Here is a 144,179-nt window from a genome sequence, read left to right as displayed (position 1 = left end):
GAAAGAGGGGAACCGAAAAGATGTACAGGGTACACTGGTAGTGCAAGCACTACTGGTTGTGCAACTACTCCGCGTAAATAGGGGAGGGTAATGCTACAGGATCTCTAGCACCCAATTGTGGTGCAACTAATCCCCCAATAGAAGGGGGAAAGCTAACAGGACAGATGGGGTAATGCAACAGGACGTGCAATTACTCTATAGAAGGAGGGTAATGCTACAGGATCTACAGTATGCGATTGCGGTGCAACTAAACCACCTATATAAGGGGGAAAACCAACGGGACAGATGATATCCAGCATTGGTGCAATCACTTTGCCTGCATAGGGAGCAATGCAACAGGACGTATGGTATCCGGTGGAAGTGCAATTACTCCGTCTAAGGAAGAAGGGTAATGCGATAGTCTGTACAGGATCCAGTGGTAGTGCAATTACTCTATAGAAGGAGGGTAATGCTACAGAATGTACAGTACCCAGAGTAAATGCAAATACTCCCACTACGGAAATAGGGGAATGCTACTGGAAGCATAAGATCCAGTGGTAGTGCAACTACGCCGCCTCTGGAAGGAGGGTAACGCTACCGGATATACGGTATGCAGTGGTGGTATAAATATTCCTCCCATGGAAAGACTGCAATGCTACGGGAACGGGATATAAACACTCCGTCGATAGAGGATTACTCTGCCCATGAAAAGAGGATAATGCTACTGGCCATACAGAACCCAGTGGGGGTGCAATTACTCCTCCTACGGAAGGAGGGTAATGGCACAGGCTGTACTGTATCCAGTGGTAGTGCTATTACGCTGCCTATGGAAGGAGGATAATGCAATGGGCTGTACAGTATCCCATGGTAGAGCAAGTACACCGCCTAGGATGGAGGGTAGTGCTACAGGCTGTAAGGTATCCAGTGCAAGGGCAATTACTCCGCCTATGGAAGGAGGGTATGCTACAGAATGTACAGGGTCCAGTGGTGAGCGCACATATTCCGCCTAAGGAGGGAAGGGAATGTGAGAGGACTCACGGAATTCAGTGGTAGTGTAACTACTCCGCACATAGAAAGAGGGTAAGCTACAGGGAGTGCGGTATCCAGCGGTAGTGCCAGGATTCCGCTTACGCTATAGGACATATGTATCCAGCGGTAGGGTAAAGAAATTCTGTCTACAGAATGGCGTGGGAACAATATATAAATTATATTGTTTTTTTTTGCATGCAGCTCAAATCAATTCTAACAAAACAGAGCTCGGGGAACTGAACCCACATCCGTCTATACTAATGACAGCACTGTAAGCCTCAGCAGAGAGCCCAGCACAGTAGTACTGAGACAAGGAAGGATATAGGCAGGGGCGGAGCTTATTGGGCAGCTGGTGGGGCGAAGGTAATATACTTACCCAGACGGTTTCTGCCCACCCCGATTCCAGCAGTGTCACCTTCCTCAGTGTGCTGCCCCTTGGGGAGGGCGGCTTCACCGGTAACGGGGGGGACACTGTAGCTGGCAGGTAACAGTGGATTTGAGATCCACTGTACCTCCTTGTCTTCCAGTGGTGGGGAACGAGCAGCAGGCTTGAGGACCCGCTGGTCTCCCCCCTCAAGTGTGGGGAAAACAGGTGGCGAGAGCCCACCTGCAGCCCGAACCTGAAAAATAAAACAAAAATGAAAAAACTTTGGCAGACCTGCAGAAAAAATGTCTGCCTCCTACGGATACTAAACTAAAACTGATTAGCTCAGTGTATGCAGGAGGGGTATAGCTGAGAGGAGGAGCTAGCACTTTTTTTGCTTAGTGTCGCCTCCTAGTGGCAGCAGCTATACCCATGGTCTTCTGTGTCCCCCAATGATACTAGTAAGAAAAAGCATTTTTGAAAAAAAAAGTTTTTTTTTTTTGTGTCTCCATATTCTGAGAGCCATTGTTTATTTTTATTTTTTGGGTGATTGTCTTATGTAGGGGCTCATTTTTTGCGGGATGAGGTGACGGTGTGGTACTATTTTGGGGTGCATATGACTTTTTGATCGCTTGGTATTACACTTTTTGTGATGTAAGGTGACAAAAAATGGCTTTTTTGGCAGTGTTTTTATTTTTTTTCACGGTGTTCATCTGAGGGGTTAGGTCATGTGATATTTTAATAGACCTGGTTATTACGGATGCGGCAATACCTAATATGTCTACTTTAAAAAATAAAAAAAACTGTTTACCACAATAAAAGCATTTTTGAAACAAAAAAAATCATGTTTTAGTGTCTCCATATTCTGAGAGCCATAGTTTTTTGTTTTTTTTTGGCCGATTGTCTTATGTAGGGGCTCATTTTTTGCAGGATGAGATGACTGTTTTGTACTATTTTGGGGTACATGTGACTATTTGATCACTTGGTATTACATTTTTTGTGTTGTAAGGTTACCAAAAAAAAAAAGGTTGTTTTAGCAGTTTTTATTTTAGTTTTTTTTTATGGCGTTTGGGTGATGGCGTGGATCATGTGATATTTTTATAGAGCCGGTCTTTATGGACGTGGCAATGCCTAATATGTCTGTTTTTATTTTTTATTTTACAATTTTTTTTTTACTTAAAACTTTATTTTTTTATTATGAAAAACACTTTTTCCTACTTTTTTTTTTTTACTTTTTATTTTTGTCCCACTCTGGGACTTCAACTTCTGGGGGTCTGATTCCGCTCTGTAATGCATTATAATATATCCTGTATTGTAATGCATTACATGTCAGCTTTTACACTGACAGCCTGCCTCTGAGACCCAGCCTATGGAAGGCATCGGGCTGCGTTCTCTGTCAATCGGATCCCTGTCACTGAAGCGTGGGGACCTGATGGGGAAGCGGAGGTGTTTTCATCCATGCCAGGGTATGCAGCAGAGACTGTCAGTGACTGCCGGGTCCGTGCCGCTGATCGGGTGGGCGTAGCTTCTGCACCCGCCCGATCAGCCTGCAGTGCATGTACGGCGCTGGTCCTTAAGTCGCGTCCACCAGCACGGCGCGGGTCTTCTACGGGTTAAAATGAATGGAGGATGTGTGCTGTGCGTGGAGAACACGTACAGCGCACGTCCATAGAACACTTACGTGTAAATGAGGCTTAATGAGGGGGAGAAGGATCTTGGTAAGAGAGGTGACTAAGATCCCAATGGTCACTCTGGCTGAGCTCCAAAGATCCTGTGTGCAGATAGGAGAAACTTCCAGAAGGTCACCCATCACTGCAGCCTCTACCAATCTGGGCTTTATGGAAGAGTGACCAGAAAGAAAGGTGTTAAAAAAGCCCCTTAGGCTACATTCACACCTGCATTTAGGTGCGGATCCGTCTGGTATCTGCACAGACGGATCCGCACCTATAATGCAAACGCTTGTATCCGTTCAGAACGGATCCGTTTGCATTACCATGAACAAAAAATGCGTACGGATCCGTTTTGACTTACATTGAAAGTCAATGGGAGGCGGATCCGTTTTCAATTGCACCATATTGTGTCAGTAAAAACGGATCCGTCCCCATTGACTTACCTTTTTAAGTCAGGACGGATCCGTTTGGCTCCGCATCGTCAGGCGGACATCAAAACGCTGCAAGCAGCCTCCAGAGCGGAATGGAGGCTGAACGGAGGCAAACTGATGTGTTCTGAGCGGATCCTTATCCATTCAGAATGCATTGGGGCTGAACTGATCCGGTTTGGGACGCTTGTGAGAGCCCTGAACGGATCTCACAGGCGGACCCAGAAACACCAGTGTGAAAGTAGCCTTAAACAGGGTTTCTCAACTCCGGTCCTCGGGACCCACCTACCGGTCAGGATTAGAGAATATCCCACAGAATGAAGACCTGAGGTAAGTCCTGATGCATGGACACTAATTATATCACCTGCTCAATACTAAGGAAATCCTGAAAACATGACCGGTGGGTGGGCCCCGAGGACCGAAGTTGAGAAACCCTGTCCTTAAAGGACCCTCAGACTGTGAGAAACAAGATTCTCTGGTCTGATAAAACCAAGTTTAAACATTTTGGCCTCAATTCTAAGTGCCATGTCTGGAGGAGACCAGGCACTACTCATCAACTTCCACATACATCCCTACAGTGAAGCATGGTGGTGGCAGAGTCTGTTTCGGCAGCTGAGACAGGGAGACTGGTCAGGGTTAAGGGAGAAAATTTCCGAAACCCACTTTTTTAAGGACTACTTCAATTCTAAAGTCACTTTGTGGGGCTTACATAGTGGAAACCACCCATAAATGACCCCATTATAGAAACTACACCCTTAGGCCCCTTTCACACGGGCGAATTTTCCGCGCGGGTGCAATGCGTGAGTTGAACGCATTGCACCCGCACTGAATCCTGACCCATTCATTTCTATGGGGCCTGTTCACATGAGCCGTGATTTTCACACATCACTTGTGCGTTGCTTGAAAATCGCACCAAGCTCTATTTTGTGCGTTTTTCACGCAACGCAGGCCCCATAGAAGTGAATGGGGCTGCGTGAAACTCGCAAGCATCCGCAAGCAAGTGCGGATGCGGTGCGATTTTCACGCACGGTTGCTAGGAGACGATCAGAATGGAGACCCGATCATTATTATTTTCCCTTATAACATGGTTATATGGGAAAATAATAGCATTCTGAATACAGAATGCTTAGTACAATAGGGCTGGAGGGGTTAAAAAAATAATAATTTAAAACTCACCTTAATCCACTTGATCGCGCAGCCAGCATCTCTTCTGTCTTCTTTGCTGTGTGCAGGAAAAGGACCTGTGGTGACGTCACTCCGGATGCGGCGATACCTAATTCTTTTAAATATATTTTGGTTTTAAACAATAAAAGCATTTTTAAAACAAAAAAATTATGTTTTAGTGTCTCTATTTTCTGAAAGCCATATCTTTTTTATTTTTTGGGCGATTGTCTTAGTTAGGGTCTAATTTTTTTATTTTTTGCGGGATGAGATGACGGTTTGATTGGTATTATTTTTGACTTTTTGATCAGTTGGTATTACACTTTTTGTGATGAAAGGTGATAAAAAATAGCTTTTTTAGCACAGTTTTTCAAAAAAAAAAGAGGACATGTCTGATTTAGGGAATACTTGCATTCCTCAAGAATAACAATTCTGGAGCATCTTTGCTTAAAGGGGTTATCCCGTGATTAATGTGAAAAAATATAAATCAGAAATCATATGGTACATGACAATGTCTTGCTGACAAAGCCAAAACCAGCCCCGTACCTCACATGGATCCAGAGATCTCCACATTCATTGCTCCTGTTGTTCTGCTAGATTTTGTTCTGGTTGGTAGCTCAGGGGACGTGTCCTTTCTACTGCAGCTCTCTCCCTATTACGGCGTAAGGGATGTGTCCTTTCAGCTGAAGCTGTCTCCTTGTAACTGTCACAGTAGATATGGCTGGTGACAGTTAAAGGATGTAACGGAGCATGTGCGACCGAATCAGTGAAGTGGACAGAGAAAAAGGATAAGAACAAACAGCAGGTGGCGCTATACAAATACATTTTATTGAATAGCTCAGGGGCTATACAAAATTGTTAATTACATGCAATTACAAAAATATTCAGATCCAGGTGCTGGTTTGAAAAATATCTAATGTTTTTTTCCCACAAAGATGCAGCAGCGCTCTGCACATTCAGGTTTCATCGGCCATGCTCTGAGAAGTGCTTCTGCAGCTTTGTGGTTGCAGCAAAGGTTCAGGTCCCTTTTATTATTACTTCTAAAAATATATGAATAAATTGACACCTACCATTCCTTTTGTCAATGGAGAATATTCATACATACATTGGTGCTCTCCATTGCAGGGTCACACCCTACTGAGAAGCACAATGGTAACCTAGTTATCAGTTTATGCATACATTTCCAGGGGGGATAACAGAGGAACATCCCTAAGAAAAAATTATCCAGAATTTATTTTATGGTTAGTGTGTATAAGTATTTACTAAACAGACTTGTCAGTAGGGCTGACAGGTTACTTTTAAAAGGGTTGTCCACCACCCCAAAATCCCTCGCAGCGTGGCCGGACCTGCAGAGGGAATCATACTTACCTGATCCCAGCCACTGGGTTCCAACTCCTTCTGGCCATTAAGGGCTCATCCACACGACCATATGTATTTTGCGGTCCTCAAAACACGGAACCCGTGTGCATTCCGCATTTTGTGGAAAGCAACAGCTGGCCTCTAATAGAACAGTCCTAACCTTGTCTGTAATGCGGACAATAATAGAACATGTTCTATTTTTTTTCTGCAGAACAGAATGCACACGGAATAACTTTTTTTTGTGGACCTATTGAAATGAATGGTTCCGCAAACGGTCCTAAAAAAACAAAACAGAACGGACACGGAAAGAAAACCCATTCGTGTGCATGAGCCCTAAGGCAGAGAAGGAACTGGCTTAGCTATTGAAAAGTGCCAATCAGCTGGTCCCCGGCCTACACTCTGTCCTATGTCGGGCTCAGGCAGGTAGCGGAGGTGCCAAGATCCAGGACCAGGGCTGACGGCAGATCAGAGGAGCTTTATGTAGTAAAGTATATCAGTAACCGCCCTTCATTTATATCTATACAATGGATATCATTTTTCTTCCCTGCTGAAAAACCCATTTAAGTGGATAGGGATGTACTGGATATGTTATGGGGATGTAATGAAATAATAAAGTTTACATGGACTTTAAAGGGAACCTGTCATCAACTTTATGCTGACCTCACTGAGGGCAGCATAAAATCGTGACAGAAATGCCGATTTCAGCGCTGTGTCGCTCATGAGCTAAAAGTGGTTGCTGAGAACCAGCTTTATAATCATTGCAGCCCAGGCCAAATCCACCTGAGAAGAGTCCTGGTTATTATAATCTCCTGCTCTCTCGCCCATCTGCTGATGATTGGCAGTTCTATCCTAGAGAGAAAGGGAGAAAACTAGGTAGAAGACGGTCAGTCATCAGCAGGTGGGCAGGAGAGCAGGAATTCATGGATAACCAGGACTCCTCAGGTGGCCGGGACTCTTTTCCAGGCTCAGTCTGCAATGATTATGATGCTGGTTCTCAGCAACCACTTACTTTTAGCTGATGAGTGACACAGCGCTGACATCAGCATGTCTGTCACTATTTTATTCTGCCCTCAGTGAGGTCAGCATAACGTTGATGACAGGTTCCCTTAAAAAAAAATACCAGTTTTACACTTTATGAATTAAAGTTTTTTTTTTTTGTTTGTTTGTTTTTCAGACACTAGTACAATAAGTAATCAATACATGCTTTCAAAAATCATCTCTGGAAACCCCCAATTCGACCATAAGGTTATCTAGGAATAGCCCTTGTAAGAAAAAATAAAAACACAATAACAACAATATACTATATAGGAAATGAACACGGGTAACATACATGGCTAACTAATGGTTCAGTGTTTGTGGGTGCCATTCAGCTGAGGACTGCAGTGTGCCTGCTGATCACACTGTGTAAGGGTATGTGCACACTATGACTGGTCATCATGATTTAATGTGACTGGTATGAACAAACCCCTCTAATGGTTTGAGAGCTACATGGAGTAGATGCCCATTGCAGGGAGTCCCCATGATTAGGCTACTTTCACACTTGCTCTGTTGTTTTCCGGTATTGAGATTGAGATGCATTATGAATGGAAATAGATCCGTTCTGGATGCATCAGGATGTCTTCCGTTCCGCTAGCATTCTATTTTGTGACTGAAGACAAGCCTCTGCAAGCTGCGGTTTTGTGTTCGGTCATGAAAATGGAAAAAAGCGGATCCGTCACCGAAAACAATGCAAGTCTGGATCCGTTTTTTTTGGGAGCCTAAAAAAACAGATCCATCAGCCATAGACTTTCAATGTATTTAGCGAACGGATCTGTTTTTTTCAGTTTTGATTTCACACAACCGCATCCTAACGGAACGGAAGCATCCTGATGTGCAAAATCAAAAAGGATCCGTTTAATTCCGGTATTGAGATCCTCTGCCAAATCTCAATACCGGAATTGACAACGCAAGTGTGAAAGTAGCCTTAGGCTACTTTCACACTTGCGCTTTCCTTTTCCGCTATTGAGATCCGTCATAGGATCTCAATAGCGGGGGAAAACGCTTCAGTTTTGTCCCAGTTCAATGTCAATGGGGAGAAAACTGAACAAAACGGAATGCACCAGAATTCCGTTTGGTTGCATCCCCATCGCGGACAGAATAACACTGCAAGCAGCGTTTTTCTGTCCGTGATGTGGTGCGGAGCAAGACGGATCAGTTTTCTATTGTGTCAGAAAAAACTGATCCGTCCCTATTGACTTACATTGTGTGTCAGGACGGATCCGTCTTGCTCCGCAACACATCACAGACGGAAAAACGCTGCTTGACTTTCAATGGAGTTCATGACGGATCCATCTTGGCGATTTTAAAGACAATACAACCGGATCCTTTCATAACGGATGCAGACGGTTGTATTATCAGAACAGAAGCGTTTTTGCTGATCCATGATGGATCCATCAAAAATGCTGGTGTGAAAGTATCCTTAGCTGTTTGTGCAGCAGCATTGCTTTGAAAGGACGATCACAGTCTTTCAGAGGAAGAAGCCACACAGGTCTTAGCTCATTTATAGGAGTTCCCTGTTAGCTTTGATTTTACTGATTGCACATGTAAAAATGAGTTGCCCAGTAGCAAAGAACCCCTTAAAGGCTATGTACACCTTTGGGGGCAATTTTTTTTACTATTGCATTGCACTCTAAAAATCCTATTTTCAATTGGCCTTTATAAAAAAATAAACCCCTGTCTCTGTGCAGCCTTGAGATTCTCTAGCAGCAGGCTCTGAATTTTTACTGTGTTCTGTCAGGCAGCTCAGCTGACAGCACCTAATATCTGACCTAATAAACTCTGAATTCTTCTCTTACTGATAAGAATGTGGCTTAAATAAGTGTTTATGACCTCATGACTTCTTAGCAATTCAGAGATAAGGTTTATTCGATGATGCACAAAGTGAAAGCAAAAAGTACAATTCACACAGCTAGAAAAACAGTTAACCCTTTGGGACAGAACAGCTCAATATTTTTAATAAAGACCAATTGAAAAAAAGATTTTTAGCCCAAAATAAGTAAAAGGCACTGCACAAGGGTGCAGGTCAATGTACATAAGATCCACATGAATTTCCGGTGTACCTGAGATTTATGTACTCTCATACACTTTGCTGGAGATATGTATATAGTACAGATCTTTTCTATACCTCTGTCATTTCTGTAAGGCTATATTCACACGACCATATTTTGGGTCCGCGTTGAATCTGCATTTTTTGCGGATCGCACGTGGACCCATTCATTTCTATGGGACTGCAAAAAATACGGACAGCAGACGGATGTCATGAGTGTGCTGCTGCATCCATTTCATTTTTTTCTGTTCCGTTTTGCGGATAAGAATAGGCATTTCTATAATGGGGCCCACATAAAGTGCAGCTTGTACATGTCAGTTTCCGTATATTGCAGATCTGTGGTTTGCTGACCGCAGAACGGATACGGTCCGATGAATGTAGCCTAAATCTATTTTTTTTTCTCTACAACTGTGCTAAACTGGAACTGGATGGAAATCTGTGCTGTGAAATTTGTTGCTGACGTGGCTGGGACTGCAGCATCACATCCCTCCTCCTTCCCTCGCTTCGTTATATTACTGAAGACCCCATTTAAAGGTGCCTTCACATGTTGTAGAATTTTCCGCAAGAGAGAAAGTATAAAGGACAGATACGTCTTATCTTTTTTTATTTGACTCCTGGTTTTGGCTTCTAAACCTGCATCAGTAAACCTGACCATGTGGCCGTACCCTTACCCTAGTATTAGGCACTTGTCTCCCGGCCCAACCAGGAATCTACTGACGCCAAATCACCGCATCACAGGTGTCACAGTGATCTACAATTGTAAGCAGCAACCCTATCTGACCACATAAATATACACATACCCTGAGGCCCCTTTCACATGAGCGAGTTTTCCGCGCGGGTGCGATGCGTGACGTGAACGCATAGCACCTGCACTGAATCCTGACCCATTCATTTCAATGGGGCTGTGTACATGAGTGGTTTATTTCACACATCAGTTCTGCGTTGCAGCCCTGGCCCCATAGAAGTGAATGGGGCTTCAGTGAAAAACACATTGCAATCGGAAGCAAGTGCGGATGCGATGCGTTTTTTTACTAATGGTTGCTAGGAGATGTTGTTTGTAAACCTTCAGTTTTTTTATCACGCGCGTGAAAAACGCATCAAAACGCATTGCACCCTCGTGGAAAAAACTGAACAACTGAACGCAATCGCAGACAAAACTGACTGAACTTGCTTGCAAAATGGTGCGAGTTTCACTGAACACATCCGGGCCTAATCCGTCACGCTCATGTGAAAGAGGCCTGCACAGCTGTTTGTATTTTACCTTCACAATCCTCCACGGTCACTATATGATAAGTATCAAACTAAATAACACAAGAAATATAAAAAAAAAATTACAAATGTAAACTCTTCAATTCTACTTTTCCCAATAGTCCTGCACTCAGAGCTTGACATGTAACAGATTGACTGTTATTGATCAGTCCTATTAATGAGTATTCTGGTAGTAGGTAATACATGTAATACTCTTTCTGAACACCAGAGAGCAGTATTCAGGGGGGGGGGGGGGAAACCAGGCCCTTCTGAGCTAGGGTGGGTTCGCACTAGCGTTATGCCATAGGTTCCGTTTATAACGGAATATAATGGAATTCGAGGACGGAATGCAAAACGAAAGCCTTTAAGAGGCATCCCGTTTTGCTCCGTCCTAATAAAAGTCTATAGGCAAGCATAACGGATCTGTCTGCTTTCCGTTATGCAGGACGGAAAAAAAAGTCCTGTCGACAGAACAGAAACCAGACCTATAACAGAATGGCATAACGCTAGTGCGAACACACCCTTAATGGTTGATGGTGGAAGATCCACTAACTACTGTAGATTCTCTTCTGAGCCCTATTTACATCAGTGGCGCTGACCTACTATGTAAAACACTATGTAAAACTGTGTTCTGTAGACTGCATTTTGTTCCTGTAACAATCACCACTCCATGGTTTTGTGTGTGAGTATTGTCCGTTCATCCGTCAGTGGTGCGGCACTGAACACGGAGTATCTGATCTAATCCCACGTTAGGTGCACGTCCTTCTGATGGACGTTCAGTTCTAATACAACATGACACTTGGGGGAGTTTTCTCTGTTTCAGGCTTCAATGCCGGCGAGTCCTGAAGGCTTAACCTAGCGGTGTTCACCAGCTGCAGCCAATCGTCTTGAAGCTGTGATCAGAAAAGAGACCGGTGTCCGGTTATTTTTTCCAACATATCACCTGCATCTAGACCCAACATCCATCCAGATAAGGCCTCTTGCACACTACCGTATGTATTTAGCGGTCCGCAAAAAAACAGATCCGCAAAAAATACGGATGATGTCCGTGTGAATTCCGTATTTTGTGGAACGGAAAAACTGGCCCCTAATAGAACAATACCATCCTTGTCGGTAATGCGGACAATAATAGGACATGTTCTATTTTTTTCAGAACGGAAATACGGAAACGGAATGCACACGGAGTACCTTCTGTTTTTTTTTGCGGACCCATTGAAATGAATAGTTCCGCATACGGTCCGCAATAAAAACGGAACGGACACGGAAAGAAAACATGTTCGTGTGCAAAAGGCCTTAAGCCGGGTTCAGATCACTGCTTCATTTTCCGTTCTTCTGATCCGTCAGAAGAGCAGAAAACAACAACAAAAAATCCTGCATTTTAAGCACTCGTTATGCACATTTCTTTCCATCTAAAATAACAAATCTTACACGGAAATGGCTAAAACGTATGCAAAATGTACATAATTGAGAATACGTATGCCTTAAGGGGTTATCCCATTTTAGACAATGGGGGCATATCGCTAGGATATTCCCCCATTGTCTGATAGGTGCGGGTCCCACCTCTGGGACCCGCACCTACAAGGAGAACGGAGCGGAGAAAATTGAGGAGGGTGCACTGCGCATGCGCAGCCGCCCTCCATTAATTTCCTATGGAGCCGCCGAAAATAGCCGAGCGCTGGCTCGGCTATTTCCGTCGGCCCCATAGAAATTAATGAGAGCGGTGGCCGCGCATGCGCGGTGCGCTCACATTCACTTCAATGGGAGAGGCGGGGAGCTGCGCCTGGTGGTGGACGGACCCCGGGAAACCCAGGGTCCTCCAGCCGCAACTCTCCCTGGCTCCGTTCTCCTTGTAGGTGCGGGTCCCAGAGGTGGGAACCGCACCTATGAGACAATGGGAGCATATCCTAGCGATATGCCCCCATTGTCTAAGATGAGATAACCCCTTTAAAAGACAATATCCGTTTTTGTTTTTTTTCAGTTTTCTGTTCTTCTGACGGATGAGAAAACGGAAAACAAAACGTTGATCTGAACCCGACCTAATGGAAAATAATTACCGGTAAGGGGGATTAGCCAAGTTTGGCTAATAGGAGCTAGCAAAGAATATAGCGAAGTCATACTTGTGAGGAGAACATTCTCCCTGCCCTTCACCAGTGACGACCGCCATGTAACACAGCAGCCGTCAATCACTGGTAAGAAGGGAGGCAGGAGGAGCGCTGCTCAGACTCTTCGCGTTCTTTATTAGGCCCTATTAGCCAAACGGCGGAAGGTTTTCTTTGTCTTTACCGCCACAGAGGTCACATACATCCTGTACTCACATGCTCCCTTTTGATATATTTCAGATGTTGCCCAAGAACCTTGCTGGCATCTGCTCCGTCCACACTTACATAGTCCCCTGTGGATTCATGTGGCATCTGGAAGTATGATGAGATATCAAGGAGGAGGTATTGAAGTATCTGTACTATCATGAGCAGTAATCACATTAGGTCAGGCATTATATACCAATGGATGATGTCCTAGCCTGCCAGTGACTCTCCTGTCATAGACTAGCTCAACATATGGGGGGAATTTTTCATGAGAAGAATATTTGAAGTCTGCGTTGGAGTACTTTGTGCCACATTTATCAAATGTCTCAGGTTGTTTGATAAATTTGACTTATCCTTACACCTATCACTTCTGTCTAGAAAAGCTACTCCACTTTTCCTCCTCCACCCTCCTCCTCGAGTGAGATTGTGACTTATTTGCATTTTTTTCTTTTTTTTTGAAGTCGCAATAAAAAAATCTGGAGCTACCCACACCCACTACTTTTCCAACCATATTACAAAACTGGTGTGGGTGGTGTCGCTAAATTTTGGGCAATCGCATAAATTTTGCACACGCAAGTGCAAAAAAGTCACAAAAGCCCTATGTTGCAACTTTTTGATGCCAGAATTCTGGAGTGAAGGTATGATAAATCAGGGCCGTGGTGTCTTAAACCTATAGGAAGGCAGAGGTTGCTGCAGTGATATCCAGGCCCTGGTGCCTGAGCGGGCCAACAGCTCCTCTTCCACATAAGACACCAGTATGAAGAATGGTTGGGATTCCCTATTACAGATTTTACATTGTGGCTCAGGAGCTTCTTGTTTCTTCCCTTGGCTTCAATAAATCTGTATTCAGCGCCTACATCTTGGGAAAAAAATAGATAACCTGTCTCAACTTCATTTTGCCATAACTGATGTAAAAAAAAAATCTCGATCTGTTGTAGCTCTTTCTCTGTACCTGCCACAGCTAACATAAGGTCTGGCTGGTGAAAGTTGAAGATTGAAATTGAGCACGTGTGACCACCTCAGCGAGGTGGACAAGAAATAAGGAAATGAACAAACAGCAGGTGGCGCTAAACACTTACATTTTATCAAATAGCTAAATGTAGAATGTTTTTTTTGTGGCATAACCCTCTTTAAGTTATGTCTGTCAGAGATGTTTAAGGATGGAGCAATGTTTTTTTATTAGCTGTAGATACATGGAAGCTATCATCAGACCTGGTCCAGATACGTACCAGTACAGGAAGAGCTCGGAACACGTAGCTGAAGGGATAGTACAGGAGGTTCAGGAAGGAGGCAGAATACAGATCGGCGTAACGTATCAGCTGGCTGGAGAAGAGTGTCTGCCAGGAACCACTGCGGAACAGGCTGCCCATCTTCCCGTAAGACATGTCCATCTCTTGGGTAATTTTCTGTGTATGGTAGTCACAAAATGTTATATAAAAGTTAGACTTTTATGTAAAAAGTACCTTGCTTGCATTCATTACTGTTGAGCTAGGAAAAGGTCCTTCTACTACATGGGAAGGAACGGCAAGTAATGGTTAAAGGGGATCCCAAAATCTTGCATCAGGATTGGACAGCTTCAAAATACCCCGCCCGACTATAGTAGTGTATTGTACTAGTCATAACTAGAGATGAGCGAATTTCCTATTTTGAAATTCGTTCACGCTTCGTTTACTAGTAAAAGGTGAATTGCGTTATGGATTCTGTTACCACAACCATAACGCAATTCTATGACGGAATGCATAACGGAATACCTTTAGAGGCATTCCGTTATTCATTCCGTCATAATAGAAGTCTATGGGCTGCAAAACGGATCCGTCCTGTTTCCGTTATGCAGGGGAGTCCTCTTCTGCATAACGGAAACAGGACGGATCGGTTTTGCAGCCCATAGACTTCTATTATGACGGAATGAATAACGGAACGCCTCTAAAGGCATTCCGTTATGCATTCCGTCATAGAATTGCGTTATGGTCCTTGGTAACGGAATCCATAACACAATTCACCTTTTACCAGTAAACGAAGCGTGAACGAATTTCTAAATAGATAATTCGCTTATCTCTAGTCATGACCTTGGGAAATAAAGCCCTCATCAGGGTTGAGACTATTACTGATACATGATCCTTTCTGAATATGCTTTCGAAGCTCTGAAGGTTTGCGTCCTCCTTTCAAATTATGATATGTCATTAATAGTAATAATGTCTTTTATGTGGTAGAGGGGCTGTTAGGCCGGGGAGCTGCAGCCACAGCCGAGGCAGAGTGCGTCCCTGTCCTGTGGGACATATCTTATGGAAACAGGACTATAAAAGGGAAAAGCGACCATATCACTGGAAGCATGAACATTGTTTAGAAGATAGATAGGTAGATACGAGAAAGATAGGAGATAGATAGATAGATAGATAGATAGATAGATACTAGATAGATAGGAGATAGATAGATAGATAGATAGATAGATAGATAGGAGATGGATAGATAGATAATAGATAGATAGATAGATAGATAGATAGATAGATAGATAGATAGATAGATACGAGAAAGATAGGAGATAGATAGATAGATAGATAGATAGATAGATAATAGATAGATATTAGATGGATAATAGATAGATAGATAGATAGATAGATAGATAGATAGATAGATAGATAGATAGATAGATAGATAGATAGATAGATAGATAGATAGAGATATTGTTATATTGATGATATACAGACAGCGGGGGTCACTGTACCTGAATCTGCTTCTGAATGGAGCTGATATTTGGTTGCTCGGTGCTGCCACTGTCTGTGTGTCTGAAGGAAACAGAGTTATACAAGGTTACTTATCCGCTTAATAACCAGGCCTGAAAAGGCCTTAAGAACCTGCACCTATCACCTATCGTAAACGCAGCCGGCAAAGCGAAGTAGGACGCACCACGCATGGATGTCCACCCTCCATTCATTTCTATAGGGATTCCAAAAATAGCCAAGTGCACTGTTTGGCTATTTTCGGCAGGCCAATAGGAATGCTTGGTGATGGCCGGACCCGGCACTGCTGGCCACCACTTTGCCAGCTACGTTTTCAGCTGCAATTCAGAGGTGGGACCCTCACCTATCAGACAACGGGGGCATATCCTAGCGATATGCCCCCGTTGTCTGAGATGGGGAAACCCCATTAGCGACCATCAACATTTTTTCTTTTTGCCTCTCTGCATTACAGCAGTCGTAACCTTTTTATTTGATCACTCTCACTGCTGTCTGAGACCTTATTTTATGCAGGAGAAGTATTGTTTTATATAATATTATTTTTGTTGCATTGTTCAGTGGTACATATAATTTATAATGTCATTTATATAATTTTTTTGCTGTGGAAACAGAGAAAAGTGATTTTTTATAGTCATTTTCTGCGGGTCAGTAAAAAATTCAGAGACATGCACTACTTAGATCCGTGATGCGGACCAAGCACGCCCATCTATGGGTCTGTGAAAATCACTGACACACATCCGTGTTGCGTCCGTTTTTCACTGAAGACTAATAGGAGATTCTTTGGAAATTAATTTTCAGCTGAAAAACGTCAGTGAATTACGGATGACACACGGATGGTAAAAACGGACACACAGGCCAACCACGGACATCTTCAAGGATGAAACACGTACGCTTTTTTTCATGGACGTGACACTGACACGGAAATGTGAATGAGGCCTAAATTCTTCAGGTTATTACGGTCGCATGGATATGTGTATTTATTTATTTTTATTTAATGTGTGCACAATAAAATGACTTACACTAAATAATGGTGATATTTTGTGATTATTTTTTTTCTTCTATTTTTTTTACATTTTTATTACATTATAACATTTTTTAACCCAATGTGGGATTACTATTTTATAACACATTTATAATGTATTAGCATAGTCCTGTATGCTAATACATCATGCTCTGTGCCAGTATGACATCGGCTGCTGTTAGGGCAAACCCTGGTGTCCTTCATACGTCCTCAGGGCTGATCGAGTATCGTTCCCCCAGTTATGATAAGGTCACTGAGAAACCCTGATCGCAAGCGTGGGTCCCCTTTGATCAAGCTGCAGTATGGATCGTGGTATGATCAAAGGGTTAACAGCTGAGGTCATATCTTCGTCAGGAGCAGGAGCCAGCGCTAGCAGCTAATAACGGCCATATAACCCCCCTCATCTACAGAGACGCCAAAAGACTGGGGACCTGTTGTAAAAGGGTTAAGCAACTAGGTAAATTTCAAGGGAAAAGCAAATATTAACTGTTCTAATCATATCAGGAATGATGCTCGCCCTACCTATTAATGCAATCAGATCTAAGGGGGTATTATCTCTGTAATGTGCTCCCAGGACTGGAGATTACTCCGAGATCATTAGTGATGTCTCAGGTAGGTGTTTTCTTTTTATTTCCCGTTCATTCTGTGATCCTGGAATATACTGTATCCTCGGCCTATACAACACTACAGAAGTCTACGAGGTCTTCTCATTGAAATCATCATTAGTCTACCCAGTGCAGCATTCCTTAAAGAGAATCTGTCAGCACCATCATGGACTGTTATCGGCAGTAATACATGAGTAGTCCTGGAGATAAGGAGTCCAGATCACTATTTTTTCAATTTTCTTACACCCCCCCCCCCCCCCCCCACTGTCAGCTCTCAAAGCTGCTCTAAAGCACATTGTCAGGACTGCTGTAACATATAGAGAGGACTCCTGTGCGCATGTGTAACGCCCCAAAGTGGCATTACCACTGGTTAACCTAATGTCATCTGTGCATTTATTTCCAGATCCTATATGATGTGCATATCTCTTTCCATGTAACTGATATTTTTAAGTGTAATCTGCCTGGTTCACCAGCAGGTGGCAGCATAAATGGCAGAGCTATAGTTACATAGAGTGGAACCTTTCCTTTCATTCTAACTCCCCTCTCTGTGGTGTGGTGGGCGTGTCCCACTTGCTGCAACAGGAAGGGAGGGGACCAGTTAGTTCTATTTAGGTCTTTCCTAGACAGTGCAGCAGCAGGTGCACGTCCCTGTTGGATGTGGCCTTGCCCAGGCCAGCTGGAGCACCTTCAGCTCAGCTGGATATGGAGGCAGAAGCTGGAAGCCTCTGAAGCCAGGAGTAAAGTTCCCTGGACCAGTTTAGAGACAGACTACAAAGTGGCAGCATCCACAGAAAGCTAAATTATACAGCTAGCCTGATAGTACAGCAGGGCCAGAGAGGAACAGACGTAGCAGAGAGGAGTTTGCCTGCCACCGTTAATGCCAAAGCCTGCTGGGAACCAAGACAAAGCCTGAGTCTGTTTGGAGAAACGTTTATTCAAGTAAAGCTGTTATCAACTTCATCACAAGGTCTGGACTCAATTTATTTCTTCATCCCCTTCATCATCTACCCCCTTTGCTCTGCTTTGGACGACAACTCCTGGTGTCCAGCGTATCCAGGTAAGCGCACCATGACACGTGCACCAACATTAAGGGACATTTAGGCCATCCTACACCACTCTGGCATTCCTACACCTGGGTACCATCTACTACATCACTAAAAGGGGCCCAGTGCCCTTGTTGCTTCACTGCAACTGGCGTCATGAAAACAAGTACACCTATTTCTCTTAAAGGGACCCCTTGCCGCTGCCGTGCATTGCACATGCTCAGCAGTCCTGACAATGTATTTTATTGCAGCTCTGAGCGCTGACAGAGGAGGAAAATAAATAATAGTGATCTGGACTCCATGGGCCAGATTTATCATTACTCTGACAGCTCACTCCACTTTCACATATGGCTAAAGTCAGTTTTAGCTGAGTCAGATTTATGATCGGCCCTTTAAGACTGTGATAAATGTGGTTTGACGGTAGCAGTTTATCCATCAGTAAGCAGCTTTACAAAAGTCGCACGTCTTTACGAAAAAGTCGCACCTTTTTATGAAAAAGTCGCATGTTCTATTAAAAAGTTTCATAAGATAAGCATGGTCCTCACTGGAGTGAAATTGCGACTTTTTTGCGACTTTTTAAATAGTCCCAATAGTAAATCTGTCTAGAGAATTATTTACATAAGAAAACACGCCCACTTTCAGAAAACTGGCGAGCATAGTGCAGAGCAGAAAAAAGTCGCAAATTTGTGCGCAGTTTTAGCGTTTGGGACTTTTTTTGGGACTTTTTCACTCCATTATTCTGACCTGAGCTAATGATAAATCTGGCCCCATATTTATTTATTTTATGCATTTATATAGCGCTACTATATTCCACAGCGCTTTACAGACATTAGCATCCAACTGTCCCCAATGGGGCTCACAATCACATAGAACATGGTATCTGATCAGCAGGCGGTAGGTTATAGAGCAGGAGGAGCTGAGCAGATTGATCTATAGTTTTATGGGAAAAGATTTATTATAACTTGTACACTATATGGACAAAAGAATGGGGACACCTAGACTTTACACCTTCTGGAGCTTTTAGGACCTTAAAATTGAGTTGGTCCTCCTTTTGCAGCTAAACTTGATTCCACTCATCTGTGAAGGCTTTCCACAAGATTTTGGAAGGCGTCTGAGAATTTTTGCCCATTCATCTAGAAGAGCATTTGTGAGGTCAGACGCTGATGTTGGAGGAGAAGGCCTGGCTCAAAATCTTCATCCCTAAGGTGTTGGATGGGGTTGAGGTCAGGACTCTGTGCGGCCAGCCACGTTCTTCCACGCCCAACTCACCCTACCATGCCTTGTGCCAGCTGTAAAGTCAGGTGGAGGAGGGATAATGCTATGGGCTGTTGACCTTGGGCTCTTAATTCAAATAAAGGGAAGTATTAATGCTTCAGCAGACCAAGACGTTTTGGACAATTGTATGCTTTCAACTTTGCGGAAACTGTTTGAGGAAGGCCCTTTTATTTTCCAGCGTGACTGTCTGTGCCACAGTGCACAAAGCAAGGACCATAAAGACATGGTTGGGTGAGTTTGGTGGGAAGAACATGACTGGTCACATATATCCCTGACGTCAGCTGGAATGGATGAATTAGAACGGAGTTTGTGAGCCAGGCCTTCTCATGCAACATCCGTGTCCGACCCCACAAATGCTCTTCTGGATGAACAGGACAAAATTCTCACAGACGCCCTTCAAAATCTTGCTTCCCTGAAGAGTGGAAGCTATTTTAGCTGCAAAGGGGGGACAACTCCATATTTAATGTCTATGGATTTAGGCTGGAAGATCATAAAAGCTCCTGTAGGTGTGATGCCCATACTTCAATACTTCTGTCCATATAGAGTATTATCGGCTTCTTCACACTAGACCTGGAGTGCCGTCCTTATCTTATACGGTGTGATGAGCAGGCCATGCTATTTCACCTTTCTTAGATGTGAATTTTTGGACCTGCTGAAACATATTATTTACGCCTAGACTGAAGACTTACTCATGTAGCTGGCCAAGGATGACGTCCAGTCCCTTCAACTCATTGAAAAGATCTGAAAAATAAGATGACTATCACATATGTGAATTTCTAAATGTTTTATTATAATGCATGGTAGGTTTATGTCAGCTGGTCCTAACTGCAGGGGCCCAACTACTGTGATCCCTGGTGATTAGCCGGTTTTATTATTTTATAAGGGAACCCAGAAACTGATCATTTCCCCTTAAACACAGCACACATGAAGGTGCCGTTAGTAAACCCGGGTCCCCCAGACTGGGCAAACCCATCTACTGATTGTATGCTTGTTTTATAGGAATTAGGGCTCCATAAACTGCCCACCTGCTATACTTCCTACTGAACAAGCAGAGTTGCACTAAAAAGCATGTGGGACATAGGCAGCGACTCCAGAAGATTGTAGATCAGGTGGGCTCATTGGGGCAGAGTAAACAGTCTTAGGCTAAGTTCACACAAACGTGTGTGATCCGTGGCCGTATTGCGGGCCGCAAATCGCGGACCGCAATACACGGCCACAGTTCCGTGTGAATTCCGCATCACGGATGCGGACCCATTCACTTCAATGGGTCCGCTAATCCAGAATCGCGAAACGGCCGCACGGGACCCCTCGGAAGCACTACGGAGTGCCTCCGTGGGGTTACGTCCCGTACTTCTGTTCCGCAAAAAGATAGAACAAGTTCTATCTTTTAGCGGAACGGCCGGATCGCGGACCCATTAAAATGAATGGGTCCGCGATCCGATGCGGCTGACCTACGGCCGGCGATCGTGCATTGCGCCCCGCTATTTGCGGGCCGCAGCACAGGCACGGGTCACACACATTCGTGTGAACTCGGCCTTAAATGGAGATTGATCACATTGACTGTTGCTAGAGTATACATTTGTATCATCTTTGGATTGTCTCCCTTAATTTGACATCACCTGTTTGTTGGCTTCATATGCCTAAAACATTTTTTTATGCACACCATGCCCTGTTGTAGGCTGATAGCAGTAGGCAATCCGGGCAGGCTGGGAGTTGTAGTTTTGCAACAGCTGGAGGGCCGCAGGTTGGACATGCCACATTCTGTGAAAGCCTCTCTAGGCAGGTAGGTACTCACCGCTCTTCTCAGTCCAGACGTTGAGCTCTTTGGCCAGTTCAGGCACAACTAGAAACGTTCTCCATCCCTGCCTTTTTTTGGATTTCAAAATGTCTCCAAAGATGTGGTCCCCGATATACAGGATATCTTTTCCTTTTATCCCAAGTAGGTCACATACAATGTCTGAGGAGCCTGAAAAGCAGAACATTTTCCAATTAAGCCACCCCTGGGACTAACTTACTCACTGACATAGAGAAAGCATCACCTACCTCCTGAGTACACCGCGCAGTGCTGGTGGGGGCCTGTGTAAGTTCCAATTCGTAGCATCCCATTATCCTAAAAATTTAAATAGAAATCAGTGGCCGCCTTTCATCTACAATAGTACTGTAAAGCTTGCCACAGATGTACAGTCAGGTCCATAAATATTGGGACATCGACACAATTCTAACATTTTTGGCTCTATACACCACCACAATGGATTTGAAATGAAACGAACAAGACGTGCTTTAACTGCAGACTGTCAGCTTTAATTTTAGGGTATTTACATCCAAATCAGGTGAACGGTGTAGGAATTACAACAGTTTGCATATGTGCCTCCCACTTGTTAAGAAACCAAAAGTAATGGGACAGAATAATAATCATTAATCAAACTTTCACTTTTTAATACTTGGTTGCAAATCCTTTGCAGTCAATTACAGCCTGAAGTCTGGAACGCATAGACATCACCAGATGCTGGGTTTCATCCCTGGTGATGCTCTGCCAGGCCTCTACTGCAACTGTCTCCAGTTCCTGCTTGTTCTTGGCGCATTTTCCCTTCAGTTTTGTCTTCAGCAAGTGAAATGCATGCTCAATCGGATTCAGGTCAGGTGATTGACTCGGCCATTGCATATCATTCCACTTCTTTCCCTTAAAAAACTCTTTGGTTGCTTTTGCAGTATGCTTTGGGTCATTGTCCATCTGCACTGTGAAGCGCCGTCCAATGAGCTCTGAAGCATTTGGCTGAATATGAGCAGATAATATTGCCCGAAACACTTCAGAATTCATCCTGCTGCTTTTGTCAGCAGTCACATCATCAATAAATACAAGAGAACCAGTTCCATTGGCATCCATACATGCCCACGCCATGACACTACCACCACCATGCTTCACTGATGAGGTGGTATGCTTAGGATCATGAGCTCTTCCTTTCCTTCTCCATACTCTTCTCTTCCCATCACTCTGGTACAAGTTGATCTTGGTCTCATCTGTCCATAGGGTGTTGTTCCAGAACTGTGAAGGCTTTTTTAGATGTCGTTTGACAAATTCTAATCAGGCCTTCCTGTTTTTGAGGCTCACCAATGGTTTACATCTTGTGGTGAACCCTTTGTATTCACTCTGGTGAAGTCTTCTCTTCATTGTTGACTTTGACACACATACACCTACCTCCTGGAGAGTGTTCTTGATCCGGCCAATTGTTGTGAAGGGTGTTTTCTTCACCAGGGAAAGAATTCTTCGGTCATCCACCACAGTTGATTTCCGTGGTCTTCCGGGTCTTTTGGTGTTGCTGAGCTCACCGGTGCGTTCCTTCTTTTAAAGAATGTTCCAAACAGTTGTTTTGGCCGCTCCTAATGTTTCTGCTATCTCTCTGATGGGTTTGTTTTGTTTTTTCAGCCTAATGATGGCTTTCTTCACTGATAGTGACAGCTCTTTGGATCTCATCTTGAGAGTTGACAGCAACAGATTCCAAATGCAAATAGCACACTTGAAATGAACTCTGGACCTTTTATCTGCTCATTGTAATTGGGATAATGAGGGAATAACACACACCTGGCCATGGAACAGCTGAGAAGCCAATTTTCCCATTACTTTTGGTCCCTTAACAAGTGAGAGGCACATATGCAAACTGTTGTAATTCCTACACCGTTCACCTGATTTCGATGTAAATACCCTCAAATTAAAGCTGACAGTCTGCAGTTAAACCACACCTTGTCTGTTTCATTTCAAATCCATTGTGGTGGTGTATAGAGCCCAAAATGTTACAATTGTGTCAATGTCCCAATATTTATGGACCTGACTGTATTAATTATAGATATAATCCAACAGCCTCATAACAGGTCTCTTTACCTAAACTAGTGGAGGGGGGTCCATCAGACAGGACCCCTGCAATCTGCAGTATTGTAGGGGAATGGTGCTGATGAGTGTCTATCAAACCCTATCCACTCTGATCAATAGGGCTTCCTGGGAGAGAACACTCCCATTATGCATCTACATGCCATCCAGGTCACAATTGCACGGGTATGTAATTTTCTTGTTGCCCAATATATGCTCACATGTAAAAAAATAAATAAAAATCTGCAGCACTCACTGAGATTAGGAGAAAGTATTTACATCCTTGACAATGTGCTAATTACATCAATGCAAGTATGCAACTAAACTGACTACAACAATTCTCCCATTGTTTTCAGAAAACTTGCATTCTTCAAAATAGCCACAAGAGGGCAGCAGAGCTCAAACACTTTGTACAAAAGGCTACAGATCATGCCCTCCTCTGGACTGCAGCCCTAGTTCAAAAATGGAAAGGTGATCTACAAAATGTCTAAGTGTAGCCCCAGCCATTAACTATAGAACATGTCACCCGATATATGAGGCTTGTGATTTCATTTCTGTGTGATGAAGCAGTTATCCACGTTACTAACTAGGGTTAATACATATCCACCCCGATCTACATCCTCAGCATGAAAGTGCCTACACACAGATAAAACTGAAGCTTGTACCGTGTTGACTTGGCGAAGAACAGTCCCTTCTCCAAAGAAGAGCGGCTTCCTTGTGTCCACGACGATCAGATCAAAATAAGACCGCCATATCTTCTTCTTGGGGTCATACTAACCCGTAGGAAGCAGAGAAATAGAAAGATATCAGATGAAATGGTCATGTCTGTGAAAGAAATGACATCATTCTTGTGCTTAAAGAGCATCTGTCAGCAGTATGGACCCTATTAAAACAGACATAGTGTCTGGTGGGGTTGATGCTGCTGAGTAAAAATTACACCTTTCTTATGTCTTTCGGCGTGCTGAGCATCTACTTTTGCTGCCTAAGCCGCACCGATGCTGTACACATGTGCCGATCCTGTGCAGGTGCGACATCACAGAGAAAGGTGAGATTCCTGGCCCTGTCAATCAATGGAGAAGGGGGAATGGCATGAGAAACAGGACATTGAAAGATCTGGTACCCTGAGGACTCGACCCGCTCCTCGATGGACTATTAATATTCAATAACAGGGTCATAAAAAAAAGGGTATAATTGTACTCAGCAGGATCAACCCTACTATGCATTATGCCTGGTTTAAAAGGGTTGATGAAATATTTTGCGCTGTGTATAGAGAATATATTACATTCAATGTTGTGTGGCCCCAGTCAAGATGATAAGCTTCTGCCTTAAGTGTTATCATCACGTCTAACAAGGCGCCTGATCTTAGCACTGCAGACCCAAAGATGTCTTCCCTTTGCATCCCATGACCCTAGGTGCAGGTGATGAAACTGGATTGGCTGGTATCCATATACTTGCATGTGATGCAAATTTGCAGCGACGTGGAGGGGAGGTGTGGATGGTAGGAGTCATAGAGGCTACTGGTGGTAGTTGTACTGCACTACTACAGCTCCTGCCAGGCACCCATATAACCACCAACATCAACGCCACCCCCAAAGCCCCAGCTACAGGGAGTGTCCCGAGGGAAGAAAGGGTGCACCCGGGAAAATAGTCGGAGCCACTACCACTCCCATCCTCCGATCAGGCTACTCAGTTATATCTGTTTCTGGGTCACAACCAGTCTGCTGCACTTCCACAAGATGTGACACCCAGCTTTTCCAGCTCTAAATGCCCAAGTGTCCTCGTTCCACAATGTGTTCTTTATCCACGATGACCCATTTACGTATCAGGTGCTCCTGCTGGTTGTAAACAATGGATAACATGGGCATTAACCCACGTGTCAGATAAGTACAGCAGCTGGCGTTGTTCTATTCTCAAATCAGATGACCTACCACACCAACCATCCGGACCGCTGCCTGTATTTAAAGGGTCCAATAAATCAATTAGCCGTAACCTTCGTGGATGTGACCTTCAGTTCTGTGTATGAGACAATCCAATGAGGACAGGAATCCTCATACAAACAATGGAGTAATTGTAGCGGCATTATGTGGGATTGTGGCGGCTTTAGGGTAACCCTCCGCAGCTGCTGTTTCATCGTCCACATCACCGACGATCACACAATAGTAGTGCCCTTGTTTAATCTAATACACAGGAGCGCAGTCCCGCGGCCCGAACTGGATGTGGCCCAAGTCCCTGATGTCCCAGGCAATTATATCATTATAGAGTCAGGGACAAGGAGATCACTGGGATTTGGGATGTGCTCATTATTACAGTGAAAAGAACACTTCCCCTTTAATATTCAGCCACGCGAAAGACGTAGAATTACAGGAATTCCCGGGGAAGGTCACTTCTGCTTTCTGCAAACCCTGAATGGCAGGTCAATCCATAGTGTTATATGCCGTGACTCAAGGGGATAGATAAAGGGTCCAGGTGACCCCCTTTTCACTTTCAGGTTCTTCAGTTGTTTCCCCTATGTAGGACGACATGTTCTATTGTTGTCAGCGGCCTCATTAAAGCATGTCTAGGGAAAGCTTTGGGTTATGGGGGATTTCCTGCTCTCCTCTGAAGTAAGAATATAGCCGGGGTGGCTCCTAAATATAACCAGATGGAACACATACCTTCACCTGTTGTTCTGTTGTAGGCACCATGCTTGATCTATACTGGTCTTATTTGTTATGTCAGTTGTGTTCAAAATAATAGCAGTGTGTTTTAAAAAAAATGAATAAAGCTCAAAATCCTTCTAATAGCTTTTATTTTCATACACACAAATGCTTTGGGAACACTACACATTGTATTCAAATCAAAACATGAAGACAAATATATCAAATTTGTGTTGTTCCTCTAAAAATCTTTTTTTTTAAGTGAATATTAGACTGTTCAAAAAAATAGCAGTGTTTGTATTCTTCTTTACAAACTCAAACATTCACTATATAAACTGACAAATGTTTGAAGATTTTCCTTTCCTTTGAATCACTTCACTAATATTTAGTTGTATAACCTCTGTTTCTGAGAACTGCTGGACATCTGTGTTACATGGAGTCAACCACCTTCTGGCCCCTGTGAACAGGTATTCCAGCCCAGGATGATTGGACTTCATTCCACAGTTCTTCTCTATTTCTTGGTTTTGCCTCAGAAACTGCATTTTTTATGTCACCCCACAAGTTTTCTATTGGATTAAGATCTGGGGATTGGGCTGGCCGCTCCATAACGTCAATCCTGTTGGTCTGGAACCAAGATGTTGCACGTTTACTGGTGTGTTTGGGGTCGTTGTCTTGTTGGAACACCCATTTCAAAAGGGCATTTCCTCTTCAGCATAAGGCAGCATGACCTCTTCAAGTATTCTGATGTATTCAAACGGATCCATGATCCCTGGTATGCGATAAATAGGCCCAACACCGTAGTATTAGAAACATCCCCATATCATGATGCTTGCCCCACCATGCTTCACTGTCTTCACAGTGTACTGTGGCTTCAATTCAGTGTTCGGGGGTCGTCTGACAAACTGTCTCCGGCCACTAGACCACAAAATGTCTCTTTAGGCCGTCAATGTGCTCTTTGGCAAATTGTAACCTCTTCAGCACATGTCTTTTTCACCAGTGGGACTTTGCAGGGGTTTCTTGCAGATAGCTTGGCTTCACATAGGCGTCTTCTAATTGTAACAGTACTCACAGGTAACTTTACACCTTCTTTGATCTTCCTGGAGCTGATTGTTGGCTGAGTCCTTGCCATTTTGGCTATTCTTCTATCCATTCGAATGGTAGTTTTTCGCCTTCTTCCACATCTTTCAGGTTTTGGTTGCCATTTTAAAGCATTTGCGATCATTTTAGCTGAGCAGACTATCATTTTCTGCAGTTCTTTATATGTTTTCCCCTCTCCAATCAACTTTTTAATCAAGGTACGCTGTTCTTCTGAACAATGTCCGGAACAACCCATTCTACTCATAAATTCAGAGATAAATGCACTGTAACCAGCATGTATATTTGCTGCCTTCCTCCCTTTAATAAGGGCAATAATTGCCACCTGTTTTTCAAAGAATGAATGACCGCACTCATTGAATTCCACACTGCTATTATTTTGAACATGCCCCTTTCAATAAGTGATTTAATTACACAGAATCAGCAGCATGCATGTCATGACTGTTGGGTTTCTATCACTTTACTACACCTGCTAGTAAATTATTTGCCATGTAGAAATATAATTTCTACCAAAAACAGTGATTGATCAGGTTAGTGATGTCTGACTGCTATTATTTTGAACACAACTGTAGATATGAAGGAGCTTAGACTTTATCTCATGGGCGTATATTGTAGCAGACCAGCAAACCTAGGCCTTATGCACCCAGCATATATTGCTCCACCTGCCAGTGTATGTCCCCCTAGAAGCAATGCTTCTTGGGGTGAATAACTCCATCATATGACACCTGATGGGACATGCAGGGGTGCACCTAGCCTTTCTGCTGCCTGAGGTGAAAAACTAAATGGTGCACAACCCCTCCAGCCCTACTGTTTAAGGCATACTGTGATACAGTTGAATATAGAGAGATATTCCCACAGGCCTGCCACTGCCCCCACTTGTCTCTAGGTCTTGCCGCCTGAGGCAATCGCCTAACCTGGCCTCATTGGTGATGCACCCCTGGGGACATGACACCATTTATTTCGTATTCATATGGGACCTGACTATAAAGAAGAACTCTGACTTCCTCTATATCAGAGGCAAACTGAGATAGAGTCCCACAGAAGTGTATGGGCGATGTACTATGGCTCCATAAAACGTGTAGGTTGTATGGAGCCATGACATGCTCATGAGCCTTTAAAAGGGTTTTCCAAGATTTTAATACTGAGGACCTATCCTCAGTATATGTCATCAGTATCTGATCGGTGGGGGTCCGACACCCGGGACCCCCGCCGATCAGCTATTCCAGAAGGCAGCGGTGCTCGCAGTATAGTCACAGCCTTCTTGCTGCTTTCCCTAGGCCATGTGACGTCACGTTCATTGGTCATGTGGTCTGGGCGCAGCTCAGTCCCATAGAAGTGAATGAGCGTGATATCATGCACAGCAAGTATACTGTGTACGACGCTGTGCTCGGTCAGCACGGAGAAGGCCACGGCACTCACAGAAGCGCCGGTGCCTTCTCAAACAGCTGATTGGTGAGAGTCTCGGGTGTCGGACCCCCACCGATCAGATACTGATGACCTATCCTGAGGATAGGTCATCAGTATTAAAATCTGAGAAAACCCTTTTAAGGCTCCGTCAATAGCGGTCAGCCAAATGCCTGACTTATCTTAGAGAATTCCTATGCATGCCGTAATCTAACATACTAGAGATACAACTGAAAAGGATAGTGTGGGAGGAGCATGGTGGGGAGAGCACATTCAGCCTGTTGCTGTCAGCCAATCAGCACTACCGAACATATTTCAAGTGATGCTGATTGGCTGAGAACAGCTTACTGACATGACTGCTCCTGCCTCATGTCCGTTTCAGTAGGATGCAGGCATAGAAGTCATTCTCTAATAACAGCGAGTGCAGGAGCTATCTCGCCATTAGCTTAAATTGGATTGGTGGTATTTTATATATGGCATAAAGTATCGTCACCAAAGCCATTTTCTAGTGCATAGTGTATACCGCTACTGCTATATAATAGCTATATAACACCTTCTGATAGCACTAACAGATCTCAGACATCTAAGAAACATAGGTTAGTATTATAAATGACCAATCTGGCGATTTTCAGCATGCTTAGGGTACGTTCACACATGCGTAGTATGTTCCCCTCCCATTACAGCCTATCAGAGTTCACAACGCATTTGTGATGACTTCATGAGTTTTTCTTAGGTTTCAGAGCATTGACAAACTAACCTTGTCTTCGATTCCATCATCAAACAGGTAGGACATGATGGCCTGGAAGAAGGAGGCAGAAGGTGAGGACCTGTGATGATTACAGAGGAACGGCTGGCTCTTGGAGGGTTGGACATACTCACGTTGGTGTATTTGTAATCACTGTTTGTGGCCAAAAAAACCTTTCCCACCTCCCGTAAACGATTCAACAGCAAAGGGATTCTCTCCTAGAAAGATCACGGATTGCCATCATACGATGAAACAAAGTTCAGAAAACCCATTTCCACATACCTTGTTAGAGAATAGTTAATGGGAGGGGGGTGTCCTCCCATTCAGGACCCTCATCTATCAGCCAGAGCTACAAACATCATCTCCCACTCTGCACCCAAAACACCCATTCATTACTCAAATAGCCCATTGGGTTCTCCAGGGCTTTGACTCAATTCTAGCATTCAGACAACCAGTGGAAGGAAGATCGTTTCACCACTACTTACTATAATTTACATGAAGCTGAACATTTTTCACGCATCATCTCTGCATTCAGGAAAAGTCGTCGGGGTCATCCTGCGACCAGTTCCGGCAGAGAATGTCGGGAATGGGCCAGACACAAACCACAGAGTGCAGCGGTTACTGTCAGGCCAATTCTCTGCATATTTGCCAGGTAGTGGCCGGTTCTCTGCCGGACCCCTTTATAGTCAGTGCAGTCTGGCAGACAGGCGGCAGTATCTGGCAGTGCCAGATCTGGATCTATGTGAAACTAGCCTAGTCTAGGACAGGGATGCCCAACCTGCGGCCCTGTTGTAAAACTACAGCTCCCACAGTGCCCTGCTGTAGGCTGTCCAGGCATGCTGGGAGTTGTAGTTTTGCAACAGCTGGAGGGCCGCAGGTTGGGTATCCCTGGTCTAGTTCGTGGAATCAGCGGCATGGTGAAGTGGTAAGTAGTAATGAAACGATCTTTCTTCCACAGGTTGTCTGAAAGCTAGGATTTAGTCAAAGCCCTAAAGAACCTCTTTAATCGGGCACCATGTAATATTTTATTTCCCCTGTGGTGGCGCTGTAGGGAAATTGCGCACTTGCTATAATTCCCCACAGATTATAGCTGATCTCTATGGTTTCAGCAGACATATGGACAAACCCTTTAACCTATCTAGTGTGCAGTCATGTGCGTTTCGCATTTTGCGGAACTGAACGTCCTACCCGTATTAACACTGTCCTATGTTTGTCTGCAAAACGGACAAAAATAGGACATGTTCTATTTTTTTCTGGGACTGCGGAACGGACTATCTGCTCTCCGCATCGGCCACATTGACGCAAAAGAATGCAGATCGGATGCAGACAAAAAACACGGTCATGTGCATGACCCCTTATACTGCGGTCATAAACATGAGGTCTGATCTGCCCCATAATATATGAGCGCATAGACCTCCAACCTGGCGTGCTGGGGGCTGTTATTATGGTAATTTATTAAGTTAAGTGAAAATTAAAAAATGCAAATATAGAATTTATATTATACAACATGGCAATTAACGGGAAGAACTTACATCTCTGACAACATATTTATTCAGATCTTTCAGCGTCTTCTCCTTCAGAATACCCTATGGAGATATAGAACGGAGAACGCATGGAATTAGACGGTCATTGCTCTCTAATATTAATCACAATCCTAAAAATACATGTAAATGAAGTACAAAGTAAGTGAACCCCCTTCTTTTTTAAGAGTTTAATACACATGTTTTATAATATACCCTACTGGGCAGCATGGTGGCTCAGTGGTTATCTGACCTACATGGAGTTTCCTCCCGCACCCCAAAGACATATTCATAGGAAATCTGCTGTAGACTGTGGACAGTGAATGATGAAAATGCCTGTAAAGCGCTGTGGACAGTTCCCTCCAGTTCTTCAGATCCGGTTGTTAAAATTACAACTGGATCGGAGAACCGTGTTACCGGCTGAGTCCCGATCGGGTGCTCTGGCGGTGGCAGGGCAGCTGGAGATGTGTCGCTTCCATTGCTTTGTGCGCCGCTGATAGTTTAGCTCCTTAGTTGGGTGGTATGTGTGTGTAGTGTATATATGGTGTATTTATGTATGTGTACCATGTATATGGTGTATTTATGTGTGTTGCATATATATGGTGTATGGATATGTAAACATGTGTCGTGACGCCGCGCGTCCGCCGTTGAGTAGGGAGCCTGTTAAAAATTTTAATCCCACCCCCGGCTGCAGAATATGTCAGCGCTATATAAGTGAATAAAATAAATACAAATCTGGTTTGGATCCTCTGTCCTTTATGCAATAAAACCGCATCGTAATACCAGTGGCGTAACTAGAAATGACTGGGCCCCACAGAAAATTTTTGAATGGGGCCCCACTTCCCCCAGAACCTTCTTAGCGACCCCCTCCTCCTGTGCGCCCCGCACTCCTGTGGCTAGTAAAGATCGCTTTCTCAGACCAGGCCCAGCAGCCTCTCCGTCTGTTTCCTACAGTGTCCCTGTATCATGGGTGTCAAACATGCGGCCCGCAATGAATATCTTTGCGGCCCGGCAAAGATGCAGCATCGCAGACTGCTATGTATGAGCCGGGAGAGAGGAGGGGCTGGAGTCCGTAACTAGGGGCGGGGCCCGGTGCAGTCACTGTACTCTTACACCGGGCCCCGCCGCTCACCGCAGTATTTATAAACGTGAATCCTTATCCTGTTATTAAGTTGAACTAACGCTGCCCTCTCCCATGTTCCCATGTTCCCCTGTATCCCCATAGCACTTACTTAAGCTTCAATAGCAGGCAGAGCGGACGGCAGCAGTAACGTCACTCACTGACGTCGAGCGCCTGCTCCGCCCCCTTTATGAATGAAGCAGGCGGAGCAGACGCGCGACGTCAGTGAGTGACGTTACTGGTGCCGTCCGCCCTGCCTGCTATGGAAGCTTAAGTAAGTGCTGTGGGGATACAGGGGGATACAGGGGAACATGGGAGAGGGCAGCGTTAGTTCAACTTAATAACAGGATAAGGATTCACGTTTATAAATACTTCGGTGAGCAGAGGGCCGGTGTATTGGGGGACACTGTTATGAGGGGGATCTGTGGATGACATATAGCAGTGTCATCCACAGATCCCCCCCATAACAGTTCCATCCACAGATCCTCCCACCTCATAACAATGCCATCCACAGATATCCCACCCCATAGCAGTACCATCCACAGATATCCCACCCCATAACAGTTCCATCCACAGATCCCCCACCTCATAACAATGCCATCCACAGATCCCCCATAACAGCACCATCCACAGATCCCCCACCCCATAACAATGCCATCCACAGATCCCCCCACCCCATAACAATGCCATCCACAGATATCCCACCCCATAGCAGTACCATCCACAGATCCCCATAACAGTGCCATCCACAGATCCCCCATAACAGTGCCATCCACAGATCCCCCATAACAGTGCCATCCACAGATCCCCATAACAGTGCCATCCACAGATCCCCCATAACAGCGCCATCCACAGATCCCCCATAACAGTGCCATCCACAGATCCCCCATAACAGTGCCATCCACAGATCCCCCATAACAGTGCCATCCACAGATCCCCATAACAGTGCCATCCACAGATCCCCCATAACAGCACCATCCACAGATCCCCCATAACAGCGCCATCCACAGATCCCCCATAACAGTGCCATCCACAGATCCCCCATAACAGTGCCATCCACAGATCCCCCATAACAGTGCCATCCACAGATCCCCCATAACAGTGCCATCCACAGATCCCCCATAACAGTGCCATCCACAGATCCCCCATAACAGAGCCATCCACATATCCCCCATAACAGTGCCATCCACAGATCCCCCATAACAGTGCCATCCACAGATCCCCCATAACAGTGCCATCCACAGATCCCCCATAACAGTGCCATCCACAGATCCCCCATAACAGTGCCATCCACAGATCCCCCATAACAGTGCCATCCACAGATCCCCCATAACAGTGCCATCCACAGATCCCCCATAACAGTGCCATCCACAGGTCCCCCATAACAGTGCCATCCACAGATCCCCCATAATAGTGTCATGCACAGACCACCATTAATTCAAAGCCCACCAAAAGCACAACTTTTGGTTAAAAATATTTTTTTCTTATTTTCCTCCTCAAAAACCTAGGTGCGTCTTATAGTGAAGTTTAATATTTGTATATATATATATATATATATATATATATATATATATATATATATATAGGTCTCACTTGTGTTATTGGGCAACGGGATGTTGGGGGTCAGCAGTCATGAAACAACAATGTTGTTCTATGAAAATGTACGATTTTTTTTTTTTTTTTTGATGCGGCCCACATAAACTTAAATTTTGTTTTTTTGGCCCATGTTAGCCTTTGAGTTTGACAGTCTCCCTGTATATAATGTCACTGTCTGATACTGTTGAAGGGGCCCTGACAATAAAATCTTTCAGTCTTCCTCGTGCGTGGGCCTCTTCTGAGTCTAGGCCCCAAAGCAGCCGCTTCCCCTATATCTACGCCCCTACCAGCAAAGTGAAGGAGATTAGACAAATCTCATGTATATTTAGCTTTTTTCTTCCACGCGGAAATTGACCTGCCATGCGGATTTAGAAATCCACAGCATGTCAATTGTTTGTGTCATTTTTTTGTGCAAATTTCACACTTTACAATGCAGGGGTGAGATCTACGGCACATCTGCATCAAATCCGCACATGCGGTTTTTGGTGCAGTTTTGGTACGGACACTACAGAAAACTGCACCAAATTCTGCAGTAGTTCATGAGTAGTGTGGCAGGTAAGGCTACTTTCACACTAGCGTGATCCGGCAGGGATCAGCAAAAACGCTTCTGTTACTGATAATACAACCATCTGCATCCTTTCTGAACAGATCCGGTTGTATTATCTTTAACATAGCAAAGACGGATCCATCATGAACTCCATTGAAAGTCAATGGGGGACGGATCCGTTTTCTATTGTGGCAGATTGTGTCATAGAAAACGGATCCGTCCCCATTGACTTGCATTGTGGGTCATGACGGTTCCGTTCCGCATCCCAGGACAGGAAGAAAACTGCAGTTTGGGAACGCAACCAAAAGGAACGGAATGCATTTTGGATCATTCCGTTCTGTTCAGTTACGTTTTGTCCCCTTTGACAATGAATGGAGACTAAACGGAAGCGTTTTTTTCCTGTATTGAGACCCTATGACGGATCTCAATATCGGAAAATAGAAACGCTAGTGTAAAAGTAGCCTAAGAAGTCCTACTGCCCAATGTTCTGAAATACACAGTCCGGACTGCTGTGCTTCTCGAACATAATGGAAGGGACTGGTGCACATGTACGGCCGTCCTGACAATGTATTTCAGCACAGCTCTTAGTGCTCACAGCGGGAGAATCGGGCAGTAAGAAAATAAAAAATAGTGATCTGGGCTCCTTAGGCCTCATGCACACGACAAAACGGGGTTCCGTTGTTCCGTGATCCGTTTCCGTTTTTTTTTCCGTGTGTCTTTCTTGATTTTTGGAGGATCACCAGACATGAAAAGTGAAAAAAAAATCTAAGTCAAGTTTGCCTTCAAAATGATAGGAAAAAAAAACGGACACGGATCACAGACGCGGATGACAATCTTGTGTGCCTCCGTGTTTTTTCACAGACCCATTGACTTGAATGGGTCCGCGAACTGTTGTCCGTGAAAAAAATAGGACCGGTCATATTTTTTTCACGGACTGGAAACACGGATCACGGACGCGGATGACAAACGGTGCAATTTCCGAGTTTTCAACGGACCCATTGAAAGTCAATGGGTCCGCAGAAAATCACAGAAAACGGAACAACGGACACGGAACCCAACAACGGTCGTGTGCATGAGGCCTTATCTGCAGGGCTAGTCATGTATTACTGCTGGTGACAGATTCCCTTTAATTTTCAAAATTTCTGTAATATACTTAAATGGAGTCTGTCACTACATGTAGCGATGCCGTGCCCACAATGGGCTTCACAGTGCACATGCCCGCTTGGCGGTGCACTGTGCACGCGCGGGATATCGGCCGGTCCTGTGGATGACGTAAGGGACTTTTAGGGCGGGCCAAGGAAGAGGCTGGGGAGGAGTAATGTAAAAGGAAGGCAGAGCAGCCTGGGCTCCTACACACCGAACGCTGCCCCTGGGCACTTGCGAGCCCTCATTTGCATATGGATTAAACTGCGTTTTTCAGAAGAAAGTCAGAAGAAAATTACAAAGGTACCATTTGAATCATGGATAGGTGTGCTAGAGAGCAACGTCATATTTTGGTGACAGACTCCCTTTAATATTTATCCAACATAAAAAAAAAATCATCAGACCTAACCCTAAGGGCTCATGCACACGAACGTATTTTCTTTCCGCTTCCGTTCCGTTTTTTTTGCAGACCGTATGCGGAACCATTCACTTCAAAGGGGCTGTAGAAAATACAGAAGTTACTCCGTGTGCATTCCGTTCCGCAAAAAAGTAGTGCATGTCCTATTATTGTCCGCAAATCACGGTCCAAGGCCCAATTCAAGTCAATGGGTCCGCAAAAAATACGGAACGCACACGGAACACATCCGTATGTCATCCGTATTTAATCTGTATTTTGCGGATCCATACTGTAGAAATGCTATGCCCAGCCCATATTGCTCATGTGTTTGGTGATTAATAAGTTACTGTTTCTGTTTACAATCCGCAAAAAACGGATCAAATATGGAAACTATACGGATATGTTTTGTGCGATAACGGAACGGAAGAGGACTTAAATCAGAGGGAAAAAAACTCAGATACAGAACGGATCAGTGAAAAACGGACCGCAAAACAATGGTCGTGTGCATGAGCCCTAAAAGTATCTTCACACAGTTGTATTAGCACGCGTAAAACTATCATGCATTTTCCATGTTTTATTTAGTTTTCTGTTTGAAGCTTTTTTTTTGTGTGTGTGTGAATTTTGATACTATTTTAAGTGGGTTTTTTTTCCAATGGGATTTTCCACACAGGGTCTGCTCCAAGAATGAACGTTGCTCCATATGAACTACAGTGTGGATTTTCCATTGAAAACAATGGGAGGCGGACTGAGAACGGATTCTGTGAGTATTTTTACACAGAAAATGCACGTGGAAAATCAACATGGCCTAAGGGTATGACCACTTGGGGTAAATATCCACAAAAAGTCTGTGGTGAAACCTGCAAGGTTTACATGTGGACTTGTGGATTTCGCAGATTTGCTGTGGGTTTTACCTCATGCATTACCGAGGATGAAATCCGCACTGGAAATCAGCATAAATTCTCACGCTGCGGATTTAGGCCGCACGTGGGAAATCTGCTGCGCCGTACAGTACCAGAAAAGTGGATGACATTTTAAGAAATGTCATCCACCCGCTGTGGAAAATAAAATCTGCAGCACAAATTGACAGATTTGGCAGATTTCCAGCGCAGATTTCACCCGTTGCAATGCAGAGCAAATCCGTGAAAAATTCACATGTAACATATTTGGATTTTGCAGTGGATTTGTTGCAGATTTTGGCCATACCCTTAAAATCTGCTCTACAGGTCCACTTTCATGCTGCTTTTTTCGCAGCGCGAAAATCCACTTTGCTAGTACTGTAAAATGCTTCATATTTGCTGCAAATCTGCAGCGTATCCATCCTGTGTGAACCTACTCCAATAGCTACACAAATGATATGACTAAAGACACAGGGGGAGATTTATCAAAACTGCTGCAAAGGAAAATTGGCCTAGTTGCTCCTAACAACCAATCAGATTCTACCTTTCATTTTTCTGAGCTTCTTTGGAATATGAAAGTTGGAATCTGATTGGTTGCTAGGGGCATCTAGGCCAGTTTTGCTTTGTGCCAGTGTTGATAAATCTGCCCCATAGCCTATAATGATGGCAGGGAGTCCTACACACTGAGCCACCTGCCCAGGAAACAAAACTGGGGGCTGTGTAGTGTGGACCCTTTGTACATGATGGTTTAACCCTTTATGGACATCTTGTTTTCACGCGCCACCACGAGTGCTAGCCATATTATAATATTTTTAGCTTGTGTCTGAGGTGTATTGTATCCGAGAGCATGTCTGGTATCCCCAAATACCACTATGGGTACAGAAGTGGTCCTGGCATAGACCCTGGTCTCCAGGATGGGGAAGGATAACGAAATTTTTTAAAAGAGAACAGCTTTTCTCCCAATAAATATGACAGAGGGTCGCTTGTTCTCTGTCTGGAGAAGATCTGATGACTCTAGTACTACGTGAGGCCCGTTCGGGGAACTTGACCCATTGAATGTTGCCACCACCGCACAGCAAGGCGTGGAGTAGTCAGTGGACGCTCTTATCTAGTCCTCCTGACGTGTCGCTGACAGTCATGTCAATGAGATAATATCATCCCACCCCTCCCATGATCTCACCAAGTCATGCATGTAGTCCATCGCGTCTCTCACGTCCTGAAACATACTTTTGAAGGACATAAACAGATTGCCATGGCGGTATCCGGTGTCGTAGCTACAAGGGAATTCAGATACAGAGTGACTGACATTTTATAACATATCATATTCAGGGGTGGCTGGCGAGACTTGTGCAAAGGTGGGGTAGACTACCAGGCCACCCTGACGCTTTGTCCAGGTCTGGTATTCAGACTCTTCACAGGGTTGAGGAGATGGAAGAAAAGGAGGCAGACTGATGACAAGAAAGCCCGATGAACCCCAATATACAGCATGAAATGGATGATACTTACTTAACGTATCGTGAGCAGTCAGTGAAAAAATCCACCAGACAGGCATATAGGTAGGTCTCTGTGGAGAGACAGCACAGAACATGAGCACCTACCCTCTGCATATGGGTGAACTGTCCCATTCATCTGAAAGGGACCAGTAGAAATCCAGGAGCTTGCCGCCAAAACAACCCCATTCACATGAATGGAACTGATTTAGGCCTCATGCACACGACCGTTGTGTGCATCCGCGGCCGTTGTTCCGTTTTCCGGTTTTTTCGCGGACCCATTGACTTTCAATGGGTCCGTGGAAAAATCGGAAAATGCACCGTTTGGCTTCCGCGTCCGTGATCCGTTTTTCCAGTCCGTGAAAAAAATATGACCTGTCCTATTTTCTTCACGGACAACGGTTCACGGACCCATTCAAGTCAATGGGTCCATGAAAAATCACGGATGCACACAAGATAGTCATCCGCGTCCGTGATCCGTGTCCGTTTTTCCTATAATTTTCAATGCTAACTTGACTTAGTTTTTTTTTTCACTTTTCATGTCCGCGGATCCTCCAAAAATCAAGGAAGACCCACGGACGAAAAAACGGACACGGATCACGGAACAACGGAAACCGTTTTTGCGGACCGCAAAAAAAACGTCCGTGTGCATGAGGCCTAACACGTAAGAAATCTGCCACGTGTGAACATACGCTAGTCGTGGTCTTCTAGGAATAGTAGTTGTATTAGGTAGGTACTGTGGTACGTTAGGCCTGCAAGAGGAAATTCATTTGAAGGTCTGTCCTCTAGAATTGTATGTACACAGTAAGGTCCTATAAGGACTAACAGTAATAAATAGTATTATATATTATAATATGAATTATATAGCATTAAACCCCTAGTAGTCCATGTGGGCACATTTCCGAATTACAGCCACAAATCCCACATGCTGCACTATTCTTCCCGTTAAACTGACGGACACCATGATGAACACCTGACGGACCCATCTGGCGCCACTTGTGTTACAGAACAAATCCAGCAGTCCAGGACTGTGCTCACAGCCTAGCGCAAAAATGCATCCATATTATAGCGATCTGTGATTATCCTTAGGGCATATGCACTCGGTGCGTATCACGTGGAGATTTTCTGCGCAGATTGTCTCAAATCCTATCTACATGTTGCGGAAATTTTCCGCAAGAAAATTGACCCACAGTGCGGATTTTGAAATCCACAGAAAGTCAACTGTTTGTGCAGATTTTCGGTACGGATTTCACCCTTAGCAATGCAAATGGTAAGATATGAGGCAAATCCGCACCAAACTCGTGTGGTTTGTGGGGCGGATTTGGTGTGGAAACACAGTGGGGTCAGGTAAGTAGATTCAGTGTGAAGGGTGCAGGCATATGGGGGACAGTTTTAGTCTCAGATAACCGCTTTAAGGGATAATAAATAGGGGTGAACAAATCGAGCTGCGCTCCAAACTTCGGTTCAATACTGTACAGAGATTCGTCTCCACACAGTATTCAAATGGGCTCCGACGAGGGAAATTCGTTATCACCAAATTCTAGCGAGACTTCGGTGAATAACTTCGGCATTCGATTTTTGAAAACTATTTTAAAACAGGAATCTGAAGTCGGCTTCGGATCCAAGTTTTAAAATAGCTTTCAAGTTGAGAAATCAAATCTCAAAGGAATTCACCGAAGTCCCAGGAGAATTGGGTGATAACGAATTTCCCTCGTAGGAGCCCATTTGAATACTGTGTGGAGACGAATCTCTGTACAGTATTGAAACGAAGTTTTGAGCGAAGCTCGATTTGTTCATCCCTATTTATTATCCCTTAAAGGGGCTATCTGAGACTAAAAATGTCCCCCGTATGCCTGCATCCTTCACACTGAATCTACTTACCTGGCTCCCCGCTCCGGTTCCCTCACCTCCGCTGCTCCTTCTCCCCATGCACGGATGAAAACATTCTGTGTCGGGGGGAACAGCCAATGGCAGACAGGTACGGGGACAAGCCTCCCTAGCATCGCGGGTGCCATTGGCTGCTCCCCCCTGACACCGGATGTTTTCATCTGCGCACGGGGAGAAGCAGCAGTGGCGGTGCGGGGACCAGGAGCGGCACAGGGAGCGGGGAGCCAGGTAAGTATATTCAGTGTGAGGGGCCCGGGCATATGGGGGACATTTTTTAGTCTCAGATAACCCCTTTAATAAATCAGTTTTTTTTTTTTTTTTTGGTTGAAGTCTTACCTCTAATGGTTGTTTTCTTGTAAGACAGGTTCAAATTCACTTTGACAGGGCCAGGTGTCCTGACTCTGTCGATAAAAGTGCAGGGGGTGTGGCAGTTGCAGAGAGAGCAGAGCCTCTAGGTGTAATGGTAACGCCCCCATTGCTCCTAGAAGCTCATTGGCATATAACAAAACATAATTTTTCTCAGCAATGCGGCCACATATGAACATGGGACCAACACAGATGCCTTCAGCTGCCAAGCGCACATGTAACAGGTCGGCCAGTGTCACAGGTACAAATCTGCTGACAGATGCTCTTTAAGGTCTCTTTCACACTGCCGTTTAGGAGTCCCAGCAGGCTGTTCTGGCATCTGGCCGAATCTCGGCATCTCTGCTGGACCACATAATAGTCAATGGTGGTGACGGTCATTCTGGTAACATCTGGCAATGCCGGATCTAATAAAAGGAGTGTGAAACTAGCCTAAGATGCTGTTACTTCCTGCCTGACCACGGGTTTACTGTACTGTACTCATACGATGCTGTGCGTACATTAATGTAGTCTCACGGTCAGGCAAGAGTTCACAGCGTCATAATCATTACGACACTGAGTTCGGGTGAGAGGAGCAGTATTCAGTCCAGGAAATATGGCCGTCACATGGAGCGTGTTTCCCAGACCGAACACGCTAGTGTAAAACTGGCCTTAGTAGCAGCTAGTAGGTCGGGGGTCAGCAACCTCCGGCACTCCAGGTGTTCTAAAACTACAATTCCCAGAATGCTCCATTCACTTTTATAGGAGTTGTATGAACAGCCGTGCATGTTTGCATGCTGGGAGTTGTAGTTTGACAGCAGCTGGAGTGCCAAAGCTTGCTGATCCCTGTAGTAGGAGAAGTAGAAGCAGATTTCCCATTCTTTTTGAATCCACTCCTGGATTTTTACTCTCAAACAACTGCAATTAAGGCCTCATGCACACGAACGTATTTTGTTTCCGTGTCCGTTAAGTTTTTTTTGCGGATAGGATTTGGACCCATTCATTTCAATGGGTCCGCAAAAAATGCGGACAGCTCACCGTGTTCTATCCGCATTCGTATGTCCGTTCCGTAGCCCCGCAAATAAAATAGAACATGTCCTATTCTTGTCCGTTTTAGACATTGTTACAATGGATCCGCAAAAAAAAACGGATGGCATACGGATGTCATCCGTTTCTTTTGCGGATCTGCAATTTGCGGGCCGTAAAACACATACGGTCGTGTGCATGTAGCCTAAAACTGCACCAAATCCTGATTGTGTGATTATAGTAGTAGTAGTAGTGATAGGAGTTGTAGTCATTTGCAGTAGCTTGTGTAGTGAGGAACACTCAACTCGCCTGACAAGTTGAACAGCGTGTTGAGGATGTGATATCTCTTGGTGTCGTCTCTCTGGATGAATTTATTGGGGTATTTAATCCAGACTTCCGCCCTAAAAAATAAACATGAAGGAGAAGGAGCAGTTTGTAGATATTTTTGGATTGTAGCATGCATTAACAGATCATAACTGCATGAAATAATGGAACGATGCAGGTGTTCATGCAATACATCTTGTTAAGGGCTCGTTCACACGGCCGTGTAAAGCCCGTGCCCCTATTGCGGAACGCATTTGCGGATCAGCAATACACGGGTCCCATTCCGTGGCCATTCCGCATCAAGGATGTGGAACCATTCATTTCAATGGGTCCGCAAATCCGGAGATGCGGAACGGAACACTACGGAGTGCTTTCTGAGGTTCCGTTCATGCTTCCGCACCGCAAAAAGATCTCTATCTTTTTGCGGAACGGAGGGATCGCGGACCCATTCAAGTGAATGGGGCCGTGATCCCTATGCGGCTGCCACACGGCAGGTGCCCGTGCTTAGCGGACCGCAATTTGTGGTCCACAGCACGGGCACGGGCTTCACACAGTCGTGTGAACAAGCCCTAAAGGGAATCTGTCACCTCCAAATTTAGTTTTAAAGTATGCATACCGCCATACCACCCAAAACATAACCTTACCTTTCATGGAAAATTCCGGTCCATTAATCCATAAAAAAGCTACTTTTAATTTTTATGCAAACAAGGTTTTCGGTGCGTCGTGGGCTGGCGGTTCTGTTTGGTGCACCCGGCATCCCCCGGCGTAATCACTACTGGCTCGGAAACTGTGAAACGTACGAGAGTAAAGCCTCATTCACACGTCAGTGTTCCACGTACATGTGCTGTTCGTGTTCTCCAAGGACAGCACAGGTCCCCATTCATTTTAATGTGTATATTCACACATCCGTGTTTTATCACGGTCTGTGGTTTTAGCACTGATGCATGCTCTATTTGTTTGTGTTTCACGGATCATTAGGAAGATATGCTTTAAAAATTAATTTTCAGCTGCACAGTGTCCGCGAAACACGGATGACACACGGACAGCAAAAACAGACTCACGGATCCTTTACAGACGTCTTCACAGAGGCATCAGTGGCTACCTTTTCACGGATTTGAGCAAGGACAAGGACGTGTGCATGATGCTTAAGAGGCCTAGCTGTGTTAACGATGGTGCACCAAACGGAGCAGCCCCACCCACAGTGCACCAAAAACCGTATTTGCATAACAAAGAAGCATTTGCTAGTATTGGAGGATGGGATTTTAACAAGAAAAATATGACTATGGCTCAGGGCACCTACCCTACATGGCGGTATTCTTACTGTGAAACCGATTTTGGAGGTGACAGACTAATTACAGTATTTGACTGTAGAAATCATATGTTTAGGGCTCATGCACACAAACGTATTTTCTTTCCATGTCCGTTCGTTTTTTTTTTTTTGCAGACCTTATGCAGAACCATTCGTTTCAATGGTTCCCCAAAAAAGACGGAAGTTACTCCGTGTGCATTCTGTTTCCGTATGTCTGTATTTCCGTTCTGCAAAAAAATAGAACATGTCCTATTATTGTCCGCATTACGGACAAGGATAGGACTGGTCTATTAGGGGGCCAGCTGTTCTGTAAAATACGGGATGCACACGGATGTCATCCGTGTTTTGTGGACAGCAAAATAAATATGGTCGTGTATAGGAGCCCTAGGATGACAAGTCAGGAGATCATGTGTGAATAGTGCCCTGCAGCACTGCAGTCTTGAAGAAAACAGGGGCAACATGTGAACGGTGTTTGAGTGGGTTCCTGCCATTTCCATGGGTACTAGCAAGTGGGTTCCTCTGGAGAGGGAAGCCATGCACAGGTCCACATCACTTAAAGAAGCACCCAGACAATTATGCGTTTGGACATATAACTCAGCAGCCGTATAATCGCAGTCTACGGTAATTAGTTACATCCAGATATTTTGAAAGCTCACATCATGGACAGCTGCTATAGCTAGGGGTAGGGTGAGACCGGCCCACTAGAGAACCAGAGCATCCTCCGCTGGGCCCAAGCTCTGGCAATAATGGACCCCTAGTAAAACAGGGGTTGTCTAACTTCAGCAAGTGGCATTTATCCTGTAGAGAAAGTTAATACAAGGCACTTACTAATGTATTGTGATTGTCCATATTGCCTCCTTTGCTGGCTGGATTCATTTTTCCATCACATTATACACTGCTCGTTTCCATGGTTATGACCACCCTGCAATCCAGCAGCAGTGGTCGTGCTTGCACACTGTAGGAAAATGTGCCGGCCTCTCCGGTGGCTAAGACCGCGGGACACACGTAGGCTGGTGCTTTTTCCTATACTGTGCAAGCACAATCACCACTGCTGGATTGCAGGGTGGGCGTAACCATGGAAACGAGCAGTGTATAATGTGATAGAAAAATGAATCCAGCCAGCAACGGAGGCAATATGGACAATCACAATACATTAGTAAGTGCCTTGTATTAACTTTCTCTACATGATAAATGCTATTTGCTGAAGTGAGAGGACCCCTTTAAAGTCCTAAATACACAGAACTTGGGCCCTCACAATCATCTCCTCTGGTGGGCCCAAGGAACTTCAGTCCGTCACTGGACAGGGGCGTAGACAGATCTCATAGGGCCCCATAGCGAAACTTAGTATGGGCCCCCCTGCCCCACCCAGTTGCCCAGTACGTATGCATCAAACACTCCCTGGCAGTGTGGAAAGCAAAGCATGATGCTCCAGATTTCTGCCAAATTACCATTTTTATTTAAAAAAAATAATAATAAAAAAAAAATGAGCAGAAAAGATTTTAATAAAAAAAAATTAAATTGTAATAAAAAAAAAGAGCCGCCCTCTGCCTCACCCACTTTATCTGACTGTCGGAAAAAGCATAACGGGTGCTGCATAAAAATGGCGCTCGTTCTGAACACCATATTTCTCACCAGACAACAGGTGCACATACGCTGACAAATCTCCCCCGTCCGCGTCTTCTGCTTCATTATAAAACTCTCTGGCCTTCAGCTCTCGCACTGTAGCGGGTTATGGCGCCCTCCATACCCCCAGCAGCCTCCCAAAAAATCCTGGACATTTTTGGCAATTTATAAATTTTTCTAAATGTATAAATTTTTTAGGTCCCAGAAAGAGGACATGTCTGCTAAGAAGAGGACGTATGGTCACCCGCAGCAACTACATGGTATTTATGGCGTCCGGGACTCTAGGAACAGAAGATCAATCGCCAGTGATATTTTAGGAGAGGCTCATCACTAATTAGGAAGTTATTTGCTAAGTGATAAAGAAGCGAGTTAATGAGCCGTGGTGTCAGAACTGCTCCCAGCAAGGAGCAGAGGATCAACAGGAGACTCGGAGGAATTCTGGCCCCCGGACAATGGATTTATGAATAGAAATATTAAACCCACAGGGATCTTCTGTAAGAATTTAGCATCATGACAGAACCCCGCAACCACGTCGCTCTGGATCCAGACCCTATTTCCGTCCTGTAGATGAGCCGGAGCATGAAGCGGGCGCAGTCACGATGGCCGAGCGCTGTGTTTTTCGCCGGCCTCTGTTCACTCACCCTTTCAAGAAGCGGAAGCCATGAGTACACATCAGCACATTGCCGTTGGAGTCCACTTTCAGCAAGTTTCCGTAGAGGCTGTCAAATACTAGACCCCTGACAAAGACACAAAGCGCAATTACTAAAGTAAACATATGCAGATGTAGCAGAGCGGAGTTTGTCGACGTGCGCAAGTTGTCGTCTGTGGTTTTCCATACATCTGTAAGCGTACGAAAGAAACGGACAGTTCAGCTCTGCTACATCTGAAATCATGCAACTTGGAAAATAAAAAAGAGCAAAATAGTGCGTCATCATCGCTGCATGTTAGAGAATCGCATGTGGAGAAAAGTGGTGTGCGCGGCAGGATAACCTTATCAGTCGGTAGCAGCTCATGCTGACCTAATGCGGAAATGTGCGCTCTGATGTCACAAGGCAGTGAGGGATTCCTCTTCTTACAATCCTATTCTCTATGGCAAGACTTGTGGTAAAGGGGTTCTCCGGAAATGATTTAAAATGGCCGCCAGCAACCTTCCCTGGAATATGTGCAGGACTAGTTGCCACCGCTCGCTGAGCTGCCTAGGGGGATGAGGGAGCGTCACTAGACACCACACCGCTCTACAATAGATGGTAACAGTGGCTTAACTAGAACTGACTGGGCCCCACAGCAAATTTTTGAACAGGACCCCCCTTGGTCCCCTTAAAGGGGTTGTCTCACTACAGCAAATGGCATTTATTATGTAGAGAAAGGCAAGGCACTTACTAATGTATTGTGATCGTCCATATTGCTTCCATTGCTGGCTGGATAAATTTTTCCATCACATTATATTATAGAACTACAACTCCCACCATGCCCTGCTGTAGGCTGTCCGGGCGTAGTTTTTCAACAGCTGGAGGGTCGTAGGTTGAGCATTCCTGCATTATATAGTGCTCGTTTCCATGGTTACGACCATAGTGTGCTTGCACACTATAGGAAAAAGCACTAGCCTATGTGCCTTGTCACAGTCCCGGCCACCAGAGAGGATGACGCTTTTTACTGTTGTGTGCAAGCACGGCCCCCACTGATGGATTGCAGGGTGGTCGTAACCATGGAAACAAGCAGTATATAATGTACTACAAAAATGAATCAAGCCAGCAAAGGAAGCAATATGGACAATCACAATATATTAGTAAATGGCTTGTATTAACTTCCTCTACATGATAAATGCTGAAGTGCGACAACCCCTTTAATGCAGACCTCTGACTGGACCAAGAAAACAAAACAAAAATCTTCTTCTCCTGCAGGCGACTCCGCTCTTCTAGGCACGCACTACACTGTGACCTGACATCGCACATTATCAAGTTATAGTGCGCTCCTGCGCACACTACGACCCATTCTAAAGCTGTGCTCTGCCAGGACTTAGTCCAGCGCAGCCGCCCGGGGGAGAAGACGACGGAAGTGGTGTGTAATACGAGTGCTAGGACTAGGAGCACTATACTCACCGCTCATAGGTGTGCTGTCCGCATTTTGTGCGGTCCCTTTGAAGTGAATGGGTCCTCATCCGATCCGCAAAAAAATCAGATCGGATGAGGAGTGAAAATACATTTGTGTGCATGAGCCCTTAATGAAAGAAACATTTGCCATATTAAAGGGGTTATCAAACCTCTAAAATGTCTCCCCATACGCCCGGGCCCCTCACAGAGATTGTACTTAGCTGGTTCCCCGTCACCTGCATGGCTTCTGATGCCTGCACAGCCGGTGCAGAATCTCCCCGTCGCGCGGATGAAAATATCCGGTGATGGGGGAGGGGGGCTGCCATGGGGACTGTGACGCTAGGGAGGCTCGTTCCCGTTACGGCCTGCTATTGGCTGCCCCACACCCAACGCCAGATGTTTTCATCCGCATGACGGGAGATGCAGCTGTGGCCGTGCGGGCGTCACAAGCGACACGGGTGCCGGGTGCCAGGTAACTACAATCTCTGCGAGGGGCCCGGGCGTCTGGGAAGGCATTTTACATTTTAGGGGTTGGATAACCCCTTTAGGTAAGCCATACTGTGCTACCTGCAGGTATAATAAGGTACTACACCTCTAATGGGAAGAACAAGGGTTAGTAGGGAATTTAATATTGGTGGCCTAACCTCAGGATAAGTTATCAATATCAGATCGGCGGGGGTTTGGCTGCTTTCCGGTGAAAAGCTGACCGGATCCCATTATAGTCTATGGGGTCCGTTAATGCCGGATCCGGTCAACTCCGGCAGGCTGTTCTCTCCCGGATCAGGTTACCGGAGATGTGAACGCAGCCTAGGAACTGCCCTTGTTGCCCATAGCAACCAATCAGAGGTCAGCTTTTATTTTTCCAAAGACGCCTAAGAAAAGAAAACTAAGCTCTGACTGGTTGCTCGGGGAAACAAAGACAGGCCTAAAAATGCAGGAAAAATCCCAACCAAACCGGCAGGCAGATCAGTACCTGAAATTAGGGGACTCTGATGAGATAAAAACTTAAAAGGGATTGTCCAGGATCAGAAAAGCATGCTTTTCTTCTCCAAAAACAGCACCACACCAGTCCACAGGTTGTGTGTGGTATTGCAGCTCTGCCAGAATTCACGTCACTAGAGCCGAGCTGCAATGCCAGACACAAGGCAGGGGTGGCGCTGTTTCTGGAAGAAAGCAGACGTATGGTTCGCGTTCAACATTAATGGGGCAGGGGATTTCATTCTTAGATGGTCAGTGGGGGTCTGTTAGGTGAGATCCCCTCTGTGGTCAGAATGAAGGGCCTTGGCAAATTAGCCTGCAATTCCAAAAACACTGATTCCAATTATTTGAGAGCTCAGCGTGAGATCTGAGCCGTCCCAGTCATCTCCTGTTATCCTTAAAGGGGTTCTGCAGTTTGTTTAAACTGATGATCTATTTTCTGGCCTGCGGTAAACAGTGAGAAGGATAGGTCATCAGTTTAAACAAACTGCAGAACCCCTTTAAGGTTTCTTGGACATTGGATCTGTACATAAGAAGCCATGAATATCTTGCCTATAGTGACCTTATAGATTAGACATCTCCTCCTGGAGATACAGTCCATGTCATCTGGGAGTCAGCCGCCTTACACCCTTAGTCACGTCCACACTAGCATTTTTTTAAATGAATATGTCATCAGAAAATGACCAATTGTTTAAAGGGGTTGTCTCACATCCGCAACATTTATCATGTAGAGAAAGTTAATACCAGGCACTTACTAATGTATTGTGATTCTCCATATTGCCTCCTTTGCTGGCTGGATTCATTTTTCCATCACATTATACACTGCAGGTTTCCATGGCTACAAGCACCCTGCAATCCATCAGTGGTGGCTGTACTCACACACTATAAGAAAAAGTCCCGGCCTCTCTGGTGGCCGGGACCGTGGAAGCGCGCGTTGGCTATTGCTATTTAACATAGTGTGCAAGCACGACCACCACTGATGGACTGCAGAGCGGTCTTAACCCCTGGATATGAGCAGTGTATAATGTGATGGAAAAATAAATCCAGCCAGCAAAGGAAGCAATATGGACAATCACAATACATTAGTAAGTGCCTTGTATTCACTTTCTCTACATGATAAATGCTACTTGCTGAAGTGAGACAACCCCTTAAATCATATTTTTATATTTAAACATATTTTTTTTTGAATTCTTGATGATTTTTTTATTTTCCATGTCACAATATTTTTTTTTTTTTTGAAAACCCTAAAATCATACAGTTTTCGCACTGGCCTCTAGGCCGAAAATATGTCAAGAGTTCCTGAGAGCAGCCACCATGGGCTAGAGACACAATGGACTAGAGAAGACCTCATTGACTTCTAAGGGCCCATACCCGCAAATTGTGGATCTGCAAAACACAGATACCGGGCGTGAACCTTCTGCATTTTGCGGAATGGAACATCCTGGCCTCTATAGAACAGTCCTGTAAAACGCACAAGAATAGGACATGTTGTATCTTTTTGCAGGTGACACAGAACAGATATACGGATGCGGACAGCACACGGCGTGCTGTCCGCATCTTTTGCAGCCCCACTGAAGTGAGACCTGTACTGTTTGTTAGGGCTTGCATGGGTCTGTCTCTCCTCCCTTGTGAGGCAGCACGTACACGCCCTTTGTCTCACCAGCCTATGGCTGGATTGCAGGAAGTATTTAAAGGCGCTTCTTGGACCCTGCTTTTAGAATTATCGGATTTTGCCTTTTTGCTGCCTGCCTCTGACCTCGGACTTCGTTTACGGACCTTGCTTGATCGCTGCCTGCCCTGACCCCGGACTTCCTGACCATGTACTTCCCCTCGGTGCTTGCACCGGTATCTCTGACCCCCTGGTCAGCTGCCATTGACTCAGGGACTGCTGGAGTGGCACCTTGCAACTACCCTAATGGCCCAAGCCTATCCTCCCCATCAGAGGCTCTAGTGAAGACCAGGTAGTTGCTTAGTCACGCCCCTCCAGAGTATAACCAGTCAGTGGCGCAGTGCGTCCACACCTGCTTGCATAACACCTGTGATGATAATGAGATGACTACTGAAACGTTATCTGTACAGTACAGGAAATCATGACCTATAATTAGGCCTAGTGGCCAGTGTGAAAACTGCAGGATTATATGCATTTTTATTTTATTTATATTGATAGTAACATGGAGAATAAAAAAAACTCACCAAAAATTCTAAAAAGAATATGTTTAACATAAAATTTTGATTTAAAAAATTGGTAATTTTCTGATGACAAATTTTATTTATTTTTTTGCTATGTTAATGTCTGATCCAATTCATTTGTATGAGACAAATTGCTATCATAGTACATCAGCTTGAATAATCCGAAGGCAAAACACTAAGGCCCATTTCACACGAGCGAGTTTTCCGCGCGGATGCGTTGCGGGAGGTTAACGCATTGCACCCGCACGGAATCCTGACCCATTCATTTCTATGGGGCTGTTCACATGAGCGGTGATTTTCACGCATCACTTGTGCGTTGCGTGAAAATCGCAGCATGCTCCACTTTGTGCGTTTTTCACGTAACGCAAGCCCCATAGAAATGAATGGGGTTGCGTGAAAATCGCAAGCATCCGCAAGCAAGTGCGGATGCGGTGCGATTTTCACGCATGGTTGCTAGGAGACGATCGGGATGGAGACCCAATCATTATTATTTTCCCTTATAACATGGTCATAAGGGAAAATAATAGCATTCTGAATACAGAATGCAAAGTAAAACAGCGCTGGAGGGGTTAAAAAAAAACAAAAAACATTTAACTCACCTTAATCCACTTGATCGCGATGTCGGCATCTCCTTCTGTCCCCTTTACTGAATAGGACCTGTGGTGAGCATTAATTATAGGTCAAGTACCTGTGGTGACGTCACTCCGGTCATCACATGGTACGTCACATGATCTTTTACCATGGTGAATCACCATGGTAAAAGATCATGTGACGTACCATGTGATGACCGGAATGACGTCACCACAGGTCCTGTTGCTGCACAGAGATCAGATGAACCCAGAAGGAGATGCCGGGCCGCGAACAAGTGGACTAAAGTGAGTTAAAAAATTTTATTTATTTTTTTAACCCCTCCAGCGATGTTTTACTATGCATTCTGTATTCAGAATGCTATTATTTTCCCTTATAACCATGTTATAAGGGAAAATAATACTATTTACAGAACACCGATCCCAAGCCCGAACTTCTGTGAAGAAGTTCGGGTTTGGGTACCAAACATGCGCGATTTTTCTCACGCGAGTGCAAAACGCATTACAATGTTTTGCACTCGCGTGGAAAAATCACGGGTGTTCCCATAACGCACCCGCACATTTTCCCGCAACGCCCGTGTGAAAGAGGCCTAAGGCCCCTTTCACACGAGCGAGTTTTCCGCGCGGGTGCAATGCGTGACGTGAACGCATAGCACCCGCACTGAATCCTGACCCATTCATTTCAATGGGTCTGTGTACGTGAGCGTTGTTTTTCACGCATCAGTTCTGCATTGCGTGAAAATCGCAGCATGTTCTATATTCTGCGTTTTTCACGCAGCCCTGGCCCCATAGAAGTGAATGGGGCTGCGTGAAAAACGCATTGCATCCGCAAGCAAGTGCGGGTGCGATGCGCTTTTCACTGATGGTTGCTAAGAGATGATGTTTGTAAACATTCAGTTTTTTATCACGCGTGTGAAAAACGCATCAAAACGCATTGCACCCGCGCGGAAAAAATTGAACAACTAAATGCAACCGCAGACAAAACTGACTGAATTGCTTGCAAAATAGTGCGAGTTTCACTGAACGCACTCTGAATGCATCCGGCCCCAATCTGCAACGCCCGTGTGAAACCAGCCTAACGCCTTATTCACACGGCCGTAGTGCTCCCGCTCTCACTTGAATGGGTCAACAAATCCGGAGGTGCGGTGTGGAATGGAAACCCACGTAAGCACTATGGAGTGCTTCCGTGGGGTTCCGATCCGTGCTTCCGTTCCGTTAAAAAAAATAGAAATTGTTCTATCTTTTTGCGGAACGGACGGATCACGGACCCATTCAAGTTGAATGGGTCTGGAACCGTCCCAGCCGCCGCACGGATGTTGCCCGTGCATTGCGGTCCCCAATGCACGGAACGGAGCCAATACGTTTGTGTGAAAGCGGCCTAAAAGTGCAGAAGAGCGCCTATTGTAGCTCATTCCTATAAATTCCAAATAAAAAAAATTAGAAGACTAGACACAAACCTTGTCGGAAAGTTGGGGTCATACTTATACTGAAGAATTTCGTGTGGGTATCCAATGGAAACCAGTCTATCCTGAAGAAGCTCAAAGCCAAGTTCCTCATAGTCTGGGGATCGGTACACTGTGGGAAATATCAGTGTATAGTAAGCACAAGAGTATAATAGAGAATATAATACATAGTCCTGTAGTCCTCACAGTTTTTGTACCCACAGATAGAGATACTGCTATTTATAAAACTGCTTGCTGTATTAATGTATGCAATTTAATTGTAAGGAAATATTAGCTAAAATTCACAAGGTTCACCAAGGGCGCAGGTGTAGCTTGGACAATAGACACTTTAACATTTTACATTTATGGAGACCAACTTACTTGCCAATGTATAATCCATATCAAATCCAAAACACTTTATTTTCTCCAAGCCCAGACTCCGATTGACAAAAATCCTGCAGGGAAAATAACACACAGAACGTCTTAGCGAAGCGTCACTTTTCCAGCCACTTTATTGTACTAGGAACTGCATTGTGAACGATTCCCCAATATATGTTTGTCACCAAAACGAGTGATACAGATAATGGAGAACTATATGGGATAATCCACCATCAGCAGGATACTGGTACTCTGTATGGTATTAACAGGAATGGGGCAGCGGCCATCAGCACATTGTAATAGCCCCGTCTCTGCTCAGTCATTGGCCAAATAAGAAAATCCAGGATACAATCTCTTGAGCACATCATTCACTTTAACCTCCCTGGCGGTAATTCCGAGTGTGGCTCGGGGTTAACTTTTGGTTAACCCCGAACCACACTCGGGACCACCATGGTGTAATTACAACGGGGCAGGAATGTGCTGTCCGCATTCTCATTTCCGGAGCGCGGCACCGAACTTCCAGCCGCAGCCCTGCAAGAATGTACCGCTTTGGGTACAAAATGACTTAAAGAATCAGACCGCCAGGGAGGTTAAAAGGGTTATCCCATAATTAATGTAAAGAATGAAAATCAGACATCATATAGTACATGACATCTCTTTCTAACAAAGCTAGAACCAGCGCTGTACCTCACATGGATCCAGAAATTCCCCCATGCATGGCTCCAATTGCTCTGCTAGATTTATTTCAAGCTGGCAGCTCAGGGGGCGTGTTCTTTCTGCTGCAGCTTTCTCCCTATCACAGCTCAGGGGGTATAACTAGAGCAAATTTCCGCTTATGAAATTTGTTTGTGATTCGTTTACTGGTAAAAGCAGAATTGCGTTATGGATTCCATTACCACGGACCATAACGCAATTCTATGACTGAATGCATAACGGAATGCCTTTTCATTCCGTCATAATAGAAGTCTATGGGCTGCAAAACGGATCCGTCCCGTTTCCGTTATGCAGGTGAGTTCTCCCCTGCATAACGGAAACGGGACCGATCCATTTTGCAGCCCATAGACTTCTATTATGACGGAATGAATAACGGAACGCCTCTAAAGGCATTCCGTTATAGAATTGCGTTATGGTCCGCGGTAACAAAATCCATAACACAATTCTGCTTTTAAACTAATCGCAAACAAATCGCAAAAATATCAAATTCGCTCATCTCTAGGTATAACCTTTCTTCTACAGCTCAGGGGGAGTGTCCTTTCTACTTCAGCTCAGGGTGTGTATCCTTTCTTAGCGGGCGTGTTCTTTATGCTGCAGCTCTCTCTCTGTAAGAGCTCATGCACACGAACCTATGTATTTTGCGATCCGCAAAATTTACAGATGACATCCATGTGCATTCTGTATTTTGCGGAACAGAACAGCTGGCCCCTAATAGAACAGTCCTATTCTTGTCCGTGATGCGGACAATAATAGGACATGTTCTATTCTTTTGCGGAACGGCCATACGGAAACTGAACGCACACAAAGTAACTTCCGTTTTTTTTGCAGACCCATTGAAATGAATAGTTCCTCATACTGTCTGCAAAAAACAAACAGGACGGACACGGAAAGAAAATACATTGGTGTGCATAAGCCATAAAGGTTTCTTCACACGCAGCAGATTTTGTGGCAGAAAATTCCGCAACTGAAAATCAGTTCCATTAACCTTAATGGGGCTTGCAGAAATCCTGATTTTCAGTCGCGGAATTTTCTGGCACAAAATCTGCCGCATGTGAAGGCAGATTTACAGCTTCTTACAGTAAAATCTAGCTGGTGGCAGTTGAAGGATGGAACTGAGCATGTGTGACCACCTCAGGGGTGTTACTGAGATAGACAGAGAAATAAGGAAAAGAACAAACAGCAGGTGGCGCTATACAGATACATTTTATTAAATAACTCAGTGGCTTTACTAAACTTTTCATTAGATGCCATTACTAAAGTATTCAGATCCAAGTGCTGGTTTGAAAAATGAAGACTTGTTTTCATGGGACAACCCCTTTGAGCTGTGGAGAGCCATACACAAACCTATAGGAAAGAGTGGTCATCAAAATTGAACCTTCATCTGGTACTAAGCCTCTAGATTTTGACTGGTTTATACCCAAATCATAAACCCAGTACAGCTGAGGTTATTTCTCCATCACTGTAATGACTGAGGACCTTTGTATATTGAAATCTATAGCTTTCAGACTTTATGTAAATATGGCTGAAATAAGAGAGCATTTGCAGTTCAGGAAGCTTACCACCTCCCCCTGGTGGTGGCTGCAGGTACTCAGAATTTTATTATTTAAATGGTTTCCAAGACTACAATTCTGATAGAGACAGCCATGAATATTCCATTGGTGGGGATCAGACTCTTGGCACCTTGTTTATCAGCTGTGGTCTCCTCATTGTGTACATTTCTCCCTACTGCTTTTAATTGTCCCATACACTCGACTAGGACAAAGCTGATATACTCTGCACAGCCGCTACTTAACGTAAAGCAGCATGAAGCAGGTGAAATCAATGAAGAGGCCAAATCAAGGAGGGGGATCTGGAAGAATATCTATCAGCCATCCAAGTGTTCGGTCAACATTTATTGATGTTATATGAGCAGCTAAACTTGCAAACATTGAAAGTGATGAGCCATTCCCCAACACTAACATTAATGGGTACATCCTCACCTGGACTCCATTCGTGAACAACTTCTGCTGGAAAGATCTAACCACTTGCTCAGATGGCTTCCATAAAATCCAGGTAAGAGTATTTCTCTACGAAAACCACATGTGCAGTGATGTTCCCAATACCCCTTTTGACCAAACATATTATTTCTATGGAGGATGGGAGGTAAGTTGCTCCGGTTACTCATCTAAGAACCATTTAGATATAAATTCCTTGGTTGTTCTTTGCCCTCAAGTGAGAAATCATGGATCTGACAGACTGAGACCATGGACATAAAGGTGGCCAATTAGATACTTCATCCGAATCTGCTGGATTTTCAAAAGGACCAGCAAACTATCTAATGTGTATTGGGGCTCCTGACTGTCCACCTACAGCAGATGTCAGCAGACAAAAGGAACGGGCAGTTGAATTTCAAGATGCCCGATTCTGTTGTTTCACAACTGTCCTGAATGTTCTCCCCCAAATTAGGACAGAGGCATGCTTGGCTGGGCCAAGTCAAAAAATATTCCAATTACTGGAACTGATTTTTAGCTATTGGGATGCTCATTTTGTCATTTACAACACCCTGATGATCCCTGTGACCCCCATCGGTCAGATTGGTCCTCTTAAGTCACATGTTTTAGGATCATCCAAAATCATCACAGTGACACCTACTAGATTAACTGTCATGAAAAATCACACAGCAATGGCAAATCTCACAAGAACTCAGTTATCAGACAAACTAGATCCCCCTTGCCCCCTACAGATTGATAGTCCTGACCCACCACTCCAGATCAGCTGCCCTGCGGGGGCATTACAGCATTTCATAGCCCTTAAAAAGATAAAATAGTCAAACATGTTAAGTCCAGAACCAAAATGTACCCAGATTTAGACCTTAGGGGATACAATGGCTCAGCCCCTTGGTATTCCAAGTCACAGAACTCATATGATCTGTGTAGGTCAAGGTGGCCACAGAAATGGTGGTCATCAGTCATTAACCCAACCAGTGAACCACTTGGGTGGCACAAATATGAAATCAAATTCTTCACTGGCAGGTGCATAGCTAAAATGAATCTTTCTACAGAAAGCCATCTTCTGTGTGTCTGTGGGAACTTTCAGTGATAAGGAGGACATATTGCCCACCCTGCCACTCACCTGTGGTGGTAATCTCTCTTCATTGTCCGTAGATCCATATCACTGGGGTCGGTGGCGTTGGAATGATGGTCATGCAGCTGCCGCCCATCCGTACCCATGGTATGCTCCTTACTGATACTGCCCATGGCCAATCTGCTCTCTGTGCCAGCCGTATGCTCAGTTCTGCTCTCTCAGTGCCATGTCACTAAAGTTTAACACCCAGGTCCAAGGGTCTATCTTATGCTGCAGATTATGTTATCAGAAGGGGACAGCCGTTGCCTCATCCCTCCCTTCTACTCCTGTTCCAGCAGCCCCCTCCTCCCTCCAATCCGTCCTGTTCCTAATTCTGTGACTTAGTCTTCCCCTGTACAGTGTGTCACATACACATCTTGTCTATCTATGTTCTTCACATTTCATCTATCTCCCCATCTCACATGGTTCTTCATACTTGATGCACATCTCCGCCCTCGCTGTGTTTTTTTCCATAATAAAGCAAAAAATATTATCTTTGTTTTTGTATATATTATACCCACCCTCGAAGTGTGATAGTATGGGAGGTATAGAGCATATTATGACTGGTCTGCACTTCTCAAATCAAGTGTTTTACTTACTCATTCTTCAATTTGGCCATTTATCTCTGAACTTCAGGTGGCAGCACGCCACACTCTACAGAGTACAAAAAAGTCTGCTTTGGATTTTTACATGCTGTATTGTAGGTTGAAGAACCCTTCGAGGTGGCATCTCCCACTGTGCCAGGGAGAGGGAATAATCCAATTCTGTGCCCATCTGGCACTGTCACTTATAGAGGGGCTCCGGCTGACACTAAGGCGAGATTCACTGATGGCAGATTTGTTGCAAAAGTGTCTGAACATCTAAATAGGGTTGTTTATGTCTCAGGCTGATGCAAAAGTACCCATTATGAATCTACCTGTACGTTGGTGCCAGGACTGCCAACCTGATTTTTTCTTTTTTTTTTTTGTCAATCTATATAAAAATAATCGCAGATCGTTTTATTTATTTTTTATGAAGAAAAAAAGCTGATAAGTACTAGATGTTGGTAGCTCGATATACTGATAAACTCATGTACAAGAGAATTCTAGTGACCCGCTCAAGTACCTCCAGACTAAAAAAAAATCATGGATTAGTCAATTCCCCAATTTACGACTGTCCAGGTATTTATGGACAGTTGGCAGCCCCGGATGGCTCGGCTACATGCACACAACCGTGCCGTTTTTTGTGGTCTGCAAACCGCGGATCCGCAAAAAACAGAAGCCGCCCGTGTGCCTAACGCAATTTGTGGAACAGAATGGGCGGCCCATTGTAGACATGCCTATTCTTGTCCGCAAAACGGACAAGAATAGGACATGCTATATTTTTTTTGCGGGGCCACGGAACGGAGCTACGGATGCGGACAGCACACGGAGTGCTGTCCGCATCTTTTGCGGCCCCATTGAAGTGAATGGGTCCGCATCCGAGCCGCAAAAACGGCGGCTCGGATGCGGACCCAAACAACGGCCGTGTGCATGAGGCTTAACATGCAACTATTACTGGGATGCACTAATGGGGGTATTACTATTACTGGGGTGCACTAAAATGGGCATTACTATTATGGGGTGCACTAATATGAGCATTACTATTACTGGGTGGCACTAATGGGGGCATAACTATTACTGGGGCACACTAATAAGGGCATTACTATTATGGGGGCACTACTAATTCTTCAGGGCACTAATGGGTGCATTACTATTACTGGGGGCACTAATGGGGGCATTATTAATTCTGGGGGGTGCTAATGGGGGCATTAATATTATTGGGGGGCACTAATGGGAGCATTAATATTACTAGGGGCACTAATAGTGGTATTATTAATTCTGGGGGGTGCTAATGGGGGCATTATGAATTCTGTGCGGTGCTAATGGGGGCATTAATATTATTTGGGGGGCACTAATGGGTGCATTACTATTACTGGGGGAACTAATGGGGGCATTATTAATTGCAGTCAAGTCTTTAAGAGGCATTCCATTTTGCTCCTTCCTAATACATGTCTATGGGGGCACATAACGGTTCTGTTTCTGTTGACAGGACTATTTTTTCCATCATTTATAACGGAAAGAAACAGAACTGTTATGTGTCCCCATAGACATGTATTAGGACTGAGAAAAACTGAATGTCTCTTAAAGACTTCCGTTTTGCATTCCGTCCTAGAATTCCGTTATAACTCTACCCGTCAAAAAAAGGTGATTTCAGACGGAAATGGCTCAAACGGATGACAACTGATGCAACAGGATCTGTTTTTTTTTTTTACAGGATCCTGTTTTTCCCCCTCTCTCTTCTTTTGACGGATCAGAAGAACGGAAAGCTAAACAGTGATGTGAATGCACCCTTAGACCCACTATGTCATAGTCCTCCTCACACATCACTAATTCCAGTTCCCCAGTTTTATTAGTCAGGCTTCTGGCATTAGTATACATACAATTAAGAGGTTTATGTATATTTTTACCCTACACCTTGCCCCAGTTCTCTATCTGCACTATCTTCCCTCTATACTGAAAATGAACTGAGACTAAACGGGTATATCATCAAAAATATATATTCTTTATTAAATACAAATCACATTTATATAAAAAAAAGACCATGATACATCAGATAAAAAATTGGACTACACATGAGGAGGTATAACAGCACGTACATGTAGAGGAAAAGGACAGGGGAGGGATAGAGACAAAAAAATTATCTGGCTCAATGCTGCGCATATATCTGTGTCCACAGTTGATATGTGTATATATATATATATGAAAATATAGCACCCAAAGGGTATAAAGTGCATACAATGAGTTGAATCTCTACATCAAAAGGCGGACACAAACAGCGCAGAAAAGTGCAAGTGCATAGTGACAACTAAATCTCCATATACATAGATGGTCAGCCATGGCACAGTAAGAGGGATACCAAAATAGCCCAAATGGAATATTCTAAAGGGCCAGGGCTCAGAAACATATCACAAATCTATGAACAACCACATCACTTAACCTCATAATAAGACATAGTGTAATCACATACCCATTATATTAGGGATATCCACCTCAGGAGAGCCACGTACCCCGACGCGCATTTCGGCGATGCCTTCCTCTGGGGGTGCGGCTCTCCTTATAAAGTACCCAGCTCACCTGTATCCGTATCATAATCAGGCAGAGAACGCCCGTAAATGCGGCCCAACAAGACAGGAGGTGGATAAGGGGATGGGCGCGGTCACCCAATCACCACGCCCCCGTGACGCGCCGGACACACGATGGCCAATTACGTGCCCGCCCGCGCCACGGGGAAAGAAAGGGGAGCGGGCGCTGGTCGCCTGATGGCCAATCAGGCAACCGCGCACACGCCCCGCCCCTATGATGCGCCGGACCCGTGATGGCCTGTCACGTGCCCGAACGCTTCACGGGTAGTTAGCCACTCCCCCAGGAAGGTCCTTGAGCTGACATAGATAAGTATAACAATACATATGAGAGGAACCATCTCCTAACATGCACTAAATATGAAACCGCATAGAAGTCGGTCGTGTAATTACATGATTATAAGGGAATAAAAACTGCATAAATATTATAAAATACTGAATAATAAGTTTGATAGTGAAGCATCAACAAAGAAATAATAAATAATATGGAACCTTTACATAGTGCAATAACTCCTATAACGTAATTACCCTCCCCCAGTTCCTAGTTTAAACACTCCTCCAACCTTCTAGCCATCTTCTCCACCAAAACAGCTGCCCCTTCCCCATTGAGGTGCAGCCCGTCCCTACGATAGAGCCTGTAGCCGACAGAGAAGTCGGCCCAGTTCTCCAGGAACCCAAACGTCTCCTTCCTACACCAGTTCTTGAGCCACTTATTAACCTTCCTAATCTCCCGTTGTCTTTCTTGTGTGGCTCAAGTAGTACAAGTAGTATTTTGGAAAATATCACCTTTGAGGTCCTTACCCTAAGCTTGTGACCTAAATCCCTAAAATTGTTTTCAAGGACTCCCCACCTACCTCTAACCTTGTTATTGGTTCCAATGTGGACCATGACCGCTGGATCTTCTCCAGCCCCTCCCAGTAATCTGTCAACCCGATCCGCGATGTGTCGTATTTGAGCGGCAGGAAGACAACACACCGTTCGACGATCCCGGTCTTTGTCACAGAGGGCCCTATCTATACCGGTAATAATTGAGTCTCCCAGCACCTGTCTGGCCTGCCCTGCTCTCCTGGTCCGCTGCTTACTGGAGCTGACATTCCCCTGACTGGCAGAGGAAGTGTCCGGCTGCAGCAGTGCTCTCCCTGAACTGACATCCTCCTCGTCTGCCAACCTTGAAAACTTGTTGGGGTGTGTCAGATCAGGGCTAGCCTCCCTGGCACTCTTCCCTCTACCCCGCTTTCTGTTATCCAGCTACCTACCTAACTTTCCTGAGCTTCCATGTTACCACCCTCCCCCACATCTATCACATAGAGTGCCTGCTCAGTGAGCAGCAAACTCTTTTCCAAATGGCCAACGCTTCGCAGTGTTGAAACTCGCTAATTTAGATACACGATGTGCGTTTCCAAACGGGCAATTTGTTCACATGTTTAATGTAAAATGCTCTCAAAAGACAAGGGGGCACTACCTCCGACTGGAGAAGAAAAAGTTCAGTCTCCAGAAGTGTCAAAGCTTCTTTACTGTAAGGACTGTGAATCTGTGGAATAGACTTCCTCAGGACGTGGTCCCAGCAGGAACAGTGGAGAGTTTAAAAAAAGGTTTAGATGAATTCTTAAAAGTAAACAACATTAATGCTTATGAAAACGTGTAGAAATCTGAGTCTCACTTCCTTCTGGTATTCGCGTCCCCACCTATCCCTTGGTTGAACTTGATGGACTTATATCTTTTTTCAACCATATCAACTATATAACTATGTCAAACAAAGATATGCACCTGAAACGGCTGTTCCAGGACTGCATACATTAGACAAGATATGCACTGGATTGCTCTGTCAATAATGGAACACATACTAATAGGGATTACACAAGAAAAGATAAAGAAAAATACAATAATACATAGTGCAATGAGAAGCAACTGACTTAGTGTAATCCGCTCCTAAAGTCTCTGAATCTCAAGTCACTTAATCTAAAATCACACACTTAATACAAACACACACTTAAAATAAAACACTCGAACGCTCACAAACTCGCGTTGTTTGTCTGCTTGTATAAGTGCTGCTCCCAAACAACTTTAAACCAGACTGCTTCCCCCCCCCCCCCGGATTCAAACAGTATTGTGAAAACCTGTGTTGTTCTGCATAACTTTAAACGTATTTAATACAGCATGTTGGAAGAGGAAGCCCAAGTGTCTTCTACACCAGCCCAAGCGGAAGAGCCAGAGCAGCTGAACTCAGAGTGAAGTTCTTATTTGCTGACTATTTTCAGTCCCTTCTGGGTTTTGCTCCAAGGCAGCTGTAGAGTACACATGGACACAGATAAAATTGATGTTCATTTTTTAGTTTCCCCCTTAAGACATCAGCTAAAATTGGAAAAACCATCCCAAAAATGTCACTTTTCTTTTATTGTAGATTTTCAATGTGTGCCTGCAGTAAATCTTGTTGGCGCACAGCTCAGGGGACACACTTGGAATTTTAACCCCTTAGTGACATCATTGACTTTAGCCTTAAGGACCAATAATATTTCCCCCCTTTGTGTTCTGGCAGTCATAACTTTTTAATTTTTTGTCTTCTAAATGTTAGTTGTTTTTTTTGCGGGATTAGTTGTAAGTTTTTTAGGAAACATTTTGGGTTATATATAGTGTATTAAATAACTTTTATTATTTTATTTTTAGGGGGAAAGAAAAAACAGCAATTTTTACATTATTTTGTTGAATTTTTTTACGGAGTTCACTGTGTGGTAAAAATAATATAATTTTATTATCTGGGTCACTACAATAAAGATAATATCACATTTGTATATATTTTTACAGTTTTTTCTCTCCTTCTGCAGCCTGTCAGCTCTGCAGCTGCTTCCTCTCCTCCACACTGACAGGGAAAGTGGGCTGCTTTAACTGCTCATATCTCTGGTTTGGTACCAGCTAGAGATATGAGCTTTGTAATTTTTGAAAGCTGACATTCCAGAATGACAGCAATATCTTCAGTACAGGGGAAGATATCACTGATAGAAATCGGGATGGAGTGAATACTGCTGAAAGTATAAGCAGGTTTTACCCGTGATTATTCCTGACTCGACTTAAATTGTGATTGATCTAAAGCAGCCCTCCCCCTCCACTCTCTGCCCGAGCCCAGCTTGGACAGAACAGTTAACTACTTTTCCCACTGCCCAAGCCGGACTCAGGCAAAACAGGTGGTTAAAAGTGTATTGTTCCTGGAAAGAAAATTTCTTAGTTCAGTATTTTTTTTTTTTTAGTTAGGGACTCGCAAGACAACGAGGACCCTTGACGAGGGTTGTGAGCTTGGATATTGGCAAATGCTATATTTTGGATGGCAAATATCAACCAATATATCATTATATTGTTTTGTTTTAAATAACAGCACCGTTGGTTCAAATAATGTATAAACAGTTCATATAAAAAGTTTCCTGTACCTGTACTCTCTTTCACATTACCATTATACAAAGGCTACATAAAAATGAAAAAGGAGGCGGTCCTATCAGTGATTGACAGCTATCTCTGTATACACAGTCATAGAGGGAAGGCTGTCAATCACTGATAGAACCGCCTCCTGGACTTCAACACGAATATTTTCCTATAAGGCCCCTTTCTCAAGAGCAAGTTTTCCACACGGGTGCGATGCGTGACATGAACGCATAGCATTCGCACTGAATCCTGACCCTTTCATTTCAAAGGGTCTGTGTACCTGAGCGGTTTTTTTTCACGCATCAATTCTGCATTGAGTGAAAAACGCAGCATGTTCTATATTCTGCGTTTTTCACGTAGCCCTGGCCCCATAGAAGTGAATGGAGGTTCAGTGAAAAACGCATCGAATCCGCAAGCAAGTGTGGATGCAATGCTTTTTTCACTGATGGTTGCTAAGAGATATTGTTTGTAAACCTTACGTTTTTTATCACGCATGTGAAAAACGCATCAAAATGCAAACTGAACGCAATCGCAGACAAAACTGACTCGACTTGCTTGCGAGTTTCACTGAACGCACCCGGAGCCAATCCGCCACGCTCGTGTGAAAGGGGCCTAAAACTATAGGCCCCTTTCACACGAGCGAGTATTCTGCGCGGGTGCGATGCGTGATGCAAACGCATTGCTCCCGCACGGAATCCAGACCCATTCATTTCAATGGGGCTGTGAACATGTGCGTTGGTTTTCACGCATCACTTGTGCGTTGCGTGAAAATCGCAAGAATGTTCTATATTCTGCGATTTTCACGCAACGCTGGCCCCATAGATTTGAATGTAGCTGCATAAAAATCGCATCGCATCTGCAAGCAAGTGCAGATGCGATGCGTTTTTCACAGATGGTTGCTAAGAGATGTTGTTTGTATACATTCAGTTTTTTATCACACGCGTGCAAAACGCATCAAAATGCATTGCACCCGCGCAATAAAATTTGAACAACTGAACGCGATCACAGGCAAAACTGAATGACTTTGCCTGTGAAATTGCGCGTTTTTCACTGAACGCATTCGCAACGCATCCGGACACGCTCGTCTGCAAGGGGCCTATCGTATATGATTCTGCAAAGCTGATTCTGCTTTCAACTCAGGCACCATGTGACAGGTTCCCTTTAACCTCTTCTACCCTGGCCAACTTTTCACCTTCCTGCCCAGACCCTCTTTTGCAAATCTAACATGTGTCACTTTATGTGGTAATAACGTTGGGACGCTTTTACTTATTGTAACCATTCTGAGAAAATTAGCAATTTTCTAAATTTCAATTTCTTTCCTTTTAAAGGGGTTGTCTGGGTTCAGAGCTGAACCTGGACAAACCCATATTTTCACCCAGGCAGTGTCAGGGTGGGGAGTGGGGTAAACCCCCCACCGTGCGGTGTCAAAGGGTAAAAGGGGATCAGCCTGGCCAAAAGGAGTAATAAGGGAGCAGGTCACCTCCTACAACATCCCCAATCCTCTCCCTGACTCCTCACCGTATGAGTGGACCCCGATGGTAGGACAGCTCAGGATACTCGCCCTGGTAATCCCTCACCAAGGAGCCGGGAAGAGACGACCTGTTCATCCCAGTAATGGAGGAACAGGAGTCTCTATCTGAGGCCAGGCTGCAAGGAGAGGGGAACACATACAGCATAAGGAGATGGCAGGTAAGTGTAACCAGTAACACACTTACCTGCCACAGACACACTGACTGGAACCCATGCACAAGTGCTGCTGTCCACACCAACATTAAAGGACACAGCACACACCACAAACCACCCAGGGACCCAGGACACCATAGCTGCAATAAACGTGAGACAGGGGAATATCTAGTAAACATGCTGGACACCAAACACCACCAGCCATGTAACACCACACAAGACATACAATACCCTGAACATAACCCTTGCAAACCAAAAGATAAGAAGGGAAAGAGACACCATAATAACATCAATGACCACAAGGGTGGCCCTCACTGGACAGATAGTAAAAGCCATGAACAGTGAACCACCAGCACACACCAAGGCTGGAGGAACACCGAGATTCAGGCATCCAGCAGAGACTAAATAGCCCAAGCAGCCAGACCCACACACACATAAACCCAGTGTTCACAAAACACTAGGAAGGGAGTTAACCCTTCCAACACCAGACAGAGGAAGGAAGCCACTTAAAGGGGCAGTGCACACACAAGCATACCAAACCACACGTTACCAGTGGCAACAGCATGCGTGGCAACCATGTCACAGCAATCACCCAGAAGGCCGAGACACTGCCACCGCATGCTCTCACAGCAACTCAGCGCCGTGGGCAACCGCAAGTGTGGCAACAGTGTCACAGCGCAAACCAAAGGCCGTGACAGGCAGCCCCCCTGATGTTAGCATCGGAGCATCTCATGCTCCGATGCGCTCCCTTGCCCTGCGCTAGATCGCTCAGGGCACGGGCTCTTTTGTTTGCAATAACACACTGCCGGGTGGAAGCTTCCGCCCGGCCGTGTGTTCGGTGACGTCACTGGCTCTGATGGGCGGGCTTTATCCCTGCCCTAGCCGTTTTACAGGCTAAGGCAGCACTAAAGCCCGCCCATCAGTGCCGGTGACGTCACCGGGCTTCCTGGCAGCCCCATAGAGACCCGGTTCGTCACCGGAACTCCTGAAAATGCCTTTGCCCTGCACGATTCAGCGCAGGGCAAAGGAGAGCATCGGAGCATGAACTGCTCCAATGCTCAAGTCAGGGGGGGGCTGCCGGAGTGAAAATGGAGGTATGTCCCGGTTCACAACCCCTTTAAGACAGATAGTGACACCACATAAACTAGTCATTACTTTACATTGCATTATGTTGATATCATTTTGTAAATGTAGTTACATTTTTTTAGGATGGTAGAAAGCTTAAAATTTTAGATTCCACAGCAATACCATCATTCTAAAATATAACTTTTAATATTTATGTATAAAACAGTCAATGCACCCTTCTAATATATAGATAATAAATAATAATCTAGGGTCAGATTGATGTTAGCTTGCACGATATTTGCAATCTGGTTAGTAGATGTTAGTGAAACCTATTGGGGGCAGTAGCCCTAATTCTGGCCCTAGTGTAGCAGCCCTGCCTATATACGGAATAGCCGCCCCGATAGGGGCGATCCCGTCTCTCGTGCCTCCTAGTGTCCCTGGTTAACCCTCTCACGGGGTGGATGCCTATATAATGAGGGACCCTATAGGGACGCCTGGGCTATTCTACACAAGAAAAATAATAAATGTATATAAATACCCAAGGTAAGTGACAGACAACACCCTAATACCATATGTGATATATAAAAAGAAATGATTTAGAATTGGAAAAGTCAAATGTCCAATAACGTCCCTACGCGTTTCTCCTGGTTGGTGTCAGGCTCATCAGGGGACATATTTGACAAAGAGTACCTATCACCATAGAGAATTACAAATATTATTATACATATATAAATTTATTTTATTTTTTATTTTTCTCTTTAAAGATAATCAGAGAAATATTGGAACATATGATAAAATAGGCCAATAGCTAGAAAACGCAGATCAATCAATTTAATGGGGTGATCAAGTCAGTTACTGTTAGCAGGAGATGATAAATGAGTAAATGAACGGAAAAGGTCTCAGTACTGATGGAAGAAACCTAAAATCATTCACGTGTCTCGTGCTATCAAGCTATGGCCAGACTGGGATATACCAAATCATATATCTAGGTATATGGCCCTCAGTCTATTATAGTAGGACTGTGCCTATATGTTTAGACCAAGCCAGAAGTTATGCCAGTAAAGCATATCAGATATAGGATACAAATCAATCTGACATTTGTGGCATAACAATGTTAACTGCTTAGTCAGCTCTAATGACAACTACCGATCCACATCAAAAGATATAGCATCACTGATCAATATGCAATATTAAGTGGTATCAGATAGTTTCCGTCGGTAATACTTGCATGCCCGTTAATGGTTAGATAGGTAGGCCGGTGGTGATGTCCACAAATCAGGATGTTAATAGCGGTGATAGCATCGTGATGACCCAAATATAGCAGCGTCCGGTAGATAGGCGACGAGGTATTGCCGGCGTTCCTGCCTTTTAAACTGTTACTTCCGGGTATCGGGTCACATGGGGATCCCACGTGGTAACAGTGCCGGATGACGTCTGACGTCAGACGCTGGCACGTAGTCCTCTGTGGGAGATGAAACAAATAGCGTCTGACATCAGACGCACCCACGTGACCACTGTGCCGGTCATGTGATTGATCTTACCGAGCCGGTCACATGATTATTGGGTCAGGCCGATCACATAGTGTAACAACCATTAAGGGGAAGCAGAGCAGACGCATAGAGAACGCTGACTGTGAGGCACTAATGTAAATGTCCTACTATATATTATTTACAGCCACATGTAGATGAGGTTACGTAACAGTAGCCGATTCAGGATTGTTAAATAAATATCTGTTTAGATATATCGGGCTGATAACTTAATATCTATGTAACCAATTTACTTGAGTTATTAAAGGGTGATTGGCAAAGATATATATTCGGGGTCCATTATAAAGAAATTGGCCCCCCGATTAGTATTTATTATGATATAAGGGATATGATGATCCTAAAAGATAGATAGGACGTCTTAAATGAAGCACGCAAAATCTATAGACTCATTTAAACCAGCTGGTGTGACAGTATTTAACCTAAAAATCCACCTTGATTCTTTTTGTTTTAACAATTTATCTAAGTCCCCACCTCTTTTGGACATTTTTATTACCTCAATCATCGAGAAATGCATGGTTTTGACGGATCCTGCATGTCTACTCCATACATGTCTAGAAATGGGTTTATCCCGTTTATTACGAATATCCCCGATGTGTTCAAGGATTCGTTTTTTAAAAATCCTTTTGGTCTTACCTATATATTTAAGTCCACAGTCACATTGAGCCATGTATATAACCCTAGAAGTATTACAATTAGCAAAGTTACGGGCATAGATTCAGAAAACACGACTGTGTCCTCCCACCAGCCCAGGAGCAGATTGGCATACGTAGGTGCACAAGGGCTACCCATCGCGGTACCCCTGAGCTGGTGGTAGAAGCGGTCTTCAAAAATGAAATAATTGTGTGTCAAAATAAAATTAAGAAGCTGGAGGGTAAATTGATTATGTTGGTGTAAGTCCACAGATCTAGAATCCAAAAAATATTTACCGGCTGATAAGCCCTTATTGTGAGGGATGGAGGTATAGAGGGCTTCTACATCTATAGAGGCAAACCAACTATCAGGTTCTATAGTGACACCCTCAACTCTTTGCCGTAGATCAGTCGTATCCCGTAGATACGAAGGAAGTGTGGATACAAAGGGACGTAAAACTTTATCATTATACACAGCGGCATGATGGGTAAGACTCTCAATCCCAGACACTATGGGCCGTCCTTTTAAGGGACTTGTGCCCTTGTGTATTTTTGGAAGCCCATAGAACGTTGCTGTTTTTGGGGTGGTAGGTAATAAATATTCAAATTCTTTCCGGTCAATACATCTATTTTCCAGACCATCTTGTAATATCTGAGATAGTTCTCTCTGGAATCTATCAGTTGGATCCCCCCTCAGGACTGTGTAATTATTTTTATCTAAGACCAAGGAGAGGCACATGTCTCTATACTGTTGTAATGAGAGGACAACGATATTCCCCCCCTTGTCTGATGATTTGATAATGATATCCCTATTTGTGCTTAAAGGGGTTATCCGAGTTAACTTAACCTTATCTTTATGGCTTTATTTCTCCTATACCTTAGTTTTCCTAAATCACTTGCTGTACCTATCTTGTGCCGTTTCTCTGCTCCACTAAACAGTCATGTGACCGCCCACGTCATCAGCTGTGACGTTCCGTTGACATGGAGCTCTCTGCTTGTCGGAGTGACTAAGCCATGTAAACGGAACATCATCAGCCTTGGCCACGCCCCCACCTCTCTGGATTACAGTCCGTGCGGCTGTGAGTTGATCGCGCATGCGCGATCCTCACTTGTGCCGCGGCTACCTCCAACTTTCTAACTGCGGCTAATAGCTGATCGCGCATGCGCGATCCTCACTTGTGCTGCGGCTCCCTCCAAGTTCCTCCCTGCGGCTAATAGCTGATCGCATATGCGCGATCCTCACCACTGCCGCAGCTTTTCATTCGGCACTTGTATCGCTACTACATATGTCCCACCGTGCTGCCACTCCATCCCCATTTATTATATTGGGGGGGGGGGGGGGCGGGGTGGAGGGTTTTCTTTTGAAATCAACCCCTCCCACAAATATTCATGAGGGAGAGATGAGTCATTGTTGTTACTGCTGCATGTAAACACAGCAATAACAGAACCTGGAAAAGGTGTAAGGATCGTTCTTTTTTCAAAAAATCAAGCTTGACTAATGTATATGTATATCCTGATTAATTTTGTTAGGTTTTATTTTTTTCCCCATAACTCTGATAACCCCTTTAAGTTTTGTAGTGCAGTCATTTCTGCCGGAGTGTAATTTTTTGCAGAGGTAGTGTAGACTATTTTTTCTAGGTCCCGTGTGACTGATTTTAAAAAGATGTCTATGTTTGCGTCGTTTAATGTTTTGGGTGGCATCTTGACACTTTTGTTTCTCAAGGTGGTGAAAGGGCCCTGACCCTTGGGTCGTTCACCTTCCTCTAGAAGATGTACAAGGGTGGCAATGCCCTCTAGGTCCCCCATTTCCACACCTAACTCCTGACATCTCTGTTTATCTGATGATACGAAGATCTTATGCCAGCGCAGTTTCCTGGCAAAGAGTTGTATATCCTTGATCCAGTCGAAGCAGTTAAATCTCGTAGTTGGTACATAGGTAAGTCCTTTTCTTAATATGGACATCTCGTCCTCAGACAGAGTTTTCCCTGATAAGTTTATAATTAAGGTGTCATCTGTGGGTAACCATTCTATTTTTTGTTGACATGCGGCTGGGTAGGTTGGCGGTCCCTTAGCATATAGGTGTTCGGTTGGGTTTGACCTAAAATAACTGCTATATTTGGGTTATCACGATGCTATCACCGCTATTAACATCCTGATTTGTGGACATCACCACCGGCCTACCTATCTAACCATTAACGGGCATGCAAGTATTACCGACGGAAACTATCTGATACCACTTAATATTGCATATTGATCAGTGATGCTATATCTTTTGATGTGGATCGGTAGTTGTCATTAGAGCTGACTAAGCAGTTAACATTGTTATGCCACAAATGTCAGATTGATTTGTATCCTATATCTGATATGCTTTACTGGCATAACGTCTGGCTTGGTCTAAACATATAGGCACAGTCCTACTATAATAGACTGAGGGCCATATACCTAGATATATGATTTGGTATATCGCAGTCTGGCCATAGCTTGATAGCACGAGACACGTGAATGATTTTAGGTTTCTTCCATCAGTACTGAGACCTTTTCCGTTCATTTACTCATTTATCATCTCCTGCTAACAGTAACTGACTTGATCACCTTATTAAATTGATTGATCAGCGTTTTCTAGCTATTGGCCTATTTTATCATATGTTCCAATATTTCTCTGATTATCTTTAAAGAGAAAAATAAAAAATAAAATAAATTTATATATGTATAATAATATTTGTAATTCTCTATGGTGATAGGTACTCTTTGTCAAATATGTCCCCTGATGAGCCTGACACCAACCAGGCGAAACGCGTAGGGACGTTATTGGACATTTGACTTTTCCAATTCTAAATCATTTCTTTTTATATATCACATATGGTATTAGGGTGTTGTCTGTCACTTAGGGCTCTTTCACACTTGCGTTGTTGTGTTCCGGCATAGAGTTCCGTCGTCGGGACTCTATGCCGGAAGAATCCTGATCAGGATTATCCTAATGCATTCTGAATGGAGAGTAATCCGTTCAGGATGCATCAGGATGTCTTCAGTTCCGGTACGGAACGTTTTTTGGCCGGAGAAAATACCGCAGCATGCTGCGCTTTTTGCTCCGGCCAAAAATCCTGAAGACTTGCCGCAAGGCCGGATCCGGGATCAATGCCCATTGAAAGGCATTGATCCGGATCCGGCCTTAAGCTAAACGTCGTTTCGGCGCATTGCCGGACCCGACGTTTAGCTTTTTCTGAATAGTTACCATGGCTGCCGGGACGCTAAAGTCCTGACAGCCATGGCAAGTGTAGCGGGGAGCAGGGGAGCAGCATACTTACCGTCCGTGCGGCTCCCCGGGCGCTCCAGAGTGACGTCAGGGCGCCCCAAGCGCATGGATCACGTGATCACATGGATCACGTCATCCATGCGCATGGGGTGCTCTGACGTCATTCTGGAGCGCCGGGGAGCCGCACGGACTGTAAGTATACCGCTCCCCGCTCCTACTATGGCAACCAGGACTTTAATAGCGTCCTGGGTGCCATAGTAACACTGAACGCATTTGGAAGACGGTTCCGTCTTCAAATGCTTTCAGTACACTTGCGTTGTTACGGATCCGGCAGGCACCTCCGGCAACGGAAGTGCATGCCGGATCCCAACAACGCAAGTGTGAAAGAGGCCTTACCTTGGGTATTTATATACATTTATTATTTTTCTTGTGTAGAATAGCCCAGGCGTCCCTATAGGGTCCCTCATTATATAGGCATCCACCCCGTGAGAGGGTTAACCAGGGACACTAGGAGGCACGAGAGACGGGATCGCCCCTATCGGGGCGGCTATTCCGTATATAGGCAGGGCTGCTACACTAGGGCCAGAATTAGGGCTACTGCCCCCAATAGGTTTCACTAACATCTACTAACCAGATTGCAAATATCGTGCAAGCTAACATCAATCTGACCCTAGATTTTGATTTTCTTTTTCTTCTTATTATTTATTATCTATATATTAGAAGGGTGCATTGACTGTATTGCTGTGAATTCTTATGTTTATGACCACATTCTACTATAGAATTCCCCGAACAGGACTATGTTCAATCTGTGAATACATTAAAATTTTAGATGTCATTTGTAAAAATGTTAAGAAAGGGGGGGGGGCTTACATACTCTCCTCAAATTATACAAATCTGATTTTACAAATTTTGTTACAGATTTTCCATTTTTAATCCATTCTTACTGTAACTCAGAAAGGGTTAAAAGCCAAACAAATCTCAATAGTATCCAAATTCTTAGGTTTACAGAAACACCCCATATGTGGTCTGGGCACATGGCAGGGCTCAGAGGTCTGGGAGCCGATCAGGGTAAGCCCTCCCCCTCTCAGGGTCATCATGTGAGCTCCCTTCTCCTTCCTCCTGCTTTTTCCAGGCATATGTGCAGTAAATTGCAAAAAGTGCTGATTGTCCCTGATTTTTTTTGTTATCAATTGTTCAGAAAATATAAAAAATGAGGGCGGCATCCCTGCAGTTTATCCAGAAACAGATATGTCTGGGCGGCTGTATAGCTGACTGCATTATATTCAGTGCTGTGCGGAGCTGCCATTGCTTTCTATTACACTCCCGAGCATACTGGAATATATCTGCGTAGTAGCAGCAGGCGCGCTTTTCACATTTGTCCACCAGATGTCGCTATTGGCAAGCAATGGCAATGTCGTGTGTGTTTCCTCCCCACTGATAGCTCTGTGGTACGTTCCAAAGATGGCGGCGCCCATGTGCAGCACTGTGAGCCGGCTGCAGGTAAGGCACTTTGGGGGTCACTGAGGGCGGTAGGTCTTTGCTGTGAGGAGACCCAGGGGGCAGGGCGCCTCTTCTGTTATAAGGGGCGGGATGGCTGCTACACACAGGACCTCTATAGTGGGGCACGTGTTTGAAGCTTGGCTGTCTGCTGGTATTACAGGTGTTTGCACATTTATTACCTGCCTCAGACCCCACAGTGCGGCCAAAACTGCACCAGCAGAACCCCCCTTTACACAGCCATAGGATTAACCCCTTAGATGGCACTGTCAGCGTTGACCGCAACATCTAAGGGGTTAATCTTCTGGCATCTGTGTTTTCAGCTCTGTTCACTCGGCAAAAATTGCATAAAGAAAATATATGTACCATTTTCAATATCTCTGCTTGCTGCCACTCAAAAGGATTCTTTGTTTACTTCTAATGGCGATAAATCTGCCGAGGTCATGTGACGGACTGGGCAGGTGTCTGGCTCCCTGTCCCCCCTCTGGCGCAGGGCCTGGACGGACGCGGGGACGTCTTCCTTTTCAGTAGCTCACTCTTAGATGGCAGCATTAAGCGTGAGCTGCAGGTACAAACTGACTGTCACCTGCTGTCAGTCCGTGCAGCCGGTGGACATGTCACCCTGTGAGAGAAGATCTCCGGCCCGCACAGCTCACCTTCAGGTCTTCCAGTCTTTTTTTCCCCTTTTGCTGGCACCATTACTGGGAGAGGGACGTTGCTTTGAGGAGTTGGGGGCATGGCTTAGAATGCTCAGCAATTTGGGGTGAAGTGAGTGCAAACCCTAGATGGACCCCGAGCTGCTTGGGTCTGAGCTCTGTGACAGGCCGATCACCAGTAACCTAAAATGGCCGTCCTCCTCCTTGGAATCGCAGTGGTGGACCGCCCAGTGATCAGACGTTTATCCTATACCCCGTACATGTACCATACAGTTCTATAACGTAAGCTGGTATCTCCTGACGTTTTGGGTGTAAAGGAACTTAAAGGGGTATTCCGGTTGTGTGAAGTTCTCCTGTGTCCTCAGGATAGGGGATTATTATTAGATTGGTGGGGGTCTGACCGCTGGGATCCTCACTGACCATGAGAAAAAAGGACTGGCTATCTCCAGAACTGCCATAGAAATGAATAGAGCGGCTGAGCACCTACCCAAAGGCCGCTCCGTTCATTATAGTGGGCCCCATTCTCATGTTTGGTGGGGGTCCCAGCAGTAGGAATCCCACCGATCTAATAGTTTTTCCTGTCTTGTGGATAGGGGATAACTTCACACATTCAGGATACTCTTTAAAAGGGAGTTGTCGGAGATGAGAACAAAAATCGTCTCCTTTATTTATCATGAACACAGCGCCACTCTTGTCAGTGGGTTATGTTTGGTATTACAGCTCGGGACTATTCAAGTAAATGAGGCTGAGCTGCATTGCCAGTAACAACCTAAAGACAAGAGTGGCAGAAGAACAAACGTGGGAAAATCTAATTTGCAGTGTCGTACATAGAGAAGTACGGGCCCCATAGCAAGGATCAAACCAGGCCCCCCACACAGGACAGAAGGGTTTTCGCCTAAACCCCTTTCAATGACCCTTGGCTCATTTTCCCACTGCCTCATTTGCTAAAAGTTGCTCCTTTAGAGGGTAGAGTCCTGACTAATTTTTTGCCCCCAGTAGAAGGGGGATGATCCCAACTAAGACGGCATGGTCTGCCGCTATGGTAGTTACACCCTGGTATTGTGCCTAGTGCAGGTTAAAGGGGTATTCTAATCCGGAAATAGCTAAGCGTTGTACTTGGTTAACCCCTCCAGTCCTTTATAGAATGAATGGAGCTGTAGCTTGCATGGTCTACCGCTGCTCCATTAATACTGGGGCCACATCATCAGATTCCTACTGATCAGATACTTATCCCCTATCCTGTGGTAGAGTATACTTTATACCTTGGCACAACCTCTGTAAATGCTTGTGCCCTGCACTGCCCCTCATACCCCAGTAATTACTATTGGGGGGGGGGGGGGGGGGGTGTGTTATTGTGCAAAAGTACAAAAGTAGTAAAATGTAAAAACAAAACTATATGTATTAGGTATCGCTGTAATCCTACTGACCCAGAGAATAAAGTTATGATATTATTTATGCTGAAAAATGAATGCTACAAAATTTATAATGTAAAAACTCAGTTTTTTCCATCCTCCCAGAAAGAGTTAATAAAAGTTAATTGATAAGTTATGCATACCCAAAAAACTCATACAGCTACATGGGCGGAAAGATAAAAGTAATAGCTCTTGGAAGGCGACGATGAAAAACGTCGCTTGGTTATTAAGGCTCAAAAGAGGCTGGCCTCTAAGGGGTTAAAGGGGTTTCCAGAAGTAGATATTGATCAGGATAGGTCATTAATATCTGAATATGGGGGTCTGACACAGAAGAAGAAGAAGCCCAAAACAGCAGATCTTATGTAGTCTGCGATGGTCTTTCCTTCATGTAAGCTGTGGGAGCGACTACCAGGCGGCGGCAGCGAGTGACGTCATCAGATCCAGCAAACAGCAAGGCTAAATATTCCCTCTTCCTTTTTAGGTTTTGCTCAGAGGACTAGAAGGCGCTTTCCCTCCACGTTCTCACATCCGCTGTATTCAGACCAGCTCCGTTTGTTTAAAGGTGAGCACAGCAGTATTACTGTCTTTATTTCTCCGAGGACATTTCACATGTCATATGTAATCATGGAAATCATACATGTAGTTTAGGACTTGTGCACACGGCCCTGCCCGTATTGTGGCCCGCAAACAGCAGGTCGGCAATACACGGGCACCGGCCGTGTGCACCCCGCATCACAGATGCAGAGCCATTCATATGAATGCATCTGCAATCTGGAAGGTCGGTGTGGAACGTAGGCATGGAACCCCACGGAGTGCTTCTGTGGGGTTTCTGTCTGTGCCTCTGCATTGCAGAAAAGTAGGGCATGCACTATTTTGCGGTACGGATCGTGGACCCCATTCAAGTGCGGCAGCCCTACGCTTGGTGCCCGTGCATTGTGGACCACAATTTGCGGGCCCGCCCGTGTGCATGAAGCCTTACTGGCAGGAGGTGAATCAGAAGCCGGTGACCTGGTATAGAACCTTCAGGAAGATTGCGCCAAATACCATTTTGTAAACCAGGAATTTCCTAATTTGATTCCGATCAGCCTTTTCAGATTCCACATTACTTTGATTTTTAGTTCAAGTGCCGGATTATCAGGTTAATGGAATTTAGTGATTGCCAGAATCAGGGGTGAGGTTTCACCTTCTGTAAGGATGTGGGGAGTTTGCCTTGTGAAGACTATATCCCCATATATGACCGTAACTCCGGGGCAAAATGCTGTTCGTTCACGGCGCTGGCTGTGTCACAACCGACACTGCTGCAACTGCTGGGGTCAGAGGTAACTCTGTGGTCTGATAAAGGGATGGGGGCCTTATTTGTCATCTTATTGGCCTCCCTCCCCAGACACGATTGCAGGATGCCTATGAGTTGCCAAGGCAGCATGGGCCCCCTTATCTGCCATGTTAAGGGCTCTTTACATGGGCCGAGAATTGAAAAGATCATCGCTAAAGAGCCTTACTTAGCGGTTATCTGGCGGTGTAAATGTACTGCCGATTACCTGATGAACGAGCGATATGCTTGTGCATTGGGTAATTGGATCGTTAGTGCAGCACAAAAATCCTTGTTTCCCGTGGCAGATGGTGCTGTGTAAACATCATCTGCTGCCGGGAAACAACCAGACAGTATGGAGAAGAGCGATGGCATTAGCGATCATTCCTCCCCATACTCATACATCGGTCTCCTCCGCTAGCAATCAGCAGATTCCTTCCCGACAATCTGCTTGTACATCGTCCTAAAGTATGCCTTTGGACCCTGCAGCAGAGTATTATGTAAGCCATCAAACAATCCCATTAAGGGAGAAAAAAAAATAGGGTTTAATTAAATAAAATGTAATCAATAAAAACTAAAAATTCAGAAAATTTTAATGAAAAAATTGTTTTTTGTTATTTAACAGTTTATTAATGACTTTAAAACATTCCTTTTTTTTTTGCCTAGAACCGTGCAGCACGTGTTCGCGTGGGTAAAGGAGACAAGCCGGTGACCTATGAAGAGGTACATCCCCCTCATTACATCGCCCATAGGAAAGGGTGGCTTTCTCAACACACAAGTAAGAGCTTTATACCATGCATCATGCTTATCCATGTTGAAAATTCTTACTACGTGGTACAGACGGGGCAGTTCTTTTCAACCGTGGCGGGAGGTTTTCCTCCCTAAGATTTTTCCTCCCATGCAGACGGCATTTTTTTGAAGCATCAGGAATGACAGAATAGACCTGCACTTGTAGGGGAAGTCCGGCTAAGATGGTTCCCATCCAATAAGTTGTATCCCTGATAAAGACACAGGAGGAGGGGGTTACATTTGCTTATAGCCAGCTGCAATCTGACTGGCTGCTATAGGCAACCCCCCCCCCATTCAGTTTGATAAATTTCACCAAGAGTCATTTCATCCATGCCATGTAACAGCCGTGACCCAAAACAAGAACTTCTTCCTAGAAGCGAGTGGTAGTTTGAGTTATCGGAGCATTTTTTATTTTTTTTTCCAAAGGGGTTCTCCATGAATTCATAAAAAGAAAATTACTGAAAATAGTTAAAGGCTATGTACACCTTAAGGGTAATTTTTTTATGATTGCATTTTACTCATTTTTGGCTTTTTTCAGTTGATCTTTATTAGAAATATTCAGCAGCTCTGTCACAAAGGGTTAAGCTCTGCTTAGCTGTGAGAATTGTGTGACTTTGTGAAAAATGGCTCAAAAACACATATTTAAGCCACGTTGATATCACTAAGATTAGAATAGTGTTGAGATTAAAAATAAGCAGCCCTCAGCTGAGCTGCCTGATGGAACACAGTAAAAATACAATGCCTGCTAGTAAAGGATCTAAAAGCTGTACAGAGAAAGGTGCTCAACATTTTTAATGAAGACTAATTGAAAAATTTATTTTTTAGCTCAAAATGAGTACAATGCCTCCAAAGGTGTCTGCAGCCTTTAAATATTACTTTATTATAAATATTTTATTGAATACGTTTCTTTAGTTGTAAATGGCTCGCTTTGTCTAGGGAGCAATTGTTAGGCCACCATCCTATTAGTCCACACAAAACCCGTCCTAATCACACAGCAGAACAAGTTAGTTCACAAGTAAAGAGCTGCCTCAGCCTCCTCTCCTACTTGTCAGGGATTATGATCCTGAATACAGCTGATAAGATCTTCAGCTGAATCTCTGTAGGAATGGAGTTCATGAGGAGACATGAAGTACAGAGAGGATGAACAGGACAGACTGTGGTGATGTGGGGCTGTGGTAATGGAGACTGCATACAAGAGCTGCTACTAATTAGCCACTTCCCCACTGTACGTCATGTCTCCTCATGAACTCCATTTCTACAGAGATTCACCTGAAGATCATATTAAACCGTATTCAGTATCATAATCCCTGACAAGTAGAGCAGAGAGGAGGATGAGGCAGCTCTTTAGCTCAGTGTTCGGAAATAACTTGTCCTGCTGTGTGGTGAGGACAGGTTTTGTGTGTACTAAAAGGACGGCGGCCATTTTATATCCCCTGGTGATTGGTCCCTATACGAAACGAGCCATTATAAATAATAAAAATTATTTGGGAATATATTTAGAATAAAGTACGGTAATATTTAAGTATTTTCAATCACTTTGTTTTCTTAATTTCCGGAGAACCCCTTTATCGGAAGATCTTTGCTGTTTGTGCTATGTCTGTAAGGGAAAACATTCACAGCAGCACAGTGCATCCTTGTGGTTATATTATCACTTTGCAGGATATTTGAATTGGGAGACAAGTAATAAACTCAAACTCTTGTGTTGACTGATCCTGCCACTCTGCTGAAAAGGACCGAGCTGCAGTACCTGGCACAGCCACAGCTGAGGTTCTGTCTGTGGAAACAATTAGGGTATGTTCACATGCCTCATTTTTTAGTGCGGAATCTGTGCATGTTTTTTTCCTCCAACACAATTTAAAACTTTTTTTTTTTTTTACCAATGGGTGTACTGCGCAAAAAAAAGCACGCAAATTTATTTAAAGCTTTGTGTTAATTTCAGTTTCAGTGTGGATTCGGCCCAAGTTTCCGCCAATGTTTTCAAGCATTTTTTAAGCTCAAACATCCCAAATTCAGAGCCAAAAAACTGGCCCTAGGGGGAACGCACCGCTTGTTGGAAAGTTCATTCTGCTGCTCCACCCCCAATCAACTGATATCCTATCCTAAAGTACCTGCCGCTTGATGTGGATGGCACTTTTTAGGGGGGGGGATCTGTGGATGGCACTATTATGGGGAGGGGGGTCTGTGGATGGCACTATTATGGGGAGGGGGGGTCTGTGGATGGCACTGTTTAGGGGAGGGGGGGTCTGTGGATGGCACTGTTTAGGGGAGGGGGGTCTGTGGATGGCACTGTTTAGGGGAGGGGGGTCTGTGGATGGCACTGTTTAGGGGAGGGGGGTCTGTGGATGGCACTGTTTAGGGGAGGGGGGTCTGTGGATGGCACTGTTTAGGGGAGGGGGGTCTGTGGATGGCACTGTTTAGGGGAGGGGGGTCTGTGGATGGCACTGTTTAGGGGAGGGGGGTCTGTGGATGGCACTGTTTAGGGGAGGGGGGTCTGTGGATGGCACTGTTTAGGGGAGGGGGGTCTGTGGGTGGCACTGTTTAGGGGAGGGGGGTCTGTGGGTGGCACTGTTTAGGGGAGGGGGATCTGTGGATGGCACTGTTTAGGGGAGGGGGATCTGTGGATGGCACTATTTAGGGGAGGGGGATCTGTGGATGGCACTGTTTAGGGAGGGGGGATCTGTGGATGGCACTGTTTAGGGGAGGGGGGTCTGTGGATGGCACTGTTTAGGGGAGGGGGGTCTGTGGATGGCACTGTTTAGGGGAGGGGGGTCTGTGGATGGCACTGTTTAGGGGAGGGGGGTCTGTGGATGGCACTGTTTAGGGGAGGGGGGTCTGTGGGTGGCACTGTTTAGGGGAGGGGGGTCTGTGGGTGGCACTGTTTAGGGGAGGGGGATCTGTGGATGGCACTGTTTAGGGGAGGGGGATCTGTGGATGGCACTATTTAGGGGAGGGGGATCTGTGGATGGCACTGTTTAGGGAGGGGGGATCTGTGGATGGCACTGTTTAGGGGAGGGGGATCTGTGGATGGCACTGTTTAGGGGAGGGGGATCTGTGGATGGCACTGTTTAGGGGAGGGGGATCTGTGGATGGCACTGTTTAGGGGAGGGGGATCTGTGGGTGGCACTGTTTAGGGGAGGGGGATCTGTGGGTGGCACTGTTTAGGGGAGGGGGATCTGTGGGTGGCACATATAGCATAAGATGCTATATAGTGTCATCCGCTGATACCCCTCCCATAACAGTACCATCCACAGATCCCCCTCCTCATAACAGTACCATCCACAGATTCCAGTCAGTTCCCTAGACTGGGGAAGATCGTCTTGAAGACAGGGGGGGCTGGGCATTCAGGGGTAGTCTTATACGGCGAGTATAGCCCAAACCCTATATTTTAAATGGAAAAGTTGGGGGTCGTCTTATACGCCCAGTCGTCATATCCCCCTGGAAAATACGGGTAGATTTCCTTGTAGCTATCACTTCCATCAGACGGGTGTCCGAGTTGGCGGCGCTCTCTTGTAGAGAACCCTTCCTGGTTCTTCATAAGGATAAAGCGGTTCTCCGGCCCGTTCCTTCCTTTCTCCCGAAGGTGGTCTCTGACTTCCATATCAATGAAGAAATTGTCCTTCCCTCACTGTGTCCCTCTCCTTCACACCCTAGGGAAAGTGAGTTACACCATTTGGATGTTGTCAGGGCTCTGAAGATTTATTTAGCAGTGGTCCTCGCAAGGGATTGGCGGCCTCCAAGGTGGCAATCGCACGTTGGATTCGGTTTGCAATTGCGGAGGCATACCTATCTTCTCTGCATTTGGGAAAAATCATAGCATGTTCATTGTGCGTATAGAAGTGAATGGGGCATCCGGATACAAGGGGGGGGGATTTATCATGAGGGGGATATATGAAGTCTGTTTTGCTTGACTGTTTGTTGGTGTATTTTATGTCCTATATATGTTTGATAAATTTGGCTCATCTTTAGACCTAGAAAAGCTACACCAGTTTTCCTACTCCACCCTCCTCCTGGAGTGAGACACAATAATAAATCTGGAGTGAAACTCCTTAACATAGCTAACCCACCCACATTACAAAACTGGACTGAATGTTGTAAAAAGTTCCAAACTTTGCGCTAGTGCAAAAAAAAAAAAAAGCAAAATTTTGAGCAAGCAATTGCAAAAAGTCACACAAGCCCTATTTTTGCGACTTTGTGACACCAGAACTCTGGAGTGAAGGTATGATAAATCCGGGCCAATGTGTTTTTCACCGATGGATGCCAGAATATGTAGATTCTGTCCTTTTCTTGTCTTTTTTTTGTGGACAAGTAAGACATTTCTATAGCTGTGGCATGCACACCGCCGGGTTCGGTGTCTTATGGACCACATAACGTCGTGTGCTTGAGGCCTTAGTAAATGTCTGCCCATGATCTGATTATTATCAAGGGATCTGTCTAGCAAGTAGTGATTGTCCAAAGTGGAGAACCCCTTTAAAAGGAGAAGTCACAAATTATTATTTTTTTCTGCCAGTTAAAATCACATTTTTTTTTTTGTAATCTGTTTTTATTTTCTGATTGTAGAATTTTTTTATTTTATTCTATTTTCTGAACAGGATTATGGGGGCGGCCATCTTGTCTGAGCTGTTCTTAACAGCATTAAGAAAATCGCTTTACGGCAGCCCCATGGGCCATAAACACAATGGTCAGGAGGGGACCTCATTGACTTCTATTGGAGAGATTTCTAGACGTGCTCTGTGACCTGCGCAGAGGTCATTGTACGAGGAAAGAATAGATAAGATGTGATATCACCTATTGTGAATGGGGGATCCTGTCTTATCTATACACAGAGGTGATATCATTACAGGCAGGATTACAATGAGATAACTGCAGTAAAGTGATCTGTACAGACCAAGAAGTGGCGCCAATTATTAGGCATAGTGGCCAGCGCAAAAACTGCAGGATTTTTGGTTTTAGTTTAAATATAAAAAGTGACATCAAACTTAGGCTACTTGACACTGGCGTTTCGGCTTTCCGTTTCTGAGATCCGTTCAGGGCTCTCACAAGCGGTCCAAAACGGATCAGTTTTGCCCTAATGCATTCTGAATGGATAAGGATCCGCTCAGAAGGCATCAGTTTGCCTCCGTTCCTTCCCCATTCTGCTTTGGAGGCTGCCTGCAGCGTTTTGGTGTCCATCTGATGAAACTGAGCCAAACGGATCTGTTCTGACACATGATGTAAGCCAATGGGGACGGATCCATTTTCTATAAAACAATCTGGCACAATAGAAAACGGATTCGTCCTCCATTGACTTTCAATCGTGTTCAAGAAAGATCCGTTTTGGCTATGTTAAAGATGATACAAACAGATCCGTTCTGAACAGATGCAGACGTTTGTATTATCTAAAAAGATCCGTCTGGGCAGATCCATGATGGATCCGCACCAAACGCAAGTGTGAAAGTAGCCTTAAAAATAACATCATCAAAAATTATAAAAAAATATATGTTAAATCATAAAAAAGTGATTTAAACAGCAGATCATTTTCTGATGTCACATTCCCTTTAACCACCTCCGGACCGCTGTACGCAGATTCGCGTTCCGGAGGTGGCAGCCCTGCGCTCAGCGACGCATATACGCGTCATCTCGCGTGAGCCGGGATTTCCTGTGAACGCGCGCACACAGGAACGGAAGGTAAGAGAGTTGATCTCCAGCCTGCCAGCGGCGATCGTTCGCTGGCAGGCTGGAGATGTGTTTTTTTTAACCCCTAACAGGTATATTAGACGCTGTTTTGACAACAGCGTCTAATATACCTGCTACCTGGTCCTCTGGTGGTCCCCTTTGTTTGGATCGACCACCAGAGGACACAGGCAGCTCAGTAGAGTCCCACCAAGCACCACTACACTACACTACACCCCCCCCCGTCACTTATTAACCCCTTATTAGCCCCTGATCACCCCATATAGACTCCCTGATCACCCCCCTGTCATTGATCAACCCCCTGTAAAGCTCCATTCAGATGTCCGCATGATTTTTACGGATGCACTGATAGATGGATCGGATCCGCAAAACGCAACCGGACGTCTGAATGAAGCCTTACAGGGGCATGATCAATGACTGTGGTTATCACCCCATATAGACTCCCTGATCACCCCCCTGTCATTGATTACCCCCCTGTCATTGATTACCCCCCTGTCATTGATTACCCCCCTGTCATTGATTACCCCCCTGTCATTGATTACCCCCCTGTCATTGATTACCCCCCTGTCATTGATCAACCCCCTGTAAAGCTCCATTCAGATGTCCGCATGATTTTTACGGATCCACTGATAGATGGATCGGATCCGCAAAACGCATCCGGACGTCTGAATGAAGCCTTACAGGGGCATGATCAATGACTGTGGTTATCACCCCATATAGACTCCCTGATCACCCCCCTGTCATTGATTACCCCCCTGTAAAGCTCCATTCAGATGTCCGCATGATTTTTACGGATGCACTGATAGATGGATCGGATCCGCAAAACGCATACGGACGTCTGAATGAAGCCTTATAGGGGCGTGATCAATGACTGTGGTTATCACCCCATATAGACTCCCTGATCACCCCCCTGTCATTGATCAACCCCCTGTAAAGCTCCATTCAGATGTCCGCATGATTTTTACGGATGCACTGATAGATGGATCGGATCCGCAAAACGCATCCGGACGTCTGAATGAAGCCTTACAGGGGCATGATCAATGACTGTGGTTATCACCCCATATAGACTCCCTGATCACCCCCCTGTCATTGATTACCCCCCTGTCATTGATTACCCCCCTGTAAAGCTCCATTCAGATGTCCGCATGATTTTTACGGATGCACTGATAGATGGATCGGATCCGCAAAACGCATCCGGACGTCTGAATGAAGCCTTACAGGGGCGTGATCAATGACTGTGGTTATCACCCCATATAGACTCCCTGATCACCCCCCTGTCATTGATCACTCCCCCTGTCATTGATCACTCCCCTGTCATTGATCACCCCCCCCTGTCATTGATCACCCCCCCTGTCATTGATCACCCCCCCCCTGTCATTGATCACCCCCCCCCTGTCATTGATCACCCCCCCCTGTCATTGATCACCCCCCCCTGTCATTGATCACCCCCCCCTGTCATTGATCACCCCCCCCTGTCATTGATCACCCCCCCCTGTCATTGATCACCCCCCCCTGTCATTGATCACTCCCCCTGTCATTGATCACTCCCCCTGTCATTGATCACTCCCCCTGTCATTGATCACTCCCCCTGTCATTGATCACTCCCCCTGTCATTGATCACCCCCCTGTCATTGATCACCCCCCCCTGTCATTGATCACCCCCCCCTGTCATTGATCACCCCCCCCTGTCATTGATCACCCCCCCCCTGTCATTGATCACCCCCCCCTGTCATTGATCACCCCCCCCTGTCATTGATCACCCCCCCCTGTCATTGATCACCCTCTGTAAGGCTCCATTCAGACATTTTTTTGGCCCAAGTTAGCGGAATTTTTTATTTTTTTTCTTACAAAGTCTCATATTCCACTAACTTGTGACAAAAAATAAAATCTCACATGAACTCACCATACCCCTCACCGAATCCAAATGCGTAAAATTTTTTAGACATTTATATTCCAGACTTCTTCTCACGCTTTAGGGCCCCTAGAATGCCAGGGCAGTATAAATACCCCACATGTGACCCTATTTCGGAAAGAAGACACCCCCCAGGTATTCCGTGAGGGGCATATTGAGTCCATGAAAGATTGAAATTTTTGTCCCAAGTTAGCGGAACGGGAGACTTTGTGAGAAAAAAATAAAAAATATCAATTTCCGCTAACTTGTGCCAAAAAAAAAAAATTTCTATGAACTCGCCATGCCCCTCATTGAATACCTTGGGGTGTCTTCTTTCCAAAATGGGGTCACATGTGGGGTATTTATACTGCCCTGGCATTCTAGGGGCCCCAAAGCGTGAGAAGAAGTCTGGTATCCAAATGTCTAAAAATGCCCTCCTAAAAAGGAATTTGGGCCCCTTTGCGCATCTAGGCTGCAAAAAAGTGTCACACATCTGGTATCGCCGTACTCAGGAGAAGTTGGGGAATGTGTTTTGGGGTGTAATTTTACATATACCCATGCTGGGTGAGATAAATATCTTGGTCAAATGCCAACTTTGTATAAAAAAATGGGAAAAGTTGTCTTTTGCCAAGATATTTCTCTCACCCAGCATGGGTATATGTAAAAAGACACCCCAAAACATATTCCCCAACTTCTCCTGAATACGGCGATACCACATGTGTGACACTTTTTTGCAGCCTAGGTGGGCAAAGGGGCCCACATTCCAAAGAGCACCTTTCGGATTTCACTGGTCATTTACCTACTTACCACACATTAGGGCCCCTGGAAAATGCCAGGGCAGTATAACTACCCCACAAGTGACCCCATTTTGGAAAGAAGACACCCCAAGGTATTCCGTGAGGGGCATGGCGAGTTCCTAGAATTTTTTATTTTTTGTCACAAGTTTGTATGAAAAAAAAAAAAAAATCAGCATTTTCCACTAACTTGTGACAAAAAATAAAAACTTCCATGAACTCACTATGCCCATCAGCGAATACCTTGGGGTCTCTTCTTTCCAAAATGGGGTCACTTGTGGGGTAGTTATACTGCCCTGGCATTCTAGGGGCCCAAATGTGTGGTAAGGAGTTTGAAATCAAATTCTGTAAAAAATGACGAGTGAAATCCGAAAGGTGCTCTTTGGAATATGGGCCCCTTTGCCCACCTAGGCTGCAAAAAAGTGTCACACATCTGGTATCTCCGTATTCAGTAGAAGTTGGGGAATGTGTTTTGGGGTGTCATTTTACATATACCCATGCTGGGTGAGAGAAATATCTTGGCAAAAGACAACTTTTCCCATTTTTTTATACAAAGTTGGCATTTGACCAAGATATTTATCTCACCCAGCATGGGCATATGTAAAAAGACACCCCAAAACACATTCCTCAACTTCTCCTGAATACAGAGATACCAGATGTGTGACACTTTTTTGCAGCCTAGGTGGGCAAAGGGGCCCATATTCCAAAGAGCACCTTTCGGATTTCACAGGTCATTTTTTTACAGAATTTGATTTCAAACTCCTTACCACACATTTGGGCCCCTAGAATGCCAGGGCAGTATAACTACCCCACAAGTGACCCCATTTTGGAAAGAAGAGACCCCAAGGTATTTCGTGATGGGCATAGTGAGTTCATAGAACTTTTTATTTTTTGTCACAAGTCAGTGGAATATGAGACTTTGTAAGAAAAAAAAAAAAATCATCATTTTCCGCTAACTTGTGACAAAAAATAAAAAGTTCTATGAACTCACTATGCCCATCAGCGAATACCTTAGGGTGTGTACTTTCCGAAATGGGGTCATTTGTGGGGTGTTTGTACTGTCTGGCCATTGTAGAACCTCAGGAAACATGACAGGTGCTCAGAAAGTCAGAGCTGCTTCAAAAAGCGGAAATTCACATTTTTGTACCATAGTTTGTAAACGCTATAACTTTTACCCAAACCATTTTTTTTTTACCCAAACATTTTTTTTTATCAAAGACATGTAGAACAATAAATTTAGAGCAAAATTTATATATGGATGTCGTTTTTTTTGCAAAATTTTACAACTGAAAGTGAAAAATGTCATTTTTTTGCAAAAAAATCGTTAAATTTCGATTAATAACAAAAAAAGTAAAAATGTCAGCAGCAATGAAATACCACCAAATGAAAGCTCTATTAGTGAGAAGAAAAGGAGGTAAAATTCATTTGGGTGGTAAGTTGCATGACCGAGCAATAAACGGTGAAAGTGGTGTAGGTCAGAAGTGTAAAAAGTGGCCTGGTCTTTCAGGGTGTTTAAGCTAGGGGGGCTGAGGTGGTTAAAGGGAATCTGTCACCTAGTTTTACCCTATAGAGCTGTGCAGGGATAGATCTCCGCAATATACCTGTCCTATAGCTCTGTGTGGTTTTATTTAGTATAAAAAAAGATTTTATAGATATGTAAATTAGCCAAGTAAGATGCCCAAGGCGTGGTTACTTATGGCAATGCGCAGTTCGTTCACTGAGGCTGATGCCAGCAAAGGGAACAAACACTTTGCCGGCACTGTGCATGTGCTAGCTCGCGCATTGCGAGATTACGGAACTGTAACTTTGAGCAAGGAGGAGATTCCTGGATGCAGGCGGTGCTGGGCTCCTTAACCGTAAGTAACCACCCCTTGGGCACCTTACTTGGCTAATTTACATATCTATAAAATCATTTTTTAAACTAAATAAAACCACACCAAGCTATGGGACGGGTATATTGCGGACATGCCAGCGGAGATCTATCCCTGCATGTCCGCAGCTCTATAGGGTAAAACTAGGTGACAGATTCCCTTTAAGTCGCCTCTGGTGTTCTTGGAGGGGACATATTATTACTTGTTCAGACATTTTTAAAAGAAAAGCTTTATGGAGATTAGCCATTTATTCCGGTGAAGCTATCCCATCTCAGAGGTTCTACAGCAGCTGGGGTGCGGTCTGTAGTAGCAGAGAATTGTATACCGTTTACTGCAACGCCACCTTTTCAGTTGTGATTGACGTGACGCATCCGCTCTTCTGCAGCAGAGCTTAATGTCCGCTCCTGTGCTGGGAGGCCTAAGCTTCAGTGAATAGGGAGGTATCCAGTTTAAGGTCTCACTAGGGTTGTTGTGGGTATCAAAATTTTGATACCCAATCGATACGTTTGTCCCGGTATCGATATCATACCGGGATTTCCATTTTTTCCGATACTGGGCTGCGCAGTCTAGTATCACAGAACATGAGCGCACAGCGTGCTCATCTTCCCTGAGCAGCACAGAGGAGAAGGACGCAGTCTCCTCCCCCTCCCCGGTGCTGCCAATAAAGAGGGGCGGGCGCACTGCGCCACCAATGATAGGAGGCGCCCAGGGATCTCCCTGCACTTAAAGAGGACCTTTCACCAGAATAAAGCATCTAAACTAACTATACAGACGTGTAGAGCGGCACCCAGGGATCTCCCTGCACTTACTGTTATACCTGGGCGCCGCTCCGTTCGCCCGGTATAGCCTCTGGTATCTTCATAGTTAGGCTCCACCCAGGGGAACCTGCCGGGGTCTCTTTCTCCTATGCTGTAGCGCTGGCCAATCGCAGCGCTCAGCTCATAGCCTGAGAGTTTTTTTTCTCTCTCAGGCTATGAGCTGAGCGCTGCGATTGGCCAGCGCTACAGCATGGGAGAAGGAGACGCTGGCAGGTTCCCCTGGGTGGAGCCTAACTATGAAGCTACCGGAGGCTATACCGGGGGATAGTTAGTTTAGTGCAGGGGGATAGTTAGTTTAGATGCTTTATTCTGGTGAAAGGTCCTCTTTAATATTATTCCTGGGTGTCGCTCCGTTCGCCCGCTGTGGCCCAGTTACCGTCTCCTGCTCCGTATGCTAATTACTACTATCGGAGCGATGGGGAGGAGACATCAGCTTTTTTAGTGGGTGTTCCTTCTCCCTGTCCAATCGCAGCGCAAGAACATCACAGCCAGGGAGAAGGAACGCCCAGCAGAGAAACTGATGTCTCCTCCCCATTGCTCCGATAGTAGTAATTAGCATACGGGGAAGGAGACGGTAACTGGGCCACAGCGGGCGAACGGAGCGGTGCCCATGAATAAAAGTAAGTGCAGGGAGATCCCTGGGTGCCGCTCTATGTAGACTGCTACTTAACAAAGTCCGGACCCATGAAAGGTCGTCTTTAACCTTTAATACAGGAGGCAGGTGCCGGCAGCAGAATCACGTAGCTGGCAACCTGCCTCTGACAGGGAGCTGCGATCAGCGGCAGTTAACCCTTCAAGTGCGGCACCTGAGGGGTTAACTGCCGCTGATTTGCTGACGGCATCCGCCTCCTGTATTAAAGGTTAAATACGGTATCATTGGTGGCGCAGTGCGCCTGCTCCCCTCAACCCCCCCAGTATTAAAATAATTGGTGTCAGTGGCCACAGGGTCCCCTCCCCTTCTCATTAGTGGCAGCTTCTGATCGGAGCCCCAGCAGTGTAAGCCTGGGGCTCAGATCGTTACCATGGCAGCCAGGACGCTACTGAAGCCCTGGCTGTTATAGTCGGCTCCCTGTGCACAAAGCCCAGGGCAGCAGGGAGAGTGTGAGGTCCTATTCACCCTGATAGAGCTCTATTAGGGTGAATAGGACAAGGGATTTAAAGATCCCCGGTTCTAGCCCCTAAGGGGGGAAATAGTTATATAAAAAGTAAAAAAAAAAAAAGTTTAAAACCCCCACAAGTATTAAGTATAAATCACCCCCTTTCCCAATTTTACATATAAAATACATAAACAATAAATAAACATATCGCCACGTCCAAAATATTAAAATATTTTAAAAAAATCTATGCAGTGAACACCATAACAGAAAAAAAATAAAAACTGCGCTATTTGCCCCTTTTTTTTTTTAATGCGGATTGCACGCAGCTTTTTTGGTGTTTTCTTTTTTTTCACGTGGTATCGAGTATCGCAATACTTTCTTATGGTATTGAAATCGAATCAAAAATTTGGTAACGCAACAACTCTAGGTCTCACAATGGTCCTTTGTACATGGGGAAAATATCCATGGACGTCTGCTACACAGATATTAGCAATCACTTCCCGTACGGATGACTTAGAATAGTCTTTTTTTGTATAATGGTCCCATATTGTGCTGCTCTGTGTCAGTATGTAAGCGATCACTTCCGAGCAGTGGTGAGATCTAAGTACCTATATTGTTTTGTATACAAGGAGCTTCAGGCTATTTTTCTGCTCATGATATGTCTCTACTTGTCCTTTCAGGTAACCTAGATAGTGAAGAAGGGGCTGCAGAGCGCACCATAGAGGATGTCTACATCCGTAAATTTATGTATGGCACATTCCATGGCTGCCTGGCTAATGAAGTGGTGATCAAGCGCCGGGCCAACCTCATTGTCATATGTGCCATACTAATCCGCAAGATGCCTGCTCAGAAGTATTACTTTCTGACCGGCTACACTGAAGAATTGCTCTCCTACCTGTACAAATGTCCTGTGAAGCTGGAACTGCAAACCGTGGATGAAAAAGTAATTTATAAGTACATCTGAGGTCTGGGGCGCTCCCCGCATGTGGCCAACCGCTATACCACAGGACCGGCTGTTCTTTATGGAAGCGGACTGCCCCCCGACTGTGATTTCACAGGTTGTCACCCTGAGATTTTGTACAATAGTAGAAAATAAACTTGTATATAACCGACATACACAAATGCTAAACTATATTTGATAAGAGCAGCTTACATTACACAAATTGTTCTGAAAAGGAGGCAGATTCAAAGGAATTGTCCACCGCCTTGAAATCATATGCTCTGTATCTGCGGGTGTTCATGAGAACAAAGCAGGGAGACCTTCCCTGAAGTTTCTGTTTGGGAAAGGCTTCCATGCTTTGTTCTTGGCACAGTTTCTATCTATATTAGTGTTTGTCATCATTGCTGGAGCCAAGTTCTCCCTACTGAAGCCCTTAAGTATTGTCCAGAGTTTGCCCGGGTGCTACATAGAAACAATCAAGATTTCACCAGGCGAAAACTATTTAGTTGGGTGACTTCTGCTGCTAGATCTTTCCCAGGTTGCATCCAGTAGATCACACCAGAACCCGTCTGAGCCACTGGTTGAATTTCATGGTAAAACTTTTAAGAATTACCTCATTTTATCTCCAAATCTGTCTCCAGGACTTTGTGCATATTTTAAAATGTTCCACTAAGGGCTCTTTCACACCTGCGTTCTTTTCTTCCGGCATAGAGTTCCATCGTCGGGGCTCTATGCCGGAAGAATCCTGATCAGGATTATCCTAATGCATTCTGAATGGAGAGAAATCCGTTCAGGATGTCTTCAGTTCCGGAACGGAACGTTTTTTGGCCGGAGAAAATACCGCAGCATGCTGCGCTTTTTGCTCCGGCCAAAAATCCGGAACACTTGCCGCAAGGCCGGATCCGGGATTAATGCCAATTGAAAGGCATTGATCCGGATCCGGCCTTAAGCTAAACGTCGTTTCGGCGCATTGCCGGAGCAGACATTCAGCTTTTTCTGAATGGTTACCATGGCTGCCAGGACGCTAAAGTCCTGGCAGCCATGGTAAAGTGTAGCGGGGAGCGGGGGAGCAGCATACTTACCGTCCGTGCGGCTCCCGGGGCGCTTCAGAGTGACGTCAGGGCGCCCCAAGCGCATGGATCACGTCATCCATGCGCATGGGGCGCTCTGACGTCATTCTGGAGCGCCCCGGGAGCCGCACGGACTGTAAGTATACTGCTCCCCACTACTACTATGGCAACCAGGACTTTAATAGCGTCCTGGGTGCCATAGTAACACTGAACGCATTTGGAAGACAGTTCCGTCTTCAAATGCTTTCAGTACACTTGCGTTTTTCCGGATCCGGAGTGTAATTCCGGCAAGTGGAGTACACGCCGGATCCGGACAACGCAAGTGTGAAAGAGGCCTTAGGGAGTCAATTATTTTGTTATATCAAAAATTGCAGCATAGAATACCTCCCCAGCAAATACCAATGTGCAGAAAACCACCCCAGCAGCGCCAAGCAAATATCACAGAATACCTCCTCCCCAGCGGCACCAAGCAAATATCAGTGCAGCACAGAATATCTCCTGCCCAGCAGCTGCAAATACCCCACCACCACAGTGATGCTGCTGCTGAATATTAGAGGTGCTGTAATAATCATGTTACATAACCCTAAAAATGATTTAACCCCTTAAGGACTGTCACCACATTTGCGCATATTAGACTGATCAAATAGCGTTATATGTGCCACCCAGAACTTAAAAACGGTACCTTTGTTGTATCTAATGGAGTTTTCTTTCAGCCAAAAATGAACTTTTAAGATTCTGTAAATGCGCCCTCAAGTGCCCAGGGCGGCGTCTCAATCGTCCGAGTCCCAGGCAGCACCTCAACGGCTCATAACCCCGCCCTCCGTGTGCCTCTGCCCGCCAGTTTACTCTCCTCCTGTCTCCTTTTCCACTGCGCTACGAATTTGACCGCGCAGCCGCAGTGGAAAAAGAGGAGAGTAAACGGGCGGGAGAGATGGCCGCACATGCTCAGTTTCATCCTTTAACTGCCTCCAGAGCTGTGGTATAGCTGAGAAAACCCTCCTGAGCTGCAGCAGAAAGGACACTCCCCTTGAGCTGTCAGCTAGTATTTCTGTTCACCTCTTCATATGTATATAGAGGTCTAACTGCTAGGCATCCCAAAATGAATGGAGAGGCAGGTTGCGCATGTGCACTGCCACCATCTCTAGGGGACCTAAATTGCCAAGCCATAGTGACTGAATGGAGCGGCATGTTCAACCAGCTGCTCCATTAATTTTGGGGGTTGGAGGTCCCAGCAGTCAGATCCCCACCTAGATGATAGATTCCTCTATTCTTTGGATAACTAATTACCAGAATACCCCTTTAAGCTTTAGGCTACTTTCACACTAGCGGTTTCAATACCGCTATTGAGATCCATCATAGGATCTCAAAAGCAAGAGAAAACTCTTCAGTTTTGTCCCCAACTGAACGAAACGCAATGCATTTTGGTGTTCCGTTTGGTTGCGCTCCCATCGCGGACAGAATAATGCTGCCAGCAGCGTTTTTCTGTCTGCGATGTGGAGGAAGAGAAAACAGATCTGTTCCTTTGACTTAGGGCTCATTCACACAACCGTTGGTGTCCCGTGCTGTGAAATGCAAATTGCGATCCGCATCGCATGGGCACCTTCCGTGGGGCAGGCGCATGGGGTTCGCAGACCCATTACCTTGAATGGGTCTGCGATCCCTTCGTTCCGCAAAAAGATAGAACATGCTCTATCTTTTTGCAGTGCGGAGGCACGGAACCCCAGAAAGCACTCCGTAGTGCTTCTGTTCCACATCTCCGGACCCATTGAAATGAATAGGTCCGCATCCGTGATGCGGAATGACAACGGAACGGAGCCCGTGTATTGGGGATCTGCAATACGGGAACAGGACACCAACGGTTGTGTGAACGAGCCCTTACATTGTGTGTCAGGACAGATAAGTTTTCTCTGACACAATAGAAAACGGATCCGTCCCCCATTGACTTTCAATGGTGTTCATGACGGATCCGTCATGGCTATAGAAGAAGACATAATACAACCGGATCCATTCATGATGGTTGTATTATTGTAACGAAAGTTTTTTTGCAGATTCACAACGGATCCCCAAAAACCGCTAGTGTGAAAATAGCCTAAAGACCACACTTCCTCAGTTTTCAATATGAAGGAGATGCTGCAGTGCACCCAGCTACTCACTGCAGGGAATAAGCACAATAAGTCCTTCATCATAATGATAGGATACGGCATATCATTATCAAAAGGGAACAACCCTTTAAGGCCAGACACACCAGAGAATTGAATGAGATACACTTGCAGCACGTCATTGAGAGGTCCTGTTCTGGCTCCTCCAACAGGATCACAACATTAGGCCTCATGCACACAAATGTATTTTCTTTGTGTCCGTTAAGTTTTTTTTTTTTGCAGACCCATTCAGTTCAATAGGTCCACAAAAAACAGAAGTTACTCAGTGTGCCACTATACTAGCTTCTGTCCATCATCTTGACCCTTCAGAATGTCTGCAAGTTGTAGCTCTGTTGGCCTGGTGATGTTTTGTTAGATGGGATCAAGTCACGTTCTACAGATCAGTGGTCCTCCACTGAGGGTTTCTTAATGTTGGCATCAGCATAGGGGCAGTGATGGCAAACCTGACACAGGTGGCACTTCAAGCCCTCTCTGTGTGCACCCACACCCTGGAAAGAGTCTATGATGTACCAATATGCCTTAGACTTTTCCTGCCATTCATCCCCCCCCCCCCAGAACTTTTAATCCGTGCAACAGGCAGATGCAGGGGCGGGCGTCAGAAGCAATGCAGGTGCCTGGGTGTGGGGTCCAGATGTATGGGAGGCATTTTAGGGGTCAAACTGCAGTTTCTGTACAGCATTAAAATGTATTGGCTCTGCAGAGCCAAACTTCATCTTGCAAGACTTCAGTGAATTTCATATTCCTATCTGCATCTTTAGATAACAGGAATCCAAAGTGGGCTTTAGTACTGGCTGGTACCTCGGTACCAAAGCCCACTTCGAATTCCTATGTTAAAATGTTTTTAAAGACGCAGATAGGAATACCATAATTCATGGAAGTCTTGCGTGACTCTGGCTCTATGGAACCAATACATTTTAATGCTGTATGGAAATGGCATTAACACAAAAGTGTTTGAACGAATCGACTTCAGATCTATTATCCGAAGTTAGATTCACTCAAGCCTAGTCATTATCTGATCAGAGGGTGACCCCCGACGTCCACTGATCAGCTGTTTGAGAAGGCATCAGGCACTCACAGTAGCGCCATGGCCTTCATGTCAGATGGGCTAGGGAAAGCTGCAAGAAGGCCATGGCGCTACTGTCCTATTTTGCGGATCTGCAAAACACACACGGATGTGTGAATGGACCCTTAACCAAGACCTTTAGTACGCGGTGTGCAATGACGACAAGTCTGTAAAAAGCGGTTGCTGAATTAGTGCTATTTTATTTGACTTCACCAGTAACAAAAGCTGATGACAAACCAGTAAAATGGACACTATGCTGGACAAGATTCCCCATCGGCATGGCCAGATCCTGAGTTACTGGCACTGCACTTTCACCTGGAGTACACACATTCCATAGACAGCACATCCTCAAAGATCGACACTTTGGATTCTTTGTTTTAAAAAAAATATTAAAATTAAAAAAAAATCATGGTTTCCTAGATCTGCATAAAACATAAAAATAAATGCTAAATCTAGATACTATTTGAAGAAATAACTCCTCAGCCTCCTCATCCATTCTACAGCCAAGCTGATTTGCAAGCCTAGAAGGCAGCGAAGAAAAAGGATATGTGAAAAAAAATAAAAAATAATCCTCCTGTGATATAAAACAAGATGCACAAACATTTACAGTGGAAAAGAACAGGCGGACGTACAGGCAGGTCTATATACAGAGAACATTAATACTGAGGAATGATCGCCATGTGCATACAGGTAGATTGGGTTGATTTGTAATATTCTAGCGCAGGCATGCCCAACCTGCAGCCCTCCAGATGTTGTAAAACAAAAACTCCCAGCATGCCCGGACAGCCTACAGCAGGGCATGGTGGGAGTTGTAGTGTTACAACAGCTGGAGGGCTGCAGGTTGAGCATCCCTGTTCTGGCGCATTAAAGCAGTTGTACAGCACAAGGGGAGGAGGGGGAGAGAGTCCTGTTTAAATCCACTTTCTACACCTGAAAGTTATTTTCGTCCACCCATCAGGGAGGGCACATTGCATATTCCAGGTCTGTTAACTCAAGCCCCTCATGCAGGGACTGGGGTGGGGGAAGCAGAGTCGCTTGCATCCTGTTGATAGTTGCATTGCACTGATGAGATATGTGCAGTGGATCTGCAGTCCTGAGCGGAGATTTCAGATAGCAGGGAATTCAGCATCAAATCATACTTTAAGGATTGCGTACTTGAAGAGTGCCATGATGCCAGCGCTGATGAGGCCCGAAATTGGCACGGTGACAAACCAAGCCAAGAAGATATTTCTGAAGAGACGCCAGTCCACTGCTTTTTTGGATCTAAGCCATCCAACGGATACAACAGACCCAACCTGTGGAGAGGAAAGGCTCAATTATCTGAATGCAGTTTTTTTTGTTTAAACCAACTAATAATAGCTCGCCCAGAAATTTCAAGACAGAGGGAGTGAATCTCTAACCTAAAGTGCCAGCCACTCTCACTCACCTTACAGTGCGTCGTGCTGATGGGGAGACCAACGTTTGAAGCAATTACAACTGTCAAGGCAGATGCCAACTCAATGCTGAAACCACTGGAATACAAGAGCACACAAAATATTACCTCACAACCCAAGCAAACTAGATAAAAAAAGGTAACTTATCACATGCTAAAGAATGGTTCCATATAGGCAGGTAAAAATAAAGGACCGGAGAGATTTTAATTTTAGCGCCTTCGTTTCATCCTCCCTGCCTTCCAAGGCCCACAACTTTCTATCTTTTCAGTTCTCACAGCCTTAAGGCTCATACACACGACCGCGAGCTGGCCAGGCCCGCGCTGCAGACAGCAAATTGCAGTCCACAATCCACGGGCACTGACTGTGGGGCAGCCGCATGCGGATCGCGGACCCATTCACTTGAATAGGGTCAGCATCGCGAAATAGTAGTGCATGCACTACTTTTTTCGGTGCAGAGGCACAGCCAGAATCACCACGGAAGCACCCAGTAGTGCTTCCGTGGGGTTCCAATCCGTGCTTCCGCGCCGCATCTTCAGGTTTGCGGACCCAATCAAGTGAATACGGCCACGGCGGGGTAACGTTTGTGTGCATGAGCCCTTATTCTTCTGCAGGACAAGTTGCATTTTGTTTATTGCATAATTTAAATGCATCTTTATTGAAAAATAAAGGAGACGGTTCTTTGCTGGTCTTAGGGTACTTTCACACTTGCAGCAGAGGATTCCAGCAGGCAGTTCGTCGCTGGAACTGCCTGCCGGATCCAGCAATCTGGACGCAAACTGATGGCATTTGTCAGACGGATCCAGATGTGGATCCGTCTGACAAATGCATTGAAATACCGGATCAGTCTCTCCAGTGTCATCTGGAAAAACGGATCGGGTATTTTTTGGGCATTTTTAAAGGTCTGCACATGCACAGACCGGAAATCCGGATCAGTTTTGCTGAACACTTAATACCTAATACACTTCAATGTAAATTAATGCCGGATCCGGCATGTGTCCAGTATATTTGGCCAGAGAGAAAACTTCAGCATGCTGCGGTATTTTCTCCGTCCAAAAAACATAAGAGGGACTGAACTGATGCATCCTGAACAGATTGCTCTCCATTCAGAATGCATGAGGAAAAAACTGATCAGTTTTTTCCCGGTATTGAGCTCCTGTGATGGAACTCAATACCGGAAAACTTTAACGCTAGTGTGAAAGTACACCAAGATACATTTCCACTATGTTTTTTTATGCTAAAAAAGACGGAGTATTCTGTGTCAGAACAATTACAGAAATACCAAATTTACATTTGCGAGGGTCCGTGGCATGACAAAAAAACTGGTGTATCTTATTTTTTCCATTACAGCATTCACTGCATAGGAAAATCGCTTCTATTTACTAGTTAGGACACTGCAATAGCGGATTATTTTTTTATGTACAATTGGGAAGGGGGAAGAGATTTTAAATATATATATATATTTTTGTTATTGCACTGTAATTTTTACAGCTCTGCAGACAGCTCACTATGCCTTCACACGGTCCCAGGCTGTTGAAGCAAATGATCATTGCCCTGCTATTTTGCCATGGGGGCTTCGATCTGCGGGATCTATATACACACACACACACAAAATCAGCATACATAGTCTCATTTCTAAATGTAAAGACTTACCTTGAGGGGGTAATTGGGGTCAGATCTTTGCCCATTGTCTGCATAACCCTTCGTCCCCAAACCCAGAGACCAATACAGATACCAATCCCTCCGAAGAGGAGCAGCCAAATAGGGGTCTCAGCCTTGGTGGTTACATCTCCAGTCTCATAAACCAGCCAAAGTGCAACCAAAGGACCAATGGCGTTGCTGCAGGTGACAAGAACAAAGTTACTTCAAGCTAATAAAATGAGACACATGTAATACATGTATACAGCATTGCTCTAGAATACCAGAAATCAGCAGACAGGCCATTATAAAAGAATCTCACTGTCCACCAACCTCTCAATGCAGTAGCCGAGAGCAGTTACAGTGCTTAAGTGAAAAAAACAGAACAAGTAATTAATTTCTGCCATTACTGACCTGACATCATTCCCACCATGTGCAAAAGAGCCAAAGCAAGCAGTAAGGATCTGTAAGAACTGGAAGAGCTGAGACACCTCGGGCTTGTCTTTATCATGCCATTCTTCTAGTGAGGAGTTGCTGCTTTTCATGTTGGCAGCCTCCTCTACTGCACAAACTTCTTCATGTCCTTCTGCGCCAACATCCTGGTGTGTGTCTGCCACTGCGTTACAATAACTGGTGTAGCTGTCCATGCGAGTGCGCTTCTTCCCATCAGCTCCGGGCCAGGTTAGTTTTTCAGCCTCCTCTGGGCGTGCCTCTGCCTCCTTGTTCCTGAAGGAATCCAGAGGCATCCCGCAGATCGCCATGGTGTAGGAGGTGTAGCTGTTGTTGCGGCGCAGCGGCTTCTCACCGGAGTCTCCCATGCAGTCTCCCACTTTGGCCAAGTGCAGTTTGTGCAGCAGATCTTTGTACAGACCAGAATCTTTGTGCACGGTGTGATAATGATACTGCCCGTTCGAAGACATCTGGTTGCTAACGGTCTGGTTGAATTGTACGTGATTTCCATTTGGCAACTGCACGGCTGTTAAAAAAATAAAATATAATATATAATCTATACATACACGTTTTATAAATTTATTGCAGCCAACCCCCACAAAAAATAAAAACAATTTTCCAGTCCCTTTAAGATCTGGATGAGCCAGGTCAAGAGTAATTACCACACTGGCCTGCAGGTGGCACTGGAGGGCAACTGCTTTTACAAGGTGTGGGAACAGTTAACATGTCTATATATAAACAGCTTTTATGTTAACTTGAAAGTTTAGCACAGAGATAAGTCATGCCTCACGTGGAAGTCACTTATTGAACGGGTAAACAACCTGTCAAGTGACCTGCTCAACTGCAGAAAGTGGGTGAAAGGCAAAAACTCACTGCTGCAAATCCATTCTCGGTCATATTTAAATGAGAGAATTTACTGCTTGATCAGGCACAGGTAGATTAGCTGCAGTAAATCTAATATATATATATATATATATATATCTATATATATATATCTATATATATATATATATATATATATATATATATATATATATATATATATATATATATTAAATGATGCCTAATCGAATAAGCAGGGACACACTACACTGCATATTTGTGACTACATAAAGAATTACAGCGAGAGATCTGTGCGGCTAAAGAACACACTGAAAAGAACGCATCACGTGGAACAAGAATTGAATGAAACGGACTTTGCAAGGTTTGTCTTGTGGCTACGTGACTAAAAGTGCACACAAAAAATCCAAGGAATGGTGGGCGGTTCTTGAAAGCGCAGTGAAGTGCGAGTAAAGTTCACATGACGTTACTACTGGTTTGTTAAACCACTGAAAGGTAGGGATACGCAAATTGATTTGTCTCATCATAAAGAGTTCTTCGCCTGTGAGGGACGTCGTCTCCACTGCTGTAGGCACAGGCAAGAGATTTCAGGGACAGACGAGATGTCAGGCCCTGTCAAACGGCAAGGGGGGGAGTGGTGCATCTTCAGCAGTGGGGATAGCCCCTCACAGGTTAAAGACTCGCTGGTGAGATGAACCAATTTGCTTAAAGGGAACCTGTCACCTGGAGTTTGGGTATAGAGCTGAGGACATGGGTTGCTAGATGGCCGCTAGCACATCTGCAATACCCAGTCCCCATAGCTCTGTGTGCTTTTATTGTGTATAAAAACAGATTTGATACATATGCAAATTACCCTGAGATGAGTCAGAGCTTGAAAATATGACTTCTCTGGTCACACAAGTAAGATATGACTTATGTTAATTTGCATATGTATCAAATCGTTGTTTTTTTTACACAATAAAAGCACACAGAGCTATGGGGACTGGGTATTGCGGATGTGCTAGCGGCCATCTAGCAACCCATGTCCTCAGCTCTAAACCCAAAATCCCGGTGACAGGTTCCCTTTAATTTTACTTAAAAGGGGTATTCCAGTTAGATTAAGTTATCCCCTATGCACAGAATAAGGGATAACTAAGACTAGTTGGGGTTCTACTGCTAGGACCCCCACCAATCACAAGAACAGAGATAACCCCTGAAATGAATGGAGCCGCCAGGTAAGGCAGGCGTACAACTGCTCCAGTCACTTCTATGGGAATTAGTACAGATCTCAGCCATTTCCAGAACTCTCATAGAAATGAATGGAGTGGGCACGTTCATGCCACTGTGGATCGGGGATAACTTAGTCTAATCGGAATACCCCTTAAAGCCTACAGCACTCCGGACTGTGCATTTCAGTGCAGCTCTAAGCGCTAACTGTGTGGGAACGCAGGGCAGTAGGAAAATAAATAGTGATCTGGACTCATGTGGATAATAGTCCAAACAGATTCCCCTTAAGAGTTTTACATGCCACTTCAAATTACCATTTACTGGCTGGTCAATGTTGGTCTCCATGCTCCGACACTTCTCCCTCTCTGGGACTTCAAAGTCACCCATCTTGAAGCTCACTGTCCGCTCCTCTGCAGCCCGTGATGGCGCAGACACCATGTCCAAAATGGGCACCTTGGTCTCTGTAGAGATACCGCACTCGATAGGCAATTTCACATCTGGTTCTGGATTCAGGATGTGGCTTTGGTCCATATTCTTTTTGTCCATCAAGGGAGATTCTGACGGACTGGATTTCATTTCACCTGAGAAATGGAAAAAGACCACACAGAATTAGCAGACGTTTAATAGAAAAATCCAGCTAACGCCATCACAAACTGATAAGTTATAAGCGGTCTGAGAATCCACTAATGCCCCATAGAGACCCGTTTGCCTGGTGGGTCTCTCTTTCATTTGAGTCGCAACGCTCAGCACAAAAAAACCCTCTATCTGCAATTCAGAATACAAGGTGACAATTAGGCACTTACGTTCTATCTTCTTCTTCATCCTGGGACAGATTATGAACCACACGACCAGGGCGCAAATCACAGAACAACCCACAGAGATTAGGATGACGCCCCACAGGGGAATCTTGTCAAATCCAAGCACTGGAAAACAAAAAATAGACATATGAAAGCCATCCCTTTCAGAAGAATCTTCCAAATGAGAGAGGAGTCAGCAGCTCTGGAATCCAAAGGTCCTGACGATGTTACTGAGGCAGATATTTCATAGGTGTAATCAATGGTTTTACAACCTTCCTGTCAAGAGTCTAGAAATACTGGTGAAATGTGACTTGCCACCAAAAAAAAAGCAGCTAGAAGGCTTCATCTAACAAGTCTGGCATGTGGATTCTTACTGCCAGCCACCTACTCTAGCCTTGAACCATGGCTTGGTAAGGTGGGGCTGATGCAACATGTTTCCAGTCTCTGGTCAGATATCGATTTGTGGTTGGAATTTGCCCATTCACCGATTGCCACCAAAACAACCTCCCATTCAGATGAATAGAAGAGACTCAGAAAAGAAATCTGTGGCATGTGAACATACCCTAGTCAGTCATCTGCTCTGACATTAGGATCGCATCAGCTAGTAAAATCAAAAGGAGAAAAGCTGCTGTGTACACTGCCGGCTGTATAAGCCCAAGCAGATGATCAATCACAGCCATGTCACAAAGGTTGACAGGGGTCCTCATTAACACCTGACTGACAAGGTGAGACACTTGGGTCTTATAGAAGTCATACAGACTTTAGTGGGGTCTGCTGCTAGTCACCTGGAACTGTAAGGTGCTGGTAGGGTCTCGTTGATGCTACTTTAACACTAGCGTTCGGGGCTCCGCTTGTGAGCTCCGTTTGAAGGATCTCACAAGCGGCCCCGAACGCATCCGTACTGCCCCAATGCATTCTGAGTGGACTCGGGGTCCGCTCAGAATGCATCAGTCTGGCGGCGTTCAGCCTCCGCTGCTTGCAGCGTTCGGGTGTCCGCCTGGCCGTGCGGAGGCAAACGGATCTGTCCAGACTTACAATTGTGTCAACTCCGTTTGAAGTTGACACAATATGGCTCAATTTTCAAACGGATCCGTCCCCCATTGACTTTCAATGTAAAGTCTGGACGGATCCGTCTGAACAACTTTCACACTTAGAATTTTTTCTGAACTATAATGCAGACGGATCCGTTCTGAACGGATCCAAACGTCTGCATTATAGGAGCGGATCCGTCTGGGTAGACACCAGACGGACCCGCTCTGAACGCAAGTGTGAAAGTAGCCTAAAAATCACCCTCAACACAGAGCTGAAAAGCAGCACCCTAGTAAACGTCTTGCTTTTGGGCCTGGTCCTTTTCAACCATACTATTGCTCAGGAATGACATCCAGAGCCAAGAGACTTTTTTTTCATCCAAAATGCAGTATTTCAGCCAACCTTAAAGGGGTATTCTGGTAACTACAGGGTACCACTTAAACAATGATGGGGTTAACCAACACCCCCACTCAATGAAAAAAGGGGAAGGTCCATTAGGACAGGACCACTGTTCAGTGAGGATACCAGTGGTTAGACCCCACTGATCAGTTAGCCACATATCCATTGGATAGGTTTTAACCAGTAGCAACCAGAATAACCTGTAAATTTGGCGGCAACAACGTATTTTAGATGAATTCTCAGAACTTTGGAGGTTATGTCTGTGCGGTTGACAATCTCATATTGGGCTTTGAGAAAAAAAAAAAACAAACAAAAAAAAACTGTACTCAATTGGCTGGACCCAATACAATGATTTACAAGCGAGATATTATAAAATGTGACTTAATGACAATTATGAAGGATTCTGTTTGGTTTTCTACATAGTTGAGAGTAGGCAACTGGAGAAAAGCACATTTGTAGCTTTAACAGCTATAGTAACCTGTGACCACTGAGGAGTCCGATGTGTACAACGCTTAGGCCCGTTTTAGAAGAGCGTGTGCTGTGCAGAAATCACTCCGTTCAAGCGTCATTTCCCATTCTAGACACTGTTCGTTTCACTGCATTATACCGATTTATTAAGCTGTATGTCTGTCCATAGCCTCACTGCTACAGAATTATACTGACAGCATTAAGTCAGTATAAGGCCTCTTATACGGTCCGTGAGCAGCATTAATCGTGCGCACGGGAGCACACAGCATCCTAGATTACTAGGATGCTATGCACGTCGGGCCGCCCGCGGGACCATTGTCCCGCTCTCAAGATCATATGCGTGAAGGACAATAGCCCCACGGGCGCCCCAACGTGCACAGCGTCATGTAAACTATGATGCTGTGTACTCCAGTGCGCACGATCAATGCCGCTCCGGGACATATGGCCCACGTGTCACAGAAGGCATACGGTCGTGTGCAAGAAGCCTAATTCAGTAGATACAGGTCATGCAGAGACACCGCTAAATAAAATTTGTATACTGCCGTGAACTCCTGTGGAACGAGCAGTGTTCAGAATGGGAAATCACGCTCAAAAGGAGTGCAATATCCACATAGCACACACTTGTCTGAAACTAGCCTTAGGCCCCTTTCAGACGAGAGAGAGTTCCACGCATTGCAGCAGCTCCCGTCCTCACCTCCTAGCACTGATGGGGGTCTCATAGCATTATATTGATTCATGATGTTATGTAACCCTTACAGTTCTGGAGTGTATAGAACACTGACAATGTTGTTCGTGTTATCCAATACATTCTAGAACTGTAAGGGTTACGTAGCATCATAAAATCATTATAATGCTATTTGACCCTTGCAGTGCTGGGAGGTAAGGACAGGAGCTGTTGCATGCTCAACGCTGCGAGTCAGATGCGTGGAACTCGCTCGTCTGAAAGGGGCCTTGGGCTGTATTCACAGGTCATTAATTGGCTGCAATTTTTTGCAAACCTGCAGCAGAAAGCACATCAACCTGTGGATAGGGGGATAACTTTGGGTTGTTCCCAGTTCTTGTTTCCCCACTAATACTTACTCCCCACCCACAAGATGGGGGAAAAGTATCTGATCACTGGTACCACAAACATTCAGAAGAACGGAGATCCCAAACGAACTCGAGAATGGAGCAGGATTGCGCTTACATAACCACTTCTCCATTCTCTATGTGCTACCACCTCCCTATGAAAGGGTTTGTCCCTCTAGCCAGCCACTTAGCACTGATTGAACAATATCAGTGTGCAGAACCCCCCCCCCCCAAATTGGTAACACCCAGCTGTCAATCCATAGATTTATAGGAGGAAAAACTTAGGGACACCAGAGCGTTCTAAATAAAAAATAAAAAAAAAATTCTATTGAATTTCACAGGGGAAGGCTCATGCATATGAACGCATTTTTTGTCCAAATCCAATGCGCAATTTCTATGGGTCGGATGCGGACCCATTCACTTCTATGGGGCCGGAAAAGACACAGACAGCAGATCATGTGCTGTCCACATCCCTTCCATCCGCAAAAATATAGAACATGTCCTTTCCTATCCTTGTCTGCATTACGGACAAGAATAAAACAGTTCTATTATGGGCTAGACGTTCAGTTCCACAAAATGCGGAACACACACACAGCCAGTATCTGTTTTGGGGACCCACAATTTGCAGATCGCAATACAGGCTACAGTCATGTGCATGAGCCTTCACAGATATGGCAGCAGGGATCACAGTCCCTCTTTAAAGGGGTTTCTCAATCTAAGGGCTCATGCACACGACCATATGCCCTCCGAGACATATGTCCCAGAGCGGCATACATGGTGTGCACGGGAGCGCACAGCATCCTAGGTTACTATGATGCTGTGCGCATCGGGCAGCCCACAGAGCTATTGTCCCGCACTTATAATATCCTATGAGTGCGGGACAATAGTCCCACGGGCGGCCCAATGCGCACAGCATCTTAGTAACCTACGGTGCTGTGCGCTCCCGTGCACACTATGTATGCCGCTCATACATTCGTGTGCATGAGCCCTAAGGGAAAAAGTTCTGCTTTCTTTCTAATATACCTTGAGTTTAATCTCCCCACCATGTTTAAGATCTGCTTGCAATCACTGAATGGAAACCATTGTGTTGACATCCAGTGGTAAGCCCGTGTGTACCCCCCCTCTCATTCCTGCTCTCAGTAAGGCCCAGTTCACATATCAGTTTTTTTGAGCCAAAACCAGGAGTGGAGGCTACACAGAGATAAGGTATAATGGAAAGATCTGCAGCTGTTTGTGATTTTAACCCGCACCACGGAATATAAACAAAACTGTTTCCACTCACTGACAGCAAACGGTCTTATATCTCACAATTTGAGATCAGAAAGTTGGACAATTTCCACATACTCCATTTCTATTTTCTTGTGGACAGTGCAGGAACTGGTCCTTTGGAGGACCCTTTCTGACAACTGCCCCAGCTATAGTAGTTGTAGGAGGGGAGAGAGAGGAAAAAGAAAAAAAAAAGGGTATAAATATGAAATTCTTCTGCAGGATCTTCATAGCCATCGCCGCTGCTGAAGGGGAGGGGGTTGGGGGATAACTGCACTGTTGGAGAGCTGAGAGGAAATGGCTGTAGTGATCCAGCCAAGTGGGTTAACTAGTTAGGGTTAGAAATGTCAGCATACACTAGCCTGCAGCCTTCTGTAATGGGCACAGGCCAGCAGACTTCTAGAAGATTTCAGTCCTGCAAAGTAAAAGTAGTAAATTGTGGATTTAATGGCGGGCTCAAGAACAAAAGGAAGCAAAAAGACCTAGTGCTTTGTAAATTTTACTTACGAGGTGCGCCGGTGTACATGATGGAGAACAGGTTTATGCCGATCGTACAGGCGTAGAACACTGGCAGGGCACGCAGTCCATTGGGTACAGGGTCAGGCTGCAAAAACAAAAAAAGCAAGAGATCAACATGGGCACATGAACAAGGTCTACAACTACTAAAAATAGGAAAAGGTCTAACGTTAATGGTCACTGGCACTTCGTTAGTGGAAATGCTAGACTAGGCCAATGAAAATACTAAAAGACTACTGATCTGTCTCCTGGTTGTACAGTCTACACCGATTAAAAGCGGTTATCGTCTTGCAGGTATAACGGCTAGTAAGACAGGCCTGCTATTTTAATCCTGCACAGATGCAGCGCTTGGGATTACAATTTATGCCCTCTCATGGTCATTGAGGACTGTGCAAGCCCGGCAATGCTTAGGTTGTATATGGGTAGGCAAGCAGGACAGTCTGCACACAGAACCATATGAAGTACTAAGATCACAGAATAACGCGATTACGTACAGTTTCAACCTCCGACAAGCCAAAATGATCAGAATATGCATGACCACTGTTAGGACAGAGGCAAACGAGGGGAAAATGCAGTCTGCTCAATGGCTTCTTGTGAAAGATTGCTGTGAAAAGTACAGCAAACACATAGCGAACTACTGTTAGCTCTTTGTCATATGGACTGTACAGAAACCAATTTAAAGGGGTTAACCGATAATTTATATGGATGGCCTATCCTCTGCATAGGTAATCCATATCAGATCAGCAGAGGGACCACCTCCAATCTGCTGTCACAAGTGCCTGGCTCTGCAGCCTCTTCCTAGGCCATGCGACATCATCGGTCACGTGGCCTAGTTACAACTCTGCCCTATTGAGAAGAATGGGGCCGAGTTGCAATACCAAGCACAACCACTATACGAAGTACGGCGCTGTGCTTGGAAGCTGCAGGGAGCCCGCATGGTTCACCAGAGCTCCGGTGAGTGCCGCGGCTCCCTGTAACAGCTGATGCGATGACCACCTATCCTGAGGTTAGGCCATCATGTTATTTACTTGGATAACCCCTTTAACTCTAGGCATCCATTGTAATTAGTGATGAAAGAAAAGGAAAGTTCATGGAAAGTGTTGTACGGACAGGGAGAGGTGTAGAAGCGCAAAGGAACAACATATGCAATGAGAATGTTACAGGAAGATGCGCCACAGGCTCTGGGGTGCACATCAATCCTAATATATTATGCAAAAATATACAAAGACAGCACATTACACAACCCGTTATACCAGGGATGGCCAACCTGTGGCTCTCCAGTTGTTAAACTACAACTCCTACCATGCCCTGCTGTAGGCAGTCAGGGCATGCTGGGAGTTGTAGTTTTGCAACAACTGGAGAGCCGCAGGTTGGCCATCCCTGCTTTATACCATTTATGGCGCTGCCTCCCCTGTCTCAGTAAGTTCTAGACTTTGCATGGAGCACCACAAAATGTGATCGCCGCACCAAACTCCTCTCCACTACAGTTGTGTAGTAAATAGTAACACGAGGGGAACCCACATTCTAGTTACTGGTGAGGCCCTAACCACCAATACTACAAGGCCTCATGCACACAAATGCATTTTCTCTCTCTATTTTTGCGGACTGTATGTGGAACCATTCATTTCAATGGGTCCTCAAAAACGGAAGTTACTCTGTGTGCATTCAGTTCAAAATAGAACATTAGTCCCATTATTGTCCACATTACGGACAAAGATAGTACTGTTCTATTAGAGGCCAGCTGTTCCGATCCGCAAAATACGGAATGCACACTGATGTCATCCGTATTTTTTGCAGATCACAAAATACATATGGTTGTGTGCATGAGGACTACAGGTGACATTTCCTTTGTGGGACAACCTCAAAAAAGTGGCAAACTTGACGTGTCGCACTGGATGTTGTTGAAGATTTGGACGCAGCTTTTGTCCAATGCACTGCAATGGGTGAAATCCATTACACATCTGGTGGCATCGTGCAGGGATTTATTAAAGCACTTGAATAGGAATTTAGTTTTTAATTAAAAACATTTGTGAAGCCCAGTGTGGCAACTCTGACACTAGACATTGGGATAGGACAAAATTTCGGTGCAGCCTTTATCGATTTAATGAAATAGACTCTGTAATCATTAATCCCTAAATATTACACCTTTCCTGTACGATCCATGTAGTTTACATAGAGGTTTGTGAATAGGACAATAGGTCCACAACACAGATTTGATTTCAGTGGCTCTTCCATCGGCCACTCTCCAAACTGCATTATTTTTGGGAGGACTGTCTCGTAGGCTACATTTACAGTAGTGTTGTGAATCTGGTAGCCTGATCCAACTGGCTGTTCTAGCATAAAATGCCATGCGGACAAAAACTTCTGCGTGCAGCAGCATTTGTCTGAACAAGAGCCAGGAAAGTGGCCAGATCAACAACCGATCCTATTAGTCAATGGGGATCCAGCACGACGCGGTCCTCTTCGGTGAGCTCTGGTAACCTGATCCTGAGCCGGATAAGGCTTAATGGAATTCAAATTGTGAATGAGGCCTTAGACTCTGCGCTCTTTACGCATGCCAATACCAGCTATTCTTTAAAATACGTTAGAAGTTGTGGCAAAAAATACTGAGTCCTTACCTTGCGAAGAATGAACCTTCTTACAAGGAAAAACAGCAGAGCAGACATGATGCCGGACAACAGAGGAGAGATGAACCAGGACAGCACTAGGAGAAGAAATAAAAGTATATTTACTGCACGCCCGGATGAGGTGTCACATCCAATCACTACATTATACAGAAAACCACCGCTTGACTGGTCCCATTCCAAAAGCAGCTTTACCCTCTGTCTCAGAGAATTAAAATCGGCCATAGAAGCAGAGGCCTGGGAAGGTCATGTGGAGCTGGCGATTTGAAATATTTAGTAAGATTAGGGCAATTACTTTCCCATGAAAGTCATACAAGTGTCACATGACGATGTGTACAGCTATCACAAGTTCCTTCTTGAAGTTAATTTTTACACACAATCCCATTGTAAAAGGATCAACTTTACAATCCACATAAATCAAAGTGAGAAGCCCATGAAAAAACATCCCCAAAGACTACTATAAAACCTGCTTGTCTGGAGAGATCCTGGATGTTAAAGGAGTTGTCCCATTACAGAGACTTAAGGGACTGCTTGAGCCCCCGCCAATCATAAGAACCGGTCCCTGTACTAGCTGGTGGAATGGGGTGACAACCAGGTACGCACACTGGCGCTCTATTCATCTCTATGCGGCTGCTGGAGATCGCCACGGGCATGTACTCCATCTGCGGCAGTGGCATAGAGATGACTGGAGCGGCAGCGTGCATGAGTTTTAATTGGGGAATGCTGGGTTTCTGTGATCAGCGGAGGCCCCGGTGGTCGGACCCCCTTTATCCACAAGATATGGGAGAAGACTTTATAACGGGACAAACTCATTTTTTCTTAGCTCAAGGCTAACATAGCAAAAAGTTTTTTTTTTTTTCCACATCTGGTCATCTCTGGATCTCTTAGACCCGTTTCACACCAATGGTAAAATTGATGCCACAGGCTGTTCCGGCCGGGAACAGCCTGCCAGATCCGTTCTTGATGGCAATCTGTCCAGCCCCATTGTCTATAATGGGGTCCGGGGGAGATCCAGTTGCAACCCGGCAGATAATGCATGCAGCGGGTAATTGTCTGGCCAGTCCTCAGCATATTTGCCAGGTTGCTGCTAGATCTCCACTGCACCCCCTTATACTCAATGGGGTTGAGCGGATTACTGGCAGCGACAGCAAGGACGGATCTGACAGGCTGGATCTGGTTTACCTTCCGTGTGAAACAGCCCCCTACTCAGGTAAAGACCAGACACAGGATTTCCTCAGATAAGACCACTTTATTCAATAAGCAAGCCACATTAAAAAAAAAAAAAAAAAAAAAAAAAGACTAACGTCACCTATTTCGATGTTCATTAGCAAAAAGCCTTAGGCTACTTTCACACCTGCGTTTAGGTCGGATCCGTCTGGTATGTGCCCAGACGGATCCGCACCTATAATGCAAACGCTTAGATCCGTTCAGAACGGATCCGTTTGCATTACCATGAACAAAAAAAAAAAAAAAAAAAAAATTTTTTTTTTTTTTTTTTTGTTCATGATAATGCAAACGGATCCGTTTTGACTTTACATTGAAAGTCAATGGGAGACGGATCCGTTTGAAAATTGAGCCATACTGTGTCAACTTCAAACGGATCCGTCCCCATTGACTTACATTGTAAGTCTGGACGGATCTGTTTGCCTCCGCACAGCCAGGCGGACGACAAACGGAGCCAGACTGATGCATTCTGAGCGGATCCGCATCCATTCAGAATGCATTAGGGCTGGACGGATCCGTTCGGGGCCGCTTGTGAGAGCCTTCAAACGGAACTCACAAGCGGAGCCCCGAACGCTAGTGTGAAAGTAGCCTAATTAGTCACATCATAAAAGGCACAGGGTGGGGTGGGGGCGTGTGAAGAGGGCCAAAGACTTACCGATTCGAAGCAGCTCCGTCCATTTCACGCCCTCCTGTCCTTTAGCCACCAGAGAGAAGCCGATCGTGGCTCCAACAATGCAGTGTGTCCCAGAGATCGGCAGTTTCAGGAAGGAAGCTGCAAGTTGCCACACAGCAGAGCCTGAAAACCAACATGGAAAATTAGGTACGCTTGATAGGGGACGTCACATAACCAAACAGGAACCTTCTCCAGGTCCTACAGAGTCCATGTGCAATATCACCGTGGCAGCACCTCCATCGAAAAGCTGTATGAAGTGGCCACTGTGCTTCCTTGAGCGATTAGGCCAGGCATCAGCAACCTCCAGGTGTTCTGAAACTACAACTCCCAGAGTGCTCAGTTCAATTGTATGGGAGTTACAAGAACGGCAAAGCAAGTCTGCATGCTGGGAGTTGTAGTTCCACAGCAGCTGAAGCGCCGAAGGTTACTTATCCCTCTCTTAGGCCAGTCACACTCAAGTGAATGGCGCTGAGCTGCAATATCAAGCACAGCCACTATACAATGGATGGCGCTGTGCTGGTTGAGCTATGAGGAGGCTGTGACGCTCACTAGAGCTCTGGGGATCAATAGGAAAATCCCAGAAAACCACTATAACAATGATCCTGGCATGGAGGAGAGCATCATAAGAAAGGTGTCTATGCAGCGGGGCCTGGCTTGTGTACTCACCAAACATGGAGCTGATGGAACCCGCCATTAGCAGCTGCTGAGTCGTGTTGTACATGGTGACGTCAATCAGTCCTTTCCGGATGGTTTCACTCACTTTAGCGCCCAAGAGAACAGATCCCACGGTTTCAAAGATGGAGGCCAGAATGCAAGCTTGCCTTAACGTCACCACACCAGAGCCCACCGCCGTGCCAAAGGAGTTTGCTACATCGTTGGCACCAACTGAGAAAGCCAGCACAAACGCTATGATAAAGCCCACCACCAGCATCCACAGGTAGTCGGACATTGGACCCCCCTCCTGGATGCCGATGGTACTGGTAACTACGCTGAAAACGGTTGTCGATTCCATAATTTTCTCTTTTTTTTTTGGCTCAATGTGGAAATAGATTATAAAAAAATAAAATACTATGTAAACAAAACAACGTAGAGGTATGAAAATAATTCAATAAATTACTATAAAATTAAATATGCAGTAAACTGAACGGGGCCGAGAGTCTCGGACTGAAGTCTTTGCTATTTGCTCTGTATGGAAATTGTTTTTTGAGAGGTCCTTTGGCTCTGGTGGGTTACAGGTGAAGAAACTTCCATGATGCAGAAAACAAGGAATCCGGCAGACTCTTCATTCTGGAAGAAGAGAAAGAAGGCTTCAGAGAGAGAGCGAACACTGGAGAGGAGCGGTGAGCGGCTAGCGCCAAGATACGGCCGTGCCACCAGCAGAGCCCTTTTTATGGGCATTTTGGGAATACTGTGAACACAATTATTTGAGGTGTGTACTTCATCTGGCGCCGCTCCAGACCATAAGCAGAGGAAATGACTGAAATTGACCAACAGGTGGATTGGTTTTGAACCCAGAATGTGCTATAAATCAGCCATATCCCCCAATAAAAGGGATTAGGGATTACAGCGGAGAATAACCGGCGGCGGTATAATGATCAGCCACCGACATCCTGTAACCTAACCATATAACCATAAAGACAAGCAGTAAATATCCGCTAGAAGCAGAACGACCTGGACGGCTTCCCCGCAAGCTCACACTTCATCTCGTTCACACCAACGTGTGATGCCAGTTACCTGCAATACACAGGCACCGTTCTGTGGCCATTCCGCATCACGGACGCTGACCCATTCATTTCAATGGGTCCGCAAATCCGGAAACGAACACTGCGGAGCAGGCCATGGAAGCACCACGAAGCGCTTCCGTGGGATGTCAGTCTGTGCCTCCACAACGGAGAAAAAAAAAAATATTTATATTTTGTGGTGCAGACGGATCCATCGATGGTCTACGATCATTGTGCCCCAAACACAACTAATATAATACTAAGAAGAGGGGGAGCAGAAGGGAGGGGCCGGGGCCACCAGTGAATATAGTTAGTATGCCCGAATACAAACGTAGCCTGCATGTGCCGGCCATATCCCATACCGGGCTTCTATTACTGCGCGTCGTGATCCGCCGCAATTAACCCCCACTGATCGGATACTGACGACCTACCCTAAAGACAAGTCCGTTTTCTACCTCCAGAAACCCCCTTAAAAAGGTGAAAAATAAATAAATGCTGGATCCGTTTTGCCGGATGACACCGGAAATACAGATCCAGCATTTCAATGCATTTTTCTGACTGATCAGGATCCTGATCAGTCTTAGGGTCCATTCACACGTCCGTGTGTGTTTTGCAGATCCGTAAAACACGGACATCGGCGATGTGCGTTCCGCATTTTGCGGACCGCACATCGCCGGCATTCTCATAGAAAATGCCTTTTCTTGTCCGCAATTGCGGACAAGAATAGGACATGTTCTATTTTTTTCGGGATCGGAATTGCGGACCCGGGCAGCACATTGTGCTGCCCCATATAAATGAATAGGTCCGCAATGCGGAACGAAATTGCGGACGTGTGAATGGACCCTTACAAATGCCATCAGTTGGCATACGTTCCAGCAATGGAACTGCTCGCCGGATCCCTCCGCTGCATGTGTGAAAGTGGCCATAGACGTCCCGATGGGGGACACCGCTTTGGGCCTCATGCACAAGTCTATTTTTGTTCTGCATCCAACCCACATTTTCTTGCAGATCAGCACAGCTGCCATCTGCGCCCATGTCCTATACGTGCCCGTTTTGCGCCCCCTGTGAGGCACCCACACGCCGCCGTTCTATAGGCGCCACAGGCTGGAGGGGGGGATTTACTCCAATCATTTAATCCCATGACTTCTCTTTTACAATACATTCCTACAGTTGCCAAGCAATTAAGAACGTTTCAATTAAAGCCCGCGCCAGTCTCCCGCGGCCCCCCCCATAAGCTGGACCAGTGGGCACATGCCCGGAGCCCGGAGGGGGGTGTGGACCTGCACGTGAGACGGGCATGTAGAATAAAGAGCAGTCCCTGAAAGACTATGGGCACCAGTACAGTCCAGCTCCGGGCAGGATGATGAGAGTTGTGGTGACGCTGCACGGCTCAGCAGAGCTATACGGTGACGGGAGATGTACGGCCACACCAGAGACAGGCGGTACCGCAGCGGCTTTCACCTTGCCGCCCTCTCCTGCGGCGACAGCGCGTCCTCCCGCCCTCAGGCGGCGGGGGCTTCTTACCGTGTACCGAGACGTGACGGCTGAGCTCTCCCGGCGACCCGCTGCCTTCACTTCCCGCTCGATTTTGGCACAAAGGCGCAAAACTGAAGGCACCGGGAGGAGGGACTGCGGTCTGGGCGCCAAAACGGCCTGTTCGAACAATCCAGTGATCGCTGAGTGATGGGGGAGGGGCGGCCTCAGCCCGTACTATATAGTGTAATGTATACCACCGAGTACAGCTCCTCCTGTCTATAGTGTTATATACACCTATATACCATGTGTACACCTCAGCCCGTACTATATAGTGTAATGTATACCACAGAGTACAGCTCCTCCTGTCTAGTGTTCTATATATACACCTATATACCATGTGTACACCTCAGCCCGTACTATAGTGTATACCACAGAGTACAGCTCCTCCCGCCTAAAGTGTTATATATATACACCTATATACCATGTGTACACCTCAGCCCGTACTATAGTGTATACCACAGAGTACTGCTCCTCCTGTCTATTGTGTTATATATATACACCTATATACCATGTGTACATCTCAGCCCGTACTATAGTGTATACCACAGAGTACAGCTCCTCCTGTCTATAGTGTTATATATATACACCTATATACCATGTGTACACCTCAGCCCGTACTATATAGTGTAATGTATACCACAGAGTACAGCTCCTCCTGTCTATAGTGTTATATATATACACCTATATACCATGTGTACACCTCAGCCCGTACTATAGTGTATACCACAGAGTACAGCTCCTCCTGTCTATAGTGTTATATATATACACCTATATACCATGTGTACACCTCAGCCCGTACTATATAGTGTAATGTATACCACAGAGTACAGCTCCTCCTGTCTATAGTGTTATATATATACACCTATATACCATGTGTACACCTCAGCCCGTACTATATAGTGTAATGTATACCACAGAGTACTGCTCCTCCTGTCTAGTGTTCTATATACCATGTGTACACCTCAGCCCGTACTATATAGTGTAATGTATACCAGAGTACAGCTCCTCCTGTCTATAGTGTTATATATACACCTATATACCATGTGTACACCTCAGCCCGTACTATATAGTGTAATGTATACCACAGTGTACAGCTCCTCCTGTCTAGTGTTCTATATACCATGTGTACACCTCAGCCCGTACTATATAGTGTAATGTATACCAGAGTACAGCTCCTCCTGTCTATAGTGTTATATATACACCTATATACCATGTGTACACCTCAGCCCGTACTATATAGTGTATACCAGAGTACAGCTCCTCCCGCCTAGTGTTCTATATACCATGTGTACACCTCAGCCCGTACTATATATAGTGTAATGTATACCACCGAGTACAGCTCCTCCTGTCTATAGTGTTATATATACACCTATATACCATGTGTACACCTCAGCCCGTACTATATAGTGTAATGTATACCACAGTGTACAGCTCCTCCTGTCTAGTGTTCTATATACCATGTGTACACCTCAGCCCGTACTATATAGTGTAATGTATACCACAGAGTACAGCTCCTCCTGTCTATAGTGTTATATATACACCTATATACCATGTGTACACCTCAGCCCGTACTATATAGTGTATACCAGAGTACAGCTCCTCCCGCCTAGTGTTCTATATACCATGTGTACACCTCAGCCCGTACTATATATAGTGTAATGTATACCACCGAGTACAGCTCCTCCCGTCTATAGTGTTATATACACCTATATACCATGTGTACACCTCAGCCCGTACTATATAGTATATACCACCGAGTACAGCTCCTCCCGTCTATAGTGTTATATATACACACCTATATACCATGTGTACACCTCAGCCCGTACTATATAGTGTATACCACAGAGTACAGCTCCTCCCGCCTATAGTGTTATATATATACACCTATATACCATGTGTACACCTCAGCCCGTACTATATAGTGTAATGTATACCACCGAGTACAGCTCCTCCTGTCTATAGTGTTATATATACACCTATATACCATGTGTACACCTCAGCCCGTACTATATAGTGTATACCACTGAGTACAGCTCCTCCCGTCTATATAGTGTTATATACACCTATATACCATGTGTACACCTCAGCCCGTACTATATAGTGTATACCACCGAGTACAGCTCCTCCCGCCTATAGTGTTATATATACACCTATATACCATGTGTACACCTCAGCCCGTACTATATAGTGTATACCACCGAGTACAGCTCCTCCCGCCTATAGTGTTATATATACACCTATATACCATGTGTACACCTCAGCCCGTATTACAGTGTATACCAGTGTACAGCGCCTCCCGCAATACTATGTGTACACCCCTCCATAACTATACATATAATATAATGGTTATACACCTCAATATAAACCCCTTTCCCCCCCGGACCCCCTATACACACTGCTCCCCTTTACCTCAGCAGTCTATATTCCCCTGGACCCCCTATACACACTGCTCCCCTTTACCTCAGCAGTCTATATTCCCCTGGACCCCCTATACACACTGCTCCCCTTTACCTCAGCAGTCTATTCCCCCCCCCATACATACTGCTCCCCTTTACCTCAGCAGTCTATTCCCCCCCACCCTATACATACTGCTCCCCTTTACCTCAGCAGTGTATATTCCCCCGGACCCCCTATACACACTGCTCCCCTTTACATCAGCAGTCTATTCCCCCCCCTATACACACTCTGCTCCCCTTTACCTCAGCAGTTTATTCCCCCCTATACACACTGCTCCCCTTTACCTCAGCAGTCTATATTCCCCCGGACCCCCTATACACACTGCTCCCCTTTACATCAGCAGTCTATTCCCCCCCTATACATACTGCTCCCCTTTACCTCAGCAGTCTATTCCCCCCCTATACACACTGCTCCCCTTTACCTCAGCAGTCTATTCCCCCCTATACATACTGCTCCCCTTTACCTCAGCAGTCTATTCCCCCCCATACACACTGCTCCCCTTTACCTCAGCAGTCTATTCCCCCCCCACCCTATACATACTGCTCCCCTTTACCTCAGCAGTCTATTCCCCCCTATACACACACTGCTCCCCATTACCTCAGCAGTCTACCCCCCCCCCCTATACACACTGCTCCCCTTTACCTCAGCAGTCTATTCCCCCCCTATACACACTGCTCCCCATTACCTCAGCAGTCTATATTCCCCTTCCCCCTATACATACTGCTCCCCATTACCTCAGCAGTCTATTCCCCCCCCTAATACACACTGCTCCCCTTTACCCAGACCAGTGTAGGATGCATGTGGTCAGGACCAGTGATTCATACGCTCCCATGGCTACCTCTGTACGAGTCATGTCTTGTATTTACAATAAACATCACAGATACATTGTTGCAAAATCCCGTCAAACAATACAGCCTCTGGGGACCATTACTGGTCACTGGGCTAGGAGCTGAAGCCAGCATGACGACGCTGCCAAGTCATTTATGAGGATCATTGCTGCGCTCATCACATAAGACTTCAGGTGGAGATCATTGACACATTATAAACCTAATCTGAAGGGACGCACCCTGCACTCATGTAGGTCACATTCACCGACAGGGCGTCTGCCATATTCCTTTTGCATTTCTCCATTACCAGTCTCCCGGTAATTGGGCTCCTTGCAGGCCGCCTCTATACACTGGCTATAGGTTCTAACCATAGGGCTCCATTCACACCATCCTTTAGGCCTCCAGGGTTGTGCACATTTGGGGGGCGGGTTCGCCTCCCACCCCTTCCCGGCCAGGCCTGCGAAGGAAAGCTTTCTTAGGGTACTCTCACACTTGCGGCAGAGGATTCTGTCAATCCGGACGCCAACTGATGGCATTTGTCAGACAGATCTGGATGCGGATCAGTCTGACAAATGCATTGAATTACCGGATCAGTCTCTCCGGAAAAACGGATCCAGTATAAAATTTTTTTTTTTGCATCTTTAAAGAGGTCTGCGCAAGCCGGATCCGGCACTAATACACTTCAATGGAAATTAATGCCGGATCCGGCAAGTGTTCAGTATTTTTGGCCGTAGAGAAAACTACTGCGGTATTTTCTCCGTCCAAAAAACGTAAGAGGGACTGAACTGAAGACATCCTGAACAGATTGCTCTCCATTCAGAATGCATTAGGATAAACTGACCAGTTTTTTCCCGGTATTGAGCCCCTGTGACGGAACTCAATACCGAAAAAAAACAAAAACGCTAGTGTGAAAGTACCCTTACCTGCTTTCCGGCTCTGGTGTTCTCAGGCCTTTGCCGTTTTGCTCAGGTTATAAAAACGTACATTTTGCCGCCGCTGCAGCCAATCACTGATCGCAGTGGTGACCTGCTCCTCTTGCGTCATGACAAGCAGTCACATGGAACAAGGGTAGCGGATCACTGCCGAGACCAGCCAATGGCTGCAGCGGAGTCAAACCAGCCAGGGACCTGGGAGAGCAAAGACCAGCGCCAGCAGGTAGGCAAACATACTTCCCTTTGCAGTTCTGCCCAGGAGAGCAGGGTTGCCACATGGAGGGGTCTGCCCAAAAAGCTTCCCAAAGATGGATAACGTGAAATCCACCACAAAAAAAAAAGTTTTCTCCAACCTACGTGGACATACCACCGTGTCTGCCGTTCTTCTCACACAGGGGGCCACTGTATACAGCTTTTTCTAGTGGAGCCCTATGGGCAAAATATGACTAAAGTTGGGGCCAGGAGATGTCTGACAGCAAGGCACAGCATCTAGTACAATGCCCACCCAAGGGCAGTGTAATCTGTGCCCCCGGGCAACAAGCTATGCCCCCCCCCCCCTCTACAAACCACTATAGCTATAACTATTTAGTTTCACAAACACTTCTAAACTTTTAAGGGTGCACTAACAGACCCCAATGCCCCCTGCAAGTCATGTGGGAGCTGGCGCGCGCTAATGCATGTGCTGGCAGATAACTGCAGCTGCTGCCAGCACCGGTACGACTTCTGAGAACAGCGGCCCCCAAGGTGACGCTAGGTGTGGCCATGGATAAGACAATGTCTTCAGCTCGTCGATGGAGAAGACGGACATGACTTCTCCTGCACCAGAGAGGATGTGCTCCGCCGGGTGGGCTAGGGCAGGCTGACTCACTCCAGGTGACGACATTTCCTCTATTACACAAAGAGGCAGCCGGCTGGGTCTGGATGTCCCAGTACTCAGAGGCAGCACCCCCTCCCACCCCTAGCTGGGTGCCTCTCCCAAGGCCACATGACAAAGGGGCAGCAGGGACAATCTGAATTCACCAGAATCCTACGGGCACAGCAGGACGGTCAAAGTGCCCTTCAGAAGAGGGAACGTCCCCTGCAGTGGTTCACGTGCAGCCATGACCACAGGAGATGAGGAGGGTGGGATGAACTTGACTCCACGACTTCCTACAGACAAACTTGCAGAACGTGTAGGTTTAGCCCCCCCCCCCCCCAGGGCGCGTCTACCATAGACAATTGCAGGTAGTCACGTCTGGATCCAGGGTAACAGGGGTTAACCGTAGACACGTTTCCGATTCACAAACTACAGGTTAAAATATAACTATGCGACAAAGAACCGCCAGCGCTTAGCAGCCTGATCGATAAAGCGGATCTGCGCGCTACCAGAGAGAGCGACAACCGGCAGCGCACGCTTCCCAGCTGTAAGTTTAATAATACGGCTCCTCCAGGGCAATGGAGATCATCGTGAGCCCAAGGTCCCGGGCACCAGTTACTCAACTTGTGTCGCAATCGGTGCCAAGAGGCCAAATATGTAACTCATTACATGCCACCATGCCAGCTGTAGTCACATGTGCGATTGTAGTGTGCGGCCCACGGGGTCTAGGGAGCGTGCATGATTCATCACACCGACCACATGTCGAGGGCCCTGAGGCTTGGAACTCATGTTAGGGCTCCTGGCACCCCCACCAATCAGCAGCAGCACCGATGACGGGATAGCGCCTTTCACTGTGTAGTGGTCAGAGCCAGTTACTGCAGCCACGCTAAAAAGCTGACCACTGGGGGGTGCCGGGTGTTGGATCAGATATTAATGGTCATCAGTATAAAGGCACCGGAGAGCCCCTTTAATTTATTATTAGCTGTAAGACGACAGCTTTGGGGGGGCCGGTGTTATTTTGATCGCACAATTGATGGCTGATGATCCAACGCTCGTTCATCCGACAGCTACCAAAGGGGGGGGATTATATACAGCAGCTCCTCTGCCCAGAGAATAAAAGGATTGGACATGCTGAAATCTAACTGCCTGATCCTGTCCATTAGACAGTCAATGCTATTCCACCTCCCCTCAACTGGTAAAATGGGGGGGCAATGGATGTATTAGTAACCCCGCCCACTCTAGGGATATGTTCACACAGCGCTAGTTCTGACGCAACGATTCATTAATATAAATACGCGCCGGACTCCTCTGCCGCTACCTGTGGACGTGTCCTTCCTCCGTGGGAGGGTCCATCCACACCTGCAGGTTTTTGATACTAAAACAAGTGTGGATTATAAAAGGAGAGGGGATGTATAAAGGGCAGATACTACCCTTTTTGGAGCGCACCCCTGGGGCGGGCTTTAAAGATTACATAAAAAAATAATCTAATCAAAGCCAACATGTGAAAAGACCCTTAGGGCTCGTTCACACTAACTTTTTTTGATCTCCGTTTACAGACCCATTCATTTCAATGGTTCCGCAAAAATAGAGAAAAACGGAATGTACTCCGTATGCATTCAGTCTCCGTATTTCCGTTCAAAGATAGAACATGTCCTATTATTGCCGCCAATCACGTTCCGTGGCTCCATTCAAGTCAATGGGTCCACAAAAAACACAGAACACATACAGAATTTACTCCGTATGTCTTCCGTATCCGTTTCCGCTGAGCCATATATTGAAAATTTTATGCCCAGACCAATTTTTTCGATGTAATTACTGTATACGCCTTACAGAAAAACGGAATTGAACCGGAAACACTACTGAAACAAAACAAATAAAAATGGATTAAAAACGGCCCGCAAAACACTGAAAAAGGCATAGTGTGAACGAGCCTCTACAGTTTATAAAAAAAAAGCCAGGAAGAGGGGGCGCTAATAAAGGATGTGCAGACAGACAGCTCCGCGCCCGCGGTGCCACCGGAGCGCCCCTGCCAGCGTTGGACATCACATAGTAACACCCCCCCCCCACCCCCAAAAAAAAAATACAAATCCATACCTACCAACTGCTATATGGGGGTCCTCTAAGGTTATAACTCCTAATAAAGGTCACCCCCCCCCCCCCATACATCGATGATCTGCCCTGCCACCTCGGACCGTGAGCACATAAGCGCCTAGTGTTCAATTAACGCACAGAAACCGCAGCGAGCTGTCATATTGCCACTACAATAGAAAACGGTTCTATAAAGTCCGTACGATTCCCAGATGAAAGTCAGCGACTGATCGCGACCGATAGATCGGAACAGATTTTGGTCGGCCGGGAGCGATCGGTAATTACGAGAAGCAGGGATGTAAGCAGAGTCTAATACCGGCCCTGCCCCCACACACCGGTGCGGCACTCACCACGGGATGCCCGGTAGGTCCTAGATTCGCGTCCTGACAGTCGGTGAGAAGCCGGTTGTCAGATCTTCGCCTGCGCCATATTAAGAGCCACGACCTCGTGTGCGCAATATAAGAGACAACCGGGGGGCGGAGCCTGAGCCCCGCCCAGCTGTCATTCATTCCTTGCCAGCAGCCTCCCCGCCGCTCGGTTCGGGGCGGGAGTCACCGGCTGGGCTTAACGTATGGAGCCGCTGACAGAGAGGTGACGTAACGGCGACCGGGTGCGAGGGGAGAGGAGGAACACCGAATACCGGGGGGAGCAGGGGGGAAGGGAATGGGAACGAACCACGTCTGACCACGCCCACTAAGGGCGCCGATTGGTGGGTTAAGGGGAGGCTGATAGGCGTCACTTGTGACGTCACGCGAGGGGGGGGAGCCGGTGGGCGAGGAGTGACGAGAAGTGGAGGAAGGAATGAGTGGGGTGAGGGGGATTCACGGCAGTGGCCTCCTGCAGGGGGTGACCCGCCGCCATCAGCCTGGTGTACAGATAACGGCCGCCCGGGGAGCTGTGACATGAGAGGCTATTCACACATCGGCGGAAATATGGAAAGTAAATGGGGCGCATTTATCAAGCTCCTCTGTTTTTTTTTTTTTTTTTTCTCAGTCCGCAAAAGATGCGGACAGCACTCTGTTGCTCCGTTCCGTGGCCCCGCAAAAAAAAATATAGCATGTCCTATTCTTGTCAGTTTTGCGGACAAGAATAGGCATTTCTACAATGGGCCGCCCGTTCCGTTCCACAAATTGTGGAAGGCACATGGGCGGCTTCAGTGTTTTACGGACCGCAAAAAAACGGAATGGTCGTGTGCATGAGGCCTTAGACTGGTCTAATTACACTGTCCACCAAAAGAATTGCGCAAATGTGCAGAGAAAAGTCGCGCCTCTACCTGAAAGGGCCACTTTTAAAGCAATAAAAATTTGCGCTTCACCACTCTAAACTGACAAATAAAAATGCGCCAGCCCAGGAGGGATGGAAAAACTAGACGTTTTTTGCGCACGGTTCAGTAAAATAAGACCCGCCTACATAAATAGATCGGAAAAAAAGTCGCAAAAATTAGACAATTGCAGAATAGGGGTGCATTCACACGTCCACATCCGTTCCGCAAAATTCATTTCAATGGTTGTGGCACAGTGTGCTGTCCACATCCGCACTTCCGTTCCGCGGCCCCGCAAAAAAGATAGCACGTGTCCTCGTCATAAATTAGGCGCACCCTCCGGCAGTCCGGCGCCTAAATAGAAATCTACAACTGCTCAGAGCTGCCATAGATTCCTGGCTCCATTCGATCTAGAAAACTGGTGTAAAGGAAGATAAATTTGTCGGGACGGCTGGTCACGCCACCCTCTAGGGAAACTGACGAGGGCGGCGGAAAACTGACAGATGCCACAGTTTTTAAAACATCGCTTTTCAGTGAATCTCCCCCATAGGGGCTCATTTACTTTTGCGTCTGTTTTTAATTAAATATAAAATAAAATGCAGTTTTGGACAGTCTAATTTTTTTAGCCGCATTTGCTACTGAAATTGCGCCTCTTTTAGAGACTTTTGCGCCTCGCCCAACCATTTTGAAGTTTTAGACTAGTTCAGGAGTTGTGCCTTTCTTACACAAGAATTAGGCGCAAAGACAGTCTAATTTCTACTCCACTGGCGTACTTTTCTTCCGAAGTTTTGAGTGGTAAAGTGTGATTTTCTTTGCATTAAAAGCTGCACTTTCAGGTAGATGTGCGACTTTTCTCCGCACAGATGCGACTATTTTTTAATGCACAGTCTTAGTGAATATGAACCTGCTGTACTTAAAAACAACCACCAGAGGTCAGACTAATACCTATACGCCTCGTCTAATTCATCAGCGGCAGTGCCACATTTAAAGGGGTTATCCCAGACTATAAAAAGCTCCCCCATATGGAGGGCCCCTCACACTGAATATACTTACGCCGCTCCTGGTCCCCACACCGCCGCAGCTGCTTCTCCCCGTGCGAAGATGAAAACGTCCGGTGTCGCGGGGCAGCAGTCAAGGGCAGGTGGTGACGGTGCATCGAGGGGGGACGGCCGAATGAAATACTCCTCTCTAAGTTTAGGCGAGCTTGATAAATGTGCCCGATAGTTTATCAGGTGCGGTTCTGACCGCGCCTCAGCTGCCACATGTGAATATGTCCTAAAATTGAACATACACGTTGTGAAGGATGCCCTTCTATGGTTGTCCGCATGTTTTCCGCTCCCTGCTTAAAATACTTTTACTAACTTTTGAACTCCGGGTCTAATTCGTGCCATTTTGGGATGTGTTAAATGTCTATGTGTACTGTAAAGGGTGGGACATTGTATATTTGAGTAGTGATGTCTGTCCTATTGTCTCCCCGTGTGTATTGGCGATTTCCCTTTGTCCTGAGAGATAATGGAATTACACCTCGGTCATTCCTCCCTCATTCACTTCTATCGATTGTCGTTAGCACGTTCCTGATTACACGGTGAGATGTGCTGACTAGTGTTGAGCGCGAATATTCGAAAAGCACAGTTTTATCGCGAATATCGGCACATTTCGAGAATTTGCGATAATTTAGAATATAGTGAGTGATATATATTCGTAATGACGAGTATTCGTTTTTTTTAGCAGAGCACACATCAGGTGATCATCCCGCCCTTCTTCTAGCTTGTGGGCCAATGAGAAGGCTTTGTCACAGCTTAACAACATCCCTAGCAACCAATAGAAAAGTTGCCTACCCCACGCCGGTATTTCGCACGCATTACGCGAATAATAAATTGCCGATTTTCGCAATCAAGAATATAATCTCGAATTTGTGAATATATGACGAATATTCTACAAAATATTTGCGAAATATCGCAAATTCGAATATTGCCCCTGCCGCTCATCACTAGTGCTGACGATAATCGGACATCTTTCATGCTGATAAAATATGCAAATCAGCCGACAAACGAGGGATTCCTTGTTTATCGGCTGATCGGCGGCACGGTTATACCGGCCAGATATCAGGAATGAGCGTATCTATGAAGACTTGTTCCCAGTAATTGTCCTGAATACCGTGCTGTGTAACATGTTCCTGCAGCGTGGGCCTGAAACAGAAGATCCATACTCTCCTGCTCCCTGCCGCCCCCGCTGTCTCCGTCTTCCGGTCCCGGCGCTATTTACATCCGGTTGGATATGGGCATAGTCACTTGTACCTCTCCAGCCAATGACTGGCCTCAGTGGTGATGTGGCCACAAGCAGCGTGTCACCGATGTAGTCAGTCATTTGCTGGACAGGTGCTCCGGGACCGGAAGATGGAGACGGCGAGAGCAGCACGGAGCGGGAAAATAGGAATCTTCTGTGTCAGGGACCACGCTGCAGGAACTGGCTAAAAATCATTTTAACTAGGAAACTCCTTTAAGTGGCGACATTTCCTCCCATTCACAAATGAGCGCTTTCCTTCACCGCAGAGGACGGTGCTCACTGGTTATTACCGCCTCCTGTACCCCCAGATATACTGTAGATACCCTGCAATAACCAGTAAGCGCTTTCCGTGAAGGCTCAAGCACACGGCCATTGTTTTAGTCCGCATCTGAGCCGCATTTTTTTTTTATGTGACTCGGATGCGAACAGCACTCTGTGTCCTGCCCGCATCCGTTACTCCGTTCTGCAAAATGCAGAACGCACATGACTGGTGTCCTGCAGACCAAAAGAAAAGGTACGGTCGTGTGTATGAGGCCTGACTAGCCGGGAAAGCACTTATTGGTTAACCCTTTAATGACCACTTAATTTTTTAGTGATTTAGCACACGTGGTTCAAACACTTGTAGCTTTTTTATTTTTTGGACGACCAAAATAACTTTTGCAGCTTTTTATTACATAGCACAGGGCTTTTTAATATATATTTTTTTGTTTTATTAGGGGGAAACTGTACAATTTTTTTTTTTTAAAGTCATTTTTATTCAAACTATATGAAAATTATTATAATTAGTTCCCTATATGTGTTGGATAGTTTTATTATACAATATGTATAGTTTCACATGAATGGGGTGATAATTGTAATGGTTTTTCCTTCTCATTCAAAGAGTTTTCTTTATTTTCATGACTATGAAGGCATCAAAACTATGAATTAACACATGTGGAATTATATACATAACAAACAAGTGTGAAACAACTGAAAATATGTCATATTCTAGGTTCTTCAAAGTAGCCACCTTTTGCTTTGATTACTGCTTTGCACACTCTTGGCATTCTCTTGATGAGCTTCAAGAGGTAGTCCCCTGAAATGGTTTTCCAACAGTCTTGAAGGAGTTCCCAGAGATGCTTAGCACTTGTTGGCCCTTTTGCCTTCACTCTGCGGTCCAGCTCACCCCAAACCATCTCAATTGGGTTCAGGTCCGGTGACTGTGGAGGCCAGGTCATCTGGCGCAGCACCCCATCACTCTCCTTCATGGTCAAATAGACCTTACTTTCAAAGTTTTCCCAATTTTTTCGGCTGACTGACTGACCTTCATTTCTTAAAGTAATGATGGCCACTCGTTTTTCTTTACTTAGCTGCTTTTTTCTTGCCATAATACAAATTCTAACAGTCTATTCAGTAGGACTATCAGCTGTGTATCCACCTGACTTCTGCTCAACGCAACTGATTGTCCCAACCCCATTTATAAGGCAAGAAATCCCACTTATTAAACCTGACAGGGCACACCTGTGAAGTGAAAACCATTTCAGGGGACTACCTCTTGAAGCTCATCAAGAGAATGCTAAGAGTGTGCAAAGCAGTAATCAAAGCAAAAGGTGACTACTTTGAAGAACCTAGAATATGACATATTTTCAGTTGCTTCACACTTGTTTGTTATGTATATAATTCCACATGTGTTAATTCATAGTTCTGATGCCTTCAGTGTGAATCTACAATTTTCATAGTCATGAAAAGAAAGAAAACTCTTTGAATGAGAAGGTGTGTCCAAACTTTTGGTCTGTACTGTATTTCTGCTACAAAAAAACCTTTGGGGGACACTGACTTTTTTATTTTGCACATTTTCCTTTTTTTCCTTTTATTTGTATTTTATTTATTACATTTTTTTATCATCACTTTATTCATTTTTAAAATATATTTTTGCCACATAATATGACAGTGAACAATTTTATTTTGCACTTTTTCCTTTTTATAGTTTTTCCTTTTTTTTATTTTACATCTTTTTGCTTTTTTTTTTTTTTTATATATATATTTTTGCAGCACTGTATGTCCCCCAAGAGGTCTTTAAAAGACCTCTGGGGGACACTGACTTTTTTTAATTTTTTTATTTGCACTTTTTTATTTTCTATTTTTATTTATTTTTTGTTACTTTTAATACATATATTTACCAAATAATTTGTCCCCAAAAGGTATTTCCACTGTAACTGGAGCATCCAAAGGAGCCCCAATTACAGGGAAAACCAGCCTCCTGGTGAGGCTCTGTACTCCTCTGCCCCTGACACCCGGTGATCTCGTGATCAATGGGTCTAAACTGCAGAGCGCGCCGCTCACCCGTGTGAGGGGAAGGCAGAAGCGCTGATACACTGCTTCTGCCTTCTCCTCGGCTCCCCCGCTGTCTCTGACAGCCGGGCCCCGTCCTGCTCCTGTGTAGGAGCAGGAGCTGTAACCCTGCAATTGTGTGGCTCCGGGCATAATCAAAGCTGATCGCATGATAAGCTGTGTTTCTGCTCAGCAGGACGGGGGCCGCAAACCTTGGCTCTGGGGGCTGCATGCGGCCCGCGGGCCTCAGTTTGTGCACCCCTGGTCTAATGTGTATGGGCACCTTAAAGTGGTTGGCCCATCTCATACATTGGGGGCATATCACTAGGATATGCCTCCAATGTCTCTGGGACCCGCTCTGATCTCTAGAACACCCTCGGCTATTTTCAGAAGTACCATTGAAAGGAATGTGAATTGCACGAAGCAAGAGCACCCACTGCTCCTTTCACTTTGATTGGGTTGATTGAAATAGTCGAGCAAGTGCTCAGCTATTTTTGTCGCTCCCATAGAAATGAATGGAGGACAGTCGCGCATGCGCGGTGCACCCTCCAGCACTTTGCGAGCTCCCAGAGCTGATTGGGGTCATATCCTAGCGATATGCCCCAATGTATGAGATGGGCCGTCCCCTTTTGGGTGTGAGCCGTTTACCGCTCTTGCTCTGAAGCCTATAGGCAAAAATACAGTAAATAAAGCTGTAAGGTCCAAATCTGGGTCCTGGGTTTTACGTATAATGAGATGGGGAGCGCTGCATTATAATGAAGGGGGGCTCTTTACAGTTCATGGCTGGACGGGTGTGCGGAGATTTCCCGAGCTGTTGCCTATGAGACAGCCCGTGTTTTTGCGCGTTTAGCGCTAGAGTCTACAGCGTACCGCTCTCTTGTGTAAACGGAATAATAAGCTTTCATTAGAATGGAATCTCACTGGGGCTTTTCCTGGAGATTTATCTGACCTTCATTCTGTTGTTCTCATAGTTTATCTCATGTTTTATTATCAGAAAATGGAACGGAATTTTTAGGCACAAAATACTCGATGTAGGCGTCATTTATTCCCTAAAATACATAATACATAGCACATTAATGTGACTGTCTGCCATAACTTAGGTTGTCTGCCATCTCTCCCCATTTGTCCTGTAGCTTAAAGGGGTTGTCCTGTCCATCTGTCCGCTCTTCTGTTGTAGCTTAAAGGGGTTGTCCTGTCCATCTCTCCCCTCTTCTGTTGTAGCTTAAAGGGGTTGTCCTGTCCATCTGTCCACTCTTCTGTTGTAGCTTAAAGGGGTTGTCCTGTCCATCTGTCCGCTCTTCTGTTGTAGCTTAAAGGGGTTGTCCTGTCCATCTGTCCGCTCTTCTGTTGTAGCTTAAAGGGGTTGTCCTGTCCATCTGTCCGCTCTTCTGTTGTAGCTTAAAGGGGTTGTCCTGTCCATCTGTCCGCTCTTCTGTTGTAGCTTAAAGGGGTTGTCCTGTCCATCTGTCCGCTCTTCTGTTGTAGCTTAAAGGGGTTGTCCTGTCCATCTCTCCCCTCTTCTGTTGTAGCTTAAAGGGGTTGTCCTGTCCATCTGTCCACTCTTCTGTTGTAGCTTAAAGGGGTTGTCCTGTCCATCTCTCCCCTCTTCTGTTGTAGCTTAAAGGGGTTGTCCTGTCCATCTGTCCGCTTTTCTGTTGTAGCTTAAAGGGGTTGTCCTGTCCATCTGTCCGCTCTTCTGTTGTAGCTTAAAGGGGTTGTCCTGTTCATCTGTCCGCTCTTCTGTTGTAGCTTAAAGGGGTTGTCCTGTCCATCTGTCCGCTCTTCTGTTGTAGCTTAAAGGGGTTGTCCTGTCCATCTCTCCCCTCTTCTGTTGTAGCTTAAAGGGGTTGTCCTGTCCATCTGTCCACTCTTCTGTTGTAGCTTAAAGGGGTTGTCCTGTCCATCTCTCCCCTCTTCTGTTGTAGCTTAAAGGGGTTGTCCTGTCCATCTGTCCACTCTTCTGTTGTAGCTTAAAGGGGTTGTCCTGTCCATCTGTCCGCTCTTCTGTTGTAGCTTAAAGGGGTTGTCCTGACCATGTAGTCCCTCTTCTCCTGCAGATTAAAGGGGTTGTCCTGCACATCTGTCCCTTCTTCTGTTGTAGCTTAAAGGGGTTGTCCTGTCCATCTGTCCGCTCTTCTCCTGCAGATTAAAGGGGTTGTCCTGCACATCTGTCCCTTCTTCTGTTGTAGCTTAAAGGGGTTGTCCTGTCCATCTGTCCGCTCTTCTGTTGTAGCTTAAAGGGGTTGTCCTGTCCATCTGTCCGCTCTTCTGTTGTAGCTTAAAGGGGTTGTCCTGTCCATCTGTCCGCTCTTCTGTTGTAGCTTAAAGGGGTTGTCCTGTCCATCTGTCCGCTCTTCTGTTGTAGCTTAAAGGGGTTGTCCTGTCCATCTGTCCGCTCTTCTCCTGCAGATTAAAGGGGTTGTCCTGCACATCTGTCCCTTCTTCTGTTGTAGCTTAAAGGGGTTGTCCTGTCCATCTGTCCGCTCTTCTGTTGTAGCTTAAAGGGGTTGTCCTGTCCATCTGTCCGCTCTTCTGTTGTAGCTTAAAGGGGTTGTCCTGTCCATCTGTCCGCTCTTCTGTTGTAGCTTAAAGGGGTTGTCCTGTCCATCTGTCCGCCTGTTCTGTTGTAGCTTAAAGGGGTTGTCCTGACCATGTAGTCCCTCTTCTCCCGCAGATTATAGGGGTTGTCCTGCACATCTGTCCCTTCTTCTGTTGTAGCTTAAAGGGGTTGTCATGTCCATCTGTCCGCTCTTCTTCTCTATTGTCTTCTCTTCCTTAGCTTAAAGGCGGATGTTTTGTCCATCTGTCCCGTCTTGTGCTGTAGCTTTAAGGGGTTGTCCCTTTTATGTTGTAATAGTTTGGGGGTTTTCAGATGCGGCCATAGCAATGATGTTTTTGTTTTTTTTTGTAAAAAAAGAAAAAAGGGAAGGGGTTAAAAGGGATGCCCTGTTTCAAGTTAAAAACGGGGCAATGGTGGGCAGTGCAGTGAAAGAATTACACAGGCATTTCTTACTGTATTATCATCATAAGCCAAGCCTGGCGGAGTGAACGGGAGCGGCGCTGCTGGATCCGGTCAGTAAGTAATACTTTTTTATTTTATCACACTGCCCCCCCCCCCCGTTACCCGTTTTATCTTGAAATTGGAGTTAAGCTTCTTTCACACTTGTTTCTGTATCTCTTAACCCACGAGCAGATAAAGGGTCCTCTTTGTCAGCCCCTTAAAGATAACATAGACATAGCGCAGACCCACTAGAGGAGTTAAAATAAAACACTTTATTCTACTTACAGGATCACGCACATGGTATCGCATGTAAAACAAACTCCTGCCCGACCTAGGTTTCGCTCCGCTTCATCAGGGGCCCTTCTCCTCTACAGATCCTGCTGCTATATTTCTACGCGGGCCCAGACATATAACACATATGCTTTTTATTTTTCCACACTTGCGGTAGCCCTTTCCGGGAGGGGAACAGCCTGCCGGATCTGTGCTACCGCAAGTCCACCGAGCCGCCGGCCCCATTCACTATGATGGAGGCGGGCCAGAGGTCCGGCCGCAGCACGGCAAACATGCCGAGAGGTGCCCGGAATAAAACTACAACATGCTGAGGTTTTCGTCCGGCCGCCTCTCGGCATGTTTGCCGTGCTGCGGGCGGACCTCCGGCCCGCCCCCATTATAGTGAATGGGGCCGGAGCGGATCTCCGGCGGCACGGTGGACTTGCGGTAGCACGGATCCGTCGGGCTGTTGCCCCACCGGAACAGCCTGCCGGAAAAGGCTACCGAAAGTGTGAAAGTAGCCTTAGCAAAAGTGCAGGATCATCCACATTTTTTTGCGGCCCCATTGACTTCAATGGGCAGTGATGGCCAGTTCGCCATGTTCGCCCACGAACACATGCGGGCTGCCATCTTAACTCACAAGTCTGGCGATGCACAGGTAAGCCCTTACCTGTGCCTGCGCCGCGAGCCGGTCTGAAACAAATGCGGTCACCAGGAGCAGGCAGTTCAGAGAACAGCCCGATGAAGGCCCCCGGCGGCTGTTCTTGGAACTGCCTGCTCCCGGTGACCGCATTTGATTTCAGACCGGCTTACCTGTGCATCGCCAGACGGGTGAGTCTACCTTACTAAAGATGGCAGCCCGCATGTGTTCGCGGCGAACTGGCCATCACTGTCAATGGGTCTGTGATCCACCTTTTGTGAATAAGTAAAGGACATGTTCTATCTTTTTTCTGCAAAAAGACAAACTACGTCCACAAAAGTTGGATTACAGACCCATTCAAAACAATAGGTCGGCCAAAAAAATGTGGATGGCACACGGACTGCATCCGTATTTTGCGGATCTGCAATTTGTGGATTGCAAAACAGATACAGTCGTGTACATGGGGCCCGAATCAACTGCACAAGCAGACAATTTATTGTAAATTTTGGGGGTGCAGAAGTGAAGCCGAGGCTGTCATATGGATGCAACATATGGCACCTATACAGATGTGTATGGTCCCCAAGATCCGCTCTAGGAATTCATCCTAAAACGCAGTTCAGTTTTTCAGGCATCAAAATTTATTTTCTTCTGCAATTTTTTTTTTCTATGTGTAATTCAGGTTCTGGTCGTGTTAACCTGATAAGGCATGAGAAATCTGGCTCCGCACATCATGACCTTGAAATGTGCAGTGTCATTTAGGGCTTATGCTGACCCCTGTCCACTACAGCAGGTACGTGAGCATCTGGGGCAGAGGATGGAGGCGGCCTGATCCTTTTACATCATGCGGACGGCCAGGTACGTGTATACTACATGCGCGGGGAAGAGAGGGCTCTAGGACAGTGATGGCTAACCTCTGGCACTCCAGCTGTGGTGAAACTACGACCCCCAGCATGCTCCATTCCTTTCTACGGAGTTCTGAGAACAGCCAATGTACATCTTGGTACACCTCGAAGGTTAGCCATCACAGCTTCTAGGATATATATATCATTTCAATCCTTTCACAAATCAGCGTGAAGCAGTTGAAGGGACACATCAATCAAATTTAAGTATCACGTGTTAAAGAGGACCTCTCCCCTCTCCTGACTACCGGATTCATTCTATGGAGGAGGTCAGGAGTGTGATACCAATGCGTCAAAATTTTATATTGGTTCTCCTGATGTAGTACCGCCATTGAGGATTTCGCTGCCCTCCTCCATATCAGGCGTGGAACATTTATTCTGATGGCTCTATGTTGTGCCATTCCTTTATTACTCCTACTAGATGTTTATTAACACATTTCTAGCAGTCTGCAGTAAGGGTACAGATGAGTGTTACCAGTTGGGGGCGTGTCCCTGCACACTGGCAGCGCTGATTGGATAATGTCAGACAACCCCAACTGGTAACACTCATCTGTACCCTTACTGCAGACTGCTGGTAATTAATTTATAAACTTCTAGTAGGAATAATAAAGGAACAGCACAACATAGAATCATAAGAATAGAAGCTCCAGAATTGGTATTACATGGAGAACGCAAGTGGTCACTAAAAGAGTCAGGGGAGGTGAGAGCTCCTCTTTAACAGCCTGTATGTCCTTTTTTCTGGATATAATTTATTGAAGTCAGTATTCTACTTCCTGTTCTGGCTCTTTAACCCCTTAAGGACCTTGCCATTTTTCACCTTCCTGCCCAGGCCATTTTTAGCAAATCTGACATGTGTCACTTTATGTGGTAATAACTATAAAACGCTTTACTTATCAAGGCCATTCTGAGATTGCTTTCTCGTCACATATTGTACTTTATGACACTGGTAAAATTAAAGGGATTCTGTCACCAGGTTTCACCCCCTCCAGATAAAAATATGGTTATGTTCAGGGAGCTTTCACGATTGCTAATGTGGTCTTATAAATGTAATCTGTAGGCTCATTTTGCTCAAAAAACGCTATTACTAACCTGTCATTCATATAAATAAGGTGCCCAAGGGGATGTAAATGGCTCCAAGCTGCCGCCCGCACCCGCCGCCGTTTGTGCCCAGCTCCGCCTTTCCCGACCTCAGCGCCGCCTCATAATCCTGTGTGACGCCTCCGGCTCTCCCTCCCTCCCTCCCTCCTCCTTCTGCTCTAACCTCTCGCGCGTGCGCACAGGGCTTTGCCAGTGTGCAGGTCATCGAGAGGTTGAGCGAAGTGCCGGCGCATGCGCACTTCGCTCTATGAAGCCGAACGGAGAAGTCCGCACGGGCGCATCAGGCTGAGCCCTATGCGCGCGCGCGAGAGATGTTAGAGCAGAAGGAGGAGGGAGGGAGGGAGAGCCGGAGGCGTCACACAGGATTATGAGGTGGCGCTGAGGTCGGGAAAGGCGGAGCTGGGCACGAACGGCGGCGGGTGCGGGCGGCAGCTTGGATCCATTTACACCCCCTTGGGCACCTTAGGCTACTTTCACACTTGCGTTCAGAGCGGGTCCGTCTGCTGTCTGCTCAGACGGATCCGCTCCTATAATGCAGACGTTTGCATCCGTTCAGAACGGATCCGTCTGCATTATAGTTTAGAAAAATTTCTAAGTGTGAAAGTAGCCTGAGCGGATCCGTCCAGACTTTACATTGAAAGTCAATGGGGGACGGATCCGTTTGAAGATTGAGCCATATTGTGTCATCTTCAAGCGGATCCGTCCCCATTGACTTACATTGTAAGTCTGGACTGATCCGCTCGCCTCCGCACGGCCAGGCGGACACCCGAACGCTGCAAGCAGCATTCAGGTGTCCACCTGCTGAGCGGAGGCTGAACGCCGCCAGACTGATGCATTCTGAGCGGATCCGCGTCCACTCAGAATGCATTAGGGCTGGACGGTTGCGTTCGGGGCCGCTTGTGAGAGCCTTCAAACGGAGCTCACGAGCGGACACCCGAACGCTAGTGTGAAAGTAGCCTTATTTTGTTGAATGACAGGTTAGTAATAGCGTTTTTTTTAGCAAAATGAGCCTACAGATTACATTTATAAGACCACATTAGCAATCGTGAAAGCTCCCTGAACATAACCATATTTTTATCTGGAGGGGGTGAAACCTGGTGATAGAATCCCTTTAAGTAAAAAAAAATACCATAACAGAACTGCGGTATCGTTACACTGATATACAGAAAGCACTGACAAAAATCATTCTAAAATCAGACAGAAATTCTAATGACAGCAACGATGCCTCTAGCTTAAAAAAAAAACATCAGCTCTTTTGAGTTTGTGATGATAGTTGTTCTTCAAGCGAAGATTCTGGATGTTGTGGGCAGTGATGGCCAGTTCGCATGCGAACATATGCAGGCTGCCATCTTTTTTCACAAGTCCGGCGAGGCACAGGTAAGCCCTTACCTGTGCTGCAAGCCGGTCTGAAAACAAGTGCGGTCAGCGGGAGCAGGCAGTTCTGAGAACAGCCCAATGAAGGCCCCCGGTGGCTGTTCTCAGAACTGCCTGCTCCCGCTGACCGCACTTGTTTTCAGACCGGCTAGCGCACAGGCACAGGTAAGGGCTTACCTGTGCCTCGCCGGACTTGTGAAAAAAGATGGCAGCCCGCATATGTTCGCGGGCGAACAATGCGAACTGGCCATCACTGGTTGTGGGGTCAATTTCAAAGTGTCTGCAAGCTGAAGACACAAATATTGAGAAAGCAACACAATTACTTCAAAACGCAGTTGAAATCCTTTAGAAGTTCAGAAGTGATTATGACGGAGCGAAAAACAGCGCAATACGATTGTCAGGAAAATTGAGCATAGAAGTTACATTTCAACAAAGAAGACAAAGACGCGTGAAGCGACAGTAGGATGAGTTGTGTAAAGATGAGCGACTTCATGATGCGGAGAGGTACTTCCGGAGAAACATCTATAACACCTGTTTAGACATAATTATAATACAACTAAAACAAAGATTCCAAAGCCTACACGAGATTGTACATTTTTTTAAAGCAATCCTTCCCAGCTCACTTTTATCATCATCTGATGAGGAACTGCATAAGGCCTCATGTACACGGCCGTTGTTTTGGTCCGTATCCGAGCCGCAGTTTTGGCGGCTTGGATGCGGACCCATTCACTTCAATGGGGCCGCAAAAGATGCGGACAGCACTCCGTGTGCTGTCCGCATCCGTTGCTCCGCAAAAAAAATATAACATGTCCTATTCTTGTCCACGCTTTGCGGACAAGAATAGGCATTTATATTAAAGGCTGCCCGTGCCGTTCCCCAAATTGCGGATCGCAAAACACCACGGTCGTGTGCATGTAGCCTAAGGATGGTGAAAAACTTGTAATGCATTTCAAAAATGACTTCATCAGCTCTCCAGCTAATTTACTTCAGAGCTTCTTTAAAACCACAGATCTCACAATTGAAAACAATGTACTAACCTCAAGTTTTCCTGAAGTATGCGCAGCGTTCATTTTGTTCTTGACCCTGCCAGGAACGGTGGCAAGTGCCGAGCGTTCGCTCTCCAAACTAAAATTGATCAAAAACTACCTGAGGTCTACCATGGGGCAGACTGAGTGGACTGGCTATGTTGTCCATAGAAAATGAACGTGCTAGGATGATTGACTTAAAAAAAAGTCATTGATGAATTTGCAGAAATAAAGGCCAGAAAAATGAGTTTCCAGTAGATCAACCAACTGTCAAACAGGCCAGAAAAGTTATATAAAAGTTGTTTGCTCTTTGCTATTTGCACTTTTTCTCATACATTTTCTATCAACAATCTGTAAAACCTACATTGAATTGATAACTAAATTTCAGTTCCCTTGATTTGGTTAATAGTATTTTGTTCTATGTGTTTACCTACAGCATTGTTTATTTGCACCAAAAATCATTAGCCAGCAGCACAATGCTTGTTTGTTAGGGGGTGTTCACATTTTAAAGTAAACCTGTCCTTGCTCCTGACACGTCTGTTTTAACAGCTTCATGCATTCCCCATGTAATAACAATTCTGGAGCATCTATTCTTATGGCTCTATGTTGTGCCAATCCTTTATTATTTCTACTACAAGTTATGAATGAATTGCTAGCAGTCTGCAGTAAGGGTACAGAGGGTGGTAACCAGTTGGGGGGTGTACCTGCACAGTCTCATTTTATCCAGCCAGTGCTGCCATTGTCAGACTGTGCAGGGACACATCCCCAACTGGTTATCACCCCCCTGTACCCTTACTGCAGACTGCTAGCAATTCATTCATAACTTCTAGTAGACATAATAAAGGAATAGCACAACATAGAGCCATAAGAATAGATGCTCCAGAATTGTTATTACACGGGGAATGCATGAAGCTATTAAAACAGGCATGTCAGGAGAGGGGAGAGGTCTTCTTTAATGTTGCACCTCTAGCGACCCCTCCAACGTTCAGGAGAGGAGCCAGAGGGATCACTCGCCTAAACACTGGAGGGTTTGCTGTTACAAACTGGAAATAACGTGTGTAATACAGATTTGTCCTTGGAGTCTTTTTATTAACAAGATATATATTTTTTGGCATTTATATGTTTATCTGTATGTGTGGTTTGAGGGGGCCCTCTGCTGTCTGTGTCCGCCCCGACACAAGGTGCATATTAAAATATATAACACTATATAACGATTGGGTTAATGGCATCAGGTACATGCTGGAGTAACTTGCTGTTAATATGAGGCATGTTTTATCAATTTGGACCTGAATGTGACTCACATTAATAGCAAGAAACCTCATCATGTTAACCCATTGTTGCCCATTATTTGATAAGGTGCTTGGGGCCACTTACTTTTAATGTGAGGTACATGGGGGTACTAATGTAATAGCACCATGTACCTCAGATTAATAATAGGTGACCCCCATCTTCTCAAATTATGGCTACTGGCAACATTGCCGTTAATGAGTCACATTAATCCCAAATCTTGCTGACTGCCTGATACATGTTTTTTGCCTGCCTTTATTTTGAGGCAGGTTAATAATCTTGCAGTGTGTGGGACGGGGTGTGGGCCGGGTACCTACGCCGGCTGCTTTTCAGAACACTAATGGCTGGGGACTGGAGGAGGCTGACGCTGCTGCCGTTCGCCTAGCACACTAGCTGAGATGGCGCAGCGGTAAACCCTCCCCCGTCCCTCCTCCTACTTTAATATTAGCCACACATTCATTGGTGGCAGTGGTGCGGGCAGCATCAGAGCCCGCTTATTTTATTGGGCTCTGCGGCGGCCACATCATGGGAGAGAGGGATTCCCTCCCACGGTCCCCGCCTCCTTCTCCACTGACTCTGGCCACTCTGATGTGCGCGTAGGGCGTGCATGCGTCTGGCGTCTCCGCTCCTCTCTCCTCTGCGGCCCGGCAAACAATCTTCCAGCGGTTGGGGACCACTGCTTTAATGGACATGACTAGGAAAGGTTCGGATATCTCAGTCTGGTCTGATGCGGCATTACATGCCTTTTCAGTTGTGAAGAAATGTTTTGCTTCTGCTCCTATACTGGTGCAACCTGATGTGTCACAGCCATTCATTGTGGAAGTTGACGCATCCGAGGTAGGGGTAGGAGCAGTCTTGTCGCAGGGTCCTTTACCTAGTAAATGGCGCCCATGTGCTTTCTTCTCTAAGAAGCTCTCAACTGCTGAAAAAAATGATGACGTAAGTAATAGAGTTGCTGGTCATTGAGTTGGAAGGAGCGATTCATCCCATTACGTTAATTACCGATCACAAAAATCTGGGTTGCCTGGAGTCGGCTAAATGTCTGAACCCAAGGCCAGCCAGATGGTCGTTGTTTTTTACCAGATTTAATTTCCTTGTCACCTATCGCCCTGGAGTTAAGAACGTCAAGGCGGATGCTTTGTCGCATAGCTTTCCTGGGGGTGGGGTGGGGTGGGGGTGATTCGGAAGATCCTGGTCCGATATTAGCTGAAGGGGTGGTAATATCGGCCCTTTATCCCGAACTTGAGCCAGAGGTGTTGGAGGCCCAGGGAGATGCACCAAATTTCTGTCCTCCGGGGAAGTTGTTTGTTCCTTCTGAATTATGGCACAGGGTGTTCGAGGAATATCACTGTACAGTTCTTACAGGATATCCTGGGAGCAGATCCACGGTCAATCTCATTTCTCGTAGATTCTGTTGGCCAAGGTCACGTAAATGTGTTGAGGGCTATGTGTCAGCTTGTGAGACTTGTGCACGTGCCAAGGTGACACATATTTGGCCTTCAGGATCTCTACTTCCATTGTCTATCTCGTCCCGACCTTGGACTCATTTATCCATGAAATTTATCACAGATTTGCTGAATTGCTGAGGGAAAACTGTGATTCTGGTGGTTGATCTCTTCAGCAAGATGTCGCACTTTATAGCATTATCAACTCTACCTAATGCTAAAATTCTCACGCAAGTGTTTGTCGATAACATGATAATATCGTGAAGCTACATGGTGTTGTGGAAAGTTTGATGAGAGCAGATTACAACTATTAATATTTCTACAACAATGGTATTCCCTGATGTGGTGTCTGACAGGGGGACTCAGCTTGTTTCCAGATTCTGGAAGGCGTTCTGTACTCGCCTGGGGGTACAATTGTCCTTCTTATCGGCCATTCATCCTCGGGCATCAACGGGCAGACTGAACGCACTAACCAGAATCTGGAGACTTATTTGAGATGTGTTGTCTCAGAGAATCAGGGGGAGTGGTCTTTATTTTTGTCTTTGGCCGAGTTTGCCATAAATAACCGTAGGCAGGAGTCCACTGATAAGTCGCGTTTATTTAGGGCATATGGGTTCCATCCGCAATTTGGCACATTTTCTGGTACTGAGACTTCTGGTATACCTGAAGAGGAACGATTTTCCTCTTCTTTGTCATCTATTTGGTGGAAAATTCATACTAATTTAAATAAAATGGACAACTAGTATAAACGTATGGCTGACAAGAGACGTATGAGTGGTCCGGACCTGAGAGTGGGTGATTCTGTGTGGCTGTCCACAAGAAACATTAAGTTGAAGGTACCCTCTTGGAAGTTAGGTCCATATAAGATCTCTGCCATTATTAACCCGGTAGCCTTTCGTCTTGAACTTCTGCAGGCTTTAAAAATTTATAAGAGATATGTCGAACCTGCTGAACCGTCCTCCTTGCCTCCCGCTCCTGTCATGGAGGACAGTAATCTTGAATTTCAGATTGCCAGGATAGTGGACTCACAAATTCTCCGTAGATCCCTTCAGTATCTCGTTCACCGGAAGGGTTACGGTCCAGAGGAGAGAATGTGGGTTCCAGCGGCTGACGTTAATGCTAGTCGCCTTGTGAAAGCCTTTCACAGGGCTCATTCGGATGAGGTCGGTCCTGGGTGTCCGGAGGTCACCCGTAGAAGGGGGGGGGGGGGGGGCTGTCACGGTCCCTCCTATGACAGAGGTTAGAAGTTTTGAGAGACTGGCTGCAGATGAGGTTATCTGACAGTCTATCTGTTTTCACTTGTTGCAGTGTTGTTGTTGGTAATGACCACACCTCTTGTCTCTGGTGCAGCTTGTGGTCATTACTGCTCCTCTATTTAGTCTGGACTCACACTTCATACCATGCGGTTGATTATTCTCTGCCTGGAATTGGAAGAGCTGGTGTGTGGTCTTCATCTGAATTCCTGCTCATCCATTTTCTATTTTTGCTCGTTGTTTACTAGGCCTCAGAGAGATGCTGGTTCGTTCATCTGGGAAGGAACCAGTAGTCTCAGACCCTGTCACTACTCCTAGGGCTATTCAGGGTTACTAGGGCCTAGGTTTCCGGTGTATGAATATTCCAAACTTCAGGGTCTATTCATACTGAGTCAGGAGTCAAGGCTAGGTTTAGGGTTTTCTTAGGTGGTTACCGTTTCCCTTTCCCTAGCCTTGAGGCCTAGTTCCTGGTCATTTTCCTTCTGGTGTTCCTTACATCATGACACTAGGAGGGAAGAAAGTTCATGGAAAAAAATGTATGTACTGAACTGTCCATTCTTTCACAAATATCTGTAAAGGCAGACTTCATGACCAGGGGCTGGATTTTATACACATGTAGCAATGAAACCGATTAAAACGCCTGATTTCAATGATTTAGAGCTGTGTCCCAACAATTTTCTCCATATAAGGCTACATGTACACGACAGTTGTGTGTTTTGCGGTACACAAATTGCGGATCCGCAAAACATGGATGGCGTCTGTGTGCGTTCCGCCATTTGCGGAACGGCACGGACAGCCATTGATATAACTGCCTATTCTTGTCCGCAAAATGGACAAGAATAGGACAGGTTATTTATTTTTTTGCGGACCAAGAAACGGAGCAACGGATGCGGACAGCACACGGAGTGCTGTCCGCATCTTTTGTGGCCCCATTTAAGTGAACGGGTCCGCATCCAAGCCACAAAAACTGCGGCTCGGATGCGGACCAAAACAACGGGCATGTGCATGAGGCCTAATGTATATGGAGCCGTATACTAAAACCGTATTCAGTAAGGGCCCTCTAATGACCGCTGTTGACAGAAATAATTTTATCATTTAAAGGGGTTGTCCAACCTCCCTTTTGCTGTCTATGGTCCCCAGCAGACTGGAAGTGATGACATCTTGCAACACATTATCACCAAAGGGAAGTAAACCATGACTGGTGGGGACCACTAACAGTGCACTTTTCTTATTATTTTTATCACATATCCCGCTTTTAGTCACATTTTTTAAAATTGCAGACAACCCGTGTAACCAAAGAAGACATCTGCTTAAAAAAGCACATCTCACTCCAGAGGAGCACTGGCATCTGCAAGGTACATAGTGATTGTAGTGGGAGCCAGGTAACTCAGCCCCATGCAAGTGACGTGCAATGCCAGACACTGTGCACAGGCAAGGTAGTATCTGGTAAAAGTAAAAAAGGGCCATATTTGTCTTCATTCTCCTGATTGTGGGGGGTCTCCGCATTCGGTCCTGCACGGACCACTATTGATGGCATATTCCTGTGATATTATGGAAGTCCTTAAAGGACGGTGTAACCGTGTTCTTGCTCTTGATTCTCTCAGCAGATGTTTTTGTGGTATAAGACTTATAACCAGAACTATTTTTGTTCTTCCTTTTCGGATAAACATTAGGAAAACCATGAACTTGGAGGACCTGTACTGATTATGTTTTCCTACTCCCTCGCTCCACAGCTAGCCTGCAAACATAATCTAGAAAAATATCTTGGGAAAGTAAAAACTTAGGTTTAGATAATACAGGAAAATAAGCAACGTGATAATGGGGAAAAATGAAAACAGCAGTCGTGGGAATGATAGGAGTAGCTCAATAGATAGAGAAAGCATGTTAAGATAATGTAAGCATCTACAAGGCTGTCTTAATGCCATCTGTGTGCGGATGAGTAGAGACAATCATGCTGAGATGATATTGTTATCTACCTGGAGATAGTGAGCTAGTTTACAGACTATGGAGTCTGCATTTACCTTGGATCTGCAGCCTGATGTACACATGCTGTTTTCAGTCCAATGTTAATAAAGGGATTGTCCACTTTGGTCACAAAGATAAGATCAGAGGAATCGGAAACAATCAGCTATAATCAATCAGGAAAGCACTGACTTCAGCTACCCCTTTAATCCCTTCCTGACTGCCCCATGTAAATTTACATCGGCGATCGTGTATTTAAAAATGGCGCCCGCGACTTTAAAACAGCAGGCATCTGGGACTAATGTATGCGATCGGCGATCACATCAATCGCATACATTTAATCCTTCAAATGTGGCATCTGGGAGGTTAAAAACTGGGAACTCGTGCTCCCGGCTGTGCACCGCTTCCCCCTAGCAAGGATCGGAGGAGCCAAAGTGTGTGGCGGCCTCTGTCCTCTTGAGTGACCAGAGGCTGCCGCTGATAAGTTCCTATGGAGCACCTGCCTGTGGCAAGGCTCCATAGGGACATAGTATAATCCCCATAGAATCCAATGGCCAATTCACTGTTTTTTTGTTGCTTCACCTCCCACAAAAAATTTAATATAAAGTGATCAAAAAGTCATACACAACGCAAAATGCTATCAATAAAAAGTACAGGTCACCCCGCAAAAAATGAACCCCCGCACACATAAAAAAAAAAAGTGATGGGGGTCAGAATATGGCGATGCAAAGAAAATTTTTTTTTTCAAAAGTTATTTTTTTATTGGGTATTCAAAAGAAAGAAAAACGATAAATATGTGGTATCATTGTAATCGTACTGACCTAGAGAATGAAAGTAACAGATCAGTTTTACTGTATGCTGTAAAAACAAAACCCATAAGAGGTGGCGGAATTGTTTTTCTTTTATAATTCCACCCAATTTGGAAATTTTTCCACTACGCTGTAGGCAACCATAAATGTCTGCCCGATACCCCTGATGAAGCCAGAATAGCTGGCGAAACATGTTGGGGGGCGGAATTTAGGTTTTTAATCTGCTGACCACTTTGAGTTTTTGCAGTGATCTGTGTGCCTGATATATCAACATATGCTGCCGTCAGGCCTGCTCAATCTTGGTGTTTATACCCCAGACACGGGGGCCAAGTAGTTATCAGGCACAGTTTGAATCTGAAATAGAAAAAAGAGGGAGCGAGCACTCACAACATCTGTGTCATATGGAGATAATTTTTACTTAAACCAAGTGAGGTTGTAACAATAATATTAAAACATTTTCACAATAAAATACAATACACTTAAAATTACTATAGTATGGTACCAATTTGATTAACAACACTGTAGTCGGGGTGAAAAATTCTGTGGCTGCACTCCGTGACACTTGTAGAATAATGTCATATGTAAATGGGATGGATAAAACGTCTATGGGACACTTTTTGTCAGCTTGTCACCGATGTGAGCAAACACCGTATAAATAGTTCCTGCAGAAAGTTCCACTCCTATCAGGAAAATAGAGGCAAAATCCCAGACTTTTTCAGTTCCTACCTGATTCCTTATTGATGTATCCCGTTATGTGGCGTCTCCTCGAGGCAAGCGGTGCCGGCCGTCTGAGCGTCCTCCGCCGCAAGTCTCAGGCGGGTGACGTCACAGTATCGCGGGATCCGGCAGGTAGGATTCTGAACAGCGATGTACGCTGAAAGCTGTGTCTGTATAGGCTTTGCTGGAAGTTTATTCGTGCATGGCCATGCAATCCGTAGGGGGAATCCGGTGTAATAGGTGGGCGCTTTTCCTTCTCCTTTACCAGACGCGTTTCGGGGCGTCTACACCCCTTCCTCAGTGGTCAAAGCGCCATCAATCATTCTCCACCTTTTATAGTCTCTATGGTGATCCACAAAAACAGGAACCGGAATCCGGATCATCTTAGAACAAAAACTGCCATTGCGGTTTTAAGTGCAGTTAAGGGTGCGGTATTCGTGCGGTTTTTCAGCAACCATTGCGTTTTTTGTTGCAAATGCCACTCACATATTCTAGTAGACTACCCGACTCAGTATTTAGAATAAAAAATCGTGATTTAAGATACAATATTAAAATTATAATATTTTAATCTACATAAAAATTGTTAAGATCATAAATATACTTTCATACATACTAACTCTTTCTCTATACACTAATAAGTATCGGCTGATATATCTGGAGACATTGATTCATAAATATATTAAATACAAAAATATAATAATATAAAATTCATAGGAATACAGAATATACAAAATACATAGGGGGGGATTTGTAAGACAATTTCTGCCAATAAAATAAGTGTAGAAAGTGAGGTTCAGAAGTCATGGATGCCGGTCTCCTCCCGGACGGGGGGCCCCAGAGCCAGAAAGGCTAAACATGGGATCTCTCATCAGAGAGGGGAACAGCATCCTATAAAAAACCGAAGATCTCCAGGTCCGAATTCAGGCCTGTTGGTAATAGGCAACCAAATTCATAAATATGTTTTGATTCGGCTCTGGACATCCTCCTAATATAATCACCCCCTCTCCAATGTCTATCGATTTTTTCCAGGGCCACAAAAAATAATTTCGATGGATCCCTGTTATGTACTTCATCGTAGTGCTTGGAGAGGGAGTGTTTCAGATAGCCCTTTTTGATATTTGATACGTGTTCACTTATTCTAACTTTCAATAATCTTTTTGTTCTGCCAATGTATTGGCGCTTGCATGGACACTGTATCAAATAGATAACTCCAGATGAGTTACAAGTGAGGCAATTATTAATTTCCCAAACAAAGGAGTTATGTGCTGAGTTTACTCTGGTAATTTTTCTTTCTTGTAGGCTCATCCTGCATCCCATACATCTCCCGCACTTATAAAAACCTTTTAGATTCATATAGGATCCTAGATTGGTAATTGTGGGTCCTTTTTCTTTTTCTTTTGCTGACGGGGCTATTTTAAGTTTTAAATTTGGGGCTTTTGTATATATTATTTTTGGTATATCTGGTAGTAACGGGCCTATCACTCTATCACTCGCTACATGGTGCCAATGTTTAAATATGATATTTTTTATCTTTTTGTAATCACTACTAAAGGGTAGGATTATTTTAATTTCACTCTTGGGGTCCTCAGTTGTCTCAGTTGTTGTTTTTTCTTTAAAAAAGGACTTCCTATCCAATTTTCTCACCTTATTTAAGGAATCGTCCAGAACCATTACTGGATATTTCTTATCCAGGAATTGCGATTTCATTCTAACTGCCTCTTCCTCGAATTTTTCAGATTCAGTACAATTTCTCTTAATTCTCCGGAATTGGCCTAATGGAACATTTACTAGCCACCTGGGTAGGTGGCAACTATCAAAAAGAATGAAACCATTCTTCGCAGTTGGTTTTTGGTATGTACTGCAAGAATAATGATCACCTGTCTTTTTTATTAAGAGATCCAAAAATTCAGTTTCTTCCCTAATATTAGACGTGAAAATTAAATTTCGATCATTGTTATTGATCTCTTCCAAGAACCTCATTAATTCTGTCTTTCCCTTCCCCCAAATAAATATCACATCATCGATGTAACGCCGCCATAGGACCAGATCCGCCCCAAGTCTGGGCACGATGGTAGTAAATTCCCATTCTGCCAAAAATAAATTGGCGTAACTTGGGGCAAATCTGGTCCCCATGGCGGTGCCACATCTCTGCAAATAATATTCCCCCTCGAAATAGAAATAATTGTGTTGTAGGATATATTGGATGCCTTCCAGTATCAATTTTATTTGGGCGTCCTCGAATGTGCCATCCCTTATCAGTTGTTTTTCGACTGCCTCCAATCCCTGTTGATGGTCTATAATTGTGTACAGGGATTGGACATCTAGAGTTCCCATAATCCAGTCCTGTTCAATTGTTAATTCCTCCAAAATCTGTATAATCTGTGTGGTATCTTTCAAATAGGTTTTAGTATTTTTCACCACAGGTTGGAGCTGGAGATCTATGTATCTAGACAGGTTGGAAGTGACGGATCCTATTCCGGACACTATAGGGCGTCCCGGAGGGTTCGTCAAACTCTTATGTACTTTGGGCAAGCAGTAGAAGGTCGGTAACCTTCTCTCCGTGTCCAAAATAAACTCTAGTTCTTGTTTAAGGAGAATTCCCTGTTCCAATCCTCTCTTGCATAGATCCTCCAGACCCTGAACAAAATCCTGTATTGGGTCACTCTTAAGTTTTGTATATGTAGCCTGATCTGCTAATAGTCGTAGACACTCCTTATTATATTGATCAGTGTCTAGGATTACCGTGGCTCCGCCTTTATCAGCGGGACGTACGGTAACCCCATTATCTTTCTGGAGTGACTTGATGGCCTGTATCTCCCGTTTTGTCAGATTATTTTTAATAGGTGGTCTGACCTTCATCTTCCTTATATCATCCTCAACACATTTTTGAATCTGGTTATACAGCAGGGTTTCTGGTGTGTGGTTGAGTGGTGTTAGTGCACTCCCGCCAATCCATACACCTTAG

The 144,179-nt window shown here is 45.3% G+C and overlaps 3 protein-coding genes across 8 annotated transcripts; 1 reads left to right on the top strand and 2 right to left on the bottom strand.

The window, feature by feature from the left end:
- Positions 1-10,402: 10,402 nt before the first annotated feature.
- On the bottom strand, positions 10,403-59,078 carry LOC120986196 (cytosolic purine 5'-nucleotidase-like). 5 transcript variants are annotated; one of them, XM_040414605.1, is made up of 18 exons: positions 58,797-59,078; positions 51,936-52,009; positions 51,570-51,687; positions 44,909-45,004; positions 41,321-41,412; positions 37,773-37,830; positions 37,447-37,540; positions 30,580-30,633; positions 29,182-29,265; positions 29,060-29,101; positions 23,833-23,940; positions 21,349-21,415; positions 21,101-21,271; positions 19,995-20,046; positions 15,349-15,409; positions 13,856-14,032; positions 12,639-12,734; positions 10,403-11,216 (listed from the first exon to the last, which is right to left on the bottom strand). In XM_040414605.1, the coding sequence occupies exons 2-18, from the start codon at positions 51,952-51,954 to the stop codon at positions 11,106-11,108; spliced, it is 1,500 nt and encodes a 499-aa protein (XP_040270539.1). In that variant the 5' UTR covers positions 51,955-52,009; positions 58,797-59,078; the 3' UTR covers positions 10,403-11,105. The 5 variants fall into 5 exon arrangements, with proteins under 5 accessions (XP_040270539.1, XP_040270540.1, XP_040270541.1 ...); XM_040414606.1 differs by having other exon boundaries at positions 58,819-59,078; XM_040414607.1 differs by having other exon boundaries at positions 58,904-59,078.
- Positions 59,079-71,862: 12,784 nt separating this feature from the next.
- Positions 71,863-89,416, top strand: MRPS24 (mitochondrial ribosomal protein S24). Its single transcript, XM_040414602.1, has 4 exons — positions 71,863-71,996; positions 74,543-74,623; positions 76,037-76,148; positions 88,981-89,416. The coding sequence occupies exons 1-4, from the start codon at positions 71,883-71,885 to the stop codon at positions 89,262-89,264; spliced, it is 591 nt and encodes a 196-aa protein (XP_040270536.1). The 5' UTR covers positions 71,863-71,882; the 3' UTR covers positions 89,265-89,416.
- Positions 89,417-94,651: 5,235 nt separating this feature from the next.
- On the bottom strand, positions 94,652-120,100 carry SLC20A1 (solute carrier family 20 member 1). Of its 2 annotated transcripts, none has more exons than XM_040414600.1 (11): positions 119,928-120,100; positions 109,827-110,447; positions 109,143-109,283; positions 107,258-107,343; positions 104,631-104,727; positions 99,900-100,019; positions 99,411-99,677; positions 97,015-97,576; positions 96,616-96,801; positions 94,959-95,043; positions 94,652-94,827 (listed from the first exon to the last, which is right to left on the bottom strand). In XM_040414600.1, the coding sequence occupies exons 2-11, from the start codon at positions 110,170-110,172 to the stop codon at positions 94,666-94,668; spliced, it is 2,052 nt and encodes a 683-aa protein (XP_040270534.1). In that variant the 5' UTR covers positions 110,173-110,447; positions 119,928-120,100; the 3' UTR covers positions 94,652-94,665. The 2 variants fall into 2 exon arrangements, with proteins under 2 accessions (XP_040270534.1, XP_040270535.1); XM_040414601.1 differs by lacking the exon at positions 119,928-120,100 and adding an exon at positions 112,406-112,555.
- Between the last annotated feature and the right edge of the window lie 24,079 nt (positions 120,101-144,179).

This window comes from Bufo bufo, chromosome 1, assembly GCF_905171765.1.
Source record: "Bufo bufo chromosome 1, aBufBuf1.1, whole genome shotgun sequence".
NCBI lineage: Eukaryota > Metazoa > Chordata > Amphibia > Anura > Bufonidae > Bufo > Bufo bufo.
This window is presented reverse-complemented; position numbering and strand designations above follow the sequence as displayed.

What these genes read in the sequence shown, in the direction of transcription:
- LOC120986196 (XM_040414603.1), bottom strand. Translation starts at nt 55,882, where the DNA reads ATGGGCAGTATCAGTAAGGAGCATACCATGGGTACGGATGGGCGGCAG. An exon ending in ATAAATATGTTGTCAGAGAT is followed by an intron (nt 29,266 to 30,579) that starts GTAAGTTCTTCC and finishes TGATCTTTCTAG; the next exon opens with GAGAGAATCCCTTTGCTGTT. An exon ending in GTGATTACAAATACACCAAC is followed by an intron (nt 29,102 to 29,181) that starts GTGAGTATGTCC and finishes TCCTTCTTCCAG; the next exon opens with GCCATCATGTCCTACCTGTT.
- SLC20A1 (XM_040414600.1), bottom strand. Translation starts at nt 110,172, where the DNA reads ATGGAATCGACAACCGTTTTCAGCGTAGTTACCAGTACCATCGGCATC. An exon ending in TTCCATCAGCTCCATGTTTG is followed by an intron (nt 109,284 to 109,826) that starts GTGAGTACACAA and finishes GTTGGTTTTCAG; the next exon opens with GCTCTGCTGTGTGGCAACTT. An exon ending in CATGGTGGGAATGATGTCAG is followed by an intron (nt 96,802 to 97,014) that starts GTCAGTAATGGC and finishes TGTCACCTGCAG; the next exon opens with CAACGCCATTGGTCCTTTGG.
- MRPS24 (XM_040414602.1), top strand. Translation starts at nt 71,883, where the DNA reads ATGTCGCTATTGGCAAGCAATGGCAATGTCGTGTGTGTTTCCTCCCCA. An exon ending in GCACTGTGAGCCGGCTGCAG is followed by an intron (nt 71,997 to 74,542) that starts GTAAGGCACTTT and finishes CTTCCTTTTTAG; the next exon opens with GTTTTGCTCAGAGGACTAGA. An exon ending in CCAGCTCCGTTTGTTTAAAG is followed by an intron (nt 74,624 to 76,036) that starts GTGAGCACAGCA and finishes TTTTTTGCCTAG; the next exon opens with AACCGTGCAGCACGTGTTCG.